Here is a 144,179-nt window from a genome sequence, read left to right as displayed (position 1 = left end):
AATATGAGTCAACAGTGTGATGCTGTTGCCGAAAAAGCAAACTTGATTCTGGGATGTATTAACAGGTGTGTTGAGAGCAAGACACGAGAAGTCATTCTTCCGCTCCAATAGGCACTCATTAGGCCTCAGTTGGAGTACTGTGTCCAGTTCTGGGCACCACATTTCAAGAAAGATGGGGAGAAATTGGAGAAGGTCCAGAGAAGAGCAACAAGAAAGATGAAAGGTCTAGAGAACATGAGCTCTGAGGGAAGACTGAAAGACCTGGGCTTGTTTAGTTTAGAAAAGAGAAGACAGAGGGAACATGAGAGCAGTTTTAAGTTCCTCAAAGGCCGCGTCTACACGTGCACGCTACTTCAAAGTAGCAGCGCCAACTTCGAAATAGCGCCCGTCACGGCTACACGTGGCGGGCGCTATTTCGAAGTTAACATCGATGTAAGGCGGCGAGACGTCGAAGTCGCTATCCCCATCAGGAGATGGGAATAGCGCCCTACTTCGACGTTCAACGTTCAACGTCGAAGTAGGGAACGTGTAGTCATTGCGCATCCCGCAACATCGAAATAGCGGGGTCCGCCTTGGCGGCCATCAGCTGAGGGGTTGAGAGACGCTCTCTCCAGCCCCTGAGCTCGATGGTCGCCGCGTGCAACAGCCCCTTAAAGCTCCTCACCCCCTGCCTTCCTGTGCAGGAAGCTGAGAGAGCGTGCAGGCAGCAGCATTGCCTCGCGGCCAGCCTGCACGCCCCTCTGCAGCCAGAAAAACCCCCCAGCACTGCGATGACTGCCCCCCAGCCCCCTAAGCGCCCACAGGGCACCACCCCCAAGGGGAGCCAGGGCTCACAGGCTGGCAGCCAGGCCTGGAAGTGGCAGTGGGGCCCCTCCTGGACGGAGGCCGAGCTTCGGGACCTGCTGGGGCTCTGGAGCGAGGAGGAGGTGCTCCAGGTAATGGGGAGCAAGAGGCGGAACGCGGATGCGTTCGCTCGGCTGGCTGAGGGCCTGGCTGCCCGGGGTCACCCTGCCCGCACTCCGGATCATGTCCGCAGTAAAGTGAAGGAGCTGCGGCAGGGTTACACCCAGGCCTGGGATGCGGCCAGCCGATCTGGGGCCGCCCCTGTCACTTGCCCCTTTTACAGGGAGCTCAGGGCCATCCTGGGCCCCCGGCACACCTCCTCCCCTCCGGCCATGCTTGATACCTCGGCTGAGGAGCCCCAGCAGGCCCCGGAGCCAGAGTCTGCCCCGGCGGTAAGCCCCGCACCCCGGGGGCCCCCCCTGGAGCCCACCCCCGGGGCACCGGAGGAGGAGGAGGAGGAGGGGGAGTCCTCCTCCAGCGACACAGGGCTCCAGATCCACATCCCGTCCCGGAGCTCCAGCAGGGCGTCCGCCCACCTCGTGTCCCCCAACCGTGGGAGTGGACCATCAGGTATGTACCCCCCCCGGTGCACACCCCTGGGGTTGAGGGGCAGGGGTAACAGGTATGACCAGGGCCCTCCACATGCCCAGATGACCATGGCCCCAAGGACAGCAGTGGCATGTCCCTCAGAAGAGTGCATCAGCCCCTGCCCCCCAGCACGACAGTGCCATGCCCCATCCCTGGGGATGGGGGGAGCGGAACCTAGGGTCCCCCGGGGGGAGGGGGTGGGACACCCATCAGCAGCAGCAGCATCTGCCGGGGACGGGGATGGGGAACCAGCAGCAGAGGGGTGGGGGGACAAGGGCCACGGCTCGGGACCCACACTAACGGCTGTCTCCACTCTTCTTCCCCCCTGCGTTCTGCAGCTGCACCATCAGAAGGACCGGAGAGTGCCAGCGAGGTGTCAGTGGTCCCGGACAGCCCACCGGGGCCATCACTCTAGGCCAGCCCCTCGGCGGATGACCGACTAGCCCCACGGCGGGGACGACGGCGGACCCAGCACCACCAGCCGACGGCGACGGACCCCCAGCTACTGGCCGGTCGCCGAGCAGCGGCTGCAGGTGGAGGAACGCCGCCTCCAGCTGCAGGAGCGGACGCTGGCCTGGCGCCAGGAGGCATGGGGGGCCTTTATGCGGACATTCGACCGTATCGCGGACTACCTGGCCCCCCGATGCTGCGCCGGCCGCTGCTGCGCCTGCCCTGCCTGCTCCACCCGCTGCTCCATCCGCCATCGCACTGCCACCCACCACCGAGGACCCTTCCGCCAAGGGGGACCTGAGGCCAGCTGACACCCGCCGGCCTTATCTCCCGGTCCGCCCGGCCCCCAGCCAGGGCTGAGGCCGAGGTGCAGATTGCAGCCGTCCACCCCCAGCGCTGGACATTAGCGGGTGTGGGGCCCAGGATGTGCCCCCCGCCCTTTGTATATATTCCCCTCAGTTTAATATTGCTTTGTAAATAGTTTCTATATTAGACCCCTGTTGTTATGCTGATCCCTGCCCCCCCATGTACATAGTTCTCCCCTTCCTTGTCTTCCCCTTTCATCTTATCTTATTTATAATACATATATATAATTTTGATTTTGCCTGTAAATAGTTAGTCATGATAATAATAATAAGAGTTCTACAGATATTTGATTTGACGAACAAATGTCTGTTTTTATTTACAAGAAAAGTGGGGGGGTGCTCTTGGGTGCTCTGTGGTATGGGCGTAGGGGCAGGGAGTGTTGTGGAGGATGTGGGGGTGCTGTGGGGGGTCTGCCAGCGTTCACCCCACCGCCTTGTTGAACTGGGCCCGCAGGGCCTCCCGGACCCGGGTTCCTTTGGGGTCCACCTGGCGACTGGGGGCAGCGGGTGGCTGCACATCGGCCCTGCCGGCCTCCACAGCCCAGCCCTGAAAGAAGGCCTCCCCCTTGCTCTCCACCAGGTTGTGGAGGGTGCAGCACGTGCCCACAATCTGGGGGATGTTGGTGGGGCCTACATCCAGGTGGGTGAGGAGGCACCTCCAGCGCCCTTTGAGGTGCCCAAATGTGCGCTCCACCACCTGGCGCGCGTGGTTCAGGTGCAGGTTGAAGCGCTCCTGGCTGGCAGAGAGATGGCCCGTGTACGGGTGCATGAGCCAGGGCTGGAGGGGGTATGCCGCGTCTGCAATGACGCAGAGGGGCATGGTGGTGTCCCCCACAGGGATCTCCCGCTGGGGGATGTAGGTCCCCGCCTCCAGCTGGCGGCACAGGCCCGAGTTCCGGAATACCCGGGCGTCGTGGGTGCTGCCAGGCCAGCCCATATAAATGTCCAAGAAACGGCCCTGGCTGTCCACCAAGGCCTGGAGGACCACTGACTGGTAGCCCTTCCTGTTTAAGTAGCGTCCTCCACTGTGTTCCGGGGCACGGATGGGGATGTGGGTCCCATCCAGAGCCCCGAAGCAATTGGGGAAGCCCAGGGTGGCAAAGCCCGCGATGGCGGCATCCGGGTCCCCAAGCCGCACGAGACTGTGGAGGAGCAGGGCGTTGATGGCACACACGACCTGCAGGGGAAGCACATGGGAGAGCACCAGTGAGGGGTGTGCAGGGTGTGTCTGGCCCTCTCCTGCCAGGGCCCCACTCCCCTGCCCTCCCCTCCCCTACCAGGGCTCCCCTCCCCTCCCCTCCCCTGCCAGGGCCCCCCTCCCCTGCCAGGGCTGCCTCCCCCTCCCCCCGTGGGTCCTCTTACCTCCATGAGGGCAGCCACGACGGTGGCCTTGCTGACGCCAAACTGCTGGCCCCACGGATCGGTAGCTGTCTGGAGTGGCCAGCTTCCAGACAGCGATGCTGACCCGTTTCTCCACACTGAGGGCACGCCGCATGGCGGTGTCCTGTGCCTCAGTGCGGGGGTGAGCCACTGGCAGAGCTCCAGAAATGTCTGCCGGCTCATGCGAAAGTTCTGGAGCCAGTGGTCGTCGTCCCACTCTCCGAGCACCAGCCACTCCCACCAGTCGCTGCTCGTGGGGTAGCTCCACAGCCGGCAGCATATGAGGCGGGGCGGGGGCGGGGTGCTGCAGGGTTGGGGGTTGCGTCTTCCTCCCCTGCGGGCAGCTCCTCCTCTGTGGCAAGGAGGTGCTCAGCTGCCTCCTGCATGGCATGGAGCAGGGTGAGCACTGCTCCTGCAGGGGTGGCTGGGTGGACCTCTGGCTGCTGCTGCTGCTGGGGGTCCATGACTGCGTCACTCGAGGTGTGCGTGCCTATGGCTCTGCAGACCGCGTGCTGTGCAGGCTGCGTGTGTCTGGGAGGGGCCCTTTAAGGGAGCGGCTAGCTGTTGCCCCGGAAGCGCTAGTCCGCCCTGTGACCCTGTCTGCAGCTGTTCCTGGCACCCTTATTTCGATGTGTGCTACTTTGGTGTGTAGACGTTCCCTCACAGCGCCTATTTCAATGTGGTGCTGCCCAACGTCAACGTTGAACGTCGACGTTGCCAGCCCTGGAGGACGTATAGACGTTATTCATCGAAATAGCTATTTCGATGTTGCTACATCGAAATAAGCTATTTCGATGTAGCATGCATGTGTAGACGTAGCCAAAGAGGGTTACAAGGAGGAGGAAGAAAAATTGCTCCCCTTGGCCTCTGAGGATAGGGCAAGGAGCAATGGGCTGAAACTGCATCAAGGGAGGCTTAGATTAGACATTAGGAAAAACTTCCTAACTGTCAGGGTGGTTAAATACTGCAATAAGTTACCTGAGGAGGTTGTGGAATCTCCATCGCTGGAGATACTTAAGAGCAGGTTAGACAGACACCTAGCGGGGATGGTCTAGATAATGTTTGGACCTGCCAAGAGGGCAGGGGACTGGACTCGACCTGTGGAGGTCCCTTCCATTCTAGTGTTCTATGATTCTGACCCTGTGAAGGTCCAAGATTGCAAGATACTGGGGATCTGCACACTCATCTGCTCTCAGGAGGGTGACCCAGCCCAGGGGATTTCCCTGGGGTCCATCCCCATTGAACTGCAGCAGGCTTTACTACTTATCTTCTCCAGCAGGGCCTGGGGCAGGCTCCCGTACCAGGGTGGGTAGGAAATAGGCCACCACCAAGGCTCACCTACAGCCTGGGGGCTCCCAGCAGGTTGGTGGTTATGTACAGAGGAACCCCCTGCCAGCTGGGCTGGGTCTGGCTCCGGCTGCAGGACAATGTCTGGACTCACTCTCTAGTGGGCCTTGCAGTGTGGTTAGCTCAGTTCTCAGCACTCAGTCGCACCTAATTTGGGATGTAGACACCTCAGGGACCCTTGAAAACGTGAGTGTGGCCTCAGAATGTCTGCAGGGAGCCCAGGACGTTCTCTCCAAGAGATGGGAACTGGTCCCATTTATCTCAGCGAGGTGTTAACTCTGCTGGTCACTTGGGGGATGTCCACATGGCACGGCCAGGTCTGTGGCACCCAGGCTTGTGGTCTCAATGTGCCCCAGCCCTGGCTCAAGCATCCATCTAGACCAGTGGTTCCCAAGCACTTGGGCATCATGCCTCCCTTTTGATTTTTGAGAAACCCTCACGCCCCCACATCTCTTCTTTACCTTGGGCCAGCCACCCCAGCCGCCTGTGACCTACCTGCCTGAGCCCCTCCCCAACCCTCCCCCAAAGCCAGGCACCGCCAGCCCCTCATCTAACCCCGTGGCACACTCACTCACCTTTGCAGGAGGCAGCCAGCTCCACGTGGGCCATCACCAGCTGCCTGGTTCTTACAGCGCCTGCTCCAGGTTGCCCACATGAAATGGCCGGAAGCAAGAGCCGGCTTTTTCTTCGGGTCAGGGGAATACCTGGGGGCGGTCTGGGTTGCCTCGCGCCCTCCCTGGAATGTCTTCATGCCCCCCAGTTAGGGAGACCATGACTCAGACTTTCTGACTCAGCTGTGTGCACGCTGCTGCAGGAGAGGGACCGCTGGGGCTCCGGCACCACCCCACGACCCGGCTCCGGAGTGTCGGACTGTGGCCTCTGCGTAGAAGTCAGAGCTTGGCCTCACCTTGCAGCGCGGATGCCCGCTGAGAACATGGAAATGTCACAGTGCTCCCCAGCTGCTCCCCGGGGCGGCAGGAGCGTCACAGCCATGCGCTGTAACGGAGCGACCCCCCGGCTGGCTGGGTGTCGTGGCACTGGGGAGATGCTGTTATGTTTTCCCCTCTCGCAATCTAGACAGAGCCTGGGGAGAAATAGAAAACGTTAAAGGAACCAGACCTGCTCCCTGTGGGCCTGGAGACACCACGACCGGCCCCACCAGGGCACAAGGCAAGTTCACTGTGTGCCCCTCACACTTCCACCCCAGCGCCAGGTCAGACCCTGTGCTGGCAGTGCCCACACGTGCTCCGGCGCTACGGGACAGGGTCATTCCCCTGGGGGTGGGAGAGGACACCGTCACTCCTGGCCTGAGTAACCACAGCAAGACCGGGGGTGCTCCCCAAGGATCCTAGGCCAAGCTGCTTCGGGATCACCAGGACTTTGCCATCTGTCCACCCTCCAGGGCAGGCTGGCCTCTGGGGGATGGGAGCTGGAGCCAGGATCACGTATCCTGCCAGACTCCAGGTCCACTGGGACCGCGCAGAAGCCAGGAGTTTCCCCACCGCAGCGGGCCCATCCTGGCTCAGAGACATGGCCTCAGAGCGCTTCGGGGCGGGGGAGCCAGGGACCCACGGTGCGTGGAATCACACCAGGACCTCAGTGGGAGCTGGGGGGAGCGTGCGTGAGGACTCCCTGCGTCATGCTGTCCTGTCTCAGCTGGGGGCACAACGCCAGCTCAGCCTCACATCCAGGGCACAGAGCAGGTCCCCTTCTCCCCCGCCAACCTGGCATTCAGCAGAGGGTTCAGTGGCAAACTCGGGGCGGGGAAGAGGTGCTCCCGGGGACAGCAACAGAAAAGCCCAGCTCCGGCCAGGCAACACAAACCCCGGCAAGGAGCCTTGCAGGCCCTCCACATACAGCCTTGCAGGCCCTCCACATTAGCTCTCATTTTTGGAAAGTCATGGGAGACAGGAGAGATTCCAGAAGACTGGAAGAGGGCAAATATAGTGCCCATCTACAAAAAGGGGAACAAGAACAACCCAGGAAATTACAGGCCAGTCAGCTTAACTTCTGTGCCAGGAAAGGTAATGGAGCAGGTAGTTAAGGAAGTAATCTGCAAGCACTTGGAAGGTAGTGAAGTGATAGGGAACAGCCAGCATGGTTTTGTAAAAAACAAATCTTGTCAAACCAACCTGACAGCTTTTTTTGACACGATAACGAGACTCGTAGATAAGGAAGAAGCAGTGGATGTGGAATACCTAGACTTTAGTAAAGCATTTGATACAGTCTCGCATAATATTCTTATCGACAAACTAGGCAAGTCCAACTTAAATCGCGCTGCAATAAGGTGAGTGCATAACTGGCTGGCTAATCGCACCCAGAGAGTAGTTGTTAATGGTGCTCAATCCAGCTGGAAAAGCATAACAAGTGGGGTTCTGCAGGGGTCTGTTTTGGGACCAGTTCTGTTCAATATCTTCATTAATGATTTGGATATTGGCATAGAAAGTATGCTTATTATGTTTGCAGATGATACCAAGCTGGGGAGGGGTTCCAACTACCTTGGAGGATAGGGTCATAATTCAGAATGATCTAGATAAATTAGAGAAATGGTCTGAAGTAAACAGGATGAAGTTTAATAAAGATAAATGTAAGGTGCTGCATTTAGGAAGTAATAATCAGTTTCACACATACAGAATGGGAAAAGACTGTCTAGGAAGTAGTACAGCAGAAAGGGATCTAGGGGTTCTAGTAGATCACAAGTTAAATATGAGTCAACAGTGTGATGTTGTTGCAAAAAAAGCAAACATGATTCTGGGATGCATTAGCAGGTGTGTTGTGAACAAGACACGAGAAATCATTCTACCGCTCTACTCTGCGCTGGTTAGGCCTCAGCTGGAATATTGTGTCCAGTTCTGGGCACCCCAATTCAAGAAAGATGTGGAGAAATTAGAGAAGGTCCAGAGAAGAGCAACTAGAATGATAAAAGGTCTGGAGAACATGACTTATGAAGAAAGGCTGAAAGAATTGGGCTTGTTTAGCTTGGAAAAAAGAAGATTGAGGGGGGACATGATAGTGGTTGTCAGATATCTTAAAGGGTGTCATAAAGAGGAGGGAGAAAACTTGTTCTTCTTGGCCTCTGAGGAGAGAACAAGAGGCAATGGACTTAAGCTGCAGCAAGGGAAGTTTAGGTTGGACATTAGGAAAAAGTTCCTAACTGTCAGGGTGGTCAAGTACTGGAATAAGTTGCCAAGGGAGGTTGTGGAATCTCCCTCACTGGGGATATTTAAGAACAGATTAGATAGATGTCTATCAGGGATGGTGTAGATAGTGGTCGGTCCTGCTGTCGGGGCAGGGAACTGGACTCTTCCGGTCCTAGTGTTCTATAATTCTATGATACCCTCAACCCTCCTTAAACGAGCGCTTTACTCACGCCTACTCGCTTACAGGAGGGAGGCATCTACCTCTCTTTGCTCACTGCACAAGTGAATTCCCCCTGCTAAGACGAGCCGTACCGCCCCCGTGGCTCCAGCCCCCAGTCTGACCCCTCCACAGCCCCAGGCCACGGCAGCCTGACGTCCCTGCCAGCCCCATGGCTGGACCCCCCCCAGCTCCACTTGACCCCCCCAGCCCTAAACCGCGGCAGCCGGACCCCCTTACTGGCCCCACAGCCTGAAATCCCTGCCACCTGTACCCCCGCTCAGCCTCGCAGCCACAGCCCCCAGCCCCCCGCCCGGCTGGCTGACCCGCGTGGTCCCACAGTTTAACCGCCCCCCGCCAGCCCCAAACCATGGCAACCTAAACCTCCCCCCCACGAGATTTTAACCCTCCCTCCTGCTGACGGCCCCAAACTGCCGCCAGCCTTTCACCCTCCCCAGCCCCGGGGTCACTCACCTTTCAAAGGCAGCACCGTCCGCTGCCCCTCCCAGCACTCGGAACCAGCCAGAGGCTTACATGTATTTTCACAGGAGCATAGTGTCCCTCGCACGAGTTTTCACCTACGAGCAGAAAGTTGAGATCGGATAGTGAGGGATGAGTGTGTACGAAAAGCTGCACGTCAGCCCCTGCTGGCGGCCCTCAGAGGCTAACAGCCCTACTACTGCTGCAGGTCCCCATGCCACCTCAAACCCAGCTTCTCCCCATCGCACTCACCCAATACCCCCAACACCCCAAACCCAACTTCTCCCCATCCCCACTCACCCGATACCCCCGACACCCCAAACCCAACTTCTCCCCATCCCCCCTCACCCAGTACCCCCGACACCCCAAACCCAACTTCTCCCCATCCCCACTCACCCAATACCCCCGACACCCCAAACCCAACTTCTCCCCATCCCCCCTCACCCAGTACCCCCGACACCCCAAACCCAACTTCTCCCCATCCCCACTCACCCAATACCCCCAACACCCCAAACCCAACTTCTCCCCATCCCCACTCACCCAATACCCCCAACACCCCAAACCCAACTTCTCCCCATCCCCCCTCACCCAGTACCCCCGACACCCCAAACCCAACTTCTCCCCATCCCACTCACCCGATACCCCAAACCCAACTTCTCCCCATTCCCACTCACCCAATACCCCCGGCACCCAAACCCAGCTTCTCCCCATCCCACTCACCCGATACCCCAAACCCAACTTCTCCCCATCCCCGCTCACCCGATACCCCCGACACCCAAACCCAACTTCTCCCCATTCCCACTCACCCAATACCCCCGGCACCCAAACCCAACTTCTCCCCATCCCCACTCACCCGATACCCCCAACACCCCAAACCCAACTTCTCCCCATCCTCCCTCACCCGACACCCCCGACACCCAAACCCAACTTCTCCCCATCCCCCCTCACCCAATACCCCCGACACCCAAACCCAACTTCTCCCCATCCCACTCACCCAATACCCCCGACACCCCAAACCCAACTTCTCCCCATCCCCCCTCACCCGATACCCCCGACACCCCAAACCCAGCTTCTCCCCATCCCACTCACCCGATACCCCAAACCCAACTTCTCCCCATCCCCGCTCACCCGATACCCCCGACACCCAAACCCAACTTCTCCCCATTCCCACTCACCCAATACCCCCGGCACCCAAACCCAACTTCTCCCCATCCCCACTCACCCGATACCCCCGACACCCAAACCCAACTTCTCCCCATCCCCCCTCACCCAATACCCCCGACACCCAAACCCAACTTCTCCCCATCCCACTCACCCGATACCCCCGACACCCCAAACCCAACTTCTCCCCATCCCCGCTCACCCGATACCCCCGACACCCCAAACCCAACTTCTCCCCATCCCCCCTCACCCGATACCCCCGACACCCCAAACCCAACTTCTCCCCATCCCCCCCCACCCGATACCCCCGACACCCCAAACCCAACTTCTCCCCATCCCCCCTCACCCGATACCCCCAACACCCCAAACCCAACTTCTCCCCATCACCCCTCACCCGATACCCCCAACACCCCAAACCCAGCTTCTCCCCATCCCACTCACCCGATACCCCAAAACCAACTTCTCCCCATCCCCGCTCACCCGATACCCCCGACACCCAAACCCAACTTCTCCCCATCCCCACTCACCCGATACCCCCGACACCCCAAACCCAACTTCTCCCCATCCCCCCTCACCCGATACCCCCGACACCCAAACCCAGCTTCTCCCCATCCCACTCACCCGATACCCCAAACCCAACTTCTCCCCATCCCCCCTCACCCGATACCCCCGACACCCAAACCCAACTTCTCCCCATCCCCACTCACCCGATACCCCCGACACCCCAAACCCAACTTCTCCCCATCCCCGCTCACCCGATACCCCCGACACCCCAAACCCAACTTCTCCCCATCCCCCCTCATCCGATACCCCCGACACCCCAAACCCAGCCTCTCCCCATCCCCCCTCATCCGATACCCCCAACACCCCAAACCCAGCTTCTCCCCATCCCACTCACCCAATACCCCTGACACCCCAAACCCAACTTCTCCCCATCCCCACTCACCCGATACCCCCGACACCCCAAACCCAACTTCTCCCCATCCTCCCTCACCCGACACCCCCGACACCCAAACCCAACTTCTCCCCATCCCCCCTCACCCAGTACCCCCGACACCCCAAACCCAACTTCTCCCCATCCCCCCAAACCCGATACCCCCGACACCCCAAACCCAACTTCTCCCCATCCCTGCTCACCCGATACCCCGACACCCCAAACCCAACTTCTCCCCATCCCCGCTCACCCGATACCCCCGACACCCCAAACCCAACTTCTCCCCATCCCACTCACCCGATACCCCAAACCCAGCTTCTCCAGGATCCCTGCTCTCCCAACAGCCCACGACACACCAAACCCAGGTTCTCCCCATCCACAGTGACCTGATAGCCCGACACCTCAAACCCAACTTCTCCTCTATCTCCACTGACCTGATAGCCCCAGCACCCCAAACCCACCTTCATCCTGATCCCCAATCACCTGATAGTCCCCCACACCCCCACACACCTGTGATGGGGTTGAGGGGTCCCCAAGCTCTTCACCTGTCCGCAGGCAGGAGTGACTCTCACTCAGCAGGAGAACAGCAGGTTTATTAGCTGACAGCACAGAGTGTCGTACAGAGGAGTCAGTACAGCCGGCAGAGACAGCCAGTCCCATCCATGCTGGGGAGAGGAGGCCCTGAGGGGCCCCCGGAGCTGGGGCCTTGCCCCCTCCTCTGTCTCTCTCTCCCAGCTCAGCAATTTGCAGGAGAGGCCCCTGGGGATCGCTATGGGGCACTCTAACCCTTGGGCCCAGCGACCAGGGCTATATAGCATGATGGGTGAGAGAGGCCCTGTGGGGAGCTTGGGGCACGGCTACCTGTGCTGCAGGTTGCAATGGGTGGGAGAGGGTCCTGGGGGGGCACTCCCACCTATTGGCCAAGTGCCTGGTGGTGCAGATTCCCATGGGTGGGAGAGGCCCTGGGGGGTGTTGTGGAGCGCTCACACCCTGGGGTCCTGTGTCCAGTGCTGCAGATTGCAATGGGTGGCAGAAGCCCAGGGGGGCACTGTGGGGCACACCCACCCATAGGCCCTGCATCCCGTGCTGCAGAGTGCAATGGGTCGGAGAGACGCCGTGGGGCTGCTATGAGGCTCTTCCACCTGTGTGCCCGGCGCCCTGTGACACTGAGTGCAATGGATGGGAGGGACGCTGTGGGGCACTACCTCTTGTGCTGCAGAGTGTAATAGGTGGGAGAGGCCCCTGGGGGCGCTATGGGGCATTCCAACCCGAGGGCTGGGCGACCAGTGGTGCACAATGGAATGCTGGTGAGACGCCCCTGGGGGACACTGTGGGGCACTCCCAGCCCTGGGCACAGCACCCGGTGCTGCAGAGTGCAACTGGCTGGAGAAGCCTCTTGGGGGCGCTGTGGGGCACTCTAACCCATAGGCCGGGGCACTGGTGATGCACAATGCCATGGGTGGGAGAGGCCGCCGTGGGCCCTGCTCCTGATGCTGCAGAATGTGATGGTCGGGAGAGGCCCCTGGGGGGCGCTGGGGACACTCCCACCTGTCTGTCCAGTGCCCGGAGCTGCACAGTGCAATGGGTAGGAGAGGTGCTGTGGGGCTCTCCCCCACTCCTCCTGCCAGGGGCCCTGAGCCGAAGGCTGCTGGGTGGGGAAGGGCAGCCAGCATCCTGCCTCTGGAGCAGGGCTCCTACGAAGTTCTTGCATCCATGGGTGTGTGTGGCTGTGCACCACCAATAGAAACCCCTGCTGTTGGCTTGGGTGCAACACAGCTCTGGAGGCGGCCCTGGGAAGCCATCCCAGCCGTGTTACACCCCAATAAGAGCACCCAGCCCAGCGCTGGGGATTGTCCCAGAGCCGCTGTGCTGGGTGTGGCACCGCCCCAGTGTTGAGGACAGCCAGGTGCAGCAGAGGTGCACCGGGGCGAGTGGGTTCCAGCCGCGGGTGAGAGGCCAGCCAGCCGGGGTGGAGCGGCCCTGGCTAAAGAGGCTGGAGCTCTGCTGTTGGTTAGTGTGAACCTGCCCAGCACCTGCAGGCTGGGGCTCTGACAAGCTGGCAGGTGAAGATGGGGAGGTCTGGGGTGAGGCTGAGCTGCCCCGCGTTCTCCCAACAAGCCTCGGGAACCAGCCCGCAGAGATGCTTGCAGTCCCCAAGCGCTTCAGGGAAGGAACAGCCCTGGGGGGCCATGGCTGGGCTGGGAAGGACGCTGAGGGACAGCAGGTGGCCCTGCAGGTGGGGGTCCCTGTCTGCAGGGGCTGCTGGAATTGACCCTGCCCAAGAGAGAAAGGTTGGAGCTGCTGGGGGCTCCAGAGCCCTTTCCCCAGCCCCCATCGCTTGCCCGAGAGGGGCCCCTGCAGCCTGGGCCAGGTGATCCCTGGGGCTGAGCCCCGCTGCGAGGCCCAAGGACACCAGGCTGGACCTGGGTGGAGGAGGGCTGAGACCCGCTCAGAGCAGCTTTTGGGCATCGCAGCAGTGATACGGGCCAGGGCTTTGGCCAGTGGTGCCACCACCCCCTCCAGCACAGGGCTGGCCCCCGACTTCCCATCACACAGCTACACCTGATGGGGTTGGCAGGAAGACTGGGGGGCTGGGCTGGGGCTCAGCGCCGTCGCTCAGGACAGGGGAACCAGTGAGTGGGCAGGTTGGGGGTGTCTCTGTCTTGCCGACCATCATGGCCAGAAGAAATGGACCATGAGGCTCCCAACCCCCAGGGAACTGGGCTGCAGCCCCTCTGCCTGCACCTGGCAGCATGTGCGGCCCTGAACCAGGGTGCTGGGGCACAGGAAGTCAGCCCCAGCGTGGGCTGCAGGAGCTGGGTGGTCAGAAGCCATGGCGATGGGCTGGGCTAAGGCAGGTGGGGCTGGAGGAGGTTGATAGGCTGGATGGTAGCTGGGCAGGTGGGGGGATGTATTGGGGTTCAGGGGTCCCCGAGCTCTGGACCCCCTCCGCTGCCAGGAGTGACTCTCACTCAGCAGGTGGACCAGAAGGGTTATTGGGCGACAGGGATGCAGTGTGGTACAGAGTTCTCACTCCAGCAACCAGAAGTGGACAGTCTGATCCGTACCAGAGGAAGGCGGCCCTGAGAAGGAACCCCAAGCCGAGGCACCCGGCCTCCTTTGCTCCTCTCCCACCTCTAGACTAACTCCCCCTAACTGCCTGGGCTTCTAATTCAAAGCCAGCCAGGCTCCTCCCGTCCCCTTTGTCACCTGGTGTCACCTGGCTGCCCAGGTTACAAATAGCCAGGCCTAGCTTGGCCTTCCATGCCCTAAGTGAGCTACTCAGCATCCTGAGAACAGTTTGTCTCTCACACACCCCATTTTGTCACATCTCTCCCTGCTTCCAGACCAAACTGAGCGGGGTCACTTAGCCAGTGACCTGGGGAAGTTCGAAGCTCTCCCTCCATGACAGGCTATCAGCTATGATGTTGTTCCCCTTGACATGGACCACCTCCATGTCATAGTCCTGCAGGAGCAACCCCACCACAGAAGCTCGGCCTTGGCCCCTTTCATGTGATGCAGCCAGGTCAGGGGTGAGTGATTGGTGTACATGGTGAAACGGCATCCAAACAGGTACAGCAGCAACTTCCCCAGAGCCCACACCAGGGCCAGACATTCCTACTCTGTGGCCACGGAGTTCTGCTCCTGAGCAGCAGCTTCTTGCTCAGGTACAAAACATTGTTCACCTGCATTAGCACAGCACCCAGCCCGGTGTCTGAGGTGTCACTGAACACCATGAAGGACTTATCAAAGTCTGGGTTTGCCAGCACTGGAGCCCTGCCCAGGGCCTCCTTCAGTGCACAGAGAGTATCCTGGCACTGCTTGGTCCAGACCACCTTGTTGGATTTTCCCTTCTTACATAGCTTCATTGAGGGGGGCTGCGATGGAGCTAAGGAGGTGCCCAAACCTCTGGTAGTACCCCTCCATCCCTAGGAAGGCCTGGACCTGCTTCTTAGTCTGGGGCATCAGCCAGTCTCTGACAGCCTCCACTTTAGCTGGCTCTGGCTTTAAGCAGCCGCTGTGCACCTTATGGCCCAGGTAGGTCACCTCAGCCATCCCCACCTTGCACTTCCCTGCCTTGATAGTCAGCCCAGCCTGCTGAGGTCGGTCCAACACCTGTCTGACCTGGGACACATGGTCCTCCCACGTCTGGCTGAAGAAACAAATGTCGTCCATGTGAGCCAGGGCAAAGCTCTCCATCCCTCTCAGCAGCTGGTCCACCAGGCTCTGGAAGGTGGCAGGTGCCCCCTTGAGGCCGAAAGGCAGGACCAGGAACTTGTACAGCCCCACAGGGATGATGAAAGCTGAGCTGAGCATCTTGGTCCAACGGAATCTGCCAGTACCCCTTGGTGAGGTCTATGGTGGGGAAGTAGCAGGCTCCCTCGAGCTGGTCCAGGAAGTCATCAGGCCTGGGCATGGGGTAGGCATCAGACATGCTGACGGCCGTGAGTTTGCGATAGTCCACACAAAACTGGATAGACCCGTCCTTTTTGGGGCCCAGGACCACAGGAGGGGCCCAGGGGCTGGAGGATGGCTGGATCACCACCAGGGCCAGCATGTCCTGAATCTCCCATTCTAGGTCCTGGGCTGTTTTCCCTGTGGCTCTGAACGGTGCACACTTTATAGGGGTGTGGGTGCCTGTCTCTATTCGGTGGACAGCCAAGTCAGTGAGTCCGGGCTGGTTGGAGAACAGCCATTGGTGTGAACACAGCACGTCCCTGAGCTCCATCTGCTGGGCAGGGGTCAGCTGGTCAGAGAGGGGAATAGATTCCAGCTGTTTCCCGATTTGCCCGTTACTCTGGGGTCCGCCCATTTATTTGGGGTTACACGGGGGGGAGTGACAAGTGTCAGAGGTAGTCGAGTTAGTCTGTGAGTAATTCTGTTAGTCTGCTGATTGTGACGCCAGCGTTCCTATGGAGCATTTCTTCTCCCTTCTGCCAATTTCCCCTATGGAGCTATTCTCCCTGACCACACACACACACACACACACCCCTGAGTGGGCTGGGTTGCACAGCAGTGCCACTCCCATGCTCTTGAACTCAGTGGCTGGGTTAAACAGCACTCTCAGGTGCCACCCTCATATGCCACCACTCCGGTTCAGCACCCCCTCCCCAAACCTCACTTTCACAGCACAATCATTCTACTGGTGACCCACTCAATGGGCGAACCCCACAGGAATTCTGGGCACCACAGGGATCTTTTAGCTTGGGTGTAAGAAGTGCTGTTGCAGAGAGACTGGGGAAGCCCAAACACCACCGCTGAGGAGAAGTACCAGAGCGGTAGCTGTGTTAGTCTGTAGCTTCGAGAACAACAAGAAAGTCTTGTGGCACTTTATAGACTAACAGACATGTGACATACATACCGCATGCCACCATCCAACACCAAAACCCACGGACCTCTGTGCTTATCTACACGACTCCAGCTTCCATCCAGAGCACACTACACGATCCATTGTTTACAGCCAAGCACAACTGTATTTGCTCTGATCCATCACACAGAGACAAACATCTACAAGACCTCTACCAAGCTTTCCTCAAACTACAATACCCTCCTAAGGAAGTGAGGAAACAGACTGATAGAGCCAGATGGGTACCCAGAAGCCACCTGCTACAAGACAGGCCTCGCAAGGAAAACAAGAGAACACCACTGGCCATCACATACAGCCCCCACCTTAGGCCTCTCTAGTGCATCATCAGTGATCTGCAACTCATCCCGAGCAATGATCTTCCACTCTCACAGACCTTGGGAAGCCGGCCTGTCCTCGCCCACAGACAGCCTGCCAACCTCGAACAAATCCTCACCAGCCACTACAGACCACAAACCAGTGACTCTAGGCCTGGAACCAGCCCCTGCAACAGTCCTCGCTGCCAGCTCTGCTCACATATCTACACCAGTGACATCATCACAGGACCGAACATCAACCACACCATCCGGGGCTCCTTCACGTGCACATCTACTAATATAATATATGCCATCATGTGCCAGCAATGCCCCACTGCAATTTACATTGGCCAAACTGGACAGTCTTTCCCTAGAAGAATAAATGGACGTAAATCAGACATCAGGAACGGTAATGTACACAAGTCTGTGGGGGAACACTTCAGTCTCTCTGGACACTCAGTGGCAGATTTAAGGGTGACAGTCCTGAAACAAAAACAATTTAAAAAATCAAATGGAGAGAGAAATCTCTGAGCTGCAATTTATTTACAAATTTGACTCCATTAACCATGGATTAAACAGAGACTGGGAGTGGCTCACAGTTTACAAAGGCAGTTTCTCTGCTCTGGGTGCTAATATCTCCCCATTACACTCTGACAAAGGCTCACATCCCCCATCTGATCTGACTTGGTTTTTCCTCTTTTGATAAGTGCTGTTGATACTGGGCCATTTCCACCCTGACTGAATAGACCTTGTCAGCTCTGGCCCTCCCTCTTACTGGGATCCCACTCTTTAAATACCCCTCTGAAACCACCCCCCGACTCATGTATCTGATGAAGTGGGTCTTTGCCCATGAAAGCTTATGCTCCAAAATACCTGTTAGTTTATAAGGTGCCACAGGACTTCTTGTTGTTACCCCTGAGGAGAGTGAGCCAGAGAAGAAGAAAAAGAGAGAGAAGCAACCAGTGTAACAATGAAAGTTATTTATTTTTGGGTAGTGAACAACTATTTAACAATTACTATAGTAAATAAACTGATTACAAATCATACAATCATAGAACACTAGGACTGGAAGGGATCTCAAGAGGCCATCGAGTCCAGCCCCCTGCCCCAATGGCAGGACCAAGTACTATCTAAACCACCCTGATAGACATCTATCTAACCTGTTCTTAAATATCTCCAGAGATGGAGATTCCACAACCTCCCTTGGCAATTTATTCCACTGTTTGACCACCCTGACAGTTAGGAACTTTTTCCTAATGTCCAACCTAAACCTCCCTTGCTGCAGTTTAAACCCATTGCCTGTTGTTCTATCCTCAAAGGCCAAGAAGAACAAGTTTTCTCCTTCCTCCTTACGACTCCCTTTTAGATACCTGAAAACCGCTATCATGTCCCCCCTCAATCTTCTCTTTTCCAAACTGAACAAGCCCAATTCTTTCAGCCTTTCTTCATAGGTCACATTCTCTAGACCTTTAATCATTCTTGTTGCTCTTTTCTGGACCCTCTCTAGTTTCTCCACATCTTTTTTGAATTGCAGTGCCCAGAACTGGACACAATACTCCAGCTGAGGCCTAACCAGTGCAGAGTAGAGCGGTAGAATGACTTCTCGTGTCTTGTTCACAACACACCTGCTAATGCATCCCAGAATCATGTTTGCTTTTTTTGCAACAGCATCACACTGTTGACTCATATTTAGCTTGTGGTCCACTATAATCCCTAGATCCCTTTCTGCTGTAGTCGTTCCTAGGCAGTCCTTTCCCCATTCTGTATATGTGAAACTGATTGTTCCTTCCCAAGTGGAGCACTTTGCATTTGTCCTTATTAAACTTCATCCTGTTTACCTCAGACCATTTCTCCAATTTATCCAGATCATTTTGAATTATGACCCTAACCTCCTCCAAAGCAGTCGCAACCCCTCCCAACTTGGTATCATCTGCAAAATTAATAAGCGTACTTTCTATGCCAATATCTAAATCATTGGTGAAGACATTGAACAGAACCGGTCCTATCACTGACCCCTGAGGAGCCCCACTTGTTATACTTTTCCAGCAGGATTGAGAACCACTAAGAACTACTCTCTGGGTATGGTTATCCAGCCAGTTATGCACCCACCTTATAGCAGCCTCATTTAAATTGTATTTGCCTAGTTTTTTAATAAGAATATCATGAGAGACCGTATCAAATGCTTCACTAAAGTCTAGGTATACCACATCTATTGCTTCCCCCCATCCACAAGGCTCGTCATCCTATCAAAGGAAGCTATCAGATTAGTTTGACAAGATTTATTCTTTACAAATCCATGCTGGCTGTTTCCTATTACCTTACCTTCTTCCAAGTGCTTGCAGATGATTTCTTTAATTACCTGCTCCATTATCTTTCCTGGCACTGAAGTTAAGCTGACTGGCCTGTAGTTTCCTGGGTTATTCTTATTCCCCTTTTTATAGATGGGCACTATATTTGCCCTTTTCCAGTCTTCTGGAATCTCTCCTGCCTTCCATGATTTTGCAAAGATGATAGATAAAGGCTCAGATACTTCCTCTATCAGCTCCTTGAGTATTCTAGGGTGCAAATGTTAGGGCTAGCAAACTAAACTAATTACACAAGGCAGGGTTAGGAGGCTATGCCTAGAGAGAGAGAAAGAGAGAGATCTCACCATTCTGTGGAGTTTGCACTGATTGGGGGTCCCAAATAGTGATGGTAACTGGGGGTCCAGAGGGCAGGAGACAAGCAGAGGTCCCAGCACTGTCACACTGGAGATGATGAATTCTCAATGGAACTGAGTTTACATCCAGGCATCAGAACAGTTTCTTGAGCACCAGTAGGTGTTTTTGTAGGACTAGGACAATAGATCAAGAAGAACACTGGATGTGATTATGGGTAAACAGAGGCAAGACAATAGAGGAAGATCATGCCTGGCTATGGGTGGTGTTCCTTACACAAGTTCACAATGCAACTAGGCAGTTTCAGTGTCTTGGGTATCAGTAGAATTGATCTGATAATGACTAATTTGGGTGTGAGCAGGCCTGGGTTCATTAGCATCTGGAGCAGAAATTTCCCATCAGGCAGTGCTTCTCTGTTTTCAGTATGCCATAGTTGGGAGCAGTTCCTGCTTTGGAAGAGCTGTTCTCTGTTCATAATACTAATGGAACAAAAAGAAGTCCTGTGGCGCCTTATAGACTAACAGATATTTTGGAGCATAAGCTTTCATGGGCAAAGACCCACTTCATCAGATGCACGAGTGGGGAGGGGGTGTGTTTCAGAGGAGTATTTAAGTGGGGGCGGGGTCCCAGTAAAAGGGAGGGCCAGAGTTGACAAGGTCTATTCAGTCAGGGTGGAAATGGCCCATTATTGGTATTATACATCAAGAGAGGAGAAAACAAGTCAGATCAGTCGGGGGGATGTGGCCCATTGTCAGATTGTAATGTGGAGGTGTGAACATCCAGGGCAGAGGAACTGCTTTTGTAAGGGACCAGACACTCCCAGTCTCTGTTCAGTCCTTGCTTGATGGAGTCAAATTTGCAAATGAATTGCAGCTCAGAGATTTCTCTCTCCATTTGATTGTTGAATTTTTGTTGTTGTTGGACTGCTACTTTTAAATCTGTTACTGAGTGTCCAGGGGATTGAAGTGCTCTCCTACAGGTTTGTGTATGTTCCCGTTCCTGACGTCTGATTTATGTCCAGTTATTCTTTTACGTAGAGACTTTGCAGTTTGGCCAATGTAAACTGCAGTGGGGCATTGCTGGCACATGATGGCATATATTATATTAGTAGATGTGCAGATAAAGGAGCCCCTGATGGTGTGGTTGATGTTCGGTCCTGTGATGATATCACTGGTGCAGATATGTGAGCAAAGTTGGCAGCGAGGTTTGTTGCAGGGATTAGTTCCAGGTTTAAAGTTACTGTGTTGTGGTCTATAGCTGCTGGTGAGGATTTGTTTAAGGTTGGCAGGCTGTCTGTAGGCAAGGACAGGCCGGCCTCCCAAGGTCTGGGAGAATGAAGGATTGTTGTCCAGGATAGGCTGCAGATCATTGATGATGCGTTGGAGAGGCTTTAGCTGGGGATGTATGTGATTGCCAGCAGTGTTCTCTTGTTTTCCTTGTGAGGCCTGTCTTGTAGCAGGTGGCTTCTGGGTACCCGTCTGGTTCTGTCAATCTAATGCTAATGGAGATGTCTTTTATCTTCAATGCAGATGAGGCTAAGGGTGTTTCCTTAATCCAATCACCTTTGTTGGTGGGATTTAGGTGTGTCCACCCCTGTTAGTTTCAGTGCTGTGCGATTCAAGCAGAGGCCTGGGGTAGGGGGGTTTGTTTCCCATGCTCCCCAAGAACACAGGGCTGACAGGTAACACAGAGAAATACAGAGCTGGTAAGTAACATAGCAAGGAGCCAGCTCGTCCCAGTGAGCAGATCACCAAGGGATCATCCCCTTGTCCCTTCCACTGCCTGCATATGGCCAGCACCAAATTCTCCCTGTCCTAGTACAGCTTTATCATATTGACATGGTGCGCCTGGTGGCTCTAAGCCCAGTTCGACAGTTCTACCACATAGCTCACCTAATTCAGCTGTTTGATGACCTTGAAAGGACCATCCCAGGCAGCTTGCAGCTTGCTCTGTCCTACGGGTATGAGAACCATCGCTTGGTCCCCAGTGGTGTAGGCTTGGACCAGGGTGTTGCAGTCATACCAGACATTTTGCTTCCCTTGGGCCCTGGATAGATTCTCCCTGGCCAGGCTCATGAGCTTGATGAGCTTTTCCCAGAAGGCCAATACATACTCTACCACTGACTCCCCTTCAGGAGAGCCCTTCCCCTCCCACTCCTCTCTTAAGTACAGGGGTCACCACACCCTCCTCCCATACAGCAGCTCAAACAGGAAGAGCCCTGTGGATTCCTGGGCAACCTCCCTCTATGTGAACAGCAGGTGGGGTAAGTCCTTGTCCCAGTCTCATGGGTGCTGGCTCATAAAGGTTCTCAGAATCTGCTTTAGGGTCCCATTAACCCTCTCCACCAGCCTGTTGGTCTCAGGGTGGTGGGCTGTGGCCCAGTGTGCCAGACCCCACACTTCCACAAAAGCTTTGCAGGCGGACTGACATGAAGCTGGAGGTGGGTCAGTAAATACCTTTGGAGAACCCCACCCTGCTGAAAATGGTCAGCACTGAAGACTCTTTGCCAAGAAAAAATTCTGTAACAGCCTTTTCCTGGTACTCTGTACTCCCTGGTGTTCTGTGACCAGGACATTGTGGGCCAGGTACAGCAGCCTGCGGTGGTACTTTTGGGGAAGGATTAGCTGCCTCTGGACCCCCACACAGCTCTTCTTTGCTGGCGGGAACCCATTCCTGGCATAGGAATCCCTTCTCCTACAGGGATCTCTCCCTGCAGCCCTCTCCCCAGTGGTGGGTTCAGGCTGAGGCTAGCCAGTTCCCTCAGCTTCTGCAAGAACGGATCTCTCTGCAACTTGGCCTGGAACTCAGTGGCTAGGGAAGGGGTGGGAACTACTTCCCCCACCCGGCCTGGCTCCAAGGCCACCGGCCTGGGACATCCCACTCTGGGGGCCCCCTGTCTCCCAAGGTAGGCCCCTGTGGCTCCAGCTGGGCATCCTCCCCTCCAGGACAGGTAAGAGCACCCCTCATTTCCTTTGGCTGTTGGGCAAGACCAGGGTCTTGGGACAGTCACCCGGCCAGTGTTCCAGGTCAACCCCATTAGTACATCCATCACGTGACTGGATTTTATGTGCCCACTGTATTTTTTGGCCCCAAATATTGTGCCGGGTGGGGAACGTGAGGTGTCTAATGAAAGCTCATGATGCCCTGAATCTATGCATGCTACTTATATGTCTGTGCCATGTTTGTACGTAAGGTTATAGATTTTTAGCTCTGTAGCTGCATTAGAAATGTTTCAGTGCTGAGATTCACAATAGGAGCTGAAGAACAAGAAGTCCTGTGGCACCATACAGACTAACAGATATTTTGGACCATAAGCTTTTGTGGGCAAAGACCCACTTCATCAGATGCATGAGTCGAGGCGTGGTTTCAGAGGGGTATTTAAAGAGTGGAGTCCTAGAAAAAGGGAGGGCCAGAGCTGACAAGGTCTATACAGTGAGGGTGGAAAAGGCCCATTGTCAGTAGCATGTATGAAGACGGGGTGCGGGGGGGCGGGGGTGTGGCCCATCGGCAGTCTAATGTGGAGACGTTAACGCCTAGGGCAGAGAAGCGCCTTTTGTAAGGTGCGAGCCACTCCCAGTCTCTGTTTAATCCATGGTTAATGGAGTCAAATATGCAAATAAATTGCAGCTCAGAGATTTCTCTCTCCATTTGATTTTGAAATTTCTTTGTTTCAGGACTGCCACCCTTAAATCTGCTATGGAGTGTCCAGGGAGATCGAAGTGTTCCCCCACAGACTTGTGTACATTACCGTTCCTGATGTCTGATTTATATCCATTTATTCTTCTATGGAGAGACTGTCCAGTTTGGCCAATGTAAATTGCAGTGGGGCATTGCTGGCACATAATGGCATATATTATATTAGTAGATGTGCACGTGAAGGAGCCCCGGATGGTGTGGTTGATGTTCGGTCCTGTGATGATGTCACTGGTGTAGATAAGTGAGCAGAGCTGGCAGCGAGGACTGTTGCAGGGGCTGGTTCCAGGCCTAGAGTCACTGGTTTGTGGTCTGTAGTGGCTGGTGAGGATTTGTTCGAGGTTGGCAGGCTGTCTGTGGGCGAGGACAGGCCTGCCTCCCAAGGTCTGTGAGAGTGGAAGATCATTGCTCGGGATGAGTTGCAGATCACTGATGATGCACTAGAGAGGCCTAAGGTGGGGGCTGTATGTGATGGCCAGTGGTGTTCTCTTGTTTTCCTTGCGAGGCCTGTCTTGTAGCAGGTGGCTTCTGGGTACCCATCTGGCTCTATCAGTCTGTTTCCTCACTTCCTTAGGAGGGTATTGTAGTTTGAGGAGAGCTGGGTAGAGGTCTTGTAGATGTTTGTCTCTGTCTGATGGATCAGAGCAAATACGGTTGTACCTTAGTGCCTGGCTGTAAACAATGGATCATGTAGTGTGCCCTGGATGGAAGCTGGAGGCGTGTAGATAAGCATAGTGGTCTGTGCTATAGCGAGGTATTTATGTGAGCATCGCTTATCTGGGAGCTGATCACCTCCCCAGCCAAGATGATGGACTGTAAACAAAGGCTCAGACATTGAATCCACATCTCAGAAGTGCGGGACCTGGCAGTGCAATTCAGCCCGCTGGGCTTAGTGAAGGAACTGAAATCACATACCCAGACGTTCATTCCACCTGCCATGCGGGGCGTGCTGGCAAAACCAATAACCAATGGCATTTTGCCCCAGCGCCTCACCTGGGTCAGATGACACTGACTCTCAAGGGCCTATGGGAAGGAGGAAGGGATTTTCTCTCCACAAGGGAAAACTATAAAAGGGGCCTAGCAGTGTTATCCAGGGGGAAAAGTATTGTGTCTCTGTTCCTAGGATCCATGTTCCAGCATGCTGACCCCAGCTGCCCAGATCTACAATTCCCCAGTAATTAAAACTATGTAACCTGGAATCTTATCCCTTATGGGGTGGACTTTAAGAGACTTTCAAGAATCAGCATAGAATACTGCTGGTCTGCATCCATAGCTGTAATAGTTATACATAAAGCGTTGCTTTAACTATTTCTCTCTGTAAGCCGCTTCTTGCTTGCTTTGTAAATAAAACTTCAGAGGCTTAGGTCTGAGGGATTTGGGCATTTTCATGTGATTTGGGTAAGATCCCAGTGTATATGGACTGGGGACTGTGGATGGATCCTTTGGGGCCCAGAAGAATCTATGCCTTTGGGGAAATAGGTTTTAAAAACCACTCACCTGACTTTGGGGGTTGCTGGTCTGGGCTGGTAGAACAGCTTGGAAGTTTTTGGTTTGCTTGTGTGGCTTCTGGCTAGCCAGGGGGCTGCCAGAGATACTTTTGTGGCTGATTGGATTTGCCTTAGTAAGAAGGAAATCCCAGCCTGGGGCTCTAAATGGCCTGGATTTAACCAAAGATATCCTGGTTTGCCTGACTCAGCTGTGCCCAGAAACTCCATCATTTTACAACATCAGCAGACAATAATGGTGCATTACCTCCCCTTTGGGGCCTCTCTTAGTCCCTTATTTCAGGCACACCCTTGGCATGGGCACCTTGAAAGTGTCCTGTCTATATCTGTCACAGTTAGTTGGGAGTTGTGAATCATCTGGTTTGGTGCCACCACCCTGGGCTGGGCCAACACCACATCCGCACCCATGTCTGAGAACCCCATGGCTTTCCTCCCATTCACCTCGAGGGGTATGAGGCACTTGATTTGCAGTGGTGGCCCTGAGAAGGAACCCGAGGCCTGGGGATCCTGCCTCCTTTGTTCCTCTCCTGCCTCTAGACTAACTCCCCCTAACTGCCTGGGCTTTTAATTCAAAACCAGCCAGGCTCCTCCCCTCCATTCTGGGTCCCTGGGAAGCAAAGGTGTCACTTGGCTGTCTTAGTATCGGAGGGGTAGCTGTGTTAGTCTGGATCTGTAACAGCAACGAAGGGTCCTGTGGCACCTTGTAGACTAACAGAAAAGTTTTGAGCATGAGCTTTCATGAGCACAGACTCACTTCATCAGATGCTGGTCTTGGAAATCCGCAGGGCCAGGTATAAGTAAGCCAGAGCAAGGGTGGGGATAACAAGGTTAGCTCAGTCAGCAAGGGTGAGGCTTACTACCAGCAGCTGATCTGGAGGTGTGAACACCAAGGGAGGGGAAGCTGCTTTTGTATTTAGCCAGCCATTCACAGTGAGTGAGTCTGTGCTCATGAAAGCTCATGCTCAAAACTTTTCTGTTAGTCTATAAGGAGCCACAGGACCCTTTGTTGCTGTTGGCTGTCTAAGTTACCAATAGCCAGGCCTAGGTGGGGATTCCGTACCCTACATGAGCTATTCAGCATCCTGAAAACTGTCTGGCTCTTTCTCCCTCTCTCTCACATGCACGCACACCCCACTTGGTCACAGCTAGCCAGCGCTTTGGAGTGGCGACTTGTTTTATTCTGTTAGAACAGAATGGCGCAGTGGAGTCCTTGTCTGCGACTGGAGTGCTAAGCCAGTGATTCTCAACTTGTGGACTACACATATGGCCTGTATGTTACAACAGTTGTGGTTGGCAAAGCAGCAACAACCTGGACCCCACTGTGTGAAGCCTCCTGGCTTCTCACCCTGGACCAATGCTGCACTGTTGCCCTATGCCCAACAGGGCTAGCCAGCAGCCCCAGCCACCTGCTTGCCGTGCATCAGGTTTGGATAACTGCCCCACAGCTTGCAGGTCTGGATGGCTGCACCAGAGGCTATGGGCCTAGGCAAGCGACTCAACACCAGACTCTCTCCAGGTGGCTGCCCCATGCCCTCACCATGCAGAGCTCGGCTGCTACCCTGAGCTCAGACCCTTGCTGCATTGGACACCCCCAACCCCACAGGGCTGGCTGGGAGCCTGGATCCTGACCCCAGACTCCTGTGGGACAGCAGGTCTGAGCATGACCCTGTGGAACAGCAGGGCAGACAAGATCCCGTTGTGCCGGGCAGCTCCCGGCCTTCAGCAGGGCTGTAGCAGTGGGCCACCGGGGTTGCATGCGGCTGGAGGGCTGAGACCAGCTGTACTAAGCGCTAGGCCAGGCAGAGACCACAAGTAGTAACACCAGCGCCACTGACGCCTGCAATGGGAGGGGGCTGTGAAAAGGCAGAAAGTGTCCAGACCCCTCCTGCCCTCTCCTCATCAGTCTCCTCCAGCCCTGCCCCCCCGCCCCGGCTTGGGGCTTCCCCCCTGCTCATCTGCCCCCGCCACCTGGGGCTTCCCTGCCCCCACCTCTTCCCCCCACCGCCTGGGGCTTCCCCACCCCTGCCCCTCTCCCCTGCCTCGGGCTTCCCTGCCCCCACCTCTTCCCCCCCTCCCCCGCCCGGCTGGGACTTCCCACCGCTGCGCCTCTGCCCTTCCCCCTACCCCCACCTCCGCCTGGGGCTTCCCCACCCCTGCCCCTCTCCCCTGCCTCGGGCTTCCCTGCCCCCACCTCTTCCCCCCCTCCCCCGCCCGGCTGGGACTTCCCACCGCTGCGCCTCTGCCCTTCCCCCTACCCCCACCTCCGCCTGGGGCTTCCCACCCCTGCCCCTCTTCCCTGCTCCCACCTCTTTCCCTCCCCCGCCCCTTCCCTGCCTCCCAGCCTGGGACTTCCCCGCCCCCACCGGCCATGCCTCTGCCCCTTCTCTCCCTCAGCCCCGCCCATCTCCCTCAGCCCGCAGGCGGAGCAGACCCCCCCCGGGGCAGGCGCAGGGCGCATGCGCGCTGAGGCCGAGCCGGCGGGGGCGGTGGCTGCGGCGGAGACGGCAGCAGAAAATGGCGGACCGGTTCTCCCGCTTCAACGAGGAGCGGGACTTCCAGGTAATATCTCGCCGCCCGCCCGGCCCGCGGAACCCCCGCCCCGCCGGGTCCCGGCTGCTGCGACCCCCTTCCGCGCGGCCTGGCGCTTCCTCCCTGCTCCCCGCAGAGCAGCGGGCTGCCGGCCTCGCCCCCCCCGCGGAATGGCCGCTCCGCGCGCTCGCGGCGGCCCGGTTGGAGCTGCTCGCCGCGGTGCGCCCCGAGGGCCGCGGCCATTCCCGCGGGAGCTCCGGCCCCTCCCCGCCGCCGGCCGCGCAGGGTCGCGCTCGCACCGCGGCAGTTGGCCCGGAGCACCCGCGCGAGTCCGGCTCGCTGCGACGGGGGCCGCTGCCGCTGCTCGTCCCGCGCGGGGCGGGGCGGGGCGGGGCCGGGCCCTGTGGGAGTGCGCGGCCCGGGACCCCTCGGTGCCGGGGCCGTACCCGGCCTGCGGCGGTTACTGCCAAAGGAGTCGCCGCGGGAGGGTGATGGGCTGGTACCGGGGACTCTTCCGCCTCGTGCTGCGCATGCGCGCGGGCCTCGGACTCCTGCGCCAGCGTTCGGCGCCCCGTGCGCTGTCCTGCGGCTGGGCCTGGAGCGCCTCTGCCCGGGCGGCGGGTGGCCTGGGCCGGGCCGGTGAAGTCTCGCCGAGGGCCGCGCCCGGAGTGTCCCGTTGCCGGGGGCGGCGGAGTATTGCGGAGTTAGTGCAGCGAACGCGCCCGCCCAGGCGCAGTTCAGAGGGCGGCACCGCAGCCGGGACCAGGCGCTGGCGGCGGAGTTACCCGAGAGCCGGTCATCCGGGTTTCCCTGTAAACGAACCCATCGGGTGTCCACAGTCGCTTTGTTCCCTGGTCACTGGGCTGGGCGTTCATGGGGAACGCTGAGGAGAGGGACCGCCCGGTCTCCTGCCTGGGTTATCTGAGGTTCTCATCTGCTGCTGCGTGTGTCCTGCTGTCCTGCCCGTCTGTGTGGGGAAAGCGAGAAGGGTTTCCGTGTTTCTTCAGCTGCCTTGGCGTTTGCTGAGGCTCCTAACTTAACAACAAAGAGCATTTTTTCCTCATATAAACGTTCATTGAGTCATTCCATAAAATTAACATTTGGCACCATGTGTTAAACTGAAATTTTAATACGGTTTGCAAGTAAATGAAAATCAATTTCAGAAGAGAATTGGTAATTTCATTTTGCAGGAAATGACAATTGGTATTCTCTAGCTGAAGCGTAATGACACATTTTATTTTCTAATAAATATACAGCTATTGAGGGTGAATGTCAATTAGAGAGTATATAGTAGCTTTTATGTTTGAGATCATCCTTATGTTGATTTAAGGTTACTGAAATGTGTTGCACTTGTTTAATACTGCTTTTCATCCACGAAGCCTGAAGAGTGTTTATAAACACCAAATCAAAACCCATACAAATCTAGTTAATGCTTTAAGATTACACATTTAAAAACAAACAAGAAATATGGTAGTAATTCAGTCATGCTGTGTATTCTATATGTAATTGTAATATGTTACTATATAGAACACCTCAAGCTGTGTGTTCAGCTAGAAACAAGAAGGGAAAATATAATGTGCAAACTCCCGTGAATTAGGCTGTTGGATTGTCAGCTCTTGCATTTTCTGATTTTTTTTTTTTTGAATTTTTTAACACTGTGCTTTAAATGCTGCCTTAACACAAGTTTTTCTTTTTTCCCCATCACTTTAAAAATTAGAAACACTTTATTTAAATGAGACTTTCAGTCCCGTTTCTGAGGGGAATGCATGGGATGGATAAAAATCTTTCACCTATTTGATACCTTTTGAAAAGTGTAGATCATGAAAAATATTGCAGCATTCAGCCAAAAAAATGCTCAAACTCATGGGTTCCACCGTTTTATTTTGTGTTTGTAGTTTTCTTGTTTTCCTGGTAAGCAAGGACTTTTTGGTAGGTTGGTGAGATGGTTTCCTTACTGCTTCATTTCCCTGTTCTGGTCATTCTGGCAAAAATATAATAATGTCAAAAAGGGAGCAGATCTCCATTAACCATCTACTAAAATCAGCTGATCATGCTCAGAAATTATTATTCAATAAGTTTTATTTTCCTATAAAACTAAGAGAAGACACTTGTCCTTAATGAGGACTATATCAGCCACTTTTGCTTCAGCTTAAAAAATAAAGGGAGGTTAGTGTTACTGTTACACTGAGGTAGACCTACCTTCCCTTGCCTCTCCCCAAAATTACAAATTGACGGAGGAATTTTCTCTTCTGCCTTTAAGATTTCCCTCTCGGAGGTGGTGCGTGGGAGGGGGTTGGAGAGACCTAGCATGATCTCTGGAGTTTACAGAAAATGGAGATTGGGGTGTGGGGGAGGGAATGAGACTGTGTTGGCCAAGTCATACTGGGTTTGTGGCAAGAGTGAGGAGTGGAGAACAGGATTCCTAGTACTTGGTTCTAATCAAATTGCACCTTAAGAATTATCTGTTTTCATAGTAAGACATTGAATTGTTTACAGCTTCTCAGTTGCACTCATCTTTAGCATTCAAGGTAATTGCATCTTATGAAAGCATGTTTCTGTGGTTTTTTTTTTTTTTTTTTTTTTTTTTTCCCCTGATGTCTTAATAGGATCACTCCAGGTATAAGACTGGGATGGAGTAAAGCCAGTGGTAGAGGAAGCAGCTGAGTACATCGAACCTTTTAATTGCAAAATATATTGTGAAGTTACCTTGTACTTGAATATCTACTAAAACATGCGGTAGTCTACACTTTTCTAATTTTTGATAAGCAGTATTCAGTAATGATCTTGAAATCATAAAATAACCTTTCCTGAATGATTCAGTGTGGTAACTAAATTAGCTTGTTCTAAATATTCTCCTTAGAAGCCCATCTACACTACTGTTTCCAATGGCTACTTAAAATGTCTCTCACGGAGGTGTGCCGCAACCTGCACAAATTGGTTTCAGGATCTGTGAATCTCTGAGGTGTAGAGTGGGGTCTCAGTTAAAAACCTGTGGTTGAACTTGTTGAGCATTCGATTGCATGGCAGTTTATAAAGTAGCTGTCTGCATTTTTTTGCTTAGTGTCTGTGTGTGGCATGCTCTTCAACGAATTAATGTTAGCGACATGGGGCAAAATTCTCTACAATTTAAGCAGGTGCAACAGTGTAGCTATCAATCGTTTATCTGCTAATACTAGTTGTTGGTGGGGCCACTTGTCTCTACTACTAGCATGTAGTGACATAGATGAGCTTGATAAAGACAAGATCTTGCTCCAAACAAGCCAAAATAACCATCATACAGCCTTGGATGATACAAAGGAGAGGGGTCATGGAAGAGGCTCTGTGACATCACAGAAGGTGTTTAAGCGGGGGGGCAGTAGGAAGGTGAAGGAAACACTTAATGGGTTGGAAGAAAAGAGAGACACCCTGTAGTTAGCGAGGAGGCCAGAGGAAGATGGGTGTGGGATTAGGAGCAGTGTAGGAAAATTCTCTGTAAATGGTTTCAGGTCTGTTCTCTTGGAGGGAAATTGGAGGGACTCTCCAGTTGGCCATCAGTTGGAAAGAGGAGACTGGATCCAGGGAAGGAAGGTATGAGGAAGAATGAGCCAAGTGTGGGTTGGAAGAAGAATTGTGGGAGGGTGAGAAGGGAGGGAAGCATTGGCAGCTGCAGGAAAACAGGGCCTGAAATAGCAACGAAGGGTCCTGTGGCACCTTATAGACTAACAGAAAAGTTTTGAGCATGAGCTTTCGTGAGCAAAGACTCACTTCATCAGATGCTGGTCTTGGAAATCTGCAGGGCCAGGTATAAATAAGCCAGAGCAAGGGTGGGGATAACAAGGTTAGCTCAGTCAGCAAGGGTGAGGCTTACTATCAGCAGTTGATCTGGAGGTGTGAACTGTTATGCTGTACTTGATACAGGAGACAGTGAACCAGGGCTGTACCTACAGATGAGCAGGTAAGTGAAGGGTCTGCTGGCCTGGCAGGGGCAATCACTGGTGAACTATGTCCAGTCCATAGGTTACTGATTGTCCACCCTGTATATATGGTTATCTGAAACTCAAAGGCTTGCTGCAGCTTTCACAAAAACTTGTAATTTTTACATTATTTTTGTTCATAGATGTACGTGTCAATACTTTGCGTACTGCTTATTTACAATGGAAACAAAGCAATGTATTATTTTAAGAATAAATTCCCTGGAGGGCATAAGAAAACTCACTGTTGCTTTCTGCACTTTTTTTCCTGTCAGAAAAGTACAAGTTAAGCCATCTGGTACCTTCATATCATTTCAGGAGAGTAATGGAAAGAGATGTCTAGTACTGTTCTGTGAGGCTTTAACAAAATATTTCCATGTCTGAGTGGAATCTTTGTTTTTTCTACATAACGGAAGTAACTTGGGTTTTAAAAATAGAGTAGTTCTAATGTATCCCATCCATTGCCTACATTTGTTTTCATAGATTTAATTTTTGGTTTTATAGAGTACTATCTGTTAGTCTGTCTAGATGGTGAGTATTCCAGAAACTCTAGTTCTAAACCTTGGTGTTTTTTTTTTTTTTGACTGACTGATTTCAGTCATCTGCCTGACTGACCTTTGTTCCCCTGATTGGCCTTCCCCTGTGTGACTCACAGGGGGAGGATCTGACCCAGGCCAGGAGGCTTTAAAAGCCAGAGGCAAGGGTGAACAGGGAGCTGCAGACAGGGGAGTTTAAGAGGGAGTTTGGGAGAGGGAGGCCTGTGATGGTTAGGAAGACCCGCAACACCTGTGCCAGCACTACTGCTGTCTCCTCCACCTGTGCCTGTAGCCAGACAGACTGCCTGACCATGGATGCCTCTACCCAGATCCTGGTGTGGCTTTGGAGGGACGGTAGCTTGCAATTCCTACTCACTGATATCCAGCCTGGGGGGGACCATCCAGTGTGGAAGGTGCCTGCTGGTGGAATCTCTCAGGCTATGGGTGGAGGAGCTACAGGAGGAGGTGGCCAGGTTGAGGAGTATCCGACTCCATGAGCAGTTCCTGGATAGTAGTCATGTGGAGACAGCTGAGGTAACTGTCCCAGTACACAGGACAGCTAAGAAACCACTGGTGGAGGAGGAGGTAGATCAGGGTGGACACTGGCAGCTTGTTACTTCTGGCAGCAGGCAGTGTTCCACCCCTGCTCAGAACCCTCCCACTATGGTACTGGGAAACCGTTATGCTGTACTTGATACAGGAGACAAAGATTCGCCCCGTACAGCAGAGGAGAAGCCTCATACCCCCAAGGCTGGGAAGTCTGCTGCCACCACTGCAAGGAGGAAACGGAGAGTAGTGGTGGTCGGGGACTCTCTCTTCTGAGGGGGACGGAGGCACCCATCTGTCGCCCTGACATTTCATCTCGGGAGGTATGCTGCCTGCCTGGGGCCCGCATCCGAGACGTTACGGAGGCGTTGTCGAGGATCATCAGGCCCTCTGACTACTATCCTATGCTTCTCATCCATGTGGGCACTCATGATACTGTGAGGTATGATGATGAGCAGGTCAAGAGTGACTTCAGGGCCCTGGGGGCACGGGTGAAGGAGTTTGGGACTCAGGTGGTATTCTCCTCAGTCCTGCCTGTCAGTGGTAGGGGCCCAGGCAGAGACAGGTGCATCCTAGAGGTGAATGCCTGGCTTTGAAGATGGTGTCGCCAGGAAGGCTTTGGCTTCTTTGGCCACAGGATGCTATTCCAGGAAGGACTGATGGGCAGGGATGGTGTTCACCTTTCGAGGAGGGGAAAGACTATATTTGGACACAGACTGCCTAACCTAGTGAGGAGGGCTTTAAACTAGGTTCGACGGGGGCAGGGGAACCAAGCCCAAAGGTGAGTGGAGAACATGGAAACCTGGGTGATGGGTCAGAATTGGGAGGCAGCATGGGCAACAATGTCAGAGTAAAAAGAGGGTCAGGGCAAAACAGGGAGGCAAGATCAAATCAATACCTTAGATGCCTGTATACAAATGCAAGAAGTATGGGTAATAAGCAGGAAGAACTGGAAGTACTAGTAAATAAATATAACTATGACATCGTTGGCATCACAGAAACTTGGTGGGATAATACACATCATTGGAGTGTTGGCATTGAAGGGTACAGTCTGCGTAGGAAGGATAGACAGGGAAGAAAGGGGGGAGGTGTTGCCTTATATATTAAAAATGCATACACTTGGGCTGAGGTGGAGATGGACGTAGGAGATGGATGTGTTGAGAGTCTCTGGGTTAGACTAAGAGGGGTAAAAAAACAAGGGAGATGTCCTGATAGGCATCTACTACAGGCCACCTAGCCAGGTGGAAGAGGTGGATGAGACTTTTTTTTAAACAACTAACAAAGTCAAGCAGGGCAAAGTCAAGCAGATTTGGTGGTGATGGGGGACTTCAACTATGCAGATATATGTTGGGGAAACTAATACAGCAGGGAACAGACTATCCAGTAAGTTCTTGGATTGTATTGGAGACAATTTTTTATTCCAAAAGGTTGAAAAAGCTACTGGGGGGAAGCTGTTTTAGATTTGATTTTTAACAAATAGGGAGGAATTGGTAGAGAACTTGAAGGTGGAAGGCAGCTTGGGTGAAAGTGATCATGAAATCATAGAGTTCACAATCCTAAGGAAGGGTAGAACAGAAAACTGCAAAATAGTGAGAGTGGATTTCAGGAGGGCAGATTTTGGTAAACTCAGAGAGCTGGTAGGTAAGGTCCCATGGGAAGCAAAGCTGAGGAGAAAAACAGCTGAGGAGAGTTGGCAGTTTTTCAAAGGGACATTATTAAGGGCCCAAAAGCAAGCTATCCCGCTGTGTAGGAAAGATAGAAAATATGGAAAAAGACCACCTTGGCTTAACCAGGAGATCTTGCAGGATCTCAAAATAAAAAAGGAATTGTACAAAAAATGGAAACAAAGAAAAATTACAAAGGATGAATAGAGGCAAATGACACAAGAATGCAGGAGAAAGATTAGAAAGGCTAAGGCACAAAATGAGCTCAAACTAGCTACAGGCATAAAGGGAAACAAGAAGGCTTTTTATAAATATATTGGAAATAAGAGGAAGACCAGGGACAGGGTAGGGCCGTTGCTCAGTGAGGAGGGAGAAAGTAACAGGGAACTTGGAAATGGCAGAGATGCTCAATGACTTCTTTGTTTCGGTCTTCACTGAGAAGTCTGATGAAAGAATGCCCAACATAGTGAATGCTAGTGGGAAAGGGGTAGGGTTAGAAGTTGAAATAAAAAAAGAACAAGTTAAAAATCACTTAGGAAAATTAGATGTCTGCAAGTCACCAGGGCCTGATGAAATGCACCCTAGAATACTCGAGCTGATAGAGGAGGTATCTGAGCCTTTAGCTGTCATCTTTGGAAAATCATGGGAGACAGGAGAGATTCCAGAAGACTGGAAAAGGGCAAATGTAGTGCCCATCTATAAAAAAGGGAATAAGAATAACCCAGGAAACTACAGGCCAGTCAGCTTAACTTCAGTGCCAGGAAAGATAATGGAGCAGGTAATTAAAGAAATCATCTGCAAGCACTTGGAAGGTGGTAAGGTAATAGGAAACAGCCAGCATGGATTTGTAAAGAATAAATCTTGTCAAACTAATCTGATAGCTTCCTTTGATAGGATAACGAGCCTTGTGGGTAGGGGAGAAGCAATAGATGTGGTCTACCTAGACTTTAGTGAAGCATTTGATACGGTCTCTCACGATATTCTTATAAAAAAAACTAGGCAAATACAATTTAGATGAGGCTACTATAAGGTGGGTGCATAACTGGCTGGATAACCGTACCTAGAGAGTAGTTCTTAGTGGTTCTCAATCCTGCTGGAAGAGTATAAAAAGTGGGGTTCCGCAGGGGTCTGTGTTAGGACCGGTTCTGTTCAATGTCTTCACCAATGATTTAGATATTGGCATAGAAAGTACGCTTATTAATTTTGCAGATGATACCAAGTTGGGAGGGGTTGCGACTACTTTGGAGCATAGGGTCATAATTCAAAATGATCTGGATAAATTGGAGAAATGGTCTGAGGTAAACAGGATGAAGTTTAATAAGGACAAATGCAAAGTGCTCCACTTAGGAAGGAGCAGTCAGTTTCACATATACAGAATGGGGAGAGACGGTCTAGGAACGACTACAGCAGAAAGGGATCTAGGGATTATAGTGGACCACAAGCTAAATATGAGTCAACAGTGTGATGCTGTTGCAAAAAAAAGCAAACATGATTCTGGGATGCATTAACAGGTGTGTTGTGAACGAGACACGAGAAGTCATTTTTCCGCTCTACTCTGCGCTGGTTAGGCCTCATTTGGAGTATCGTGTCCAGTTCTGGGCACCGCAGTTCAAAAAAAATGTGGAGAAATTAGAGAGGGTCCAGAAAAGAGCAACAAGAATGATTAAAGGTCTTGAGAATGTGACCTGTGAAAAAAGGTTGAAAGAAATGGGTTTGTTTAGTTTGGAAAAGAGAAGATTGAGGGGGGACATGATAGCGGTTTTCAGGTATCTAAAAGGGAGTCATGAGGAGGAAGGAGAAAACTTGTTCTTCTTGGCCTCTGAGGATAGAACAAGAGGCAACAGACTTAAACTGCAGCAAGGGGGGTTTAGGTTGGACATTAGGAAAAAGTTCCTAACTGTCAGGGTGGTCAAACAGTGGAATACATTGCCAAGGGGGGTTGTGGAATCTCCATCTCTGGATATATTTTAAGAAAAGGTTAGATAGATGTCTGTCAGGGATGGTTTAGATAGTACTTGATGGCCTCTCAAGGTCCCTTCCAGTCCTAGTGTTCTATGATTCTATGATCTAGGTCTCACATTTCTATAACATCAACTCCATTTTCTACATCAGTTAAATGATGTTGGAGGTCTCCCATCTGCCTATTGACTATGATTGTATTTAGCTTGTAGGAGCAGCATAAAGCTTTGTTAGTCTGGAACGTGCAGGCGGTTATTTTAAACAGGTGGCTTTGCACGTAGCAAGTAATCTGGCTGTTGTGATGAAGTAGTAAAGCCCGTAGCTTTTGATTCCGTGATGTCTGTCATATAGAGCTGACTAATTATGGTTGACTAGTTATAGTCATCTTTCTTACACATAAATGACTCCAAAAACTATTTTTAAGAGTGCCTCACGTATAATAGAGCTTGTAGAGGCACCTACGGTGAATATAACTGCTTTCCATTCGAAAATGCAAACAAGGCATTGATTTACATGTCTTGTGCTTCATTTGCATAATCTCTTTTCAGAAGAGGTTCTTTCGAAAGAAAGAGAAAGCAGTATAGACGGGGCTTGTTCGAAAATAAACCCCATCTTTGAAAGAGCGCTTCTTCCTGAAACAAAATAGGAAAAAGGGTTCTTGCTAAGATGGGGTTTATTTTCGAAAGAGCTCTGTCTACGCTACTTGCTTTCTTTTGAAAGAATCTCTTCCGAAAAGAGATTATGCAAATGAAGTGCACAATATGGAAATCAGTGCCTCATTTGCCTTTTTGATTTCCCTCATTTGCATTGCTCTTTGGAAAGAGGAATGCAAGTGTAGATGTAGCCACTATGTACACTTCATTAAATGAAAAATGATACTGCAGCATTGATGGACATCAATTAATAACGTAATTGGAAGATATTTAATTTAAAAATAAGGCTGTGGCCACACTTGGCCAAACCTTCGAAATGGCCATGCAAATGGCCATTTCAAAGATTACTAATGAATATTCAATTCAGTGCCTCATTAGCACACTTCCAGCCATGGCGCTTCGAAAGCACCGCTTTCAAATGATCGCGGCTTGGAGCGGCTGCGTGGGGGTCCTTTTTGAAAGAACCCTGCACATTTTGAGATCCCCTTATTCCTCTCAGATGAGGGGAATAAGGGGATGTCAAAATGTGTGGAGTCCTTTCGAAAAGGACCCCCGTGTAGCTACTGCAAGCCATGAGTGTTCGAAAGTGATGCTTTTGAAGCACCGCGGCCTGAAGCGTGCTAATGCTAAAGAGGTGCTGAATATTCAGTTCAGTGCTTCATTAGTAATCTTCAAAATGGCCATTAGCATGGCTCTTTTAAAGAACTGTGCCGGTGTAGACACAGCCTAATTGATTGTAACATTGCAATTTATTTAAAGTTTATTTTCTATGAGCATTTTTATTTAGATGTCCATTTTTTTTTTTAATGGACCCCGTGCAGTACCCTTGTGGACACCAGGTTGGGAGCCACTGTACATCAGGCAAAAGACAAAATTTCCATTAAGTTCTTGAAATGTACTGGGTATAACTTGGTTTCAGAAAGTGGAGGAAGTGACCAGGGGAGCACCATTTTTGAGTTGATTCTGACAAAGAGGGAGGAATTGGTTTGTGAATTTGGAAGGTGGACAGTATCGTGAGTGAAATTTATCATGCAATTATAAGAATTCATGATTTCTATGAAAAGGAAGGAATGAGAGCAGCAGAATTAGAACAATGGACTTAAAAAGCAGACTTGAGCAAAATCTGAAAACTGGTAGGTAAGATCCCGTGAAAAGAGAATCAGAGGGGAAAAGGAGTTTAGGAGAGCTGGCAATTTCTCAAATGATATTAAAGGTATATCTGCAGACTAGTCCACTGTAAAGAAAAGACAGGAAAAATAATGTCAATATGGTTCTCTCAGGAATTTTATAACTTGAAAATAAACAGGGAATCCTACAGAAAGTGAAAACATGGATAGATGCCAAGAAAGAAGTCAAGTACAAAGAGGTAGGAACAAAACCAAAAAGGCTAATTTATTAGTTGCACCAGAAAGAGAAGTAAAAGGGGGTGGGAACATGGTTTGTTGGGAAAGCAAAAGGAGAGGAGAATGTAGGCCCTGTACTTTGCTGAGGGAGAGGAGGTGAGAAGAGCTGATTGAGCTCATCAAGAAGGCTGAGATGCTTAATACCAGTTTTGTTTCAGTCATCTCTAAAAAGGTTCAGGTTGACCACATACTCAACAATTAGTGCACTTGAACTTCGTGATGTGGGTGTCCTTAATCTGGGAGCACCCACTGTGGTTTGGATCCTGATGAGAAGGGGAAAGTGGCTTTGTGCTGCCATTCCTCTCTGCCCCACCTGGGGGACAGCAGTGCAGAAAAGTGCTTCTTTTCCCTTCTACTCCCATAGTGGCAGGGGGATGTGGGGGAGCCACATCTAAGCACTGTGTCCCCGTCCTCTCTCATTCCTTCCCTCTCTCTGACTCTGCACGCCCACCCCCAGCACAGAAACCCGTGGTCCAGACAATTCCATATTCTGTCACAGCCTCTTTTCTGAGTTGGTTGGATGAAGGAAGTTCAGCTGTATTAACGGGGCAGGGAGGGAGGAGTGGGTTAACGATTAGTTTGGTAAATTTAAATATTTTCAAGGCAGTGGGGCCTGATGAAGCTCAGCCTAGTTCACTTAAGGAGCTAGCTGAAACAATCCCAGAACTAGAAGCAGTTATTTTTTGAGAGCTTGTGAAGGGTGGGTGAAGTCCTGGAGGACTGGAGAAGGGCCGGCACAGTACCTGCCTTTAAAAAAGAAGAGCAAAAGACTTGGGTAGTTACAGACCAGTCAGACAATATTAAACAGTGGAAAGATAATGGGGAAAAAATAATTTATCAAGAGCTGAAGGATGGGAAGGCTGTAACACATAGGCAACGCTGATTTGTCAGGAACAAATCATCTCTCACCTAATTTCCTCCTTTGACAGGCTTTCAGACCTAGTGGGGACCAGCATAGGGAAGCAGTAGACTTGATATTATTTTAAAAAAATCAAGACACCTTCTTCAGTAAGTCTTTTGGCACATTCCCATACAAAAGTCTCATAAACAGACTAAATAAGTGTGGTCTAAATAAAATTGGTTTAAGATGGATTTCTAACTTGTTGCAAGGCTCTACTTAGAGTAATTATTAGTGGTTGACTGCTAATAATGGGAAGGCATACCTAGTGGTGTCCTGCAAGGGTCAGTATCAGGCAGGGCTGTCCCTAGCAAGGTGCAGGGCCCAGGGGTGCTCCCTTCTGCACCTTGCCCCTTTCCTGTCTTGTCCCCACTCCACCCTTTCCGTCAAGCCTCACTGCTTATCTGCCCTCTCCTGACCCCACCCTGAAAGGCTGAGCCACACAAACTGGGGAGTTACCTGGGGTGCCTGGTGTGGGGTGGTCGCATGGGTCAGGCCCCCCCTGCACTCACTGTGGTGGCAGGAGCAGCAGGAAGCAGCCTGCTCTGTTGTGCCACCCATCTCCCAGCTGGGTTGCTCTGCTTCCTGTCACTGCAGTGAGGTAGGATGCAGTTGGCTGGGAGGTGGAGAAGTACAGAGCAGTCTGCTGGGTCACTCTGCTTCCTGTGGCAAGAGTGGGAGGACTGGACCCCTGCTGCCATCCTGTGCCAGGCCTCCCAGGTAATCCCAGATACTGTTCGTGGTCATGTGGCTAACCTGCGGGCTTCTGTCCCGTTCAGAGGATGGATGGGGACAATGGTTCTTATGGATAATAGTTCTGGTCTCGGTACGAGTCCATATTTTCATTATTGACTTAAATAATGGAGTGGAGCTAATGCTTATAAACTTTGCATGTGGCACCAAACTGGCAGAAGTTGCAAGCGCTCCAGAGGGTGAGATTAGAATTCAAAATGACCCTGTGAAATTGGAGAATTGGTCTGAATTCAGCGAAGTCAATTGCAGTGTAGTTCATGTAGGAAGGAAAAATAAAATACACGGCTACCATATGTGTGAATGATATAGTAGGCAGTGGTACCTCTGAAAGGGTCTGGGTGATCACAAATTGTGAGTCAACAATGTAATGCAGTTGCAAAAAAGGCTAATCTCAGATAAATTAATAGGCGCATCTTATTTAAGACTCAGGAAGGAATTGTCCTCCAGGAGTACCCCAGATGTTGTCTTTTAGTCTCAGTAGATCTTATTCATGTTGTCCAGTGTCTTCCTCTTTTGCATTTTCCTTGTGGGTTCCATGTGAGAGCTTGATGGAGTATGCTGGATGGTGGTAAGCCTTCTTTAAAATAGTGCCAGTTTTCTTCAACTCTTTTTTTCCCCTTCATCTTCATTTCCCAAGGGATCCTGCTCATCTGGTCTCTCAGGGAGTCAGTCTGCTCTTCTGAAATCAAGGGTCTGTATATTACTGCTCACCTTTCTTATTTTTGTCCGTATCCTGAAATCTATGATCTCATGGTCGCTGCAGCCCAGGTTCCCTCCCACTTCTATTTCTTCCCTGTTAGTGAGCAGCAGGTCAAGTTGCCCATGGCCCTTGGTCGGTCCCTTCAGCACTTGTACCAAGAAGTTATCCTCAACATTCTCCAAAAACTTCCTGGATTGTCTGTGCGCTGATGTGTTGGTCTCCCAACAAATGTTACAAAACTGCTCAAGCCTTCAGAATACTACTTCTTCCTATTTCTGCATGTGGGAACTAACAGTACGGCCAAGAATGACCTTGAGCGGGTTATTGCGGATTATGTGGCACTGGGAAGAAGGGTCAAAGTATTTGGAGCACAAGTGGTGTTCTCGTCCATCCTTCCTGTCAAGGGAAAGGGCTAGGTAGGGGCCGTCGAATTGAGGGTACAAATGCATGATTACGCAGGTGGTGTCGGAGGGAGGGCTTTGGATTCTTGGATCATGGGACGCTGTTCTGGACACAAGGATTATTGGGCAGAGATGGGTTCCACCTAACCAAGAGAGGAAGGAGCATTTTCGCAAGTAGGCTTGCAAACTTAGTGAGGAGAGCTTTAAACTAGGTTCGCTGGGGGATGGTGACCCAAACCCTGAGGGGAGAAAGGAACTTGGAGACTGGGAAGAAATGCAAAGAGGAATGTACAACAAAAGCCGACCCCTGGTTTGAGTAGAGAGGGCAGGGAGATTGATTGGTTATCTAAGGTGTTTGTACGTGAATGCCAGAAGCCTGGATAACAAGCAGGAGGAATTAGAAGCCCTGGCCCAGTCCAAGAACTATGACTTGATTGGGATAACGGAGACTTGGTGGGATGACTTGCATGACTGGAGCGCTGTCATGAAAGGGTATAAACTGAACAGGAAGAACAGGCAAGGGAGAAGAGGAGGAGGAGGAGTTGCGTTGTTTGTAAGAGAGCACTGTGATTGCTTGGAACTCCAGTACATAGAGGGAGAAAATCCTGTTAAGAATCTATGGGTCAAGCTTAGTGGTGTAGGCAGCACTGGAGATGCGGTGGTTGGTGTCTGCTACAGGCCGCCAAATACGGAAGATGAGGTAGATGAAGCTTGTTTTGGACAACTGAGAGAAATTTCCAGATCTCAGGCTCTCATTATCATGGGGGGACTTCAATTACCATGACATCTGTTGGGAGACCAATACGACAGTATACAAGCAGTCCAAGAAGTTTCTGGAGAATGTTGGGGATCACTTTTTGGTACAAGTGCTGGAGGACCCGACCAGAGGTTGTGCGCAGGGAGGAACTAACAGGGGAGATAGAGGTGGGTGACAGCTTGGGAAGCAATGATCATGAGATGGTAGACTTCAGGATCCTGACCAAAGGAAGGAAAGAGAGCAGTAAACTACACACCTTGGATTTCAGAAAAACAGACTTTGACTCCTTCAGGAATCTGATGGGCAGAATCCCCTGGGATGCCACCAGGAAGGGAAAAGGAGCCCAGGAAAACTGGCAGTATTTTAAGGAGGCCCTAATGAAGGTGCAGAAAGAAACCATCCTGATGCACAGCAAGAGACGTAAATATGGTAAGAGACCAGACTGGCTTACTGGGAAAATCCTTGGAAAACTTAGGCATAAAAAGGAAGCTTACAAAAAGTGGAAACTGGGACAGATGTCGAGGGAGGGATATAAATGTATAGCTCGAGATTGCAGGGCAGTTATCAGGAAGGCGAAAACACTACTGGAATTGCAACTCGCAAGGAATGTGAAGGATAACAAGTAAAGTTTCTGCAGGCATGTTAAGAAGAAGAAGGTGATCAGAGAGGGTGTGAGGCCCCTACTGGATGAGGGAGGTAACCCAGTGACAGATGAGGTAGGGAAAGCTGAAGTACTTAATGCTTGCTTTGCCTCTGTCTTCACTGACAAGGGCGGCTCCCAGACTAAAGCAGTAAGTGATGCACTGTGGGATGAAGGTGGGGAAAGGACAGGTTAGGAGCTATCTAAAAAATCTAAATGTACATAAATCCATGGGCACACACCTAATTCATCCAAGGGTTCTGAGGGAGTTGGCACATTTTGTTGACGAGCCCTTGGCCATTATCTTTGAAAAGTTGTGCAGATCAGGAGAGACCCCCGATGATTGGAAAAAGGGAAATGTAGTGCCCATCTTTAAAAAGGGAAGAAGGATGATCTAGGGAACTATAGGCTGGTCAGTCTTACATCAGTCCCTGGAAAAATCATGAAGGGGGTCCTCAAGGAAGTAATTTTGAGGCACTTGGAGAAGGAGAAAGTGATCAGGAATAGTCAGCATGGATTCACGAAGGGCAAGTCATGCCTGACCAATCTGATTAGTTTCTATGATGAGATAACTGGCTCTGTGGATGGGGGGAAAAATCAATGGATGTGATTTATTTTGACTTTAGCAAAGCTTTAGATATGGTCTCTCACAATATTCTTATTGGCAAGTTAAAGGACTGTGGTTTGGATAAACGGATGGTAAGATGGATAGAAGGCTGGCTGGATGGTCAGGCCCAGCGGGTAGTGATCAACAGCTTGATGGCGGGATGGCGGTCGGTTTCTAGTGGCGTGCCCCAAGGTTCGGTTCTGGGTCCTGTTCTGTTCAACATATTAATGACCTGGTTGAGGGGTTGAATTGCACCATCCGTAAGTTAGCAGATGACAGTAAGGTAGGGGGAGAGGTAGATACACTGGAGGGTAGGGTCCAGAGTGACTTAGACAAATTGGAAGACTGAGCTGCAAGAAATCTGATGAGGTTCAATAAGGACAAGTGCAGAGTCCTGCACTTGGGCCGGAAGAATCCCAAGCATTGTTACAGGCTGGGGTCCGACTGGCTCAGTAGTAGTTCTGCAGAAAAGGACCTGGGAGTCATACTGGATGAGAAGCTGGACATGAGTCAACAGTGTGCCATTGTAGCCAAGAAGGCTAATGGCATATTAGGTTGCATCAAGAGGAGCGTTGCCAGTAGATCCAGAGAAGTGATTATTCCTCTTTATTTGGCTTTGGTTAGGCCACATCTGGAGTACTGTGTCCAGTTCTGAGCCCCGAATTACTGGAAGGATGTGGATACACTTGAGAAGGTCCAGTAGAGCATGACCAAACTAATTAGGGGCCTGGAGTATATGACTTATGAAGAAAGGTTGAGGGAATTGGGCCTGTTTAGTCTGCAGAAGAGAAGACTGAGGGCGGGACTTGATAACAGCCTTCAACTTACTGAAGGGAGGTTTCAAAGAGTCTGGAGAGAAGCTGTTCACAGTGGTCACGGATGGCAGAACATGGAACAATGGTCTCAAGTTGTGACTGGGATGGTCCAGGTTGAACATCAGGAAAAACTTTTTCACAAGGAGGGTGGTGAAGCATTGGAATGGTCTGCCCAGGGAAGTAGTGGAGTCTCCATCCCTGGAGGTGTTTAAGTCTTGCTTGGACAAAGCCCTGGCTGGGCTGATCTGATGGGTTTGGTCCTGCCTAGGGCAGGGGGCTGGACTCGATGGGTTTTTTTTTTTAGGTCTCTTCCAGCTCTATTGTTCTATGATTCTATAAAAAGAGGAATAAAAACAACCTAGGAAACTACAGACCAGTTTGTTTAACTTGTGTGCCAGGAAAGATAATGGAACAAGTAATTAAGGAAATCCATCTGCATACACTTGGCAGGTGGTAAGGTGATAGGGAGCAGTCAGTGTGGATTTGTAAAGTGACCAGCCAATCTGATAGCTTTCTTTGATAGGATAACGAGCCTTATGGATAAGGGAGAAGCAGTAGATGTGGTTTACCTAGACTTTAGTTAGGCATTTGATACAGTCTCGCATGATATTCTGATCAATAAACTAGGCAAATATAACTTAGATGGGGCTACTATCAGGTGCAAAACTGTCTGGTTAACCGTACTCAGAGAGCAGTTATTAATGGTTCTCAATGTTATACCTGCTGGAAAGGTATAACAAGTGGGATTCTGCAGAGGTCTGTTTTGGCCCTGGTTCTGTTCAATATCTTCATCAACTATTTAGATATTGGCATAGAAAGTATGTTTATTAAGTTTGCAGATGGAGGGTAGGGTCAAAATTCAAAATGATTTGGATGAATTGGAGAAATGGTCTTAAGTAACCAGGATGAAGTTTAATAAAAACAAATGCAAAGTGCTCCACTTAGGAAGGAACAATCAGTTTCATGCATACAGAATGGGAAGCAACTGTCTAGGAAGGAGTATGGCAGAAAGCGATCTAAGGGTTATAGTGGACCACAAGTTAAGTGTCAGTCAGCATTGTGATGCTGTTGCAAAAAAGACAAGCATTATTCTGGGACGCATTAACAGGTGTGTTGTGAACAAGACATGAGAAGCATTCTTCTTCTCTACTCTGCACTGGTTAGGCCTCAGCTGGAGTATTGTGTCCAGTTCTGGGCACCACATTTCAAGAAAAATGTGGAGAAATTAGAAAGGGTCCAGAAAAGAGCAGCAAGAATGATCAAAGGTCTGGAGGACATGACCAGTGAAGAAAGGCTGAAAGAATTGGGCTTGTTTAGTTTGGAAAAAAGAAGATTGAGGGGGGACATGGTAGCAGTTTTCAGGTATTTGAAAGGGCGTCATGAGGAGGGAGAACTTGTTCTTCTTGGCCTCTGAGGATAGAAAAAGAAGCAATGGGCTTAAGCTGCAGCAAGGGAGGTTTACGCTGGACATTAGGAAAAGGTTCCTAACTGTCAGGGTGGTCAGACGCTGGAATAAATGCCTAGGGAGGTTGTGGAATCTCCATCTCTGGAGATATTTAAGAACAGGTTAGATAAATGTCAATCAGGGATGGTGTAAGCGGTACTTGGCCCTGCCATGAGGGCAGAGGGCTGGACTTGATGACCTCTCAAGGTCCCTACCAGTCCTAGAATTCTATTTTTCTGTGATATCCAGACATCAGCTGCAATTATTTATTTTTTGTAACCTTAAATTAGGTGAGACATGATAGTAGTTGATCAGTGAAAATATTTGTTTAAATGAAAATTAAGAATAACACAACACACAACATTTGGGTGTAGCCCACAATGCTTCCTTCCTGGCCTCATATGCCTTGGCTTTCAGTTGGGCCTCTGTACTAGAACAGAATCTTTTTGGACCCTTTGTGTTAGTTTCATTCAAAATGGCTGCTCTTTCTCAGGCGCTCTGATCCCTCCAGTGATCCTGACCTAAGCACCATTCCCAAAGCTTGAAGAAAAAACAACTGAGGGAAAGTTTTGAAAGACTGGGCCCTTCAACAAAACCATTTAATTTCCTGTATTGAAGAGAGAGCCTCATCTAGGCTAAAAAGTTTTCAACCATTTTTTTTTTTTTAGAAGGACTCTCATATCTGCAGCAGGAGGTTAAAATTTGGCAAATGTATAGTCTGGAGTCAAAATGCATTTTGCTGTAGCCAAGAAAATGCACCCTGATTTGCCTGAGATATAAAGCCTCTGGGTATGTCTGTACTACAAAATTAGGTCAAATTTATTTAGGTTGACTTTTAGCATCCAGTATTATAATGTTGAGGCACATGTCCCCACTAAACACATTTATTTGATGGAGTGCATACTCACTGGCATGACTACTGTAGATTCTTAGAGCAGTGCATTGTGGGTAGCCATCCGACAGTTCCTCTTGCCCATTTGAATTATTGGTTAGGCTCCCAATGCCTGATGGGACAAAAACATTGTCGCAGATGGTTCTAGGTATGTGTCATCGGCTTCCCACTGCACTTCTCTCCTCCCTCTCTCGTTGAAAGCAGTGGCAAACTATCATTTTGCACCATTTTTTCCCCGGTTAACCTTGCAGTCATAGTAGTGCATGCGTGGACCCTATTTAGCTGTAAACTGCTGTGACCAGCACTGCCTCATGCCTTATCCTGCAGTTTGACCAGAGCCTAGCCAGGAGCCTCCTGAGTAAGGAAGAATGTGAGGTGGCCATGCACACAGACCTGCAGGAATCCTTTGAATGGAGTAATTGGCATATGCTGGTGGCAGTCAGGCATGTTTACACGGTGGAAGGCCTATTGTGGTCCTAGGAAACAAGCATGGACTGGTGGGACTGCATAGTTAGGCAGCAGTTGAGCCAGTGACTGCAAAACCTTTGCATGCATAAGGCCACTTTTGTGATGCTTTCTGAATTGCTTTTTCCCCCTCCCTGAATCACAGCATACCAGAATGAGATCCACTCTAACAGTTGAGAAGACAGTGACCTTAGTTCTGCAGAAGCTTGCAGAGTCAGACTGCCACTGGTCAGATGGGAATTAGTTTAGACTGAGTAAATCTACAGTGGAAATTTCTGTGGTTCGAGTAGCCAAGGCAAGCAGTATCATTTTGGAGAACGTGCAGGACATAATGGGTGGCTTTGTCACAGTGGTTTCCCTAAGTGGTAGGGTGAGAGACAGAATGCATGTCCCTATCTTGGCATCAGGCCACCTTGCCAAAGGGTACATAAACCACAACGGGTGCTTCTCAGTGGTGGTGCTGGTGCATCACGAGGGCTGGTTGCCATCAGTGTTGAGTAGTTGAGAAAGGTGCATGACGTGCTCATCTTTAGGAGCTGCGGTCTCTTCAGAAAGCTGCAACACACAGCTTTCTTCCCAGACCAGGAAATAGCCATTGATGATGTGGATAGGCCAATAGCTACCCTTGCTCCCATGGCTTATGAAGCTATGCATGGGCAGCTTGAACCCCAGTAAGGAGCAGTTCAACTATAGGCTGAGCAAGCACAGAATGGAGGTAGAATGTGTCTTTGGCTATTTAAAAAGGGCATGGGTTAGACCCCAGCAGAAGTAATATTTCCATTGTTGCTGTTTCCTATGTGCTGCATAACACCTGTGAAAGAAAAGGGGAGAAGTTTCTGGTGTGGCGGGGAGCAGAGAGAAGAGCGGAGGCAGGTTGCCTGCCAGCCAGTTAAGAGCTGCCAGACACCTGGGCAATTAAGAGCTCATCAGAGAGGCTTTAAAAACCAGTTTGGTGAATGACCAACCAGTGATGCAATGGTTGTGTGGTGTTCATTACCATGCTGGCTCCTGTTTATATGTGTGTTTCCTTGTATATGCCCTCCCCCTCCCCATAGTAGCTGCACTGAATAAAGAAGCTATTGTTCTGACATCGTGCATTTTTGTTTAGGCAGCACAATGAGCACAGGCAACACTGAAAAGAAAAGGAGTTGTGGGCATAACAAGGTCTGATAACGTGGGAGGAGTGCCCAAGGATGTGCAGCTTATTACAGTTGCTGTGTGTAGCAATCAGAGCTGTGGGAATGACTCCCTTCTGCTCCAGGACTTCATGGAGTAATTCATGTGAGTTGAGTGAAGAGCTTCCTGAGACTTCCACCCGCCCCCCCACTCCATTCTAGCATGTCTGGGAGAGGAGGGTGTGGAGTTTGGTGAGGAGGGCAGGTGCTTTATCAATTGGTGCAGGTGGGCGTTGTGCTGTCTGTGAGGTCTCGCATCAGATCTGTTTGCTCCCTCATGAGCCACAACATTTCATCCTACCTTATGCTTGTTTCCTGCACGTTCTCCTGTCCCCTTGTTTGGTGCAGATGACCTCTAGCAGCGTGTGCCTGCGCGCATGGAGTTGTGCCCGTTGTGAGGACTGATTGCATGAGCTTGTTAAATGTTTCATCCTGTGTACTTTTTTTTTTTTTTTCCACCTTCTGGTCTGCATCAGTCTAACTGCTGGAGTGGGGGCAGAGACCACAGACAGGCTTCCAGCTGCCTTTGCCATTAAAAAGGGGAAGACGTTACAGAATATACAGTAAACAACAGAATAAACTCTTCTTTACAATAAACAAAGCACTTTATAGCACAAGGCACATGAGCTGGGTACAGGCTGAATTTCTCACTTTAAATGGAGACCTACCATTGAGGTATAATATGCGGCAGAGTGTTGCTGCCTAGTGCCTGTTAGAGACTTGCTACAAGAATCTCCAAACGTCCCATCTTCACTGAGCATGTCCAAGCCCCTCAGATGCTCTAGCACAGAGTTACAGTGCTAGCTAGATGGAGGGATAGGCAGCAGCAGTAAATATACCACAGTATCCTCAGAACTAGAATAGTAAACTTGGGCCTTACCTACACTAGGAGAAATAGTACCTGCTCTTGCAACAAGTACTAACTTGCATAAACGTATGTACGTTGTCTGGGATGCTGTCTTGCACCTGCATCGGCACTTATCCCTTCAGAATAGCAGGCAAGATCTGTTGTCACTTTCTGAAGTAGCTCCTCAGGAGTACAGCGTGTTAGAAAGGAGCACTGCATCATGTATTTGCCTAGGTGCTCTGCATTCATGCTGTGCTGTCATTCTTCACCTTCTTCTTGGTCATGTTGTAACCAGTATTTGCCATCCAGTCTGTCACAGGATTAAGAGTGCAGTGCATTTGTCCAAGGTCTGTGTCCCAGGGAAGTTGTTGGGAAGGAGCCAGGTTCTGATGGGTCATCTGCATTTGTTGCCATTGTGTTACCACTTGGAAGGCTAAGGAGTATTTTGGGATAAGGGATTTGTTCATCCAAAGCTCTTTCTGGACTTCAGCCTCTTCAGGCTGCAGAATGCCCCTGGGGACATGCACCTTTTTGTCTCTCCATTTTACTCAAGCTGATGTGCTCTCACTGGTGATGTAATCCCTGCGAGGAAGTATAGCTACAGTGCAGGAGTCAGTGTCGTCATCTCTATGATGATTCTGCAGATTGAGGTCAGTATCCATTTTGTATGTATGATTTGAGCATGACTGCCTTCCTTCCCACCCTTGGGGGTGTGTATTCACCAAGAGTTACACAGGATGACAGTGATTGCTCATTATGTTTTGGGTCAGCTCCCCATTTTGCATTAACCGTTTCCTAGGGAACACAATCATTGGTATTCACTTCTTTCAGATTCTTGATGTGCTTTTTGGGATGTCTACATTTGGTCTAATGGGAACCACTAGGTACACTGGATGTTAATAATGCTCAGGGATTGGAGCATCCATGATATCCCAATTTTTGCTTTGTCTGATGCTTTTTGTCCTTCGAAGGTTGACGTTCAGGGATCAAGTGCAATAGTATTTTCCAAACATACTCAGGGTGCCAGGTGGAATGAGTTCAGCATCCTCTCTGGTGGGCAGTGATTGAGAGATCTGCATATGCATAAATCTTCACGTCAGGGAATTCTGGTTGGTCATTTGTGTACACATTTAATAGCAAGAGTTAATTGCCTTTGGGCAATCCATTTTGTAGGTATTCCATTGACTTTTCCAGTCTCAAAAAATGTTGATTCCCAAGTGGGGAGGAAATGAGCAGGATTGTCCTGTTTTTTCTCAACATTTTTGTCAGTTTCAGTAGAAGTGCACAGTGGTTTAGAGTCAGGGTCCCTGACATACCACCAAACAGTCACTGTGACTTTACAAGTTTTGAACATGTGTTCAATCTGTTGAATTAGCTTTACTATTTGGCAACAGTTTTAATGTCCTGTGTGGAGAGTGGGTGTATTGTTGCTCAGCTGTGCTTCCATTATTGGTACCATTTCATTCATTACAATCTGATCTTAGAGGTTGGTAGGTTGAGCAGAGTACAGATGTTGGATGATAACTCTTCATGGAGTTAGTATCAAGGGGGTAGCTGAGTTAATCTGTATCTTCAAAAACAATAAGTTTATGCTCCAGAATATCTAGTCTATATGGTGACAACAGGACTTTTTGTTGTTTATAGAGTTAGGACTTTCCGGAGTGCACTTACTTTGGTCAGTCTCCACATCCTGGGTATCTGCATTGTCTCCTGTAGGAATTGAAGTCAAGCAGCCATCTCTGTGCTCTCATGCCAAAGTAGTTTGTTAGATATACCAGCTGCCTTTCCATGTTTCAAATGTTCTTCCTCGAGTGTCCCCGTGGGTGCTCCACGATAGGTGTCGGGCTCGCCCTGGCGCCGCAGGTCGGATCTTTTCAGCAGTTTCTGCCGGACCATGCATGCATCGGTGCGCGCCGCTCCCTTGCGCACTCCCGGCCGCGTGCGCAATCCGGTCCCCGCCAGTTCCTCTTTAACCGCCATCGGCTGCAGACGGAATCCGCTCAGGCTACAGCCAGAGTTAGAGTATTCAATGTTTTTAAAGTGTTTAGAGCTTCTTTTTCAGTCTTTAGCTTAAGTTAGCTTGTTGTTGTTTTCCAAAAAAAAAAAAAAAAAAAGAAAAAGAAAAGAGAGTAAAAAGTAAAGTTTTACAGCCTTAGTAGCAAGCGGAGCAGTGGAGGCCTGGGGACGTAAGGCCATTAGGCCTCCTGCTGCTGCAGGCTGAGTCTGAGAGGGGAACAGGCACAGAGAAGGTGCTAAGTACCCTATTAACAACTCAAAGACTCACGACAATGTCCTCTTCAGGATTCAAAAAGTGTGAGTCATGCCGCAAAGCGATGCCGGCCTCTGATGGGCACAGAAATGCTCCTTCTGCGCAAAGCTCACAGCCAGAGCAAGGAAGGACAGGGAGATGCAGCTGAAAATGCTGCTCTTTGACAAGGCCCTCCAGCCAAATGCGCCGGAGCGGCCTCAGCAGGAGGGACCCGCAGGGGCCCATAAAAGGAAAGCTGCTTCCCTAACCCCATCAGCGCAAAAACGGAGGAAGCTTCCACCAACCCGATCCCTGCCGGCAGCCACAGTGAGCGGGACGGGTGGAGCGCATAGCCCCCAGCCGCAGTCACAGCTGAGCGGCGGCGGCACGGAGATGCACGTGGCAGAGGCTGAACCTCCGATAATCAAACGGCCACCCCGCACTGAGGGTAGGGCGGCGGCCAGGCAAGCGCCAGAACCGGCAGCACCGCAGCTAGCGGCACCGACCCCCGGGGAACCGGTGGTGCAGAGCTTGCAGGCAAACGGCCTGCAGGCACCGGGGGAGACCACCTGCGCGGCACCACAGCGGAGCGTGCCGAGCGCAGCGCAGACAGCGGGGTCGAGATCCCCGACGCGGAAAGGGGCGGAGCCAGCCCCACAGGGGAGGGGAAAGGCAGCACGGAAAACCGGGCACCGCAGCCCTTCTCCAGACAGGGCTGCAGGGCTACTCACTCTAAGCCCTCCACTTATGCTGCGGACTCCAACGAGGCGGCAGGGGTCACCTGCAGTATACCCTGAGCCCCCATCCCCGTTCCTACAGCCAGCATCACCATGGCTCGGACCACCATAGCCCTTCTTGGGCTTTGAACCCCTGGAGTACTGCCACAAATCAGTCTCTCCATTATCTCAATCACCCAGACGATCTCGCTCCCCCAGACGCAGGGGGTATGCGCCTCTAGAGTGGTCCAGGTCTCCATCTCTGGAACAGTGCCCGTGTTGCCATGGTCACCCCTATCACGCGGGGCATAGACACCATAGGCATGCACCAGGGACAGATCCCCCCAGACGGTTCAATATCCCCAAGGGCAATCGCGGACAGGGACAGAAACGCAGATATCTCAGGGGGAGTTGATTCTGGAACCCCGAGATTTTCCCTCGCAAGTATCTAGCGAGAGGATGTATCACTGTCAACAGGACCCAGAGGGGTCCAGAGAGGTTTACCCTAGTGGTTCCTCGCTATCTTCCCCTGACGAGGCCACGGCCCCAGGGGACGTCCATCCTCCGGACGATCTCAAACAGTTCCAAGAGCTGTTTAAAAGAGTGGCCTTCACGCAAGGCATCCAAACAGCAGAGGTGCAGGAGAAACACCATAAGCTGCTTAAAAACCTGAGACCTCCGGCCTCTTCCAAAATAGCTATTCCGCTGATGAAGCAATCATGGAGTCCGCCACCACAATATGGCAGACCTCTGCGTCCCCTCCGCCTATAAACAAGAGAGCGGATAAGAAGTACTTCGTCCCGACGAAGGGCATGGAGTTCCTGTTCAGCCACCTGCAGCCAAATTCTCTGGTGGTGGAATCGTCTCAGAGGTCGAAAACTTCTCAGTACAAGACAGGGGGAACGGACAAGATGCCAAGAAACTAGAGTTGTTCGGCAGAAAGGTCTACTCCTCCTCTACCTTACTGTTGAGAATGGCGAATTACGCAGCGCATCTAGCGAACCATAATTTCGACAACTACTCCAGGCTGACTTCCCTCATGGACTCGCTTCCAGAGGACACAAAGCCGGTGCTCAAGGCCATCGTGCAGGAAGGCTACGCAGCCTCGAGGACAGGAGTTCAGATCACCCTAGACGTAGCGGATACGGCAGCACGCTCAACAGCTACGGCAGTGGTCATGCGCAGGGAGTCCTGGCTCCAGACATTGGGTATCCTGAGGGATCTGCAGGCGAAGATCGTTGATCTCCCCTTTGACACGCAGAAGCTGTTTGCAGTATCAACCACAGCGTCCCCAGTACCACAGGGGCTACAAGCAAGGGCGACACCAACAGTACAGAACTCCCAGGCGACGTTCTCAACAGAGCCGTGCGTCCTCAGGGCAGGGCCAAAGGCCACAAGTTTGACACACAGATCGAGGGCTGCACTATCGCTACCATCGCGCAATGTCATCCAAAGCTACTGTTCCACCATCGCCTCCGACCATTCTACGACCAGTGGCAAAGGATCACCACAGACAAATGGGTACTGGAGATCACAGCCACGGGTTACGCGATTCCCTTCCAGTCACTCCCACCGCCACGACCTCCACCCAGACCCCACCTAAAGGACGCCTCCCACGAAGCGAGACTCAAGCGGGAGGTAGACCATCTTATGCTTATAGGGGCAGTGGAAAGAGTGCCGGAGCAACTCCGAGGGAGAGGGTTCTACTCAAGATATTTCCTCACAGAGAAAAAGACAGGAGGCTGGAGGTCCATCCTAGATCTTCGAGGCCTCAACCGGTACTTGCGCAAGCAACGCTTTTGGATGATCACAGTCGTCTCTATACTTGCGGCACTGGACGATGGAGATTGGTTCGCAGCCCTTGACTTACAAGACGCGTATTTCCACATAACTATTCACCCGGCTCACAGGCATTTTCTCCGGTTTATGGTAGGCAAAGAACATTTTCAGTACAAGGTTCTGCCGTTCGGCCTCTCCTCGGCCCCCAGAGTCTTCACCAAGACCTTGGCAGTGGTGTCAGCCTACCTGCTCAGACGGGGTGTTCATATTCCCATATCTGGGGGAAAAAAAAAATGCCTGTTGAAAGGGGCCTCGAAGGAGGAGGTACTTCTCATGATACACGTCACAGCAGACACGTTCTCTTCGCTGGGCCTGGTCATCAATCTGGCAAATCAGATAGACCCCACACAGGACATAGAGTTCATAGGGGCATGTATAAATTCCATCACAGCAAGGGTTTATCAACCAGATGCCCGCTTTCGCACCATTGGTTCCCTCGTGCAAGTCATCACCTTCAGCCCTACGGTGCCGGTTCTGACGTGCTTACAGCTGCTGGGCCACATGGCAGCAGCAACGTTTGTGGTACAGAACACCAGATTGCATAGGCGCAGCATGCAGCACTGGCTGGCGAGCGTATAAAAACCGGCAGCACACACCGTCCACAGGGTGGTGTCGCCCGCGACAGAGGTGCGCAGATCCCTGCAATGGTGGGTGAACCCCAAGAACATGCTAACAGGGGTGCCCTTTCACCAACCACAAATATCTGTTTTTCTCACTACCGACGCCTCCCACATAGGGTGGGGAGCACACATGGGCGAAAAGGTGACGCAAGGACTGTGGTCCTCCACGGAACAGTCACTGCACATAAATATACTGGAGCTCAGAGCAGTGTTCAACGCCTGCAAACACTTTCGAGACCATATACAAGGCAAGTAGTCGGGATCAGTACATACAATACCTCCACCGTGTTTTATATAAATCGGCAAGGAGGAGCTCGGTCCCGTGCCTTATGTGCGGAAGCAGTCCAATTGTGGAACTGGTGCATCGCCAACAATATAACCTTGAAAGCCTCGTATTTACCAGGCGCTCACAATGCGAAGGCAGACCAGCTGAGCAGGCGCTTCACACTCACACACGAGTGGCAGATCCGTTCCGATCTGCTACGACTGATTTTTTCATGCAGGGGGATTTCCTCAGATGGACCTGTTTGCCACTCAGCACAACAAGAAGTGCCCACAATGCTGCTCCAGGGCAGGACTGGGACGAGGGATCCCTGGGGGACGCATTCGCGATCTCGTGGAGGGGCCCCCTGCTCTACGCCTTTACTCCCACAGTGCTTATCCACAAAGGCTACGTCTACACGTGAACCCTACATCGAAGTAGCCTGTTTCGATGAATAGCGTCTACACGTTCTCCAGGGCTGGCAACGTCAATGTTCAACATCAACATTGCGCAGCACCACATCGAAATAGGCCCTGCGAGGGAACGTCTACATGCCAAAGTAGCACACATTGAAATAAGGGTGCCAGGCACAGCTGCAGACAGGGTCACAGGGCGGACTCAACAGCAAGTCGCTCCCTTAAAGGGCCCCTCCCAGACACACTTTCACTAAACAGCGCAAGCTACACAGAGCCGAAAACTGGTTGCAGACCTTGTGCATGCAGCATGGATCCCCAGCTGCAGCAGCAGCAGCAGCCAGAAGCCCTGGCCTACGGGCTGCTGCACACGGTGACCGTAGAGCCCTGCAAGGGCTGGAGAGAGAGCGTCTCTCAACCCCCCAGCTGATGGCCGCCATGGAGGACCCCACTATTTCGATGTTGCGGGACGCGGATCGTCTACATGTTCCCTACTTCGACGTTGAACGTCGAAGTAGGGCGCTATTCCCATCCCCTCATGGGGTTAGCGACTTCGACGTCTTGCTGCCTAACGTCGATTTCAACTTCGAAATAGCGCCCAACACGTGTAGCTGTGACGGGCGCTATTTCGAAGTTGGCGCCACTGCTTCGAAGTAGCGTGCACGTATAGACACGGCCAATGTCTTGCAGAAAGCCAGGAGAGAGAGAGCCCTAATGATCCTAGTAGTCCCAAGGTGGGATCGACAGCAATGGTTCCACTTACTCCTGCGCATGTCGGACCGTCCACCGATGCCCCTCCCGGTGGTGCCGGATCTGCTCATGGAAGCCCAGGGGTCCGTAGTGCATTCACACCCCCGAGGCCTGCAACTGCAAGCATGGTGTGATGGGGTTCAGGGGTCCCCCTGTACTGCACCCCGTCCGCTGGCAGGAGTGACTCTCACTCAGCAGGTACAGCAGGAGGTTTATTAGGCAACAGATGCCCAATTTTTCACAGAAACGACAGTACAGCAGCCAGAGACAGTCTTTCCAACCGATTCTGGGGCGAAGACCCCGAGCGGTGCCCCTTTGGGGTGTAGCTTTCCCCCTCCTCCGGCTGGCTCCTTCCAGCTTTCTCTTTCCCTAGCCTCAAACTGCCGCCCCCTGATTCAAAACCCAGCTCGGCTCCTCCCTCCTTTTTGTTTAGGGCAGAGGTGTTACCTGCCAGTTATAGCCCCAGGGTCATCCTTAGCCACTGGGAGCTGCTGCTTGCCTCAGACACCCAGCCTGACTCACACATGCACTCCCCCCACTCCATCACACATGGTTAATCCATGGCTCAGCTCCCTAGAGAGCACGTGTACGGAGGGAGTGCAACAAGTCCTAGAAAGTAGCAGGAGGACTTCCATCAGGAAGCCCTATAAGCAAAAATGGACTCGATTCACTGCATGGTGTTCTACCAAGCAATTAGCTCCCCTTGCTGTGCCTATACCTGTAATACTAGAGTATTTACTGGACCCCAAGAGAGGCGGACTCTCCCTATCCTCGTTGGAAGGTCCACCTTGCCGCTATATCGGCTTCCAGACATGAAGAGGAAGGGCACACGGTGTTTGTCCATCCTGTGGTTACCAGGTTCCTCAAAGGGCTGGTAAACCTATACCCCCCTCGGAAACCGCTTCCACCTTTTTGGAGCTTGGACCTGGTGCTTAATGTGCTAACGGGACCACCGTTTGAACCCTTAGCCACGGTTTCCCTCCGTCTCCTTACGATAAAGACGACCTTCCTTCTTGCAATCACGTCAGCTCGCAGGGTGCGCGAGCTGGCGGCAGTTATGGCAACGCCACCCTGCACAGTAATTTCCAAGGAGGCGGTAACCTTATGGCTGCATCCAGCCTTTGTTCCCAAAGTTTCTTTAGAGTTTCATATTAACGAACCTATAGTTTTACCCTCGTTTATCCAAAGCCTCATAACTCCAACAAAGAGGCGCGCCTACACCTCCTGGACGTGAGGAGGGCGCTGGCTTTTTATATAGACAGGACTAAGTCCTTCCGGAAAACGGATAGACTCCTAGTCTCTCTCGCTCCCAAATCAAAAGGAGAAGGTCTCTCTTCGCAGAGAATCTCGAAGCACATTGTATCCTGCATAAAAATGTGCTACCAACTTAAAAAGACTCCTTTAGTGGCCCCGCCTAGGGCTCACTCCACTAGGGCAGTGGTGGCATCAACAGCCTTTTTCAAGGGCATTGCACTAAAAGACATTTGCAGAGCGGTGACCTTGTCATCCTATGACACCTTCGCCAAGCATTACGCCCTTCACAGGGTATTCCACGAGGATACCCGTCTCTCAACAGCGGTCCTCTCGGGGACAAGCTGCACATAAACTGATTACCCATCTCCTATCTTGGGTTACTGCTGGGTAGTCACCTATTGTGGAGCACCCACGGGGACACTCGAGGAAGAAAGAGAAGTTACTCACCGTAGTAACGATGGTTCTTCGAGATGTGTCCCCGTGGGTGCTCCACCACCCGCCCATCCTCCCCACTTCGGATCTCTGTTTAGTATTTTTCGGGAGCATCCGAGGCGGTTGGTCAAGGAACTGGTGGGGACCGGATCGTGCACGCGGCCGGGAGCACGCAAGGGAGCGGCGCGCGCCGGTGCATGCGCAGTCCGGCAGAAACTGCTGAAAAGATCTGACCTGCGGTGCCGGGGTGAGCCCGACACCTACCGTGGAGCACCCACGGGGACACATCCCGAAGAACCATCGTTACTACGGTGAGTAACTTCTCTTTTCATGGCTATTGGCAGCTCCTGCATGTTCAGCTGCTCGTTGCTCAATCAGCAGCAACTACAAAGTCCACAAAGTTTTTTGCTTAACACGTTCCATTCTTTGCTTTGGTTTTTGGGCTGATATAACATGTAGGATGAGTTGGTCTATGATTTAGTTGGGAGAGATTTTTGACAATGCAGTTTGGTGGCCGCGCATCCAGATTCAGCTTCTAAATATTGGTCCATGGCTTTTTTCCCCCCCTCTTCTGTGATGGCACGGGTTAGCTATTTTTGATCAACTCCTTTCTCTGATTTGTACTACACTCTTGCAGTCTCTCTCTCCAGTGTTTTCCTGAGCCCATTGGTGGCTTCTCTGAAGGTATCCAGGTCACAGTTCTGAGTCTCTCTTCTATTGTTATCTTCTTGGGTTTGAAGGTTTAGGTACATGTTGTGCCTGCAGTTGACTAGGGATGTGCCTATTTAAAATTAAATGCAAAATGATGACAGCCTATGCTAAGGCCTAAGATTATGATCAGATAAAATAAGGATAGTATTTACTAGTACTTATTTGCTGAGTTTTAAACAGTCAACCCACTGAACTGCTGGAAGTCATTGGCTAAGCACCTGGAACCAGAGTTTGAAGTACACAATCAGTTTTTGACAGCCTTTTGGTAGGTGCAGAGAACACATGGTTTTTTGTCAGGTTTCTTCATTTGATTTCTTAGCTCTGAACGAAATAGCCATTGAAATAACTAACTGGAGAACAAAAAGCAATAAAGTTGGTTCTTCTTCGAGTGTCCCCGTGGGTGCTCCACAATAGGTGTCGGGCTTGCCCGGCGCCGCAGATCGGATCTTCCAAGCAGTTTCTGCCGGGCCGCGCATGCGCCGGCGCACGCCGCTCCCTTGCGTGCTCCTGGCCACGTGCACGATCCGGTCCCCGCCAGTTCCTCTTAACTGCCGTCGGCTGCAGACGGAATCCGAACTAGGCTAAGGCCAAGTTAGCGTATTCAATGGTTTTAACTGTTTTTTCTTTAAAGTTTTCAAGTTCTTAGGCTACTGCAAGTTAGCCAGTTGTTATTTAAAAAAACAAAAAACAAAAAAACAACAAGCGGGACGGCATTCAGTCCAGTCCCAGTAACAAGCGGAATACCGGAGGCCAGGAGCCTAGGGCCATCAGCCCTCCTGCCGCGGCAGGCTATCGGAGAAGGGGAAAAACAGCACAGAGAAGGTGCTAAGTACCCATTAACAACTGAAAGACTCACCAACAATGTCCTCTTCAGGATTTAAGAAATGTGAGTCCTGCCGAGAGGCAATGCCAGCGTCTGATGGGCACAGTCTCTGCATAAGGTGCCTGGGGGAGTCCCATGTCACGCAGAAATGCTCCTTCTGTGCAAAACTAACAGCCAGAGCAAGGAAGGACAGGGAGATGTGGCTTAAAATGCTGCTCTTCGACAAGGCCCTCCAGCCAGACGTGCCGGAGCGGCTGCAGCAGGAGGGACCCTCCGGGGCCCATAAAAGGAAAGCCGCCTCCCTCACCCCATCAGCGCAAAAATGGAGGAAAGCCTCCCCAGCCCGATCCCTGCCGGCAGCAACAGCGAGCGAGACGGGAGGAGCGCGCAGCCCCCAGCCGCAGCAACAGCTGATCGGCGGCGGCAGGGAGAGCCACGTGGAAGCAGCTCAGCCTCCGATAATCAAACAGCCGCCCCGCACCGCAGGCAGGGCGGCGGCTAAACAAGTGCTGGTACCAGCGGCACCGCAAGCAGCGGCACCGACCCCCGGGGAACCGGCGGTGCAGAGTGCGCAGGCACGCAGCCTGCAGGCACCGGAGGACACCGCCTGTGCGGCACCGCCCATGAGCGTGCCGAGCACGGCGTGGACGGGGCTGAGATCCCCGACATGCCAGGGGGCGGAGTTACCTCCGCAAGGGAGGGGGAAGGCTGCACACAAAACGAGGCACCGCAGCCCCTCTCCGGACAGGGCTGCGGAGTTGCTTTCTTTCAGCCCTCCACTTACGCTGCAGACTCCAACCAGAAGGCAGGGGTCCCCCCTAGCCTACCCGGAGCCCCCGTCTCCATTTTTTACAACCAGCCTCGCCCTGGCTGGGACCACCTTCACCCTTCCTGGGGTTTGAGCTGCTGGAATACTATCCAAAATCGCTCTCTCCAGTGTCCCAGATTTCTCGACGATCTCGCTCCCCCACACGCAGAGGGTATGCACGAAGGGAGTGGTCTAGGTCACCTGCCGAAGAACAGTGCCTATACTGCCATGGTCGCCCCTATCACGCGGGGCATAGACACCACCGGCAATCTACCAGGGAAAGATCCCCACAGACAATCTCGTATCCCCGAGGGCAATCGCGAACGGGGACAGAGACTCAAGTATCTCAGGGGAGACTGGTTATGGAACCCCGAGATTTTCCCTCGCAAGCCTCTAGCGAGAGGGTGTACCATCACCAACAGGAACCAGAAGGGTCCAGAGAGGCGCACCCCAGTGGTTCCTCGCTCTCCTCCCCGGACGAGGCTACAGCCCCGGGGGATGTCCATCCTCCGGACGATCTCAAACAGTTTCAAGAGCTGTTTAAGAGGGTGGCCTTCACACAAGGCATCCAGACAGCAGAGGTGCAAGAGAAACACCATAAGCTCCTCAAAAATCTGAGACCTCCGGCCTCCTCCAAAATAGCAATACCGCTTGATGAAGCAATCTTGGAGTCCGCCACTACGATATGGCAGACCCCTGCGACTATTCCGCCTGTCCACAAGAGAGCGGACAAGAAATATTTCGTGCCGGCGAAGGGCATGGAGTTCTTGTTCAGCCACCCACAACCAAATTCCTTGGTGGTGGAGTCGTCGCAACAAAGATCAAAGACATCTCAATTCAGGACAGGGGGAACAGACAAAGATGCCAAGAAGCTAGAGCTGTTCGGCAGAAAGGTCTACTCCTCCTCCACTCTACTGTTGCGAATGGCAAATTACGCAGCGCATTTAGCGAACCATAATTTCGACAACTACACTAGGTTAACCTCCCTCATGGACTCGCTTCCAGAGGACAAGAAACTGGTGCTCAAGGCCATTGTGCAAGAAGGCTACGCGGCCTCGAGGACGGGAGTTCAGATCGCCCTGGATGTTGCGGACGCAGCAGCATGTTCCACAGCTACGGCAGTGGTGATGCGAAGGGAGTCCTGGCTCCAGACTTCGGGTATACCGAGGGATCTGCAGGCAAAGATAGTCGATCTTCCCTTCGACTCGCAGAAGCTGTTTGCTGAATCAACTGACTTGGTCCTTCATTCCAGTAAAGATTCAAGAGCCACACTTAGGACCCTGGGGATTTATACCCCTCCATACAGAAGGAAAAAGTACTACCCTCAACAAAGACGGTACCAGTACCAGCAACAGCGTCCCCAGTACCACAGGGGTTATGAGCAAGGGCGACATCAACAGCACCAGCAGTACAGAACTCCCAGGCGACGTTCACAACAGAGCCGTGCGTCCTCGGGGCAGGGCCAAAGGCCACAAGTTTGACACTCAGATCCAGGGCTGCGCCATCACTACTATCGCACAAGGTCATCCGAAGCGGCTATTCCACCATCGCCTCCGACCATTCTACGACCAGTGGCAAAGGATCACCACAGACAAATGGGTGCTGGAGATCATAGCCACGGGGTACGCCATCCCCTTCCAGTCGCTCCCACCGCCACGACCTCCACCCAGGCCCCACCTCCAGGAGGCCTCCCGCGTAGCGAGGCTCAAGCAGGAGGTAGACCATCTCATGCTCATAGGGGCAGTGGAAAGAGTGCCGGAGCAACTGCAAGGAAAAGGGTTCTACTCGAGGTACTTCCTCACGGAGAAAAAGACAGGAGGCTGGAGGCCCATCTTAGATCTTCGAGGCCTCAACCGGTACCTGCGCAAGCAACGCTTTCGGATGATCACAATCGCCTCCATCCTTACGGCACTGGACGATGGAGATTGGTTCGCAGCCCTCGATTTACAAGACGCGTATTTTCACATAACTATCCATCCGGCTCACCGGCAATTCCTCCGGTTCATGGTAGGCAAAGAACATTTTCAATACAAGGTCCTACCGTTTGGCCTCTCCTCGGCCCCTAGAGTCTTCACCAAGACCTTGGCAGTGGTGTCAGCCTACCTGCACAGACGGGGTATTTATATTCCCGTATCTGGACAACTGCCTACTCAAAGGGGCCTCGAAGGAGGAGGTACTACGCATGATACGTGTCACAGCAGGCACGTTCTCTTCGCTCGGCCTGGTTATCAATCTGGCAAAATCAAAGATAGACCCCACACAGGACATAGAGTTCATAGGGGCACGCATAAATTCTATTACAGCGAGAGTATATCTACCAGAGACTCGCTTTCGGGCCATCGGCTCCCTCATGCAGGTCATCACCTTCAGCCCTATGGTGCCGGTCCTGACGTGCTTACAGCTGCTGGGCCCCATGGCAGCAGCGACGTTCGTAGTACAGAACGCCAGGTTACACATGCGCAGCATGCAGTACTGGCTGGCGAGCGTATACAAACCGGCAGCACACACCATTCACAGGGTGGTGTCGCCCACAGCAGAGGTGCGCAAATCCCTGCACTGGTGGGTAAACCCCAAGAACTTGCTAACAGGGGTACCCTTCCACCAACCACAAATATCGGTTTTTCTTACTACAGATGCCTCCCTCATAGGGTGGGGAGCACATATGGGCGAAGAGGTGACGCAAGGACTGTGGTCCTCCACGGAGCAGTCACTGCACATAAATATACTGGAGCTCAGAGCAGTGTTCAATGCCTGCAGACACTTTCGAGACCATATACAAGGCAAAGTCGTCGGGATCAGTACAGACAATACCTCCACTATGTTTTATATAAACCGGCAAGGAGGAGCTCGGTCCCGTGCCTTATGTGCGGAAGCAGTCCGATTGTGGAACTGGTGCATCGCCAACAATATAATCTTGAAAGCCTCGTACTTACCAGGCGCTCACAATGTGAAGGCAGACCAGCTGAGCAGGCGTTTTGCACTCACGCACGAGTGGCAGATCCGTCCCGATCTGCTTACGACTGATTTTCCACGCATGGGGTTTTCCCCAGATAGACCTGTTTGCCACTCAACACAACAAGAAGTGCCCACGATTCTGCTCCAGGGCAGGACTGGGACGGGGGTCCCTGGGGGACGCATTCGTGATCTCGTGGAGGGGCCCCCTGCTTTACGCTTTTCCTCCCACAGTGCTGATCCACAAAGTCTTGCAGAAAGCCAGGAGGGAAGGAGCCCGAATGATCCTGATAGTCCCAACGCGAGATTGACAGCAATGGTTCCCCCTACTCCTGCGCATGTTGGACTGTCCACCGATGCCTCTTCCGGTGGCGCCGGATCTGCTCACGCAAGCCCAGGGGTCCATAGTGCATCCGCACCCCCAAGGCCTGCGACTACAAGCGTGGTTAATCCATGGCTCAGCTCCCTAGAGAGCACATGCACGGAGGAAGTGCAGCAAGTCCTAGAAAGTAGCAGGAGGACTTCCACTAGGAAGACCTTCAAGCAGAAATGGACTCGCTTCACGGCTTGGTGTTCTACCAAACAGCTGGCCCCCCTTTCGGTGCCTATACCTGTAATATTAGAGTATTTATTGGACCTCGAGAGGAGGACTCTCACTATCCTCCTTAAAGGTCTACCTTGCCGCCATTTCGGCATTCAGACACGAGGAGAAAGGGCACACAGTGTTCGCCCATCCCATGGTTACCAGGTTCCTCAAAGGGCTGGTAAACCTATACCCCCTCGGAAACCGCTTCCACCTTCGTGGAACTTGGACCTGGTGCTTAACGTGCTAACGGGACCACCGTTCGAGCCCTTGGCCACAGTTTCCCTCCGCCTCCTTACGATAAAAACGACCTTTCTTCTCGCAATTACGTCAGCTCGCAGGGCGAGCGAGCTTGCGGCAGTGATGGCAACGCCACCCTGCACTGTTTTTTCCAAGGAGATGGTAACCATACGGCTGCATCCAGCCTTTGTTCCCAAGGTTTCTTCTGAGTGTCACATTAACGAACCTATTGTTTTACCCTCGTTTTAGCCAAAGCCTCATAACTCTAACAAAGAGGCGCGCCTACATCTCCTGGACGTGAGGAGGGCGCTAGCCTTCTATGTAGACAGGACCAAGTCCTTCCAGAAAACGGATAGACTCCTAGTCTCTCTCGCTCCCAAATCGAAAGGAGAAGGTCTCTCTTCGCAGAGAATCTCGAAGCACATCGTATCCTGCATAAAAATGTGCTACGAACTCAAAAAGACTCCTTTACTGGCCACTCCCAGAGCTCATTCCACTAGGGCGGTGGCGGCATCAACAGCCTTTTTCAAGGGCGTTGCGCTAAAAGACATTTGCAGAGCGGCGACCTGGTCATCCTATGACACCTTCGCCAAACATTACGCCCTTCACAGGGTATTCCACGAGGATACCCGTCTCTCGACAGCGGTCCTCTCGGGGACAAGCTGCGCATAATCCGATTACCCACCTCCTATCTTGGGTTACTGCTGGGTAGTCACCTAATGTGGAGCACCCACGGGGACACTCGAAGAAAAAAGAGAAGTTACTCACCGTAGTAACGGTGGTTCTTCGAGATGTGTCCCCGTGGGTGCTCCACTACCCGCCCATCCTCCCCGCTTCGGATCTCTGTCTAGTGTTTTGCAGGAGCATCCGAGGCGGTTGGTCAAGGAACTGGCGGGGACCCGATCGCGCACGTGGCCAGGAGCGCGCAAGGGAGCGGCGCGCGCCGGTGCATGCGCGGTCCGGCAGAAACTGCTTGGAAGATCCGATCTGCGGCGCCGGGCGAGCCCGACACCTATTGTGGAGCACCCACGGGGACACATCTCGAAGAACCACCATTACTACGGTGAGTAACCTGTCTTTCTTCGAGATGTGTTGCCCATGTCCATTCCAAAATCCTCCTGCCTTCCCCTCTGTTGGAGTAGCTGGCAAGAAGGAACTGAGCCGGGGGCGGGGCGGGGCGGGGCGGGTGGTGCATATATGGGCAGCCATGCGGGTGCCACTCCAGGGGGCTCCACACTGACCCTTGGGCTACTGGCTAGAGCAAAAACCTTCCGGCAACTGGGCATGCGCTGGCGCACACCCAAATTGGAAGGGAGAGGAGCAACACATCTTGAAGAGCACCAGTTACGGAACAGGTAACTGTCTTCCTTCCTGCTTAATATTCTGTTCTTCTTTTCCTCCCCTTTTCCTTCTTGGACCCCAGTTTAAGTAGTGAAACTTGAGTCCTGCTTAGCTATACCATGACCAATTATTTTAGTATAATTTTACTAACCAATCATAACTTATGGTAACAGAATTATCTAACCAATCGTAACCCACCACCTTAACTGATATACACCCAACAAAATTAATTATATAGGAGGCGGGAGCAATTACAAACCAGGCAGAGATTATTCTTGGCCTCTGAGGATGGGCTTAAACTGCAGCAAGGGAGGTTTAGGTTGGACATTAGGAAAAAATTCCTAACTGTCAGGGTGGTCAAACAGTGGAATACATTGCCAACGGAGGTTGTGGAATCTCCATCTCTGGAGATATTTAAGAACAGGCTAGATAGATGTTTATCAGGGATGGTTTAGACAGTACTTGGCCCTGCCATTGGGGCAGGGGGCTGGACTTGATGACCTCTCCAGGTCCCTTCCAGTCCTAGTATTCTATGATTCTATACAGAAAACAGTAGAAAAGTGAAGACAATCATCATAGAATGGTGAGTCCACAACCTCAGCTATTGATAAGTCATTGCCTGAGAGACGAAATGCTGTTAACTAAGTTTTCTTTACCCATCCTGAGATCTGTTAAACAGTGGGTGACATTAATTAGGATGTGGTCATCGTCTTAACAGTCAGTTATGATACTAATGTGCTGAAATGTAGTTGGAGTGTGAGTATGTGGCTTGTAGCTTCACAGTTATCGGCTGCTGCTCTTTAGTCTCGCTGCAGACAAGCTGTAGGCCTTTCAATATGGCTAGAGAAACCATATTGGTTATACTGTTACAATCCTGGCCAGTAACCCTAATATCAATACTGTGCAAGCTGATTGATTGAAACTACTGTAAGGAACAGATATAACAGATGCTTGAACAATGTGATGATCACACAACATGCTGAGGAGGAGGCTGTTAAGGGAAATCATGCCTCACCAATCTATTGGATGAATCAGATGCTGAATAAGAACCAGAGGGGTAGCCATATTAGTCTGTATCCACAGAAACAATGAGAAGTTCTGTGGCACTTTAAGACTAACAGATTTGCTGGAGCATGAGCTTTGTGGGCAAAGACCCAACTGTGGTTATATGCATGATGAAGAGGGTCTTTGCCCATGAAAGCTTACGCTCCAGCAAATCTAAGACCCTCTTCATCATGCATCTAACCAGTTGGGTCTTTGCCCACAAAGCTCATGCTCCAGCAAATCTGTTAGTCTTAAAGTGCCACAAAATGTCATTGTTTTTATGTTGAATAAGAGCGATCCAGTGGATGTTGGACCCATGTACTTGTACTTTAGTGGAGCTTTGATAAGATCCCACACCAAAGGCTCTTAAGCAAAACCTGCATCATGAGAGATTCTGTCATGGATCAGTAACTGGCTAAACGGTAGGAATAAATGATCAGTTTTCACAATGGAGGGAGATCTTTAGCAAGTTCCCTTGAGGATCTGTACTGGATCAGTGTTTTTCAACATAGCTGGAAAAGGGATTAAACAGTGTGGTGGCAAAGTTTGTAGACCATGCAAAATTATTTAAGTCCGAAGCCAATTGCAAAGTGTTATGAAGAGATCTTACTAAACTGCGAGAGAAGAGAATGGCAAGTTAAATTCTCTGTTGATTAAATGCAGAATGATGTACATTGAGATTACATTTTCCAATCACACACGAAAAATGTGATTGTCATATTTGGGGTCAGGAAGGACTTTCCCTTAGGACAGATTGGCAGAGATCTGGGGCAGGACCTACAACCTGCCCCTATTTCTGGGAGCAGCACCAGTCCTGGGGCCAGGTATCACTTCCCCACTGACCACTCCCATTGATACGGTGCAGGAGGTGCCCCCTAAAGGCCCCCCCCACACAGCTAGAGCCTGAGGAGGAGGAGAAGTACCCCAGGCTAGTCACTGCTGGAGGTGGACGTGGGGCCAGCAACACCATGCTGCTCATCACCCTGGAGTCAGTCCCTGCCAGCCACGGCATATCCAGGGCATCTTCCAAGCCGGACAAGGGTCCCTCTCGTAAGTACCCTGTGTGTTGCGCATCCCAGGGCATGGCAGGCGATTGCAGATGGGGTGTGCTGTGAGTGTTGCTGAGGCAGGACCTCACACTGCAGCACCGGGTGGCATGTCCCACCGGGCACGAGCACCAGTCTGCTGCCAGCCTTACAGGAGGCTGGCCTGACCCCAGACACACTGAGCAGGTCAGCTTCCGGCATGTGGGCATGCCTGCAGGCAAGGGTCAGCACCCACTCCCACAGACAGTTGTGTGAGCCACGTGTGGGGGGGAGGTTTTGGAGAGGGCCAGGCTGTGCCTGGCTCACCTGACACCCGTGTGAGGAGCCCTCTGGCAAAACACCACCCCCTTCGCTGCTTGGGGGGAAGGGGGGAGATGTGCAGGAGTCAGTTGGGTCCCTGAGGCACCGTGCAGTCCTGGGTCTTTGCTCCAGGGACTACCTGATCGGGTGGGTGGGGGGGGGTGTTGGCTGCCGTACATGGTGCGGGGCAGGGCCTTAGGAACTGTGTTGCATGGATTACTCACCATCTCTCCTCCTTGTCTTTCTTGCAGCTGGACCCACACCACGAGTGCAGAGCCAGCCCCACCCCAGCACTGAAGTGAGGCAGCCCCCAACCAGTGCCAGGGAGAGCCAGCAAACACACACCCCCCCCTCCCCAAGAGGGAGGGCCTGTGGCCGGGGTGGCTGCCACCATGCGGATGACATCCAGAGGTCCTACTCTGCTGCTCTCTGGTGGCTGCTGAATCTCCTGGAGCAGTGGCTGCGGGACAACCAGGAGTGGCTGTTGTGGGCTGGGGACAAACTGATGTCCCACTCTGATGCTACCATCGGTGTCTGGTGGGACCTATTGGCCCAGCTGCCTGTGGCTGCCACTCCATGCCCACCCCTCCCCTCGCTGGCCATCCTGCAGTGTTTCACGGAGTTCTGGCAGTGGCTGAGGGCCATTCCCTGCTCCCCCTGCTGACCCAGATCCCAGCTTCACTACCTCCATACCTCCACATGCTCCCTCACACAACCTAGCCCCAACAGGGACCTCAAACGCACAGTTGGAGGGGATCCTGAGGAGGACTCCACTTGGGGTACTGCTGCCCCGTAGGGTCATGGCCCCCCCGTACCCCTTCTGTGGACTGAGGTTCCCTGTCCCAAGTTCCCCCTTTAAATTTTGATGCCCCCACCCCCATCCTAAACTCACCTGACTGTGAATAGTTCATTGTGCGTTGCTTTGTTGTAAATAGCTTTATATTACAGATTCTTTTGCACTAGGGTCTGTCTTCTGTTTTTGTTTTTTGTGCAGTAGAACAGTCATTGGTTCACCAGACCCGCATGCCCCTTTGTTCTGCAGGGGTCGGGGAGGGGTGAGTGGGTGAAGGGAGGGGTCATGGTGGGCATGGGGTGGGGTTGTGGGCCCAAGGCTCCCACTGTGAATGGCTCCCAACGATGCTCCCCAGGACAAAGGAGAAGCTCTCCCTCAGGGCCTCATGGATCCACAGCCCATCTTGATGTGCCTGGCGGATTGGAGCTATGCCCAGCTGCTGAGAGCTGTGTCTGGTGTCTGCCCCCATTCCAGGAGGAAGGCCTCTCCCTTCCCCTGTACTGTGTTATGGAGGGCACAATATGTGGCCACAACTTGAGGATGTTGTGCTCCCCCACGTCCACATGTTTGAGCAGGCACTTAAAACATGCTTTAAGGCAGCTGAAGGCACGCTCGGCCTGCATCTGGGCCCAGTTGAGTCGGGCCTTAGAGTACCTGGCTTGGGTCCAGCTGGCTGCCGTATGGCTTCATAAGACAGGACAGGAGGTGATAGGCTGCGTCCCCCATGATGCACAGTGGCATGTGCATGTTCCCAACCACCAGCTCCGGACGAGGGACAAAGGTGCCTGCCTCCATCCTCTGGCACTGCTCTGACTGTGGGCACAGGATGGGACTGTGGCACAGGCTGGAGTTGCAGAGCACATGGGTATCATGTGCCTGGCTTGACCACCCTGCATAAACGTCAATGAAGTGTCCATGGTGGTTGACCAGGGCCTGTAGCACTATGGAGAAATACATCTCTTGAAGTTGATATGCTTTGCCACATTGTGGTCCATGGCACAGACCAGGATGTGGGTCCCATCAATAGCCCTGAAGTGGTTCAGGAACCGCAGGGTGCTGAATCTGTCCAAGCCTGCGTCTGAGTCTGCCAAGCGGATGACCCTCCACAGCAGGAGCATGTTCATGGTCGTCACGACCTGCAAAGGGTGGGGACTGGACACTCCTCAGGACCTGAGGGAGGGAGCCCCTTGGCCCCCGGGGACTCCCTATCCCTCTTCCCATCTTCCATCCTCTCCCTCCACCCCCTGAGCTCTCTGGGAGCACCCCTTATGAGGGCACTGCCACCCCCCCTCCCCCAACAGGGCTGTGTGAGGTTGGGATGGCATAGTCCCCCAGGGATGGGACTCCCCCCCCTCACACCAGACTTCACTTCCTGAGGGTCCCCCTTTGATAGGTTTCACATGACTGGATTTTTATATTGGGTTTGGAAGCCATTTTAGTGGCTATTGGCCCCAATATTGTGCTAGTGGGGCTGTGTGAGGTGTCTGAGGAAAGCAGATGGTGCCCATAATCTATATGTGCTACTGAAGTCTGTATCACGTATATAGGTAGAATGATAGATTTTAGCTATGAGCTGTATTAGGAAATGGTTCAGTGTTAAGCTTCACAATAGGAGTTGTGAACTCAGCCTCAGCCAGGACATTGGGATGAACAATAGGGTAGAGACCAGGTGCTCAGACACCGAATTCACATCCCAGAGGCTTGGAACTTGTCAACGGAATGCTGCCCAATGGTCAAATGACCTGAACTGAAACAAAGGAGCAAGCCCATTTCAGAAATGTGAGGCTGTCTCTTGGGATTCGTCCAATGGCAGTCTGCCATAATAAGCCCACCTGAGTCAGGTGGGGACGGATGCTCAAGGGCCTATGGAAGAAGGGGCTTGGTCCCTTAACACAAGACAAAAGAGAACAATAGAATGGACTTAGCAGGGTCCGTCTTGGATCTTTTGGTCTCCAAGGGTCCGTGTCCCAGCATGTGGACCCCAGTGGGCCAGATCTATACTGCCCTAATAACTGAATCTCTGTGACCTGAAATGAACTTTCAGAGACTTTCAAGAATCTGCGAATAAGGTTGCTGGCTGCATCAGTAGTTATGACTGATGGATGTAAAGTACTGCTTGAACAATTCTCTCTAACTTTATTCGTTCTTTTTTATTAATAAATATTTAGATATTTAGATCTAAAGGATTGGAGAGTGTGTTGTTTTGGATAAGATCCAAGTATACGTTGACCAGGAACTGGGGCTGGGCCCTTTGGGGTCTGGAAGAATCTGTGTGCTGTTTGGTAACACTGGCTTAAGAGCCCTTCACCTGAGATCGGGGTTGTTGGTCTGGGCTGATAGAGCAGCTGGGAAGTCTGTGGGTTTGCTTGTGCAGCTTCTGGCTGGCCAGTGCGGCTGGTTGGTTGTGGCTGGTTGGATTTGCCTTAGTGAGAAGGAAATCTCCTCCAGCCTGGGGTTGTAAGTAGCCTGGTTTTTAAGCAACATATCCTGCACTGATTTTTTTCCCCTTCCCTGGGGAGGTACCCCTGGATTGATTGACAACCTTCCCCCCCGCCCATGCAGGGATTACAGCCTGAGAGTGCCTTACCTCCATGAGGAGGGCTGCGGTGGTGGACTTCCTCGTGCCAAGCAGGTTTCCACGGAGTGCTTCCAGAGCATGATGGCGACCTGCTTCTCTGCAGGATAGTGGGCTGCAGCCAGGTGTCCTGTCTCTGGAGGGTGAGGGTGAGCCAGTTGCAGAGCTCTCGAAAGGTGTCCTTCCACATTTTGGAGCCACTGCTGTTCATCCCACTGCCCTATAACCAGTTGGTCCCACCAGTCAGAAGTGGTGTGGTGCCTTTAGATCTGCCTGTGAACCCGGGGAGGGGGTGGCGGGGGTGGCGAATGCAGGTGGGACCATGCGGCACCAACAGCATGGTCCTCCAAACTGGTGCCAGGCTCACCCTCCCAGAGGAAGAGGAGTATGGCTGTAAGGATGTGCAGCAGGTGATGAAGCACCCCGGGTGGAGTCAGTGCAAGCCTGGGGTCCGTTCTGTCACCATGGTTAGCTAGGAAGCATTGTGCCTCTCAGCAAGCAACAAAGCCCTGCTGCAGCAGCTGGGCCATCTCTCGGTGAGGGGGTAGGCATGCCTCAGCATGGGCAGAGAACAGGCACTGGGGGGGGGAGAGCCTTTAAGGGCGTGCTTGCCAGGGGCTCCGGAAGGGATTGCCAGCCATGCGACTCTGTCTGATGGTGTTCCGGGGGCTGTTCTATTGAGGGAGTGGCTGGGCAGTCTGACCTTTCTCTGTCAACAGGGGGGATCACTTTTTTGATGTGATTTGCTGTCTGGCCGCAATCTGTCGACAGATATTTTGTTGAAATCGCTTCTGTTGACAGATCGCTCTAGTCTAGATGTAGCCTAAGTGTGGAATCCTGGAGAACCATTGTAGTTAATGAGAATTTTCCCATTGCTTTAATGGGGCTATGATGTGTGTCTACATCTTCAGGTTAATGATCTTAGTAATAGGGGACAATTTGGGATTAAGTCCACCTGATTGCTATGAGTGGAATAACATTGCTTTTTATACACAGCCTTTATTTTGTGACTTACAGATATGAAGAGAATTCAGATAAAATGTGGTCAGGTTAATGTTTGTTTTTAACCAGGTTGCCATAAATGTCAATTATTCTGCACATGTGTATAAATTATTTATGGTATATTAAATCTGTGTTTTCAGATACTATGATATTTGACTGTCTGTCAACACAGTAAAAACAGAAATATAAAATATATGATTTTAATATGCTGTATTGAAGGGTTTTTGAAATAAAAATCAGATTAAGATATTGATGATAGAAAGGGTATTCAACCTCGAGCTGTTTGTACTCTTCCAAGCTCTGAAAGCACCGTGTATGCTTTCAAGAAGACATAGGGGACCCTGTCACATAAAAGCTTCTCCTGTTAATGGGTAGCGATCATCTTCATTAAACTGTGGTTTGATTTAATTTTTTGTAGTAAGTAGGTAACAGCTGAGGCCATTGCAGCTGAGATTAGGCTAGTATTTTTATTTCTTTTTCATTTTATTTGATTATTGTATTTGGCAATAGTGCATTTTACAATGCACAGTCAGCGTTTTCCGTGTTCTTATGGGCCTTTCACACAGCTGCAGAGGGAGGAACATTTAGTTAGAGGAAAATATAGTTGGAGGGCCTCAAAGTGGCTAGGAAGTTCTTTTGGAGACAGCTAGATGTCAAGTTGACCATACCCTTTATAACCGAAATGTTACACTTGATCCGTCTCTTGGTAAGCGGTGCAGAGAGGGCAATGGTAGATAGGTAGGAAGCCCTTCTGCCAATTGCCTTTCTGGTTGAGCTGTCATTCTGATCTATCTGCAGGCAATAAATGAACTTTTCGGGTGTAACCCTCAAGGTAAACAGTAGCAATTTGCTCCTGATATCTTAAAGGGCAGGTAGGATGGCATTTGGGTCCAGAAGAGAAGAGATGGATTTAATCTGGTGATTTGCTTTAGAGAGCGAAGTCTTGCCTTGACCATTAGTGATTCCTGCATTTCTAACAGCAGCCTTTTGGCTATGACCAATGTCAGGTTTCTCACCATCAAATGTTGGAGATGGTTTTCTGTTTGAAATTATGTAATTTTGTTTTTGCTGAGATGCAATTTCACACCATTTAGATTCATCCAGTTGCAGGTTTTGGTGTTGCACTCCACTGTTCCCTCTAACTTTTTCCATCCATGGGCAGAGTATAAATTTTTGTTGTGTGCACCAAGGCATGTCTGGTTGAGCATCACCCATAGAAATACATGTTGCCCACTGTGGGTGGCTGTGGCGTTCTGCTAATCAGATGGCTGGCACCTGACTCTGTCCTGTCTAGTTCTTACAGGGAATGCTGATGCACTCCATCTGTGCATCTGTTGTGTTTAAGGGCCTGTTTAATTTTGTTTTTTTTTAATTTTACATTATTTCCTGAAACCCAGCATTTCTTACGATCAGCATGTTTATTTACTTTACTACAGGTAGCACGTGGTGTCATCTTAAATAGTTGTCTGCAGTTCTGAAGCTATGCTAGTTTATGAAGGTCATTTGTCTAGCATAGCTATGATTACATCAGTCATTTTTGTGACCTAATAATTTGAATCTTATTAAATTACATAATTTATTTTGCTATGGAATCTATATAGAGTTTGTTTGGAGTTCAATTTGTATTAGAGTAGGAATTGCATTGTTTTGGGAAATGCCTTGATTACTATAGAGAGATAACACTACTTCTTCTTTTTCAGGGTAATCATTTTGATCAGTATGAAGAAGGACACTTGGAGATTGAACAGGCATCTTTAGACAAGCCAATAGAATCGGTAAGAAACACATACCATCATCATTGGCCCATCAGCAAATTAGACATTGATTGGCTGGGAGTTGTTGTGAATGCAGTTAAATTTGAGAGAGCCAGGCAGTGGTGTGAAAATAGCAGTTCAGGGATATCCTTTTCTTATATGCTTGCATATTCTGCATTAATGTTAGTGGGCGTAGGCTTTAATCTTTTAGTAGTACTTTTTATAATCTAGGGTACTGTAAAAATAGCTGTTTGATATTTGAAAAATCTGTTTGAAATTACACATTATTTATGGACTGCCAGCTTGCTAAATATTGATAAATTTTGTTGAGAAGCTAATTTTTTTTAATAATGAAGCAGAGGAGTAAAATGTATTTTGATCCTTTTGGCTTACATTTTCTGAATAGTCAGGTGATCTACTAGTGGGCATAACAACTTAATAAATGGTAAAACTACTAGTAGCAGTGAGGAATATTGAATTTTAATTGATATATTAATTAATTCCCATAAAATTATTTCACAGAAAAAAGAACTACATAGGAATGTGTTTGTCATTTTACTTTGTTGAATTAGGTAAAGGGAATTATATCAAACTGCAGAATGGGAAAAGAGTTTTTTTGGGTAGCTTTTCTTTCAACTTCTTTGCACAGCATCACTTTCTCGTCTGACGTACAGTAACATTTCTTACTACGCTGCCTAAATTTGTCCAGCATTTAATATTAGTACTTAGATGCATTCTTAGTGGCATGAAACCTGTGATAGAAGAATAAAGGGAAGCTTGCTGGTGTTCTGATTTATGCTAGATTAGCTCTTTTCAGATACCATTTTGCTGGGCAAAACTGAAATTGACTCTGAAATTTCATCACTTTAGTGTGCACTTTTTAAAATGTAGCGTTAGCAAAGGATCAATATATATTTATATTCCCATTTAGGTTGGTGTTGTGTGTGTCTGTGTGTGTTTAGATGTTTACAGAAATTTACACAACTTGGGGTGTTCGACATTTTTCTTCCGCAGCAGTTGGCCCATATTAGCTAAGCAGCCCTGATCTGGTTTGTATTGCACGGTCTGCCTTCTTTAATTTTTGTAGGGTTTCCTCTCCCCTTCTTTTTTCTGTTCTTCTGGTCCAGTGAACACTGCATATGGTACCTATTGTCTTAATGTGCTGGCATGGTGCTAGATTTAGGCATGGCAGTAATTGATGACGCATGAGATAATGCTGCAGGGGGAAATTTGCATTCGATGTTCTTCTGAATAGTTCAATTTTGTGTTGTGACATGAGAATCTTAGCTGCAATGCCAAGCCTACTTCCCTGTGTAAATGTCTTGAGAGACAGCTAGAGTTGGCATCTACTTCCTACCATTTGGGGATTGTCATTAGAGAGAGTATTCAAATGTTCTCTATAGGCTAGACCAAGATTTTATTTTTACAGGTGTTTTTCCCCAGAATAGAGGAACAAAGCATGTGGGTGACAATGGAAACAGTGTACGTACGTTCAAAATTTAAATCTCTTTTGACCATCATTATGGAATGGTCACAGCTACAAAATTAAGCAGAAAATGTAGTACATCATATGCCTAACAATACACGGTGTCTAGGAAGATTACTCACTGAGTCAGTATCCCAAAATATCTACTCTGTCTGTTTGAAATGCCCTCATTATTTCAAAATATTTTCCCAAAATAATAGGTTTGCTGTTTTGGGATCCCTCTAGTTCCTGTTGCTGGAGGAGATAGTGCTTTGTTTTGACGTTTGGTGTGGTGGAGACAGCACCAAATGCTGAAATAGTCTATTTTGAACTACGCTGCTTGTTACACTGCACAGCTTATTTCAAGTTTAGGCTGTCATGTAGACTCTACCTGGGTGACCAGTGTGTAAAATATTTGGCTGTAGTTTGAGGAGTTTCAACAATAGTAGAAACCTTGTATTAAATTTTAACCACAAGTATTTCTTAATGACATATACATTGTAAGACAAATATAGGAACGTTATCAAATCTAAATTCTTTAATTTGGTCAATTTTTTATTTTCATATATAACATAACCACTATTTAAAAACATTTGGTGGGGAAGACAAGATGATTAGCCTTTTGGGCTGGAGGAGGGTGAGTAAGGGCGGGGGATATTTAAAAAAACATGATGGCTCATACCCTAGGACCCAATTGGTTACATATTTTTCCTTCTGTCTCCTACAGAGAGAGACTTATTTTTAAAAAATAGCGTAAACATTTGTGAATGCAAGAACTGGATTATGTTGTATTAAAGAGAAAAATATATACTTTAGAGGACAGACTAAACAAATTTTTTTTGTGATTTGTTCGATTAGGAGTGTGTTTATATTTGCTTCTGTAAAAATATTTAGTGACCAGTTGTTTGATGCTGTGTCGTCATAGTCTAGTTATTTAAAAAAAAAAAACTGTGTTAATCCTGGGGGAATTCTGCAATTGTTGCATTTGGAGCCAAATTGTGGAATTTCTCCCAGACTGTGTGTATTGCCAGTTGTTGTTTTGGGAGACAGGTGGCTTAATTTTTTTATGTGGAGACAGGAATTAAAGGAACTAATCTTGTTTTAGGTTAGGAACCAATTTTTATTTTTCAAAAAGGTGAATCCTCTTTGTCTTCTCCACTAAATGGCTACGTCTACACTTAGAAAAAAACTTCGAAATAGCCATGCAAATGGCCATTTCGAAGAATACTGATGAGGTGCTGAAATCCATATTCAGTGCCTCATTAGCATGCCACCGGCTGTGGCACTTCGAAATTGCCACTTTTCACTCCCGTGCTGCTTGTCCAAATGGGGTCCTTTTTGAAAGGACCCCACTGACTTTGAAATACCTGCTGTTAGGAATAAGGGGATTTCGAAGTTGGCGGGGTCCTTTCGAAAGGACCCCCGTCTGGATGAGCCACATGGGAGTGAAGAGCAGCAATTTCGTAGTGCCATGGCTGGTGGCATGCTAATTCGAAGCTGAATGTGCATTTCGGTGCCTCATTAGTATTCTTTGAAATGGCCATTTGCATGGCTATTTTGAAGTTTTCTCTAAGCGTGGACATGGCCAATATGTTAATTGTGTTTACGACTATTAAACTTAATATAATTTGTTACGTAAACGGCTTAAGTACCCAAATTGTTTAATGGCGTATATTTGTAATCTTTACAATTGCAAAATTACCAATGCATTTTAAATAAGTGGGAGTAGGCTTTTTACTTGCTAAAACCAGAGTTTAGGGTTCTGTTTTCCAACTGAGAGTTGTATCTCATACCTAAAGCAGTGAGTGGCATCAGGTTTTTTCCTCTGCTTTGGGTGTGTTATATCATTGGCTCTTCCAGAAGAGAGAGTAACAACCAGGAACTTAGATCATGAGAGGTAAGTAAAGGGAAGTAATTTTAAATATTTAGTTTTAAAAGTGCACAGCAATTTTGAAGTTTACCAATTTGTTCTGTTAATGATTTATGATCTTAAACAATTGGATTAGTGCTTCAACTCACCTTTTGGAAAGACGGTTAGGTGGTAGCAGCACGAAGAACCCAGTCCTGCACCATTGAAATCACCGCACAGTTTGCCATTTATTGCGATAGACGCTAAACCCGAACCCCTAAATGTCTATTAAAAAGGTTTTGTTTTAAGCACTGATCGTGAGAGAGTGTTTTTCAGGTACATTTTAGTGTTAGTACAGAGAATCAGCAGCATTAAGGTACATCCTATTTAAAGAACGCTTCTTTAAAACATTAGGCTATTATAGGAATCTAAAAACTGCTTGAAGCCTAGTAACTGTAGACCACTTTTGGAAAGCCCTAGGAAGAATGGCTTAGCTTGGAGCATACATTTTGAGTATCATTGCTGAATTTAGATCCATCTCTGCAGCATTATCTGTTGAGAGATGCTGACAGTACTGCTACAGCATGCAACTCAAAGGTGTCTGGAATCTCATAGGTTTTGGGAGTCTACAGATCATTATAATGTTTAACTGCGTTTCGAATGACAGTATTCCATATTTAAAAAAAAAAAAAGCAGTCTGCAGCAGCTGGTGTCCATGGAAGTCCTATGTTGTACTGATAGTATAGGCCAAAGATGTCTCTGGACTTAGACATGATGAGACTAGAACCCAGATATTTCTTCTTTCACAAAAGTAGGATTTAGGGCAAGCTAGTAGAAAGCAATATTAGAGGATGCTAGTGACTTGGAAGTCAGAGGTAGAACAATAAAGTTAAAGCCATAATAGGACATCCAGGTTCCAAAATTCTACAAGTTAGTGAAATTATACCAAGATACACTTTTTCTTCAAACCAAAATAGGAAAAATATTTTAATACTTAATTATTTGAAAGGTGTTTTATTAGAAAAAATTCTTAAGAAAAATAACTTTAGGGGTTAAATGAGAATCAACTGTTCTACATTTCATAAAAGAGAGAAAATATTCAGTATAGATTTATGCATTAGTGCAGCTCATTGGACATTTTACAAATCAGATGACTATGGAATTGGAATCAGATTGTTTGTTTGCTTTTTCAAACCAGCAATGAGTTTGTCTTTAAGGCAGTAGACCCTAGTTTCTACAAGTAAAGACTGTTGTCCTGTTTTGAAAAGTTCTAGGCATTGTCAGTTCCTTATGCTGAAGTAAATGGGAATTGTTAGTGGCCAGCGCCTTTTAAGTTTTGAAACAAGAAGTCTGAGTCTTTAGCTATTTAATGAGATGCACACATTTGGTTTGAAACATTCTAGGAAAGTATATTATGTCCAGGTTACGGAGTGGGCAGTTACCAAGTACTGTGGATTTATAAGAATCCTGATTATCCTCTCCTTTACTAAATAAACTTGTTGAAGATAGTTTAGTATTTTGTCAAGATAACATGAGTTCAGTTGTAGTCTTGGGCCTGGTCTATACTAAAGTTACTTCAACATAAGCAGCTTATGTGGACCTGCTTATGTCAGTGTATATATACTGTAGTTTTGTCCTGATGGTGTAAGTGCCCTACTACACCAACATAAGCCTTACCTCTCATGGAGGTGGTTGTCTGTTTTAGTTAGGGCAACGTGGGGTCTGTGTAGACACCATTTTACTTACATCTGCTCTTGATTATCTTGTCAGTTTCAGGGATCCATACTGTAGGTGTGAAATTGACAGGAGAGCCCAGATTAGAGAGGGGTAGAGGAAGCTGGTCTCCCAGCAGGAACCTGCGCAGAACTGTGTGTCTGTAAGTTGGCCTAACATAGGTCAACTTCAGTGTGTAGTAACTACTCAAAAACCTACTAGTCTTGTCCTCTAGACACAGAATGTGGAATGGCAGAGTAAAATTAAGTTGTCATTGTCACAGGTTGGAAGTGAGACTACACATCATTTGCTTACTCCAAGCTTTATATCTTTGCCATAACTAATAAATATCCTTTTCCTGTATAGTTCTATTCAGCTGCCTAAACAGGTTCTTTGAAACCTTGTAGACATTCGCTTTCCTAATTGTTAGTTGCTGAACATGACAATTCAATCCTCTCAGCTAGAAGTCTACAGTAGTTTGTGAAGTTGGCTTTTGTCACATGGTATATCTGTGCAGATCTGTGGACTCCACTAGTTCTAAAGTGTAACCTGATAAGGCTGCTGGTTTGACATTTAGCAGTAGCCATAAGTGGATAGCACTATAAATAATGTGCGTCTTGAAGCTGAATGGTGTAGCATTACTGTTTGGCTTTTCTCTCTAGTTTTCATTGTGTCATCTGTAGTAAGCTGTAGGTTTTGTGTTGGAAATCTTTAAAACCTCTTGTTTGCATGGGTTCACCCAGTGACATCCAGTCCTTGCTTATAGATAACTTGATACACAGTCAGCACAGCTTACAATCCACTCAAGAGATGTATGGTTCTTATCCATGTTGAAATCAGGTTAATGCTGTAGTTTAAAAAAAAGTCATGTGGATTGGCACCTTGGGAGGAGAGGGGCTGTTTGGCAAAATTAACCTTTGGCATGTTTATAGCTGACTGAGCCAAGTGACAAAGCCCATTGACTCTTGAGTCTTAAGCTTCTAAATTGCATAAGACCATTTGAAAATGTTACCCTTAATCTGTGTCCCAGAGCTCCCCAGCAGGCAATTGTGATTGAGTCTTTCGTTAGAGCTTTGATCTTGGGATGAAGCATTCTGTGTAAATGTCAAAGTTTTGTTAAGAGACCTTGACAGTAAAACACATTAAAAGGTAGTCAACTGTTCTCTAAAATGTTACAAATAAGATGGCACCACATAATTCATTGTTAAGAGAACAAATAGCATGGCTCTTGCATACATAGCTCGCTAGTCCTCCTAAACTGTTTTGACTGCCTGGGTGGCTTACCATTTTAGTCAAACATATTAAGTTATTTTGTTCTCTTGAATGCTAACGTGACTCTCTGCTGCAAGGTGCTCTGAAGTGACATAGCTACTTAGTTAGAAGCATAATGTCTGCCTGTACTCTGAGGAAGATGTTGTTTCCTTAGACTGGCCAATGGCATGTTTGGGGACCAGCACTCCTGCTTAGAAAGGAGAACTACTACAAAATGGGGTTGATTTATTGAAAAGGGGCTATCAGTTTTTGGTACCAAGAGGAAGACCTCTAAATAAAAGGGATGATAACCCTAGACATGAACAATCTTATTATTCCAGAGAGAGGTTACAAGCCAGCAGTCTACCTGCAACCATTTTGTGTTTCTGAATGGGAGACTCTGATTTGGTTAATATTTTACCTCTCACTATTAGCTTCAATAGGCTCGTTAGCTCAGTTCTCACAGCATTTAATCTAAAGAGCGGCTGTGCCAATCTTACGCAGCCAGGCGTCTGTTGCAATGATGTGGAATGAAGAGAGAGATGGAAAATGGAAGGGGATCATTGTTAATCTCTTCAGTGTATAGTCCCACTGGAATTTAATACCTGACCCACAGGAACATTATATTCACAATAGCAACAGAAAATATGCCATTTCATTTGACTGCTTCTAACTATCTAGCAGTTTCACTGCCTAGTCAGTGCCAAAAAGTGTGTGTAATTTATTTTGCATCAGAAAATAACTATATTTTCCATGATTTTGGGGAAGATGACACCTTTTTCATGGGAACTGAGATGCAGTGAGGTGTAGGTTTGTTTCAAGTTGAAAAACATGACCATCCTCTTGAGTGCTTTTGTAAAAGTGGTGCTAATGTGTATAACTTCTGTTGTTTTTTTTTTCTTTTTTTCCCCTTTAACATTTTGTTTACCCTTCACTGTGTCAGTCACAACACACCACTCTTGAATCTCCCAGCTGGTCTTGACTCGTTATATTTATTTATGCTTTCACTCTTCTTTAATAAATACATTACTTGCAAGCAGTGAATTAAACAAAGCAAAAGAAAAACTACCATTAGTGATTGGACAGTTTCTTACTTTGTGTTACATTTAACTGTTCTTTTGACAGCCCAGTTTTTAAAGCCAGGTTCGTATGGAAATGCTTTCACTCCACTTGCACTGCTTTTGGAAATAGCATACTGCTTCATCTGTCTGTTTATTTTAGTGCATTCATAACACAACACAGTCAGCACAATGTCTCATCTCCACTGAACAAAAGATTATACAGTAGTTCTTGTCCTTTTTTTAAAAAAAAATGCAGCCATTTTTGTCAGCATTATCTTCAAATTAGATTCCCACAATCCTTTTTGGCTACAGTCAGCGTGTTAATATAGAAGAAACAACTACAGTATAAAAGTCACAAAACAACTGGTAATCTGTGGCTCCATTTTACAAGAGGAACACGCAGTTGTGATTGTGACATAAATGGTCTGCAGCAGTTACACTCACAGGTAAGTTCTTGTAAACCTTAAAATCTAAAACACTCTTCCATGGATAGCAGGAGAACATATTGTTAATTTTTAACTCTTTCACTCCTGTTCGTTTAAATCTTGGCATATCCTTACTCCTCTTCCTTGGTTTTTCAGTGTACTACTAACTACTGTTTTAAAGAGACACCCCCACCCCATAATGTGGGAAGGACATTTTTGTACACTCTTGTCCTAAAAAACTGAGACTAAAAATGTCTTGTTTTACCTGCAGAGTAGAGGAAAAAGGGTTCTAGTCACCTAGAATTGTCTGGGAGGGCAGAGGAGATATTGTAGCCATACACAGTTTAAGGAGCTGGCAACAGAGGGCTTTTAGCTGACAAAGGCAGGTCTACACAGCCTGTTTAATGTTGGTAGCAGCCTCTGCCTGCAAGGAGATCTCCCGTGGCTATGCTAATTAACCTCAGGATTATGCTAACAAGCAGACTTTGCAATTGTGAGACTGCTCGCTAGCACGAAGCTGCTGGGAGAACAGGTCAAAGTAGACCTAGCCTTTGTCTGATACTCCATTGGTATGCACATTATTCAGTCATGTAAACCTATGAGGACTAAGGATAAAACACTGCTGTTCTGACTTGGGGGTTGTGTTCAAGACTTTATTGCTGAGTTAAAGTAAGATCGTGACATTGTGATGTATCCAAGAGTCAGCTAATAAAAATGCTCAGAACAACTCAGGATATCAGATAAACGTTGAGGAAGAGTCAGCACAGCTTTTGTGAAGCGAAATCATTCCTTGCCAGTCTGAGCTCTGTGTGTGTTGACAATCGTGATCAAAGGTGACCCCATGGATAGAGTGAAGTTGGACTTTCACCCATAGACAACACCCTTCACAAAAGTCTCCAGTAGCAAAATAAGCAGTTGTGTGCTAAAAGGAAAGATTCTTTCATGGGTCATTAAGTGGTTATTAGACAGGAAACTAAGGGTAAGAATGAGGTTATTAGGTCTCTCAAGGATGTGTACTAGGACCATGCAGTTCAGTTTATCCACAGATAATCTCAAAAAGAGGTAAACAATGAGGTGGCAAAGTTTTCAGACAACACAAAATTATTCAAGATAGTTAAATCCAAAGCCGTGTGCAGAGTTACAAAGAGATCTTATTAATCCAGTGACTTAGGAACAAAATGGCCGATAAAATTCAGTGTTGATCAATCTGCGTAACTTTGCATTTGAAAACAATCTGAACTTTACATCCAAAACAATGGGGTCTAAATTAGCTGTTATCCCTCTAGAAAGCGATCTTGGCCTCATCAGGGATAGTTTTCTAAAAACAGTTGCTTGATATGCTGTGACAATCAAAAATACTAGCGTTAGAAAAGGGATAGATGAAAAAATATTGTAATACAGCCATATAAACCCGTGGTGCGCTCACACCTTGAGTAATGAATGCAGTTGTGTTTTCCCATCTAAAAAATCCTGGGTTAAATTGGAAAAAGTTCATAGGGAGGCATTGGAATGATAGGGATATGGCATACCTTTGGTATAGGAGAGATTAATAAGCCTGGGACTGTTCAGTTAGAAAAGAGGCTTCCATCATATCCGCACACCCACTTAAAGTTGTGAATAGTGTGGAGAAAGTAATATTTGCCCCCTTCGCATCACACATGAACTAGGAAATTACCCAATGAAATTAAGAGATTTAAAAGAAACGTAAAGAAGTAATTGTCACACAACACAGACAACCTGTAGAACTCTCTGCCAGGGGATGTTGTGAAAGCTAAAGATATAAGTGGGTTCAAACAAGAAATAAGTTCTTGTAGGTTGTTGGCCAAGATACTCACTGAATCAACACCAGGCTCGTGGGTTTCTTTAAACCTCTGATCTCCAGAAGCTGTCCTGGATGATGAGGGATGGATCATTCAGTAGATTGCATATTCTGTTTGTTCCGCCTGAAGTGTCTGGCACTGACCACTGGCAGAAACAGATTACTCGACTAGAGGTACCATTAGTTGGACCCAACATGGCCATTATGTTCTTCATTGTGTTTTGTTTTCTGTGAAAGACTCTTTTGTAAAATGTAAGGAACCCTTTTTCTTTAGTCCAAGTCAAAAGCTGATATTTATTGCTGCATCAGTGTCTTCCAACTTTATCATGAAATAGCTCTTTCTGTAGGAAGATGAGACATTATGCTTATTGTTTCCCCTACATGCACTAATGGTTCCTTGCTATTAACTTATTTCTAGGCCTGTTTCATTCTAACATCTAAATGTTTTTTGTTAGAGTACATGTGAAATGCATCACCAGTCTGTGCTTGAGCTCATTTTATTTGACTTTTTTTTTTTGTTTCACTAACCTCACAGTTTTTCTCAGTTTAATATTTGCTGCATGCTAGTTTGTATATATACATATATCTAAAAAACCCAATCAAATCTAGCCTGGATTTTGCTATGATTGTGTTTTGGTTTCTAGTGGTGGGGCAGTCTTGCACTTACAACTTACTCGGTATTATGAAAGCCTGACACAAAAACAAAATGACTAAACACAATGTAGATTTTCTTGACAAAAACAATCTTAAAGTGGTGCTGTCTAGGTGATGGATAGAATTGTACAAATAACTTGAGTTTATGCTTTTTAAAATGCTTTTTAATATTAATTTTTATTGGTACACTTTATTTTCTCCCACATTGCTTTTTTATTTTAAATGTTCTGCACAAAAGTTGCCCAGCACACCATCAGAAAATGACCCTTCCTATACCTGGTCCCCCCCCAAATTCTAGCCAGCAAGTTTTTGACATTTGTCTTCCCTTTTATTGGGCATATATTGCCTTTCAGTAGCACTTTTTTTTTTGCATGCACTTATGTAGAAAATCTCTTGCTTGTCTCATGTTTAAACATCAGTGGGAAGGGAAGAATATATTATTGGAATATTTTTGGTTTGTTTTCTCTGTTCTGTCTGTCAGGATAATATTGGACACCGCTTACTCCAGAAACATGGGTGGAAGCTGGGCCAGGGATTGGGAAAATCACTCCAGGGTAAGTTCAGAAGCTTGTATTTGAGAAACAGATTCAACACCAGATTCATTTTTTAGTTCAATTATTTCTGATGTTTTTTCTAGTTTTGCTACCCCGTCTTCCCCAAATGCTAATGTGTCCAAACCAATGTACTGTTAATTTTCATGTTTAGCAAATTGCAAGTGGAAGCTGCTGCCTCCCTTCAGTATACAGATATGTATGATTTGTGTGAACCTTGTTTGTTTTTTGGAGGAATTACAGATAGTCTGTGCTACTTTGAAAATTACATGGGTGTTTGTCTGACTGGAACATGCAGATATTTGGTGTTTTGAGGGAACTTGTAGTTAAAAATAGACGTAATGATTTTGGTGAATGGTGTCAAAGCTATAGAGTGTGAGTAAAAGGGCCCACTGAAGACTGATGTGGTGGTGGAGGTTTTCTGGGGACAGGAGAGGCTTATTTCCTTCAAGAATTCTACTAATTTCTATAACTCTAGAAACATAGCTAGTATGGGTATAACATGTCTGGTTTAGACATTTTATGTACTAGCTGGTACCATTAAGCTTCTTGAATTCTTTTCCTTTGGCTAGTCCAGATTCTTCTTCTAATTGTACTAGAGGACTGACTCAAATCAGTGTGGTAGGTTGCACCAGTTTAACTGAAAGGAAAAATTGGCTCTGACTACTTTTATTTGCTTTATATGGTCCTTATTAATTTGGTAAAAGCCTGGGAATTTGCAAGTTTGGACCCATATCTCTGAAATAACTCCACTAGAGATGATTGGTGGTTGCTGTGGAAGGCTATTGGAGAGGAGATAAGGCTTTCTGAAGCGTGGAAATGTCTGCTGAAAGCCTGTAGAAATGAAAGGCACGTTGACCTCTCCAGTGTGTGATCATAAACAAGTCTGCATCTAGTGATCAGAACAAGTTTTGTTTCCTCTAACCTGTCAGTTTAAACTGGTTTCTGATGTTAATGCAGGGTATTCATACAGTTCTCTGTGCTAGTCTTGTAGCCTCGGTTTAGGAGCTGGTTGTAATAGTTAGACCGTGGTCTTGTGTACCAGAATGATGTTTACTGCACACACAGGAAATGTTTGAGCAAATCTGTTCCTGTTATGTCCAAAACTTCATTGTGCATCACAAATAGAGGCAGCAGGGATACAGAGGGGAGGTTAGGTATGTTCCCCTCCCCCGCAATTTGGTTTAATAGCAGATGTCCAGAGTCTGATTTCATTCATTTCTGAGCATATTGACGTTTGTGGCTGAAAGATGCTCTAGCATTGCAAAGAATTGTTAACTGCAGAGAACATGAACAGGAACTTGAGGTGTGGAGCAGTGTTTCCTCTAACTTTTTTGGTCCACGTACAGAATAAGTTGTGTGTGTACCACCACTCTGGGTGGCTGTGGGCGCTCTGCTGATCAGCTGGATGGCACTTGAATCTCTTGTGGGCATCCAGCTTACAGAGAATGCTGGAGTGGAGAACTATTTTGCTTCAGTATTTCTTGACCTATGTGTGATGATGTATCAAGGTCCATTCTTCATGGTGGTGGGTAACAAGAGAACTTGTATATAGTATCTGTAGCACTGTCTATACTTACTTTAAGTATTTTTATCCCACTGTCAAATCGCCTTTTACTTAATTTTGGGCTAATCTAAAATTCAAGGAAGAACATCCAGGAAAAGTAGTAGCAGGGCTAACCTTCAAGCTTCCTCTGTAAACTTGAGAAGTAAAGTCAGTTTAATATATGCTGAAGATGGAAGAGAACCGCTAGAAAAACATGTAGACAGAAATGAGCAAACATACTTCCAAGAATGTTAGGAATAAGGAAGCAGAGCAGGGGTGAGCAAACGTTTTACCTTAGGCTCTACTTTTTGTCCGTGCAATTAGCAGGGGTCTCCCAACCTGTCTAATGTAATCCAGACCGATAGAAATTTTGGTTATGTTCATACTGGGGAAAAAAAGAACCCTGTTGGCATGCGTAAGAAAATACGTATATAGAATGTAAGAACTTCATTAATCGGTATATAAATGTGCAATCCTTTAAAAGATTTTTTTAATATTTCCTTTGCCTATATGGTCAAATCCTGATCTCTGAAATGGTCTCCTAGTGTTCTCTAAAATGGTATGGTCCTCTGCTCTGAATGCATACCAGTGCCCTTCAAGAATCCTCTTCGACTTTAACCCAATGAAAGCAGGATGAAAAATACCCAACCAGAGACCTAAAACATGTAAAAATTGATCAACCTAACCACATTGCCAAGGTAGCCTTGTGTGTGTTGTCAGCTGAGATGACTTCTTTGCTCTAGCCCCACGATTTGACTTCTACAAGTTACAAAGTTGCTACTTATCAACAAGCTTTTTTTTTTTTTAAAGCCTGATTCTAGGTTTATGAGCAAGGGCTTCTCCTCCTTTCTAGTTAATAGTGTAGGGAACAGGTGTATGTCACATTCTTCGTGCCAATCATTAACTAGTATACCTCTTGAAGAGGCATCAGAACATTATTTTCACCTACCCAGTTCCTCCTGAATTCTTTTAATGAACAGTTTGCTATGCTTCTAGATAGCTGTGCCCCTGACACATGCTGACTTTGGGTACAAACTGCAAGTTGAGTGTGTAATTCTGTCTCTTCCCTGCCTAGATAGTAGCCAGGAGTTCTGAAATTTCCACTTTGCAACAGTCGGGGAAGAATTAACCATAGCTGGTATAGTACTGATTCTTCCACATTCTGCTTCATACTTCTTCACATTCTCCCCAAAGTTTTTAAACCAGCACAACACTGTGCAGAGTGGAGTCATTATATGATGATCACAAGATGCCTTGGTAACTACCTAGTAGTAGTAGGCATCCTTCAGTCTACATAGACTATGGATCAAACGCTGTTAAGTGATGCTGGAGTCCTCTCCAGGCGAGAGCCTGGACAAATTTTTGGGACCCTGGGCTGCCCAGACGCCAGTGTCCCCCCCTCAGCTTTATTTATATAGTCCAAAGGAGAGGATAACCTCTACGTCTGGTACCAGCTTAGCTGCAGGAGTTGCCGGGTCAATGCCAGAAGTTGGCACAGAACCTCCTTAGGACTCCCCTCCGGATTTTCTGTCAAGGTTTACTCCCTTAGCCTTGCTCCTTCCCAGGATAACCCACAAGGCAGTGGGTCCAGTCACTACCTCAGCAGCTGTTTATGTAATGTTACTAGGCAATCCAGAATTACTTGCATAAACAAACACATCTGTCTGATATCCCAATTGAAGTGAGAATTCACATGCTTAGTGTTCGAAGATCCCCTTCCTAAAAGGGCTTTCTTAGTGTTAGAATATAGCTTCTCCTAACTCTAAGCGTTTGTCCCCTCAGCCTAGATCTCTCTCATGTTGATACATTTTTGGCAAACAGGTTTCGTTATCATATAGAGTAAAGGCATGTTAGTTAACAAATATTTAACAAAAAACAGAATGGGAGCTCATTGATTGCTTATCAGAATCAGCACTTCAAAGTAAAGAGCGGCTTAGGTGGGTATTTTCTTGCAGATTGCATAAGCTTGTTTTTGTCAGGAGCAAAATCGTGGCAACTGTAAACATTTTTGTGGGAGAAGAAGGTGGGGGAATGTCTGTGAAAGATGACTGGATTCGGGCTAGCTGAAAAGACATTAGTCACTAATAGCATAGGCACCAATCAATGCTCCCTGTAATCTTTTCCATCCATGGGCAAAATACATTTTTCCGTGCACTGAGGCATGTGTGGCTATGCACCACGAGTAGAAAAACAAACCCGAGCTCTGGGCACTCTGCTGATCAGCTGGGCAGCATTGAAATGTCTCTAGTGGCTGCATAGGTGCACAGCTTACAAGAAACACTGGCGCCAACTCAGGGATGCTTCAGGACCCAATCCCCCAGGAAGAAAGCGGGTGAAAGGAGTTGCACAGCACTCAGTGGCCACAGCTGTTTGACAGAGTAGATGCCTAATCAGTAAACTTAGTATAGGAACATAAAGCAGCAGAATACAAATGAGGGGCTCCAGCTAACGTTCATTTCAAGACGTTGGAAGTGTGCTAAGGGAGGTTGATTAGGATGACCAAGCACAGCCTGAGGAACACACGAGCTAGAAAAGGAATGCAGGAGAGCCAGAAGAGGACTGTGAGGCGGGTAAGTGGAATCTAGACATCAGAAGAACAGGGTTCTCGGTGGTGGTCAGTGCTCTGAAGCTGACTAACAAAGACAGGAGGTTAGGACAGTGCACTTGCCTCCTGTCACTGAGAATCGGTTCTGTTAGAAGCTGTAGGATTGCAAAAGCAGCTTGAGAGAGAAGACTTTCAGTTCAGGTGTTCTTGCAGAAAATGTTTTGTGCCTTGGGATCATGGAATGGAAGAGGTTGAGAACCAGTGGGTAAAATACTGGCTGGAATGTTGTGAGCAGTGTGGAAAATGTAGGTAATTATTCTGTATGGTTCAAGTGATCTGTTCTTGGACTGTAAGTAAGTCTACAGGGCCGTGTCTACACTTGCCCCCTCCAAAAGGAGGGGTCATGTTAATGAGACAGTTTGAAAGATGCTAGTGAGGCGCTGACATGTAGATGGGGGCCTTTCGGAAGGACCCCATGACTTTGAAAGCCTGTTCTTCCTTTTGAAAGGCTCTTGGCTACACAGGCAGCGTGCGTTCCGAAAGTGGCACTTTCAAATCGTGTGTGACCACTTATGCTAATGAGGTGCTGCATATTCATGTTCAGTGCCTCATTAGCATCTTCTGAACTGTCTCATTAACATGCCCCTTCCAAAAGAAGGGGGAAGGTGTAGACACAGCCCAGGATTATGTTTGCTGACTTTGCACTGAGTACCTGCCTCAGTTTCACGCTGAATAACTTTTTTTGCTACAGTCCGGTTGCTTTTTTGAACAGTGTCATAATTATAACGCTCCTTAAACAGTTCTTTAATGGGGTCATTTTAAGTAGTGTTAGTAGCACACACATGTTCTTTACTCCTTTGCATGCAAAACATAGAAATTAATATCTTTAAAGACAAATTTTCAAGGTTGCAATCATGTTAAGCTTCTCTTCACCAGTAACCGTTTACATTTACATGCAGTTTTGCATTATGACTAGTTAATGTGACTGAAACATGTCATAGTGTTGATTTTAAACTGTTCCCACTTGACTGTAGACACCAGGTCTGGCAGTTGATTTCCATACATTTTGCCAAAGAGAATGTTAATCTGATGCCTCTTAAAGATATGTGAATCAGAATTTAGTATTTTGCTACTAACCAATAGCAAACTGATAACCCTAACTTTTTGCAGCTGTGGATACCAATTTTGTATTTTCACAGGGCTGTATGTGTGAGGCTGAGGTAGCTCTTTACTGTTGTCATGGAAATACGTAGGTACATTCTGTTTTGTTATAGTTTCTTAACTGTTCTCATGACCGTAGTATTTGAGTGCATTAAGTGACATGACGTCCGTCATATTTTGTCTGTTCTGTCATCTCCTCCCCTGGAGAAGTATGTGCAGTAGAGCATTTTGTTTGGGTTTCAGAGAGATACACTGCTATGTATTTTTTAGGAAAAGCAGTGTTGAGGAGGTGGGAGGTGAAGAAATTTTTGGTGGTCCCTAGTTTCAGGGAGGGGAGAAGGGTGAGTTCACCTCACAGTCTCTAGAATCAGCCCCCCCCCCCCCCCAAAAAAAAAAAATCCATCTTCTGCAGATTTGAGCTTTACTTCTTACACAGTTCCGTTGTGCCAGAGGGGCAAAATTGTTAACCAAAATCTTCACGTAGACTTGGGAGAGCCTTGAAAATAAGAACCCAGACCTTAACCTTGATTTGATATTCTTTGGAAAGTCAATGTAGAAAGCAGAAAATGTGTTTAATATGCAGGTGGCATAGCAACACCTAGTGATGTATGTTTTCTTATCAGTTACTTTGGACAGTGGTTCCCAACCTTTTAGGTAACATGTCACGCTTTAGTGAGACACACATGCCCACTTTTTTCAGCTGACTTTATTGTTCATAAAGGTTACATTTACTGTCTTACTAGGGTGATTTACAGCATAGTAGTGCATACAACAAGCTAAAGAGAGATCAAATTTGTTAAACGTTTCAAGGCCACTGCAGAATACACCTTCTTAGGCAGCGAGCACAGACACATTTTCAGAATCTGCTCAACGCCATGTTAGAGATGTTGGGTAATGGAGTAGCCACTGAAAGTAGCTCCCAGCTCCAACAGGTCTCTGCCCTCCCCCGCCTCCCGCTTGCCACAGGAGTTCATCGGGTCCAGCCCCCTGCCTAAAGCAAGATCAACCCCAATTAAATCATTCCAGTGGGGACTTAAAAACCTCTAGGAATGAAGATTCCACCACCTCGCCTGGTAACGCATTCTAGTGCTTCACTATCCTCATGGGGAAATAGTTTCTCCTACTATCCAACCTTCACCACCTCCTCTGTAATTTCAAGCCATTGCTCCTTGTTCTGCCATCCCTCACCACTGGGAACGGCTCATCTGCATCCTCTTTAGAGCCCCCATTCAGGAGGTTGAAGTCTGATTTGATAGTGAGGCCTTATTCCATTCCCAGGATGGGAATAGTGCCCTCTTTTGAAGTGTAAATTTGGAAAAGGTTGTGTGCAGATGCTCTGCATCCTGTAACTTTAAAGTAGTGGGTCCACTGTGGCAGCAGCCCGCAGGAGCCTAGAGACACTCTGGCCAGCCCGGATGAGGCTCTGTGGTCACTGCCAGACTTGTGTAAAGATGTAGCTGTCCAGCAACCCCAGACAGGAAGCCGAGAGCATGCTACAAGCAGGGGGAGCACGAGTACCCTGATGCATGACCGCTCCACGAGCACACTGCAGCAACAGCCACCCCCAGCCAGCCATGATGGCCACCCTCACTCTTCTCTTTGGCAAACTAAATAAGCCCAAATCCCTCAACCTCTCCTCATAGGTCATGTGCTCCAGCCCCTTAATCATTTTCCTTGCCCTCTGTTGAACCTGCTCCAGTGCATCCACAACCTTTCTATAGTGGAGGCCCAGAACTAGATGCAGTACTCCAGCTGTGGCCTCACTAATGCTGAATAGAGGGGGAATAATAACTTCTCTAGATCTGATGGAAATGCTCCTCATAGTGAACCCCAGTATGCCATTAGCTTTTTTGGGTACAAGGGCACACTGTTGACTCGTAGCCAGCCTCTCCTTCACTGTAATCCCCAGGTCATTTTCTGTTGCACTGCTACTAAGTCAGTCCCGAGCTTGTAACAATGCTTGGGATTCTTCCGTCCCAAGTGCAGGACTCCACGCTTGTCCTTGTCGAACCTCATCAGATTTCTTTTGGCCCAATCCTCCAATTTATCTAGATCACTGTGGACCCTATCTGTACCTCCAACGTATCTACCTCTCCCCCTAGCTTAGTGTCATCTGCAAATTTGCTGAGGGTACAACCCATGCCCTCATCCAGGTCATTGATAAGGATATTGAACAATACTGACCCTAGCACCAACCATTGGGGCGCCCCACTTGAAACCGACGGCCAACCACACATCGAGCCATTGATCTCTACCTGTTGGGCCCAACCGTCTAGCCAGCTTTCTATCCACCTTACAGTCCTTGTATCCAATCCCTACTTCCTTAACTTATGGGCAAGAATGTTGTGGGAGACTGTATCAAAAGCTTTGCTAAAGGTATACATCTGCTGACTTCTCCATGTCCACAGAGCCAGTTACCTCATCATAGAAGCTAGTCGGATTGGTCAGGCATGACTTACCCTTTGTGAATCCATGCTGATGTCTCTTGATCACTTTCCCCTCTTCCAAGTGCTTCAAAATGGATTCCTTGAGGATTTCCTCAATGTTTTTTCTGGGGACTGAGGTAAGGCAGATTGATCTGTAGTTCCCTCGATTGCCCTTCTTTTCTGATGGGCACTATATTTGCCTTTTTCCAATCATCTGGGACCTCTCCTGATCTTAGAGTTTTCAAATATAATAGTCTGAGAGGCCGGTTTCATCTGCCTGCAGCCTCAGTATATGCTGCACTGGGATTCCCAGGAGCAAATAGCACCTCTGGGATTGAGGAAGAAGAGCACCATGCTGGGCTTTCAGATATTCCCGCCTCTGGACCCTGAATCTACACTTTGTAACCCATCCTCCTTGAATGTACCATTTAGGGCCCTGAGCTCTTTGCCCAGGACAAATTGCCTTTGCCTGCTGCTCAGCTAACATTTCTGTAGTAGTGGTTTTGTGTGGGGTTGGGAGGTCTCACAGGGACGGTGGGTTTTTTTAGCTTTTTCCTTGTATAAAAACTTCAGGAATTATACAAACGGCTGTTAAAAGCATTATTTGGGTTGCAAAATCAAATGCTTGAAAGTTAGAAAATGTCAGGATTTAAGCTGTGGATGCAGCTTTACTTCTGCTGCTTGTGCACATATGTTATGGTGCATTTTACTTACGTGATTACTACTGAGTCAGTACAAAAATTTTGTGTAGATAAGTCCTGGTTTTTTGTGCAAGACCCTTTCCTCATTTAGAGCACAGGGTATAACTATAGTGTTATATATGTAATAATCACACCAAAAAAAAGTTCAAAGGTGTATACAGAAGAAGGCAGGGCACTGAAAGAAGAAGCGGCGGTCTTCTGGCTAGGGTAGAAGAATTTGGCTGTCTCCTGGCCTTTAATGGTATTCTAACACGCTACGGAGTAATCACAGGTTGTGTTAGTCTGCATCTTCACAACACAAAAAAGCAAAAAGCAGTCCTGTAGCATTTTAAAGACTAACAGTATAATTTATTAGGTGATGAGCTTTTGTGGGACAAACCCACTTCTTGAGATCTGGAAAATTCTGATAAATAACTGAGAGAGAGAGAATTTAACTGAAAGATAGAAAAAAATGAAATAAAAACTGACGAATCAGCTAAATAGAATGTGGGGGGAAGGTAGAAAAATAGTTTCTGCAAGTGTCTATTAAGTTGAGTGGGCTGCCTTTGATCACTGCAAATATCAGTGAGGCAAGTGTCCTTGTAACATGTAAGGTAATTGACATCTGTGTGTCCAAGATGAAAAGTACTAAACTTGAGAATGAACTCCAATTCCGGTAACAAAAAAACAGTCCTGTAGCACTTTAAAGACTAACGATATTATTTATTCGGTGTTGAGTTTTTGTGGGACAGACCCACTTCTTCAGATCTCAGGATTTTCCAGATCTGAAGAAGTGGGTCTGTCCCATGAAAGCTCATTGCCTTATACATTGTGGTGTTAGTCTTTAAAATGCTACAGGACTGGTTTTTTGGTTTTTGAAGACAGACTAACACACCTACCTCGCTGTGACTATTCTCCAATTCAGATATCTCCCTTTGTAATCTGGTGTTAGTATCTGTGTTTTAGAATGCAGACTTTTAAGTTTTGAATGGTGTGACCGGCTAGATTGAAATGCTCACTGACAGGTTTATGTGGATTCAGTTTCCTAATGTCTGATTTGTGTTTATGCATTGTTTGGCGAAGTGGTTGTCCAGTTTGTCCAGTATACGTAGCAGAGAGGCATTGCTGGCTCATGACTGCATAAATTATATTGATGTAAGTGCAGGAATATGAGGTCCAATCGTGTAACAGTTATGGTTAGGTCCGGTGATCTTGTCTCCAGTGTAAATGTGCTACTGAATAAGTCACTAATACCACATTTTGACAGGTTGTCATAATTATGTAGACCTCATTTTCTGGGTACCCACCTTAGAGATGTCTGGGGGCTGATGTGCAGAAGTTTTGAGCAATCAAGGTACTGAAGTCAATGAATGCTGTGGATGCTCAGCATCTCAGGTGGTAAAGTAACATGGTCTGGAGAAATGAGTCTGCAGGCCCTGAATTCTAGTCCTGGCTCGAACTGGTTCACTGAATGGACTCAGAAAAGCATTTGTCTCTGCTTGCCCAGCTGCAAAATGGAGGTGGTAAATGCTGTCCTCATACAGAGAGACACAGAGAGAGAGGGGAGGGTGGGGAGGGCTTCAAATACTACAGTGATAAGTGCCCTACATAAAAACCCTGAGGCAATGAGTTTAGCATGTGTTGCTGCACCTGTGGGGAATAAATAAAGCATGTGTTATGAATAAGGATAAAAATATTGAACTGCCGCCTTATTCTCAGAGCATTGTCTATCCCAGGCGCTAAATGTTCACTGAAGGTGACAGGCCGGTCCTCTCCTATAGACAACCAAAGAAAGATTCTCACTAGCAATCACAGGTTTCACCACAAAACAAAAAGCAGTCAAGTAGCACTTTAAAGACTAGCAAAATAGTTTATTAGGTGAGCTTTCGTGGGACAGACCCACTTCTTCAGACCATATTGAGACCAGAACAGACTCAATATTTAAGACACAGCGAACCAAGAACAGTAAGCAAGGAGGACAAATCAGAAAAAGATAATCAAGGTGAGTAAATCCAGAGAGTGGAGGGGTGGGGGGGAAGATCAAGAATTAGATTGAGTCAAATATGCAGACGAGCCCCTATAGTGACTCAGAAAGTTCCCATCACGATTTAAACCATGTGTTAATGTTCCGAATTTGAATATAAATGTCAGTTCGTCCACTTCTCTTTCTAAAACGGAGCGATAATGTCTCTTCAGTAACACACATACCTTGAGGTCATTGACAGAATGCCCCATTCCATTAAAATGTTGACTAACTGGCTTGTGGATCTGGAGTGTTTTGATGTCTGTTTTGTGCCCGTTGACCCTTTGTCTGAGGGAGTTAGAAGTCTGTCCAATATACAAAGCATCTGGGCATTGTTGGCACATGATGGCATATATGATGTTAGTGGAGGAGCATGAGAAAGTGCCCGTGATTCTGTGAGTAACCTGGTTAGGTCCAGTGATGGTATTTCCAGAGAAGATATGTGGACAAAGCTGGCAGCGGGCTTTCTTGCAGGGAAAGGTTCCAGGACTGGTGTTCCTGGGGTATAGACTATGGCGGCTGTTAAGGATCCTCATGAGGCTGGGAGGTTGTCTGTAGGAGAGAACAGGTTTCACCACAGAATTACTAATCCTGGAACTTCTACTTGCGACAAACCCCGTTGCCACCTTTGTCCACATATTTGTTCTGGGGATACCATCACTGGACCTAACCATGTTAATTAGAAGATCAAAGGCTCGTTTTCATGTACCTCGACCAATATTATATATGCCAGTATGTACATTGGACAAATTGGGCAAACGCTTCTCCAAAAAAATGAATGGACACAGAGCAGACACCAGAAATCTCAGTACATATAAGCCTGTCAGCATACATTTCAATGGAGTGGGCCATTCTGTTAAGACCTGAGAATGTGTCCTACAACACAGAGACTTCAAAAACAGATTACTGGGACACACTGGAGAAAATAGCCAAAGACAGACAGTGGATGACCTTGGTTGCTGCCCTACATGTCGGAGGCCTTAAAAGACTTTAACTAACATAGGTAGATTTGTGAACTGGGGTTCATATGCAAATTTGACACATTAACAGGTGGTATGAACAAAGACAACAATTACCTCACTTATTCCCTTCCTTTGATGTTCGTAAGGATCTCGGGCAAAACACTTAACAACCCTCACCCCTCTCCTTCAGTCCTATGTACTTGATTTGTCAGTTTTTATTACAATTCTTTTGGACCTCTGTACTATATAGCTGCCAGTTGGTACTGGAAATGTTATTGATCTTAAGAAGTGGATCTGTCCCAGGAAAGCTCATCACCTAATAAATCATTTTGTTAGTCTTCAAAGTGCTACATGACTGCCACGTTTCTTTTTTCTGGGCACTAAATGAGGCAGAGGTCCTGTAGGGAAAAAAAGAAAGTCTTGAATGTATCAAAATGCATATCCCCAGCAGCAGAAAGACGGTAGTATGGGCGGCCTAAATTCTGGCATACTTTGATTTTCAGGTGCGTGACATAGAAACCTAAATGCTTTTAATAGATTCCTGTTCAAAATTAGGAAGTAAAGAAACTAGAGGGCACACTTCTAAATATTTCACATTACAAGAGCTGTCTCCATCAGTGTGTCAAAATGTATGAGTTATGACAGGGACCAAAGAGAAATTTGGCTTCATGCACCCGGCCTGAGCCTTATGAGCCCAAAACTGTTGCAATTTCTGTTTGTTTTATAATGTACAAGACCCTTCTCTTAATGATGGAATATTGTTTTGTGGATTCTTTGGAATAAATTGAATCATTATTGGATTGTACAAATGGCCAGGTCTGGTTTGACTGCAGATAAACTGTACCCCCTTTTTGAAGTAATCCCACATCCACATAGCTTCTACTTGGATCTGTCTACTTACGAAATACCAACACTGCTCACTGTTGTACAAGACAAAGGAAGGCCCTGCTGCTTTCCCAGAGAGCTTACATTTTACATAGGTAAAAATGTTCAGTAGGATCCAGATAGACATGCATACTTACTGTGGCATGGCTCCTTAGTTCTGCCCTTTGTTGTAGGGCTTCGTGATTTGGACAGGATATCCAGAACTCATGCTTGGGGTTAATCACATCTACACACCTTATTAAAAAGGCTTGTGTTTTTTTCAACCTGCTGCTTTGTGTTGCAATGACCACACTCACGGGTTAGAGACTTAAAGAGCTCTATTATGCGATCAATCGTACTGCTTCTGGTTGGGCAGTAGGAGTTGAACATCTGACAGGTGCACTCTGGTAAGAATGGCCTGTGTCTTCCTTGGAAATCCCTTAAGGGCATGCAAAATGAGAGAACTGGAATTCGCAACTTAACAGCACATTTGTGCCATGTAGATATTGTTGACACCCGAGTCCTGAGTGCTGTCAAAAATCTTCATTTCAGAGTAAAACCCAAAAACTCTGTGAAAATAAAGGCCACCTTTACTCTTTCAAATCCTTTTGCAGAGGCAGTGTGGTCTAGTAGTGCCACAGACTTACTACTAGTGTTCCAGTGGGACTGAGCCAGCCAATTCGGCTTTGAGTCCAAGCTGAGTGTGTGGAATAATAACAGAGAGAAAGCTGTGCTAGTCTATATACTATCAAAACAGCAAAGCAGTCAAGTAGCACTTTAACAAAATAATTTATTTGTGGGACAGGCCCACTTCTTCAGACCGTAGCCATACCAGAACAGACTCAATATTTAAGGCACAGAGAACCAAAAACAGTAATCAAGGAGGACAAATCAGAAAAAAATGATCAAGGTGAGCAAATCAGAGAGTAGAGGAGTATGGGGGGTGGTGGTCAAGAATTAGCTTAAGCCAAGTATGCAAATGAGCCCCTGTAGTGACTCGGGGGCTATTTGCATACTTGGCTTAATCTAATTCTTGACACCCCCCCAACCCTTCTACCTCTCTGCTCTCTGATTTGCTCACCTTGATGATTTTTTTCTGATTTGTCTTCCTTGATTACTGTTTTTGGTTCTCTGTGCCTTAAATATTGAGTCTGTTCTGGTATGGCTGTGGTCTGAAGAAGTGGGTCTGTCTCACGAAAGCTCACCTAATAAATTATTTGGTTAGTCTTTAAAGTGCTACTTGACTGCTTTTTTGTTTTGTGGAATAAGTAATTCAAAACAGCTGTTTACCTGTGGATTGTACAAATTAAATTAATTGACACAGTGAACATGAAACCATAATCATGCCATTTCAAGCAGACTTAATTCTTCTAAGCTGCCGTGGGACAGCTTTTGCTTCTTAGCTTTCACCATCTTTCCAAGTTTTAATACTTTTTAAGAACATCCAATTTAGAACCCCCCATGAAAAATACATCTTATCCCCAATTTTCTTTTCATTAACAAAGCAAAAAGCCCTTTGTCCTCAATGCAGTCACCTTCTTTACAGTATAGCTACAAGTTGGTTATCTTTTTTTAAAAAAATTATTCTATGTGTAGGAGACCTAACCACTAGAGAAATCCCAGACTCTTGATATCAAGAGGATTACAACCTCAGGTTTACTTAAGAGTGGCACACAATGATCCAGGTCACAGCCAATATCCTTTTGCTGGATATATCATGTTCAGACCAAGCATTAAAGAATTTATGGTAAGGAGAATGTGTGAAGTGGCATGAAAATTTGATCACGAGCAAGTCTCGATAGTTGCATGCTTGTTACCTGGAACAGTCTGATTTTTATATTAAATCTGTTTTTAAAATTCAAGGCACTGGACATTTACACGTTATAAGAATTATTTACAAGACCTAGTGGGATCCAAGTTAGTTTCTGTGGGCTGTTGCTCTTTTTTTGAGCCTCTGGTAGGTTAATAACAGTCAGAAAAACATTTGGGAGTGTGGGGTGGAGGTATTGTTATCCATTAGCTGCAGTGCCTTTATTCATATAACAAAAAAGCCATGTAGCACTTTACAGACTAACAAAATTATTTATTAGGTGATGGGCTGTCATGGGGATGACCCACTTCTTCAGATCTGGGAGTTCACTTTCAGCACTATTTCCAGATCTGAAGAACTGGGTCTGCCCCATGAAGGCTCATCAGCGAATCAATTATTTTGTCAGTCTTTAAAGTGCTGCAGGACTGCTTTTGTGTTCTGTGAAGATACAGACTAACATTCTGTGACCATTCGCATTCATATGTTAGAAATATGCACTGATGTTAGAAGCGCAGGAATTGCCAGACTAAATCATTCTCAAGGTCATCTAGTCAAGTGTCCAGACTCCAAGAGTAGCCAGCACCAGAGGCTTCAGACAAAGTCGTGGGGGGGCGGAACCCGTGACTGGAGCGGAGCTGGCCACAGAGTCCTGGGGGCAGGCTCGCAGCCCCATGGCTGAAGCGGAGCCTGCTGCAGTCTCTATAGCCAGAGGGCAAGGAGACCTGCAGCGCTGCCCAGTGCGCTCCTAGCACTCCCCTGTGGCAACTTCCTGCGCGCGCACCCCGCCCCCAGTCCCAACACCCACCCCATCCCGTTCCGAACCCCCCACCCCACCCCCCAAAGTACTTCTGCTGTGCTCCAGAGGAACAAACCACCACCTCTCCACTGGAGCTGCCTGCAGGTTTTAACCCTCCCTCCTGCTCGTGGCCCTCAACTGCCCCCAGCCTTTAACCCCAAACCCCAGGTTCACTTTACCTTTCAAAGGCAGCCTCACCTGCTGCCACTCCAAGCACTTGGAACCAATCAGAGACTTTTACATGCATTTTAATGGTAATTTAATGTCCCTCTTATGAGTTTTTGCCTATGAGCAGAAAGTTGGGAACCAGTTGCGCTCTGATAGCGAGTGATGAATGTAGTTTGAGCGTTTCATTTATGTTCCTTTAAGAAATTTGTGTGACTTTAAAAATAGCTAAATTGAGAGGAACTGACACCTGCTTTGATTGCACAAGGTGTCTTCCATCAGTCCATCCCTCCTCCCACACACTTGTTGGATTGTCTTTCAGATGTTTGCCTATCTCTGGACAGATGCAGTGTCTCAGTGAGGAATATAATTTGCAGTACAGTTTTGAAGGCTGAACAGTTTTCAAGGCCCTTTTCTTTTGAGTGTGTGTGGGGAAAGGCAAATAAATCTGTGGTATATCTAACCAGTTCTGAAATGCCACCTGCATTCTTGAAACAGGGAATTAAATATCTTGCATATACTTTCATTTCAGAGGTTGACCTTCCTAGGGTATAACTTAAGCACGCTGCTTCCTCTTCCCTCCCCCATGAGGAGATCTGCTAATTTAGGCCAGGACATTCTTACTAGGTCAATGCATTTCTTCACCCTCTTCCCCCCTTCCCCCTTGCATGACTTTGGTGATATTGTCTTTGCTGTAAACTCTGTCTGAAAAGAAAAGGGTTTGTGACCCTGGAGGTAGTACAACTTCCCTGATTTGCTTGGGGAAAAAAATTAATATTTTGTCACCTCTGATTCACCTGACGTGAACTAGTTGGTGGTGCCAGTTCTATATAGCTGTATAATAGAGTTTCTGCCCTTTCTTGAAAGGTCAAATAACTGTCCTTGTGGAGAGGTGTTGGCCTATCAAGAAAGGATTCAGTAGGAAGGGCTAAACACAGCTCGCTGGAGAAAAACTTAGCACAAGTAGCTGTAGATTTGGGTTAAGATCACAGTGGTGCTTATTTTTCTTGCATTGGTTGTCAGAGATTCCTCTCTTCCCATTAGATAGTTCTCTACCTGACTGACCTTCACATTGCAGCCAGTGAGCTCAGAGCTGGGAACCCAGATTCGGGACTTTGGCCTGGCAGCACATTGTGTCCCCTCAGACCATAGGGCATTATTTCGGTGATGGAAGCAGTATGCAGTTGCAGTTTGTACTCGAACCTGTGGCTTGTTGGACACACACCAAGCTGTGCAGCCTGGTTGACCAGGTTCCATGGTCAGCTTGCTCATTTCAAATGAAATAAAATAAAACAAAACAGCAAGACATTTAACATCACCCACCCCTCACCACCTTCCTTTAGTTCATGTATTTGGTTTGCCAGTTTTTATTGTAATTTTTGGACCTCTGTACTATATATCTGGGTCTGGACTAGAAATTCTATAGATGGGAGGAAGTGGGTCTGTCCCATGAGAGCTCATCACCTAGTAAATCATTTTGTTAGTCTTTAAAGTGCTACATGACTGCTGTTTTGTTTTGTTAGAGTACAGGCTAACATGGCCACTCCTCCGTTACTATCCAAATTAAATAGTAGTAGCTACATTTAAAGCAAAGGTGGCACTTTGAGTAGTTAAAAAGTAATGTTTCCTTTCTCTGCTATGAACATGCTGTACATTTGTGGAATGTCTTATTAACTTGATACCCTCTAAAATACTTGTAATTACTTCCGATATTGATATTTTTTTTTTTAGTACACATTTTTGAATTTGAAAAAATCAGTATCTTTTCAAACTAATTCATCACCGGGAACTAAAAATCCTCCAGAACCTCATAAATCATAGGCAAGAGCAGTTGTGAAAACCAATGCTCAAAGTTGACCACCTCCCATCTCCCCCACTCCACAGGATGAAGTGTGGCAGTTGGATTGGAGGGGTAAGGAACCCATCATGTCTGCCTACTGCAAATGGCCTATTTTCTGCCCCTAATGGTTTCTGCCTAACAAATGGTGTTTCTTTTTTACAGCATTTTGATCCTGGACTTGTTGTGGTGATGGTAAACTTAGCAGTGGTAATTTTTTATTTTCAGACTGAATTACTCCTTTTGTCATCAGTGCACCAATACGTTAGGCTTACTTTCTCTGTTGTAGCCTTCATCCTTCTGCTTGGTCTTTCATTTCCTTTCCTTTCTTTATGCACACTTGTCTGATCCTTGTTCATTAAAGGGTATTGCTAAGAAGGGATGTTTCTGTTTGTGTTAGAAATGCCAAAAATCAGTTTAAACTTAAAATTCTAATACTGTCCAAACTTGATTTTCCCCAACATGACGGGCACTAGCACTTGCTACTGCAATTTATGAATTTTCAAAACTTTGACTGCCTTAGAAGGCAAAAGTACTGATTCATTATTTGTATACAGGGGTTTACCAAGGTAATGAGCTTGCGTATAAGGATTATGATTCTTGCAGAAACAAAACAAAAACTGGAAAATGAAACAAATTCTTTTTGCTGCTGTTCTGAATCATTCTATTGGATCTACCTTTTACCAGTAAATCCCTGGCTGAGACGTTATGAAAGTGATATTGCACTTAGGAAGTCATTTTTATAACCTGTCTTTTAATTTGGTCCTTTTGCTAAAAATTGCAGTCACTGCTTACTTATTATACCATTGGGCATAAGAGATGTGTTTGAGTGAAAATGTTACTGTTAAATACTTAACACGAAAGCCGAAAGCTAAATAGCTGAAAGCTATTTAGGGCTGGCTGAGATGGGTTAATGAATATTTTTATCTTTGGTTTTATAGCATGCCCTTCTAAGTGGTCTTGGGCGTGTGTACAGAAACACAATTGCCATAAAACTGAATACTTATCTGAAGTGGAAATTACTCATTCTTATTTCCTAGTTTAATTATTAAAAATGTGTCTCTTTGATGTTCCTGTAAAGTTGGAGGTCCATGGATTAAATAGTTTTCAAAGGAGCTAGAAAGAGAACAGAGAAACTTTTTGTAAATCAGAGGCTTTTCTGACATCACTTAAGAAGTAAGCCTCTCTTTTGCACGTGGATTAAAGTAGTGGTCCTAATATTGTCTGAATTTTGGCATGATTTAAAACTTGATCATTTAGCCCAAAGGTATAATATATGTGTATATGTGTGTATAACAAAACAATTGTTTACACCGACCCAAGAATAATCTTAAGGGAAGTAAACATTCTGTTCTTTTACTCAAGGTATTCACTGGATAAGGTAAGTACTTTTCAGTGGGCTTACATCACAACAAACAGTGCAAGTTGTGATGTAAAAAAGCTGTGGTAGTAAAGTGCTTGTCTGCCCCATTTTGCTTTGTTTGGCTGGTTATGAGTGGATAAAAGATACGTAAAAATCCTCCAGCATAGTTTGATTAGTTCAAAGTCAGTTTTCTTCGCAACTAGTCCTTTTCACAGCTTACAGCTTGCACAGTAAGTAATGGAGCAGTTCTTAGTGGGAACATTAGGAAAACCAGCTGTGATTAAGCAACTGTTTTGGATCTAGTGCTTTTTTTTTTTTTTGAGAATTCTGGACATGGCATCAGTTAATATTTTTTAGTAACATACAAAATTTGGTGGGAAGCTGATGTGGTTGTACATGTTTTTCCACTGATGGATCAGAGTAATGATCTAATGGTGTGAGGGAAGTAAGAAATGATTCTTTTCATTTCTGGGTGCCAGGACTTGGCAATGTTGAACATTGGCCAGTTATGACAAATGTATTTGTGGCTAATGTTCTGTAAATCCCAGGAATAAGCACCAAAGGGCTCATGAGTACTTTTAACCTTAACTGATTTGGAGCTGAGAGAAGCGGGTTTGGATGTAAGCTGTGAGAATGGCTTGTGTTTGGTTCACTGTAGCTTTCTGGTCTCTGCACTCAAAGGCAAGATCTCTAACCACCCAAGCCTAATGTGTAAAGTGAGCTGTTGGAGATGACTTGGCCTCTCACCTCGTTTATATGTTTCTGTTACAGGTAGAACAGATCCCATCCCTATTGTTGTCAAGTATGATGTCATGGGCATGGGCCGGATGGAAATGGAGGTAAGTTGATCTTGATACATCTTATTATTCTAAAATGCATTGCTTAGTTTACATGAGGTCCAAGACTGATGTAAAAGTATAAACTTTGGGCAACAAAGCTGAAGAGAAGCGTGGTCTTAAATCTGCACTTATAGGACAAGCTTTTCTCCTCAGAACACATACGCTACTTACCCATGACTAACGGAGGCCTGGAATCTCTTCTTTAATTCTTTGGCTGTGAGAGTTAGATTTCCGTAAAGCTAAATCCGTTATTGGCAACGGAAACCAGCAACATCGAAAGATTGATGAAGTGTTTTGTAGGCAACAGGATGGCAAAGCATGAAAAGTTTACCACAATATGTACACAGATTCTCTTTTCAGACAATTGAATAAACAATATTTTCTAAGCTATTTGGGTACCATCAGGAAGTTACAGGAGTAATTGCATCTGTTCTTATTGCTAAGCTTGATTATGCTGAAGATGCCACCGAACGGAGGCGAGTACTGGAGGTGGAGAAAGAAGACACGGAAGAGCTGAGGCAGAAGTACAAGGTATGTAAATGACCACGTTGATGCCTGTTTTTCTGTGGGCTGAGTAGGAGAGACTTTAACCTGATGGGACTGAGCAGTCTGATCATTCACCTCCAGTACTGATGGTATAAAACTCATGTGCTTTTTTGCCACCCTTTTTCTTTTATGTGAGTGCTGTGCTGCTGAAAAGAGCTATATTAGCAGCACTGCCCATTGAACATCACCTGGTTAGGCACAGGACGGCTACAGTGTACCCAACAGCTACGCAAGCTTCCACAACACTGCATTCCTTCCTCTGTGCTTCCTCCCTGACTTGGGTGGCACAGAGGAAGTGTTTCGTCTCTGTGGCCCATTTAATAGCCCCTGGCTTTCTGGTGAACCTGCCAAATGGTGCTAAATCAACAGGTGGAGTTCATCACTCAACTGAGGCATACGGAGTGGGTATCAGACTGATATGGTTGTTGAAGGATATCAAGGACAATGTGGAGGCACTGGTGAGAAGGTGCGGAGAATTGGGAGGCTGGTTTAGAATGAGTAGAGGTGCAAAATAAGGAGATCCGATATCTCCAAGTATCTTCATCAGCATCTAGAGAGAGCGATGGACAAGATCAAGGAAGAGGTAGAAGGGATATCGATGAAAGGATGAAAATTAACAAGTTGAGGTTCACAGATGATATAGTTATTATCAAGGAAGATGAAGAGAAGCTAGCGAGAATGGTGCAGGTGCTAAACAAGGAAGGGAAGCAGTATGGACAAATGAACATCGATAAAACAAAAAGGATGGTATTTGTAGATCAGGAAGTAGGAAGGAAGATCAGTGTAGATGGGATCGAGCTAGAGAATGTAGAGAAGTTCACATATCTGGGAAGCAACAATGTATGATCTAGACTATAAGAAAGAGAGACTAGAATAGCGAAAGCAAAAAGTTTGAAGGTAATGGATAAGATCTGGAAAAGCAAAGCGATTCACAGAATCATAGGGCTGGAAGGGACCTCAGGAGGTCATCTAGTCCAGCCCCCTGCTTCAAGCAGAATCAACCCCCACTAAGTCATCCCAGCCAGGACCTTGTCCAGCTGGGACTTAAAAACCTCAAGGGGTGGAGAATCCACCACCTCTCTAGGCAACACATTCCAATGCTTCACCACCCACCTGGTGGAGTAGTTTTTCCTAATATCTAACCTACACCTCTCCCTCTTCAACTTCAGACCATTACTCCTTGTTCCGCCATCTGACACCACTGAACAGTTTCTCACCCTCCTTTTTAGAGCTCCCCTTCAGGAAGTTGAAGGCTGCTATTAAATCACCTCTAAGTCTTCTCTTCTGTAAACTAAACAAGCTCAAATCCCTCAGCCTATCCTCACAGGTCTTGTGCTCCAGACCCTTAATCATTTTTGTTGCCCTTCACTGAACCTGCTCCAGCAAATACATATCCTTTTTATACTGGGGGGCCCAAAACTGGACACACTATTCCAGATGTGGCCTCACCAGTGCCAAATAAAGAGGAATAATTACTTCTCTAGATCTGCTCAAAATGCTCCTCCTAATGCACCCTAGTATGCCATTAGCCTTCTTGGCTACAAGGGCACACTGTTTACTCATATCCAGCCATTCATCCACCATAACCCCTAGGTCCCTTTCCATCGTACTGCTGCTGAGCCAGTCAGTCCCCAGCCTGTAACAATGCTTGGGATTCTTCTGCCCTAGGTTCAGGACTCTACACTTCTCCTTATTGAACCGCATCAGATTTCTTTTGGCCCAGTCCTCCAATTATCCAGGTCCCTCTGGATTCTCTCTCTACCCTCCAATGAATCTACCTCTCCCCCTAGTTTTGTGTCATCTGCAAACTTGCTGAGGGTGCAATCCAGTCCCTCATCCAGGTCAATAATAAAGATGTTGAATAACACCGGCCCCAGAACTGAGGCTTGCGGCACTCCGCTTGAAACAGGCCGCCATCCAGGTATTGAGCCATTGACCGCTACCCGTTGGGCCCGACCATCAAGCCAGCTTTTTAGCCATCTTATAGTCCAAGGATCCAATCCATATTTCCTTAACTTATGGACAAGAATGTTGTGGGAGACCGTATCAGAAGCCTTGCTGAAGTCAAGGTATAGCACATCCACTGACTTCCTCATGTCCACAGAGCTTGTTACCTCGTCATAGAAGCTAATCAGATTAGTCAGGCAGGACTTGCCCCTGGTGAATCCATGTTGGCTACTTTTGATCACTTTCCCCTCTTCCAAGTGCTCCAAAATGGATTCCTTGAGGATTCCCTCCATTATTTTCCCAGGGATTGAGGTAAGGCTGATGGGTCTATAGTTCCCTGGATTGTCCTCCTTTCCTTTTTTAAAGATGGGCACTACATTTTCCTTCTTCCAGTCATCCGGGATCTCCCCCGATCTCTGAGAGTCTTCAAAGATAATGGCCAAAGGTTCAGCAATGACCTCTGCCAGTTCCCTCAGTACCCTTGGGTGCATTAAATCCAGACCCATGGACTTGTGCACATCTAGTTTTTCTAGATAGCTCAGAACTTGTTCCTTCCCCACAGATGGCTGCCCTCCACCTTCCCATACTGCATGGTCTAGGACCGTCATGGGGAAGTTGACTTTGTCCGTGAAGACTGATTCACTTAGGAATAAACCGGAGCATCTTGAAAACAGATGTGAGAAATGGGTGATGATAAAAGATTTGAACAGAAGGATAATGGTGTTGTAGCAGAAAGATCCTGAGAATAGGATGGATGCAGAAGGTCACTAAAGGGGAGTTATATAAGAAGATACAGCTGAAAGAGACCCTAATGCAAAAGGTCATACAACGCAAGTTACATCTATTTGGGCATATCTGCAGAATGAGCAATGAATGAAAAATTAAGACCGTGGTATTCGGCATAATGGATGGCTCAAATAGGAGAGGCAGACTCCACAGAGAATGGGTAGATGATACAGTAGACTGGTGCAGAGTTAGTCTACAGAAACTAAGCCACTCCACACTGGACCGGGAAAGATGGAAGGAACTAGTGAGGGAGGCGTCAGACGTCGACAGGCACCAAGCCCATGTTTGTTGTTGATGATGAACTGGAAAGAAGAGTTGGTTTCTTTGTATTGGTTTGCGTTCCCGCAGCAAGGTGAATATTGCTGTAACGTTGCATAAATGGTGGTTTTTTAGTAGGCAGTACACTGTTCTGGTGTACCAGAAATGACTGACTGCATCTAATTAGGAGTATTTTTTATATCCTGTCAATATACAGCATTATAGCGTGAGTTTTCTGAAGATAGAATTTTTCCTGTTTCATAGTCTAGAAAATGTGTGTTGAGCAAAGCCAAGGACTGTGTTTTCTTAATAAGCAAATTGGACCACTCTGCTGGCTCTGAACATTCTGCATTGCAATGTGGACCAGCATTGGACTTTCTGTTTTGGGACCAGTGTTGTCCCCAGGGTATAGTGCTGTTCCATGTCCCTCCTTTTGCTTACCAGCCATTTCCTGGGAAGCACATTACATCTTGGAAAATCTTGTCCATTCAGATGTCTTTGGACATCAGTGGCTGATAAGGATGAAGAAAAGCAGCAGACGCTATATTTAAGGCATCAGTTTTACTTGTGTTGTCTTGGGGAGTGGTGGATGGAGTTACCATTTTTGGTGGGAAAACAAACCAGCAGTCCTGTAGCCCTTTAAAGACTAACAAAATAATTTATACAACTATGCAGTGCTACCAAAATAATAAATAAGCCCTATAGTGATCACCTAATATATTATTTTGTTAGTCTTTAAGGTGCTACGGGACTGCCAGTTTCTTTTGTTAAGATAGACTAACACAGCCACCCCTCTGTTACTTTGGTGAGGAAGATGGCACTGAAATCAGCTTATTCAACTGTAATAGCTGTATGCTCCCTTTAACTTTGTTTTTCCCTACTAAATTAAGATGTTGTTCTGCCTGTTGATGTGAACTTCTGTGATATTTGATCATTGTAAAAATAAATGACATGTGAATTAATTTTTAAATTACCCATTGCTTCTGGATGTAAGAAGAGTTAAACGTGTCTTTTGTCATTTTTAAAGGGATATGTTTTAGATGGTCGTGTAGCCTATGGAAACATGTTTCCCTATGGCACATTTCTACCTCAATATAGTAAAAATATCCCAGTCTTTCATTTTTGGTGTGGCATACTGTCCAGTAAACCTTTTGCACACTACCGAAGGAATAGGGTTTGAGTTAAGAACACGAAAATTGCTGTGCTGGGTCAGACCAAAGGTCCATCCAGCCCATTATCATGTCTACCAACAATGGCCAATGCAAGGTGCCCCAGAGAGAATGGCCTGAACAGATAACGACCACACAATCTCTGTCTGTCTGTCTCTCCCCTTCCATCCATCTCCATCTTCTGACAAACAGAGGCTAGGGATACCATTCCTACCCACCCTGGGTAATAGCCATTAATGGACCTAACCTCCATGAATTGATCTAGCTCTTTTTTTAACCCCTGTTGTAGTCCTAGCCTTCACAGCCTCCCCTGGCGAAGAGTTCCACTGGTTGATTGTGCGCTGTCTGAAGAAGAACTTCCTTTTATTAGTTTTAAACCTGCTGCCCATTTATGTAATTAGCCTTATATTAGGGGAACAAGTAAATAATTTTTCCTTTTTCACTTTGTCCACATCACTCAATTTTGTATACCTCATATTCCCCCATGTCTCCTCTTTTCTAAACTGAAAAGTCCTAGTTTCTTTAATCTCTTCTTATGGGACCCATTCCAAACCCCTCATCATTTCAGTTGCCCTTTTTTGAACCTTTCTGATGCCAGTATATCTTTTTTGAAATGAGGACACCACACCTGTACACAGTATTCAAGATGTGGGTGTACTGTGGCTTTATATGAGGGCAATAAGATGTTCTCCGTTCTATTCTCAGAAGGTTCCATAGAACTTCTATGGATAGAAATTCCATGACTTAGTAAGAATATAGCAGTAGGGACATACCACCGACCACCTGAGCAGGAGAGTGATAGTGACTATGAAATGTTAGGGAGATTAGGGAAGCAGTCAAAATAAAAAACTTAGTAGTAGTAGGGGATTTCAATTATCCCCATATTGAACGGATGCATGTCACCTCAGGATGAGATGCGGAGATAAAATGTCTTGGTACCTTAAATGATTGCTTCTTGGAGCAGCTGGTACAGGAACCCACAAGGGGAGAGGCAGTTCTTGGTTTAGTTCTGAGAGGAGTACAAGATCTGGTCCAATAGATAACTAACAGGACCGCTCGGAAATAGTGACCATAATATAACAGCATTTAACATTCCTGTGGTGGAAAGAACATCTCAGCAGTCCAACACTCTGGCATTTAATTTCGGAAAGGGACACGCTCTAAAAATGAGACGGTTAGTTAAATGGAAATTAAATTTTACAGTGGCTGAAGTAAAATCCTTGCAAGTTGCATGGAAACTTTTCAAAAACACCATAATAGAGGCCCAATTTAAATGTGTACCCCAAATTAAAAGATATAGTAAAAGACCCAACAAAGAGCTGATGTGGCTTAACCACCATGTAAAAGAAGCAGTGAGAGAGAAAAAGGCATCTTTAAAAAAAAGTAGAAGTCAGATCCTACTGAGGAAAATAGAAAGGAGCATAAACACTGCCAAATTAAGTGTAAAAATGTGATAAAAGCTAAAAAGGAGTCTGAAGAACAGCTAGCTAAAAACTTGAAAAGAAATGTCCTACTTGAAGCTGGGACTTAGAATAGATTTTAACCCAAATGCTCAAAATCCCCTTTAAAAATACCTTCTAATGGTCAGTTCTTAGTGAGGATTCTTACCATGTGCTCTAAGAAATATATGAACTTAATCTTGCATTATAGTATTATGTGTAATCCTGCTGTGTAACACTCACCCTTTAACACGTTTAAAAAAGTAATTCACTTGTGACAAATCAAGACATTAGAAAGCAACTTCTCTTAGGCAGTGTCTACACTAGCAATGAACGAAATTTGAAGTTAAGTGTAGAGCATTTACACACATCATACGTTACTTCAAAATAGCAGTTGAAATACGGGGACCCAACTTCAAAGTCCTTACTCCATTCTTGGAAAGGGAATAGCACCCTGTTTCGAAGTGTAACGTAGAACTAGGACGTGTTTAGATACTGCGCATCCCGTAACTTTGAAGTAGCAGGTCCGCCATGGCAGCAGCTAACAGGAACCCAGAGATGCTCCAGCCAGCCCAGACAGGGCTCTATGGTCACTGCCCATCATGCATAAAGATGTAGCTACCCAGCAACCCTAGACAAGAAGCTGAGAGCGTGCTACAAGCAGGGTGAGTATGAGTTCCCTGCTGCATGACCACTCCCTGACCACACCGCAGCAACAGCCACCCTCAGCCAGCCATGTTGTCCATCCAGGAGCCCCGTACCCTCCCCAGAGCCCATCTGTGAGCCCAGCCAGGAGTCCCAGAAGCCCAGCGAGTGCCAGCACAAAAGGTACCCCTCCTCGATGGAGCAGGAAGTCCAGGACCTCCTCGTGCTGTGGTGGGGAGGAGGAGGTACTGCTACAGACCGGTGCATGGCAATGGAACACTAACGTGTGTGACTGGCTGGCCAGGGGCCTCACCAGCTGGGGGCACCTCACCAGGAGCAGCGAACATGTCGGAACAAAGGTCAAGGAGTTCCGGCAGGCTACTGCGGAGCCTGGGACACTGCCAGCCGGTGGGGCATAGCCCACCCAGTGCCCCCATTATGATGAACTCCACCACTTCATGGGGCCAAAGGAGGTACAACCTCCAGAGCACCTCCTGGACACTGCCATCCCCCAACAGAGACCGAGGAGGAGCCAGGTCTTTCAGCTGCCACCAGCACCCGACCAGGGGACAGAGGCTGGAGCAAGGATAAGGGTTCAAGCAACGGGACCCTTGTCATTGCCCTCCCCTGTGGGACATCGAGCCAGGACACCTCCAGCCAGGCATCACCGGAGTTCATGGAAGTACTAGCTGGTAGGTATGGGGTATTCGGGATCCCTCGGGGCCTGAGGAGGGGGACTCCACACCCTGCTGCAGGGGGCCACATACCCGCTGACACTCAGCGCCCACCCCTGCACAACCCAACAGTCCACACATCGGGTGGGGGGGCGGGGATACCGATCCTGGCCTGACCCTTACCATGTGGGACCTCCTCTGCACCTCGATCCCAGGAGGCCCCCTGGGACATCCAGCAGCAGGGGGGGCAGGGTGAGGGCCGGTGGAGTGGGGCCCCAGCGTCAGGACACAGGACTCGTGGGCTGTTCCCCTGTCCCCTTGTGTCGCCACAGGCCCTCTGTCCAGGAGCTGTTCCAGCCCCGTCTGGGACAATCTAGTAGCTGCAGAGGGCTGGGAATCAGCCACCCCACCTGATTCTGTGTTCCTGTGTGGTCACCGACAGGCCAGGTGTCGCTGTTGAGGTGGGGACGAGGACGTGGCTGCCAACAGGGCCATCCTGCAGGAGATGACTGCAGTGCCCCAGGACTGGCTGGTGATAGAGGAGGAGGTGTGGGTGTGGGTGGCTGACAGCCTGGAAACCCTGACCTAGGCTGTGGCCACCTGCCTTGCCCAACCTCCTGTGTCGCCACCTGCCTCATCCAACCTCCTGCTCCCTCACCTACCTGCCCCGCAGCCCTTCTCCTGCCCTGCACTGCTTCTTGGTTAGCCACTGACCTGCTTTTGCCTGACCTGTCACTTGCCTGACAATTGGCCAGTGGCTGGTGGCTAGTGCCATCCAGGGCAAGCAGGCTCCCCCCGCCCCACCTGCTCCTCCATCCCCTCCTATGGTTCCCACTGACCCTGAGACCGCCATACCCCTCCCCCAAAGTCCCTACCTTCCTGTTGTGCTGGCCCCAACCCAGCCCCGATGATTTCCCTGTATCTGGGGCAGTAGGAAGTCCTATGGTGGCTGCTGGTCCTGGCCCTCCATCCTGGTGGACAAATAAGGCCTCGCCCACCCTGGCTCCCTCTTCCAAGTTGGTTCCCCTACCCCAGTGCCTCCCCCCCGTCCTCTTGTATGTGGTTCCCACCTTGAACATAGTCGTAGGCACTCGTGTTGTTTAGAGGTTTTTAAACATGCAAGTTTTATTTGCAATAGTAAAATTTAAATTCCATCCCATCTCCCGTGTCCTTATTGTGTGGTGGTGGGGAGGTGGGATTCTGCTGGGAGTGGGTATATGGTTGGGAGTTGGCTTGGGGGCGGTCACCCTGGGCCCCGGGCAAAGGCTTCCCACCAGACCTCCCTGACATGCACTCTGTTTCTGTGCATCTGGCAGCACGGGGCTGCAGGTGGTTGCTCTTACTTGTCAGGAGGCTCGGTGGCCCAGCCCTGGGCAGAAGGGCTCCCCTTTGCTCTCCACAATATTATGGAAAGTAGAGCAGGCCACAACCAGGCATGTTTGGGAGGCTGACCTCCAGCCTCATGAGGAGGCATCTAAATTGCTCCTTCAGCTGCCCAAATACCTGCTCAACTGTGTCCCTGGCCTGGTTCAGTCGTGCATTGAACATGTCCTGGCATGGGTGTGCATCCTGTGTAGGGCCTCATGAGCCATGGGTGCTGGGGGGTAAGCGGCATCAGCCACAATGCAGGGGGTGATGTCTCTTACTGGGAGCTCCCCCAGGGGAAGGTAGGTGCTGTCCTGCATTCGACAGCCGAGCCACAAATTCTGAAACACCTGGGCGTCATGGGTCCTGCCTGACCATCCCACATGCACATCCCCAAACTGGACCGAAGTGCTGATATGGGCTTGGAGGACCAGGGTGTCTTACCCCATTTGGCTCACAAAAGAGCCTGCACTGCAGTCCAGGGCTCAGATGGCAATGTGTGTGCTGTCCAGCGTGCTGAAAGCATTCAGGAAGCCCAGATCCGCGAAGTTGGTGAGGGCGATGTCTAGGTCCCAGATGGTGACCACCCAGCAGAAGAGAAGATTACCTGCATGGGGTGCAACCCAGATGCGTCCGTGTGGGTGTGGGTGGTACCTGTCCCCATGCAGTTCCCCCTCAGCTTCAATCAAGACTGCCCTGGCGGTGGCCTTGTCCACCCCAAACTGATGTCTGACGAAGTGGTGGCTGTCCGGGATGGCAAGCTTCCAGAGGGCAATGGCTACCATCTTGCTGGGAGGGGGTGTGGGCCACATCCTGGTGTCCACAGTGCTGGAGGGCTGAGGCGAGCCAGTGGCACAGAGCTCCTCGAATGTCTCCCTGGTCATCCTGAAGATGTGCAGCCACCAGTTATCGTCTGAGTCACCCAGCATGAGACCGTCCCACGGAGTGCTGTTGGGAAAACCCCCAAGTTGCTGGATCACTGGGGTGGACCACAGCAACTGCCCTTAGTAGAGGGCAGGACTGGGCCTGTGTGACTGGTCCTGTGATGCTGCTGGAGGATGGCCACCAGCAGCATTGCCTGCAGGCTGGCCATGGCCTGGAGCAAATCCCCCTTGAGGAGCAGCTGAGGATCCATAAAGGTCTCCGCAGTGTGCTGTGCTGTGTACAGCTTGGCAGCCCTGAGCATGTGCAGGGTGTGTGTGTTGGGAGGGGCCCTAAAGGAGTGGCTAGTTGCATGCCCCAGAAGCACTTGTCAGCCATGTGACCTCTGTCTGTGGTATTTCCTGGCCTCTTACTTTACAATAGGGGTCAGGTGTGTAGACACTTCCTTTCAAAGTGCTAGGGCACTACTTTGAAGTAGGAGATGGTGAATTAGATCAGCTTTGTGGGTGTGGATGTGCATTTTGAAAGTTTGTTACTTTGAAGTTGAGCTTCCAAGTAAGCTGCTTTGAAATGATGGTGTAGTGTAGATGCTGCCTTAGAGAAAATTGTAACTAGTGTACTTAAAAGCAATTTTGTGGATACACTTGTGCTTTTTTGTATTTTCTGTTTAAGGATATTAGCATGAGGATTCAGAGCTCATCTGACCCAGGTATTTATTCCCCTTAGAGAGTCAAAGGTTTGTTTTAGTGGTAGAAAGAATTGAGGTTACAAATTTGAACTATAACTTTACAACAGTACCAAGCAGCTGGTACAGATGAACTCTGAGGGAAGAAGGGTTCTCTTCTTACGTAAATAAATGCCCAGCTATAGTGCTGTGTTAACCTCACTAGTTCAGAGTGGAGGCTTTACTTAGAAGCCCTCTCTCAACACTGATGGTACAATTTTAACAAAACAAAAAAATCCTTCCAAGCTGAAAGCTCTGCTTTGAATGTATAACATCCTGTGACAATGCTAACTGCTCTGAAGAGCAAGGCCCTGTGCATCTCAAGCAGGATGCCCAAAATTACTGCTCAGTTATTTATAGCCTAAATCTGTTCAGTTCAGTATCTAAAATGTGGGCAATGCTGTTTATCTTCAAGGGATTGTAAAGGAAATTTAATCTTTAGTTTCCTTGTGGGCTTTTCTTATCTCTGTAGTATCAGAGTTCTTTAACTTCATATTCATGGTAAGGTTTGGATTTTGTGCAGTAAATAAGTGCTAGGGTTATAAATTGAATGATGACAATAAAAGCATAATATTGCACTGTCCACCATCCATCCTGTGCACTAAATGAAGTTTAGGTCATGAAGATTTAATCATAATGGGACCTAATAAAGGCTTCAAACTCAACTGTGCAATGAGATTAATGTCATTTTTATATGTAATATTTAAAGCCGGATAGGTAAGACTGAATGTATCTGTATAAGCACACTGTGGATGGTATTTGTAGTTCAGGACTGAAGGAATGCAATTATCTGTCCACTGTGCTGTAATAGATATTGAGAATATTTGACTTTCTGGTTCTTGCCACTAATGGCAAATGTGTGTCAGCTCAGTAAGTCCAGTTACGGCATCCCTGGTTCAAGTTTTTAAACAACAAATGAGGATAAGACTTTGAATTTTGCTGGGTTGCATTTCTCTATAATGGACCATGCTCTTGCCTGAATACATTTGTGTATAGACCTCTTAATATTTACAGATTTGAGAGGGTAAAACAATGGAATAACTGAAGAGTTGCTTTGCTGGGAAAACTGAATATGGACTGGACCCAGAATAAATTTTACATGTGAAGTGAATTCTGAGGGCGAGTTAAGGAGGTTCATTTGGCACTTTGGTCTTAGCTTTATGTGAAACAGCAGCCAGTTTTAAAATGTTTTATTAATTGGCTTGGAAATTTGAATAGCTTTTCTCGTGAGTTTGAACGCTCCGTTTGCAGCCATAAGGTAAGGTTGATTTATTGTGTAGTAGTACAGAATCACAGATGTTGGTTTTCTCTTCTGTACTGTAAGCTTCTCAGTGAAGGCACTGTATTTTAATCAGTGTCATGTTAAGGTTTCTATATAAAGGTTTTTTCCTTAATGGAATTGTTCAGCTTCACTGATTATTTTAAAGGAACTTAACACCGCTGACTTTCATTAATATTGCAGGATTATGTTGACAAAGAAAAGGCAATTGCCAAGGCCCTGGAAGACCTCCGAGCAAATTTTTACTGCGAACTCTGTGACAAGCAGTATCAAAAACATCAAGAGTTTGACAACCACATAAACTCGTATGACCACGCTCACAAACAGGTAAACAGTTGCTGGCACTGCAGATAAGTGCCATGATATTCTGGTTGCAGACCCTATGTGTGGTGTTGACCTGAATGTCCCTGTGTCTTCTGGAGAAACTTCTTGCTGCTCTTGGTTGAGATGAGTCCCTTTGCCAATAATGGACTCTTCTTTAAAAGAAATTTAATTGCTGGCATCAAAGGGTTAAGATTTGAATTAACTCTGTTCCAGGAGTGGCTGCAGTCAGACTGAAAAGGAGATTTGATGAGTCTGGATGGGTCCCACTTAATTCATCAATGCTTTGGAATGAGCAGTGTGATTTCTGAGGCTCTGTGGTGAGCACCAATAATAGGTTTTATCAAAAGAGTGGCTACTGCAGCAAGGAGAAGTCATTAGGAGCAATGTCTGAAGCCTATGGCTCCAGAGGGTTGCCCAATTCTAAAAAAAATTCTATTGAAGCAGTTTAAATTCCAAAGGTGGCCCACTTTGTGCTTGCTATAGGTGTCTTGCCATACATTTAATGCTAAAGTTCAGGCCAAAGTTTTTGTCTGTTCACACACTTCTGACTAATGACCAAGCTTTGGGCATTACCGAACTTTCTGTTTTAAATCTCTGTGGATAGACTGGGTGGGTAAGGGAATATCTTTATTGAACCTAATTTGGTTGGTGGAGAAGAGCTCTGTTGTAGCTCAAAAGCCCCACTCTCTCTCACTAACAGAATCTGGTTCAGTAAAGGATATTACATCACCCACCTTGTCTTTCTGATATCCTGGGACCACTGCAGCTACAACAGCAGCTCTGTCTATAGACCTCATTTCTCAGAGAGCAGGGATTCTGGTCTTCTGTAATGTTACATCTGATAGGACGTCCTTAATTCCTGCTGGTGACTGGGAGATATGTTGTGGATGTCTGTATTTTGTAAAACAGTAAGTGAGCAACAAGTGCAATTTTAAAGTCAAGACAACTGCATTGCAAAATATATTTTCATTTTGATAGTTTGATGATGATCAATATATACAATGTTTCCTAAAAGTAAAGTGAGGTCTTAATAATATAAAAGTGCACTACAGCACTCCTCAGGTACCTGGAAAACAATAGCAAAGAATTGCAATGAATTATGGAATTTACAAACTAGCAAAGTACAAATTAACAGGTTCCTCCTGTATTATGGGAAACAGCCATACACAAGGGCTGTTTTCACCAAGGTTACATCTACACTATGAGATAAATTTGAATTTATTAAAGTTGATTTTGCAATGCTGTGTTTTATACATTTGGAGTATCCTGACCTCCCCACAGGCTCTCCACAAAGTTAACTTATTGCTGCCACATTCAATTGCCAAACATCGACTGCTGCAGTAGTGCATTGTGGGAACCCAATCCATGGTTTCCTCAGCCCCATAGCGTTCCGGGTATTTTGCTGGTGCAGCATGGGGGGGAAAAATACCTCACAAGTGCTTGTAATTATGTGAAGTCATCTTCCCACATTGCAAACAGCCATTTTTCCAGGAGGAAGGAAGGAAAAGTAGGACATCAACAAAGATCGCCAAATTAACTGAAATCTTTTGCTTCTGCAAATGAATTATTTTTATAACTGTAGCTGTAACTGAATTATCAAAGATTTTACAAGAAGCAGCAGGTGTCTGAGTCTTCTCAACTGGCCCTCCAGTTCTCCCTTGATTACAAGTGATCCCTGGAAATAATACAGGATCAATGCAAAGCTTGAAGAAAGAGCAGGGTAGTAAAGCTTTTGAAAAAAAAAATTTGGGGAGGCAGGGTTTTGGCTTCCCAGTCCATTACACTATTCTGTGCCCTGGGGATCACCCAGCACTCTGTCTCTTCTCAACTGGTCCTCCGCCCACCCTTTCCTGCGTTAAGGGGGGCAAAGCGTGAAGAAAGACGATAGCAATGGTTAGGAAAAAGATTTTTGGCTTTCCACTAAACTACACAGAGTTGTCCAACACGGCTGACGGGGCTTGCCAAATTTCAATAAGCAGTAGTGCTCAGGTGGGGGGCTCAGTGCTGACTGACTGTCAGGGTGCCAGCCTCCATCATCCCATTGAGGGGGGAGGGTTGGGTGGATCGGAGGATGATGGACCAGTTGAAATTGTTTCCTGATAATCTTTTTGTTTGGGGGTGAGGGGACCATGTCCACCGAGTCAGTAGAAATGGTCCCCATGGCAGCTGCAAGCCCCGCCCCCCATATATTTTTGGTGGAAGGATGTGGCATCTGTGACTACAAGCTCCCGAAAATCTTAGCTGTCTGGGTAGACTCTCCTTTCCCAGCCCCCACTGGCAGCAAGCCCTACCAAAATATTTTTATGGGGGTGGGGGCCCAGTTGAAGCAGTCCCCCTGGTGGCACCGAGCCCCCAAAAATCTTTCCTACCCTTGGAGCCCTCACTGCATGCAGCATGGTCCACACTGAACCACACGTACATCCTTTTATTCAGTGGGAACTAGACACGTGTGGTGGTTGGGGGTGGGAAAGACCCCGACTGCATGGTACCTAGGGAGGAGGGGCCCCAGAACAAAGGTAAACTTCAGAAAAAACATTTGTCGCCCTCTCTTTCATGCATGACACACCTCTCTCCCCCAACAGACTAGCTACCACATGGTGCGGTAGGGCAGGGGCTGGCGCCAGTGCTGAAAAAGAATCAGTGTGTAGTTAGCAGGAGTAGAGACAGAGCCAGGACATCCATGTTGGGGCTGTTTGAATGGGGAGATGCACTCATGGCGCTGACAGCAAAGAAAGAAAGAGGTTTCTTAGCTTCTCATACAATCCCGACCCCACAGCCATGGGCTTCCTGGTGCCGAATTCAAATTCATGGGCTTCCTGTTACCTAATTCCTGCAGACCTGGAGAGCAGCAGAGATGGAAGCTGCCAGAGCGGAGCACTGAGGGGCATTGCGGGATACACGCAGGACACCTCTGGAGGCTAATGAATTTGATTTCAAGACATGGGACTTTCACACTGGCCTGCATTTAGACTTTGAAATTCAAATTTGATGCTATACCCAGTCAGCTTCGAGCATGTTATGAGATCAGTATTAGTGCTCTCCAAAGCAAGCTAATGATATTTACAGTGAAGACAGTGACGATGGAATATCAGGCTTTTTGCAGTAAATTCAAATTTATCTCGCAGTGTGGACATAGCCTAAGTTGTATACACTGGGCTGCCAATAGGTGGAGTTTTTGTAGTTTTCTGATGTAATTTAGTTTGGACTTTTCGTTAGGTTAGCTGGCGTTTGAGAGCATGGCATGCATTAGTACTATGTGGTGATTTCATATTCATGGCAGCTCTTGACAAGAGTGTATCTGAACAGCCAACAGAGAGAGCTACAGGAGAGTGACTGAACTGGCAATGTATGTTTCCGCCACTGCTTAGAGGGGCTTATGAAGTAAAAACTGACTGGCCAAGCACAGGCCAGTGTCATGCAGCTGGCAGAACAGTCCACTTCTAGTGTGTGAAAGAAAAGTGGCAGAAGTATGGTGAGGGGAAAAACTGCATGCAAAACGGATTTCTGCTTTCAATGAAGAGTTCGTTGGTGTTGGCCATCTGAATGGGTGATACCACCTCCATCATGTGCAGTTGTTACACTGGTATTGAATGGTAACTGAGAGGAAGCCGTGCTAGTCTATATACTATCAAAAGAAAAAAGCAGTCAAGTAGCACTGTAAAAACTAACAAAATCTCTGGCTTGCTCACCTTGATCATTTTTTTTTCTGATTTGTCCACCATGATTACTGTTTTTGGTTCTCTCTGCCTTACATATTGAGTCCCTGTTCTGGTATGGCTATGGTCTGAAGAAGTGAGTCTGTCCCACGGAAGCTGACCTAATAAATTATTTTGTTAGTCTTTAAAGTGCTACTTGACTGCTTTTTTGTTTTGATGGTACTGAATGTTTCCTGAAACTCAAGAACATTTCAGGAAGTCATCTATGAAAAGTTTAGGGCAGAAGAAATCAAGCTGCATTTAGGAGAGTGGCCACTTGCATCTTAAAACTGCACAGGCAGTGTTAGAAGTTTGGAATTTAGCAGCAGATTTGAAACTGCCTGGGAAGAATTGAAATAGTATCTTGCAGCAGATAACTGTATCTTGTCCAGCAACCTAATTACAGTCAAAAGTAGGATCAGTTCTGAGAAACAGATTTATTCTTAGTTGTTTTGAGTATAGCTTTTAAAATGCTAAAATGTAGCTTTGATGTTAGGCAATAAATATATTGACAGTGCAAATTTCCTAGAATCATCTTTGATCTGTGAAGTAAAGACAAAATCAGATATTCTTCTTGTACATTGATTTATGCAAGTAGTTATTAATATACATTAGTTAGCCCAAAAGGAGCACTCATGTTAAAGTAAACCAAATGCAGGTTGTTCTGTGTAACCTTAATTGAAGTTGAAAAGCTCTCCTGAGTTTCTAGAATTCTTTTCCTGGGTTATGCATATTCCTCAAGGAAAAGGCAGCAGTGTGTGTTACTTTCTAAAGAAATAATAAAGGTGCATTACAAAAGACATTTTAAGTGGGTCTTACTCAGGAAAGCTCATGACCTAATAAATTTGTTAGTCTCTAAGGTGCTACCAGGCTGCTTGTTATTTTAGAACTGAATTTGACTTTTTGTCTGATTATATAAAGCAAAGAGATTTCTTTGAGAGACAGTTAAAGGAAGAGACACTTAAAGTAAATCAACTTCTACCTATTGGCAGAGATTGAATAAAGCACTTGCAGACTTGATTCCCTAGTTCATACTTGCGTTGGATAATTTTTCTTCACAGCTAAAACTTCAGTATAAGATGTGGGCTGGGGACTTATATTTCCCATTTGGTTTTATTGCTGCAGAAAACAAGACCCCACAACATCCTTAGTGATAAATATTAGTCATTGGAGTTGGATGTACTTGACCATATCTTGCAGCAGTGATGATACAGATGTATAAGGGGGGGGAATTCTGAAGACATTAATTAAAATTACATTTTCCGTATTGTGCTTCTTGTCCAATGTAAATTCCCTTTGAGAGTAGTCTTTGCTTTTAAATATTTAAAATGGCAGTTTTGGTTAGTTCTTAGACTGCTCCATGGACATTAGTTTATCCCTATTAAATAGATCTTCCATCCCTACATTCCCTTCTATTCCCAAGATATAAAGACACTGTCTTGTATTCCAGGAAGGAACTCAGGATTATTGCGAATCAGGGACAATAGGTAAGTGTATTGATCCTACCCAGTAAATTCTGGATCTGCCACCAAGTTGTCAACATTAAAACTATAAAGGGGAAGTCCTGGTTGTGTTGATTTTGTTTATAGAGGGATATATTTGAGTTCTTCAGCAGCTCAGTCAAATTCAAAACATCAGGAATTCTCTATCTGGTTTTCAGATGTCAAATTGTGAAATACATATTCTTGTGACTACCAAGACCCTATGGCTGGTTAATTCCCTACATTTTTAACCAGAATGTCTGGGGAAAAAACACTTGTAGGCTGTGACATTTTGTCCTTAAAATAAGGCTAACATTTGAAAAGAAGACCTAATACATGTTTTTAAAGAGTATAATCCCACCCTCAGAGCAATAAATTCTTCAGGTGCAAAGCTTGAGAAGACTAATGTCAACTGATGTTCATGTTGAAGGGTGAAAATGACAAACCTTTTGAAGTATGTTCAAAGAGCAGTTAAAAAAGGCTGTTACCATATATGTCAGTTTTGCTTTCTTTCTCCCAGAAAGCCACTCTTAATGGGTAATGGAGATTTCTAGATAAGAATTTGGCAATGTCCGTGGTTGTGTGAACTGTAAAACCGTGAAGACAGCCTTTTAGTAAAAGTTCAGATTCAGAACAGAAGGGCAGATGAAGGGAAAACTGGTGGTTAGCTGCTGACTTAGGTTGATAAAGCGGAGAGCCCTTCAACTCAGATGTTCGCCATTAAGCATCCAGACCGCTCAAAGCCCACCAGCTTTACTGGACATGGCAGATTCTCCCTTTCCTTGTGGTGCTGTAGCCATCAGCTTTTGAATTAAACAGCTTTATGTGGCTTTAAATGGTACATGTATGTAATTTTCTAGCCACAGCGCTAAAAGAAAAAGTATATATTAAGCAGCAAAACCAGGCAGTGGTGTTCTCCTCCTCTCTTGGGTGCTATCCCCAGTTTAATAGATCATTCTGTATTAACATTGGATCACACAGGAAATCCTCCTTGTTCCAAACTGAGTGCAGTCATATGCCAGACCTTTTCAAAATTCCTGAACCTGGAACCTACCTCCTTTAAAATCATACTGCTTCTGGCCTTTATCCACTCATCTGACTCCAGGAACTTTGAAGTTCTGCAGCACAGCACTTCTCAAAATGTTTTCTGAATCTTCATGGTTATAGCCACTGGTCAGTTTCCCATCACTACTATGCCAAGTAAGAGGAGAAGCATCTTACTGTACTTGTTGCCCTGCTGGGTAAAATTGTTCAAGACATAGAAACAATTTATAATTGAAATTTCTTGAGGACTTGAGCTGCACCAACGACAGGAGCTCAGAATTTCATTAGGAGGTATTTCTGAATGCCTCCCTCTGACTTCTTCCTGTTAAATATTCTCATGCCATTTTGGAAATACAAAGTGCTGAACTGACTTACAGGAAGGCAAAATACACATAAAGCGTCTCCATGAGGAGTTCTTCCTGCAAAAGGGAAAAAGGTGAAATTCTGTAGTTGATTTTGTTCATGAATCAATCTCTTCTTTATTTCTAGTGCTAGGAGTTACTTTTTATACGTACTTTTCCTTTTTGCATTATCATTGACTTTCATGATGGCTCGAGTAATGTCAAACAAAATCATGCTTAGTTCTCAGTTGTGGAGAGGGGAGACTAGCTTACTCATTTTCTGTAGTATGTACTTGCCTTACTCATTTTCTGTAGTATGTACTTGCCTTCAGACAGAGCTCAGTTACAGAGGGCTTCACACAGTGATGTGAATATCATGAAGCTACTTAGTGTTGCATGTTACAAAGGAAGGCTGGGGTGACACAGGCAGCCAAAGCAGTGACAATCTGTTCTCAGTGAAAAGTGTCTTAGTTGAATTGTTAGAATGTGGGACAGTGTGAGGCAACCCCTGGGGCTCCACCTGCAGCCCACAGACCTCCTGGCTGCTCCCCTCCCCCATGTGCCTCTTGCACAGCCCAGCCATGTATTTCCTTGCTCCTTCTCCGCCTTTCCAGCACTTGTGGAGTGCACCAGTCACTTGATTTGCTCTCCATCCCCCATCTTTCCCCTATCCCCTGAACTGTAATACCATGATCGGCTGTTTTGTGGCTGTTCCAGCTCTGGGAGGGAGGGGAGAAGCAGGGAAGTGCAGGGCTCCAGTGCACAAGAGTTGCCGGGAAAGCCACAGTTGGAATTACAGTGGGCCGTGGGTTGCTGCAGCTCACTGAGGTGAAGGTTGGCCATTTGCAGTTGCATGTCATTGGTGTAGGAGTTTTTATGACAGAATACCCTTGTCTCTCTGCACTTACTCCAGGTACCGCACAGGACGTTAGTTGGCACTGTTGGATCCCCATGGCTCTGGGAACAAAATCACACAGCAGAACTATATCTTAGTCTGTGTCGGGACATGCTTTCTCTTTGAGCTCTAAGGATATCAGAGAATGGCAACAGTTTTCAGTGTCACAGTGTCCCTAAGCTCTGGGTCATTTTCGTAAATGGAAAATGCAACATGTTAGTTAGTTAGTTCGGCATCCTTCAGTCTGCATAGACTATGGATTGCGCCCTTTAAAGTTTCAATTGAGGACTTCATTTACAGCGTCTGTTGTGACTATAAAGACCCCCACGAGAGTGACAGTCCTTGCTGCATCTCTTGCAGATGTAGTGCAACATGAAGGGAGTCATAAAAATGAAACATGAATCCACGTCCATGACACCATGTTTCTAACACACAAGTTGATGCAGAAACGCTTATCTTGTTAGATGAGTATAAAAGAACCACGTACAATGTTACAATTGTTTTTAAGAAATGAAATACAAAATCTCTAAACATATGCGCGAGTGACAGACCATGGAACTCTCTCCAAGAAGATTATATAATACAGAAGAAACTCGTGTAAAAGGTTCAGAAGACCAGTATATGCAGTAGCATACTAAAAAGCATGCTAATTTTATTTAATAGTACGAGAGAGAAAGCCGTGCTAGTCTATATACTATCAAAACAAAAAAGCAGTCCAGTAGCACTTTAAAGACTAACAAAATAATTTATTAGGTGATGAGCTTTAGTGGGACGGACCCAGTTCTTCAGATCATAGCCATATTGTGTTGTTCTGGTATGGCTATGATCTGAAGACGTAGGGCTGTCCCACAAAAGCTCACCACCAAATAAATTATTTTGTTAGTCTTTAAAGTGCTACTGGACTGCTTTTTTTATTTAATAGTGGTTGGAACAGAGATGAGGCTGGGAGCCTAGCAGGTGTAGGTACTCCAGTTGGTTCATACTGTTGCATCAGTTGCCTTCTGTTTGACCTAAATCTGCAAATGTCTGTGCTATCTCACATGTGTGAATATTTTGGGGCCTTCCCATTGAAAGATTAAACTTTGCATGGAATACTCAGCTATAGTGCTTTCAGGGCACTATACGTGGGGCTCTTATTTCTGCTGTACTAGCATTTAGCATTTTTCCTTTGTGTTTAATGCCAATTAAATGGGGTTTTAATCAATGAAATTATGTAGGCTGGTACTTTTGGTTATTTAATGGGTCAGAATTCTGGTTTTACTGTTCCTTCTTACACGCTCTGCTGAGTAGCTGTTTGTCTGGACTCATTCGTACTTACGAGTGTGAGATGGGCAGATCTCCAGCATCTTGTATGTAGCATAAATTTAAAATCATCCAGGAATGTGGCCTGTTTAAGAAGTATGTGAGCATATTTTGTAGGAGGGTTGTAAGTTAGTGGCTTTAAATGCCAGCATCTCAGTGTATCATAAGACATCCTCCTTTATCATGCTCCAGATTACTGTGGTAACTATAGAGCTCTAGAAAATGTATCCTGAAAGGGCCTCATCTTGACCCATTGAAATCAACAGGAGTTTTGCCATTGACTTCCATGGGCTCAGGATCAAGACCTAAGTCACTGATGAGAACGTTCTCGCTCTTCAAGCAAGCTGTTTGGTGGCTGTGGCATTTCAGTTTGTGATGTTCTCAGAGCAGTTGGAGTGCCTTTTCCAGCTGCATCATCTAAGTTCTGGTAACATTCATTTCAAGGCCCGGAGACTTGTTTCCTTCTTCGTTGGCCGGGTTGTCAGTGATCTCTCGGTATAACTGTTGCTGTAGTTTGGTTAAGAAAAGCAGTGAATGGTACTGTGGGTTTCCTGCTATCTTGCACTCTGAAGCACTTCACTCAATATATTGCACTTCAGAAAGCAGTTCTGCTTCTGAGGAAAGCCAGTTCAAGCCAGGCCTTTGTTTCAGGAAAAAATGTCCATATCTTTAAATCCTCTTGCAGCATGAAATTATAATTTGCTTTAGTAGCACTCCTAACAGAAGTCTATGTTAATCAGCATTTAAGGAAGGAGTGATGCTCTTGTGTGTGAGTTTAGAGACCTTAGAATTAGATTTTAGAATGGCAAATTGATTGCTTTATTAAGAGGTAGATTGTTGAAAAGATTTCTAGTTGACAAGGTGAGGCCTTGTGTATTGAAAAGTTTAAATTGCTTTAGACGTTGATAGTTCTGGTTGTCCCTAGCGGCATTGTTTGGATGGGCAGTTTTATTAGTATTGCACTCCATTGAGTGGCCATCCATTGGTGGTGTGTTCGTCTGTTCTGCTTAGTTCAGTTCTGGTTTGGAAAGGAGGGGCTAATTTGTCATCCCTGGGTTGGACTTTATATCAGGTCATTTAATATTTAAAAAGTTCGCTGAGCTCAACAACTTCAATTGCAGACATTTCATTACTAAACGGAGTAACATCATCAGTGCCTAGTGAGAGATTTTTCCAAACCATTCTTTATATAGTCCTTTCACATAGATCTTGTCAGTAATTAGTTCTTAATTGGTTACTCGTGTCTTCCAGTTTAAAACCAATTGCACCTAATCACACTCTCATTAGCTGTTCTTCTCTTATCCTTTGATCTCATAGGTTCAAACACTGGATCCAAATCAATGTGCTGGTTAATTGCCTCATTTCCAGAGTACCATGCTGCTAAGAATTCTCTTCCCTGCCTAGATCCAGCCTGTCCTGTCACCTTCATACCATTAAAGTCAAACTTGTGGCTGGTGTTATCTTCCTGTAATGAGATTAATGATATGGGGTCATGCAGCCTTACAGCCAATTGATGTTCGTGTATACGAGTGATTAGCTTTCTTCCCGTTTGTCCAGCATAATGCTTGGAACAATTTAAACATTGAATCTTATAAATCACAGGAGTTTTACACATGTACCCAACCACACCCTTTGGTTTAGATAAAACATTCTTCTTCGAGTGGTCCCCGTGGGTGCTCCACATTAGGTGTCAGGCTCGCCCTGGCGCTGCAGGTGGGAAATTTCCAGCTGTGTCTCGTCGGGTCATGCATGCACTGATGTGCACCAGTCCTTTGCACACTTTTGGTCACATGCACGATCCAGTTCACGCCAGTTCCTCTCAACTGCCTATGGCTGCAGACGGAATCTACTCCAGCTCCAACGCCTGAGACAGATAAATCCGTTACAATATAGTTGTTAGTTGCTTTCTCTCATTTTTCTAAGACTGTTAAGGTTGTTTCTTGTATATAGTTTAAAAAAAAAAAAGCATAAGAAAAGGAGGCGGATGCCTCGGGCGGTTCGCTGTCTTAGAGACTGTAAACGTTATCTGCTTTGTAGCCGTTTAGCTGTTAACTGCCTTATTTAACATTGAAAGGAGTTAAGCACCCTGGAAGAGATGTCTTTGCCAGGGTTTAAGAAACGTGAGGTGTGCCGCGAGGCCATGCCCGCCTCTGATGGCCATAGTAAATGCATTTGCTGTCTGGGAGAGGCCCATGTTCCCCAGAAATGTCCTCACTGCTCTAAACTAACGGCCAGAGCAAGGAAGGACAGGGAAAGGAAATTAAAGATGATTCTGTTTGACAAGGCCCTCCAGCCTGAGCTGTCAGAGAAGTCCCAGAAGGAAGGGCCCTCAGGACCGCGTAAGAGGAAGGCTACGTCCTTAACCTCCTCTACGCATAAGAAAAAGAAGCTATCCCCAACTCGATCCTTGCCAGTGGTACCTGTGGGCAGGATGAGCGAGGCACAAGGCTGTGAACTGCTGGCCGCTCAAAGCAGTGGAAAGGCCGCACAACATGGAGCAGTTTCTAGGGCCCCAACCAGTAAACAGTCGGCGCCGAGAATCCTGCAGACACGGACATGGCAGGCACCGACAACACCGGAACCAGAGTCCCCGGCATGGGACCCGATGGTGCCAGAGGCACCTACTCGCATGGAACCGCGTGCAGCGGCACCAGGTGTGGCACCAACAACCGCACCGAGGTCCCCGGCACCAGAGATCATGGCACCCGCCTTTCAAATGCACGGGTAGGGCAAGGCAAGTTCCAAGACCCAGCACTGCAGTCCATCCCCTGATGTTCTTGGGGTACCACGGTCTCCTAGCTCTCCTCCCGAGATGGGTAGGCCAGAGCGGGCAGCAACACCATCAGCTTTCCTGAGACCTCCCTCTCCATTTCTTCAACCACCGTCTCCCTGGCTCGGACATCCTTTACTGGTCTCTCTAATGGAACCACATGAGCACTTCTATAGAGCATCCCCACCTGTTTCAACATCATCAAGGCGATCACACTCCTCTCGGCACTATACACATAGGCACTGGTCATGGTCTAGCTCTCCATCACCAGGACCCTGTCCCTGCTGTTATGGCCACTCATATCACGGCAAACATTATTGGCACTGGGGCTCAAGATCGAGGGGCAGATCCCCGCCTCAACCTTCAGTGCATGCCTACATCCTTCCTCTCCCTTCAAAAAGAACACAGGCCTCTCCAGCGGGGATGGGCCCGGAGTCATTGGACCTCCCCCTAGAATCTTCAAGGGAAAGGGCACACCAGGTGTCTGAGGAACCGGAGGAGGTTTATCACAGTGACGCCTCGTTGTCCTCCCCAGGTGAGGCAATTGTCCCTGGGGATATCTCTCCCCCAGATGACCTCAAACCGTTCCAAGAGCTTTTCAAGAGGGTGGCACACACTCAGGACATACAGATTGTGGAAGTGCAGGAGAAACATCACAAACTCCTCAAAAACCTAAGACCCGCCACATCATCTGAGATAGCCATCCCACTAGATGAAGCCATTATGGAAGCAGCCATGAATACATGGCAGACCCCTGCCTCCATTCCACCTACAAACAAAGGGGTAGATAAGAAGTACTTTGGACCATCCAAAGGTATGGAATTTCTGTTTAACCACCTCCAACCAAATTCACTAGTAGTCGAATCCTCGCAACACAGATCTAAGGCACCAGAGTACAAATCTGTGGGGTCCAACAAGGATGCAAGGAAACTGGACTTATTTGGGAGGAAGGTTTACTCCTCTTCCATGTTATTACTGCAAATGGCTAACTATGCTGCCCACCTGTCAAATCATAACTTCGACAGCTACACTAGACTTCCTCCCTGATGATAAGAAACCGGTCTTGAAAGCAATAGTCCAGGAGGGCTATGCAGCTTCACGAACAGGTGTCCAAATCACCATGGACGTAGCGGATACAGCGGCACGCTCCACAGCTACAGCGGTGGTGATGCACAGAGAACCTTGGCTCCAGATGTCTGGCATCCCCAAAGATCTGCAAACGAAAATTGTAGATCTCCCATTTGATAAGGAAAAACTATTTGCTGACTCAGCGGATTCGGTCCTATATTCCAGTAAGGATTCGAGGACCACACTCAGAACACGGATGTACACCCCCCCCCCACCCCCCCCCGCATACAGGAGAAAGAAATTCTACCCTCAACAAAGGCATTATGCCTACCAGTATCAGCGGGGTTACGATCAGGGGCACCACCAACAACACAGCAGCATAGGGCATCCAGGTGGCATCCCCAACAAGGGCGTACACCATCGGGGCAAGCCCCAAGACAGCAAGTTTGACGGTCACGGCAAGGACTATAATACCAAGACCATCCCTCACTGCCAATCACAGCATATGTTCCACCACCAACTCAAACTGTTTTATCCTCAATGGCAAAGCATCATGACAGACAAACGCGTGCTGGAAATTATAGCCAAGGGATACACCATCCCCTTCTGATCCCTACCGCCACCAAAACCCCCTACCCAGTCCCTTCCTAGGGACCCCTCTCACAAGGCAAGTTTGAAGCAAGAGGTGGACCACCTCACGTTTATAGGGGCGCTGGAGAGAGTCCCGGAAGAATTCCAAAGGAAAGGGTTCTACTCCTGATACTTTCTGACAGAGAAAAAAACGGGGGGCCAGAGGCCAATCCTGGACTTATGGGCTCTCAACCGGTACTTGGGCAAACAGTGCTTCGAGATGACTACCTTTGCCTCCATAGTCATGGCACTGGACGATGGAGATTGGTTTGCAGCCCTCGATTTACAACATGCGTATTTCCATATAACAATCCACCCAGCACACAGGCGCTTTCGTCGCTTCAAATTGGGCATGGAGCACTTCCAATACAGGGCCTTCCCATTCAGTCCTTCTTCAGTGCCCAGAGTCTTCACCAAAACGCTTGCGGTAGTATCAGCTTACCTACGCCGACAGGGCGTGTACATTTTTCCATATCTGGACGACTGCCTCCTGAAAGGGATACCAAGGGCAGATGTCCTGCGCATGATAGACATCACTACAAGGACTTTCCTCTCACTGGGCCTAGTCATCACTTTCCAGAAATCGATGATGGAGCCCACACAAAACATAGAATTCATAGGGGCGCGCCTAGACTCTACTACGTCAAGAGTATATCTGCCTGATGCCCACTTTCGCACCTTCAGATCCCTGGTGCAGGTGATGACGTGCAGCCCCACAGTGCCAATCCTAACCTGCCTACAGTTCCTGGGGCACATGGCGGCCACCACGTTTGTGGTGCAGAATGCCAGGCTACATGTGCGAGGCCTGCAGCACTGGCTGGCGAGTGTTTACAGGCTGATGATTGATTCACACCATCCACAAAACGGTATCGCCCACAACGGAGGTGCGAAAGTCGCTGGCATGATGGGCAGACCCCAAGAACTTACTGTTAGGAGTGCCATTCCACCAACTGCAAATCGCGATTTTTCTCACAACAGATGTGTCCCACATAGGATGGGGAGCACACATGGGCAACAGTGACATGAGCAGTGGTCCCCCGCGGAGACAGCGATGCACATAAACGTATTTGGAGCTCAGAGCAGTGTTCAATGCATACAGGTGCTCCGAAAATACCTGCAGGGCAAAGTAGTCGGAGTCAATACCAACAACACCTCCACAATGTTCTATATCAGTCATCAAGGTGGGGCCAGATCTCATGCACTATGCGCAGAGGCAGTCTGATTGTGGAACTGGTGCATTGCGAACACCATAATGCTCAAAGCCTCATATATGTGCCGGGTTTCCACAACATGAAAGTGGACCAACTAAGTAGACACTTTGCTCTCACGCATGAGTGGCAAGTCCACTCCAATCTACTCTGCGAAGTATTTCACAGATGGGGGTTTCCCCAGATCGACTTGTTGGTGTAGGTGGCAAACAAGAAATGCCTGCAGTATTGTTCCAGAGCAGGCATTGGGCGAGGTTCTTTGGGGGATGCCTTCATGCTTTCATGGAAGGGTCCCCTGTTGTATGCATTTCCTCCCACAAAGCTCATTCACAAGGTCCTAGAGAAAGCCAGAAGGGAGGAGGCATGCATAATACTTATAGCCCCAACATGGGATCGACAGCAATGGTTTCCCTTGCTCCTATGCATGTCATACTGCCCACCACTCCCCCTCCCAGTAGTCTCACGCAGAGTTGGGTCCATAGTGCACCCCCATCCTCGAATGCTCCGCCTACCAGCATGGCTAATCCACGGCTCAGCGCCTTAGCGAGAACATGCTCAGAAGGAGTAAAAGAAGTTCTGGAGTGCAGTCGGTGGGCCTCCACCAGGAGGACTTATGCACAGAAATGAAAACGTTTTATATCCTGGTGTTCGTCCAAGCAATTGGCTCCTCTGGATGTTTCTATTCCCACAATCCTAGAGTGCTTACTGAAGTTGAAACAAGGCGGACTCTCTCTATCATCATTGAAGGTCCACCTTGCAGCTATATCAGCGTTCCGACATATAGAGGAGAGGCCAACCATATTTGCCCATCCCATTACCACACAGTTTCTAAAGGGGCTCGCAAACCTATACCCCCCACGGAAACCGTTATCGCCTTCATGGAGCTTGGACTTGGTCCTCGACACACTGCCTAGACCACCCTTTGAACCATTGGCCACGGTGCCCTTCCAGCTACTTACCATAAAAGCAACCTTTCTTCTCGCAATTACATCAGCCCGCAGGGTGAGCGAACTCGCAGCAATAATGGCAACACCACCCTATACAATTTTTTCAAAGGAGGCGGTGACTTTACGATTACACCCGGCCTTCATTCCAAAGATTGCCTCAGAGTTCCACTTTAATGAACCAATAGTTTTACCTTCATTTTATCTGAAACCGCATACCTCTAGTAAGGAAGCACGGCTGCATGCACTCAATGTGAGGAGAGCATTGGCCTTTTACATAGACAGAAGTAAGCCCTTCCGGAAAACAGAAAAACTCCTGGTGTCTGTTGCACCCAGATCAAAAGGGGAAGGCTTATCCTCTCAAAGAATTTCAAACAACATAGTATCATGCATAAAACTGTGCTATGAGCTCCGTAAGACCCCTCTGCTAGCTCCGCCCAGGGCTCACTCTACTAGAGCAATGGTGATGTCAACAGTCTTCTTCAAAGGAGTCGCATTAAAGGACATCCGCAGAGCGACGACATGGTCATCCTACGACACCTTCACCAAACGTATCCTTCGACCATGCACCGGGTGCTGGACGAGGATACGCGTCTATCAACAGCAGTCCTTTCAAGGGCAAGCTGCATGTAAATCTGGTACCCATCTCCATTTTTGGGGTCACTGCTGGGTAGTCACCTAATGTGGAGCACCCATGGGGACCACTTGAAAAAGAAAGAGAAGTTACTCACTTGTGTGGTAACGATGGTTCTTTGAGATGTGTCCCCGTGGGTGCTCCACTACCTACCCGTTCCTCCCTGCTTCAGAGTTCTGCTTTGTCTCTTTCAGGAGCTTCCGGGGCGGTTGGTCAAGGAACTGGCGTGAACCAGATTGCGCACGTGACCGAAAGCGCACAAGGACCGGCGTGCATCGGCACATGCACGACCTGATGAGACACAGCTGGAAATTTCCGATCTGCAGCGCCGAGGCGAGCCCGACACCTAATGTGGAGCACCCACGGGGACGCATCTTGAAGAACCATCGTTACCACCCAAGTGAGTAACTTCTCTTTCTTTAACGTATTCTTCGGTCTGTGTGCACTTTAATCCCAAATAGCTCTAATAACCTTGATGTCATCTCAGAGATATTTCTAATGTACGGTAACACTATTCTTTTAACCGGAGATTCCATAATTACAGATTAATTTTTACGTAGACACCTTCTGATAAAACTCATTGGGTAACCATTCAACTTAAATACACCCTTAAGGTGCTTCTCTTCCACTTCGCGTGACAACTCAGTGCTACAACTTGGGTTAATTCTCCCAAAAAGAGTTCTTACACAGCTTCTTTTATGGCTAACTGGATAATTACTCAAAAATGTCACTCCACACGTTGATTTTATATAAGGTCACTCCACACATTGCTGCGCTTACTAAACTGCCTTAAGCACAAGGAGTCCATTGTAGTTTTTGTTTTTATAGGTTTGCAAATTGGCCTTTTGTTTTCTCAATGGTTACTTGTATGTGAAATTGGTTGGCAGTTTCGTCAGGTTTGCTTAGTTTGAACATAGCCAAGTACTTTGTCTTTTCTTCAGAAAGCATTATTCATGATTTATTAGTACCCATCAGGTCAGCCAGAGAGACTAATGTCCCTTATTTTACAGCTCATTTGGCAAAACCCTGAAGAAGGATGGCATGGTACAGTGCTGTGGGGGAGAGTTTAAAATGCTTGGGCTAGCAGTTAGATCATCCTTCCACTCCGCAAATAAAGTAAATAGCAGAGTGGCTGAATTAAATTGAATGTTCAACAGGCAATGCTGAGGTGGTTTGAAAAAAGCAGGCCACGTGTCCTGTTGTCCATTATTCGCAAGATATAGTTGTCATGAACTATGTAATATTTATCATGTATCTCTATGTAATAGCTATGTAAAACTAAATATTTCCCTTTGCTTTAATATTTACTTAGGCTTTCCTACTGATTGAGAATAGTTGGCAATACAGGGACGTTTTTATATTGATATCTACAGCATCTGGAACACAGTCTGGATTGGGATATGTTACTTAGCTTATAAAAACAATGAGAAGTCCTGTGGTACCTGATAGACTAGCAGATTTACGGGAGCATCAGCTTTCATGGGCAAAGACCCACGTCATCGACATGCATCTGGTGAAGCAGGTCTTTGCCCACAAAAGCTGATGCTCTGGTAAATCTGTTAGTCTGTCAGGTGTCACAGGACTCCTTGTTTTTACGGCTACCGCTTTGATACTCGGCTTATAGAGAAGCAGTAGATTGTTGTGTAGTTTTTTAGGATGCTGTAGGCTTGGCTCTTACGCAGTGTAATTACTGTTGTCTGCCCAAATCATGGGTGAAGATCCAATTCAGTTGTCAGTGCCTTCCTTTACCTAGTCTACAGTACATTAGTCCAATATAGTGACACTGCACTTCCTAGTGCTTTGTATTGTGTTTTTCACTTCACAATCAAAAGTGCCGGTGTGAGGGAGGGCTGAGGAGCACACTGAAGGAAGAATTAATTGTGTGCTTAAACCAAGCTTGCTTTTTATTCCAAAGGTGGGCTTTTATATTCACATCTGAAAGGTTGCAGAGGGTTTCTGGGAGAACTGTGTTTTGTATCTTTCATTCCCTCATACAAAGAGAAAATTTACCACTTATTTTTACTGTAAATAGCTGGGTCATATCCCCTCCCACCCCCTGATGAAACATCCAGAAACTTGGCATCAAACCGAGTTAAATTGTTTTTCCAGCTGTTGCTGACTTTTACCTTCCTAGAGCATTTAGGTAAGCAGATTAAATAGGCGTGAAAAAGCTGAAACTGTTGCATAGCCTGTTCTTTCTCTAGAGAGAGACTTACATTCATTATTTAACACGTTCCCCCACCCACTGCTAAACGCTGAACTCGTCATCCTGGTCAAAGTAGCCATTTCTCCAGATGGATGGTTGCTCTGTGTGTATGTGCATTCCCTTCCTCTTACCCTGAAGCTGAACCTCGTAGCTTTGATGGATCAGTACTTCATTCTGTACAATAGCTTGCAGATGCACCGAGAGCCCATGTGGCAATGCTTGCTTTTGCTTTTTCTCTTTTCCACTCGTTATAGTTTTACTTTCTTTTTTCTTTGTGATGTAACATTTTCAGCTGATGTGTTGAAAGCAAATCCTTCTAATTTTGGAGAACAGAACACAAGAGTGAGTTTCCTTCTACTAGTGTCTGTAGCTGTATTTCTTTTTAATTTTGTGTGCTTGTGTTCTCACTTTTGATTTGGTAAAGTTGTCACGTTTAGCTAATATTATTAGGTAGGAGACACCCCCCATTCCTCCTCCTTGTTAAATCTTTTTCACAAAGCAATGTTCACTTTACATTCGGTCAGATCAGTTCCTCAAGCGTGAGCTGTTGGGTGGATTTTCAGACCCTAGCATGTAAAGAATATCTCTGTGCAGTTCTGCTCTCATCAAGACTCAGCCTTTAGTAAAGGTTATCTTGAATTCAACAATTTTCAACTATAGGCCAAGGTTTTCCAAAAGTGACCACTGACTTTTTTGAGTGCCCCTATTTTCAGGAGCTCGGTGTGACACACCTTATGGGGATGTGATTTTCAAAGAGAGAGTGCTCAGTGCTTTCTGAAAATCGGGCCCTTTGCAAGTGTCTGTTTGGACACCCAAAACCGGCAGCTTGAATCACTAGTCTTTTTGGAAAACCATGGCCAGAGCTGCTTGTTGGCTGTCTCTGTGGCTCAGGTCAATTGGTGTATGTTCTACAAGCCGGTCAGCAAGAAAAGTTTCTTTCCGAAGGCTTGACTGGGGTTTTCAAAACTGCCCGATGGATTTGGACAGCGCATTTCATATTAAATTGAATAAGCTGCGGAACTCAGGCTGTCTGAGGGGCTTTGAAAATCACATCCTATGTCAAGAAAATGTTAAACAACTTGTTTTGTTGTAGTTCGTTCCCCATCCATCCCAGGCTGCAAGTCTGTGCCTCTCCAGTATCCAGTACCACTTCTGGTGTTTTTTGTTTTGTTTTTGCTGTGGGCTCGCTGAGAAACTGGCGAGACCACATACAGGAAAATGACTACAAGTTCCTTCCTTTTTGTTGGCGAAACTCACGTTCATGAGCTCAGTTCTAGTAGTTTGCTCTGCAAGTGTAATTTGTACATTGCTTTTTGAGGTATGTACCTGGGTAACTTTCTGTACCAGCTAATGCCTTTTTCTTCTTTGGTGATTTACTATCAAGACTTCCATCATACGCAATCAAGTATATTTTTATCTGGCGAGAAGAGCAAAGTCACTTCTTTCCTTCCAGAATTTGCTTGTTGCTTTGAAATCAACTTTATTGTACATGCTAAAGAAAATGTTTAAACCTGATTGGACTGCAAATATCAGAGGTGAAGTAGCAGCCAAAAGTGATCAACAGTTGTCTGTCCATTTAACTATGGGGAGATGGCAGTGTTTTCCATTTGGCTTGCTGAGCTAAAATAGTGGTACTCCATCTTAGCTCAGTTTTCTTTTACTGGGAGCTTGGGGATGCACTTTCTAGTGCTGCGGTACAGAAACACTGAGGCACTGACTCTCTTGCCATTTTCATCAACTCACCCTTATTTCAACCACAGAGGTTGAAAGATCTCAAGCAAAGGGAATTCGCTCGCAATGTCTCTTCAAGATCACGTAAAGATGAGAAGAAGCAAGAGAGAGCCCTCCGGCGTCTGCACGAGCTGGCTGAGCAGAGAAAGCAACCTGAATGGTGAGTGGCAGCGGTCTCTGGGTATGGCTACGGTTAGACAGCACAGAAATGAGTATCACCTGTACTCACTATTGCTGCTGTACAGCTGAGCACACTGCTAGGGATGTATTTGCAAACAGAAAGGCTTGTGCCTCCACCTGCCTATTTCCATTGACATTCAGAGGAGTGTCACTATGTAAAACAGTTACAATTGTCTCCCCGACCTGCTGTAACCAGCAGCTCTGTAGTACTGAAGAATGGTAGACAGTGGCAGTATTGGGTAAAAATTACTTTGAAAAGGGTGCAAATTCATTGTTTTACTGTATTTAATTGGGCTAACAGGCACACTGGGCATTAAAAATTAAGCACAGGCAAAGAGAATTGGAGGTATGACCCCCACCTGTGAATTCAATGTCAAGCTCTAATCAGCCTTTCCCTCTATTTTAAACAATTCTGTAGTGCTCCTGGAAGTGGGCCCATGTTCAAAACTACCACTGTGGCAGTGGATGAAGAATGTGGTGATGATGATAATGATTCAGCTGCTAACAGCAGTTCTTCTATCCACACAACTTCTAGCCAGGCCACAGAGATCACCATGGACAGAGGAGTCCTGACCGCTGGGCAAGTCAGTAGCACTATTCTGTCAGGTCAAACACCAATCCAGGCAACACAGTCAATCGGTTTTGGCATTAAGAATAATGTGGGAACTCCACTGCAGAAGCTAGGAGTCTCTTTCTCATTTGCCAAGAAGGCTCCAGTAAAGCTTGAGTCTATAGCGTCTGTTTTCAAGGACCATGTGGAAGAATCGAGTCCTGTAGATGGAACAAAAACTGATGAAAGAGCCTCCTCCGACCAAGGGACTCTGCAGAAGACTGGCGAGACTGAGAATACAAATAGTCCCGACAACAGAATTGAAGATGATGACCAGCATGAAAGAGACAATGGATCTCTTGCCAGTGCGTTATCTAAGTTAAAGAAGATGAAACGAGAAGATGGACCAATGTCTGTTGAGCCAGAATATTATCATTATATTCCCCCAGCCCATTGTAAAGTAAAACCTAACTTTCAGTTCCTGCTTTTCATGAAGTCCACAGAGCAAATGGAAGCAGGAAATGCTAGCAAAAAAACTGTGCATGAAAGTAAAAAGAGTAATTCTCCAAAACCCAGAGCTGGCAAACACACAGAAAAGGCAGCTGAGTGCACTGTGCAGCCAAAGGAGCCAAGTACAACTGAACTTACAGATCAAAGACCCAAGACGGAAGCAAAAGGAATCCCAGAAAGTGCAAGTGTACAAAAGAACAAGCAGTCTACAGAAAGCAATCCCTCAGAACAAGACACTAAGGAAGAAGCCAATCAGCCTGTCCCAGGTGGTAAAGAAGCTGTTGAGGGACCAAAGCATCCAGTGGGGCCCTTTTTCCCAGTTTTGAGTAAAGATGAAAGCACTACTTTGCAGTGGCCTTCAGAACTTCTGATCTTCACCAGGGCAGAACCATCTGTTTCCTACAGTTGTAATCCCTTGTATTTTGATTTTAAGCTGTCACGCAACAAAGATGCTAAAGCTAAAGGGTCAGAAAAACCTCAAGACACATTAGGTCCTTCTAAGGAAAATACACAGTCCACAGAATTTAGTGACGTGAGCAAAAGCAAGGAAAGAGGAAGCATGGCCAACAATTCTGTCAAACCAGAAAATAAACTTGTGTCTGTCTTTGGTACCCAGAGCAAGCAGGAGTCCAGCTCAGCAAGTGTTAGCAAACTGGAAGAAGCAGGTGACACTTGTAAAACTCTGACCAGTAAAAAAGACAAGGTTGGGAAATCCCACAAACATAAAAAGAAAAAGAAGCACAAAAAGTCCAGCAAGCACAAGCGTAAACGCAAGGAAGATGCTGAAGAGAAAAGCCGCAAAGTGGACATGAGGGAGGAGAAACCCAAGAAACGCAAAAAACGCAAACACAAAAAAAGCAAATTTCTCCTTGCTGAATCAGAGCGGGTGCTGAACCCTGAGGTGGGCGCAGAGGGAAGCCACTTGCAGAAGAGAAAACGTTGCTTTCAGGGCCCTCAGCGGAAGATGCTCACTGCAGAAGAGGGGACTAGTAGCAAAAAAGAGGACAGTGGTAACTCTTCCCAAGAGCACAGCAGCAAAAAACACAAGGCTGAGCTGTTGCAGTTGGGCTCGGCCTCAAGGAGGCGGTGTTCTGCTCCTTCTCTTGGCAGGTCGAGCCGCAGGAGCCGCCAGAGCAGCGGGGACTATGACAGTGATGAGGGCTCTCATGGAAAGGACTTCCGGCAGAAATCCACGTCCCGGTACAGTGATGACTATGACTCTGGTAGCGACCACTCCAGAAGCCGTTCCAGATCCGGCCGAAGACATTCTTCTCACCGCTCCTCTCGAAGGTCGTACTCCACGAGTTCTGATGCCTCTTCCGACCACAGTAGGTACAGTCGCAGGAGAAGTTACTCGGACGATAGCTATAGTGACTACAGTGACAGGTCAAGGTGTCGGTCACGGAGGTCTCGTGACTCAGAGGATTCTGACTACAACAGCTCAAAGCACAGATCAAAAAGGCGCAAGTACTCCTCCTCAGAGGATGGCTACAGTCTGAGTCGAAGCAGGTCTAGAAGTCGAAGCAGGAGCCGCACCCATACCAGGGGAAGGTCCAGGTCAAGAAGTCGGGGCAGAACACGGAGCAGCAGCTGCAGCCGCAGTCGAAGCAAGAGGCGAAGTCGAAGTGGAACTGGTCACAGCTGGAAACGGAGCCGGAGTTACAGCAGAGACCGCAGCCGTAGCACAAGAAGCCATTCACAGAGGTCCCTCTCCAGGAAGGGCTCCCGAGACCACGAGAGCCCTGAAGACCGGAGACCTGGGCGAAGAGACTTCATCAGGTCCAAAATCTACCGCTCGCAGTCTCCTCACTATTTCAGAGCAGGCCGACGCGAAGGGTCCTTGAAAAAAGAGGGCAGAGGAGATGAAGCACAGGCAGCTGGCGCTCTCCCCCCGCATACGTGTACCTCTGCTGTGGAGAAGGCACCTGACAGCGATGGTGGGTCGGAAGAGAAAAACTCGGTCACAGCCAGACTTCTGCTAGAGAAGGTTCAATCCAGGAAGACGGAGAAGAAAGCCAGTGGTAATGAAGAAATGCTGCCAGGGGCGAACAAGGTGGGGATAAAGCTCAAAGATCCTCCACAGGGATATTTTGGCCCTAAGCTCCCTCCCTCGTTAGGGAACAAACCAGTTCTCCCTCTAATTGGGAAGCTGCCTACAATCCGAAAGCCAAATGCAAAGCGGTTTGAAGAGTCGGGACTCGAGAGAGGGGAGGAACAGGAGCTGTCAGAGACCGAGGATGTTTCCCAGGGTAGTGGGGACAGTCAGTTGTCAGGCCAGCCTCCGCTGGAGGAGGAGGTGGTGATGATGCTGCAGGACAAACCCCCCGAGGAACAGAAACCTGCTGACCCTGCTGTGGAAACGCCACCGGCTTCTCTTGAGCCGCAGACGCTGCCTGAATGCTACAGCTCTGCAGAGCTCGTTGTGCCGCACAGCTATCTCCCTGAGCCCAGTGAGGGAGATGCGCTAGAGCCGGTGGAGAGTGGTAACCAGCCGGTCCCTGTAGAAGCCAGCATGCTGCCGTTGGTCCCAGATGTTGAACACTTCCCTAGCTATGTGCCCCAGAGTGGGGAGCCCAGCATTGACGGGGAGCCGGAAGGAGCAGATGAGTCCTCCCTGGCCCCCCTGGAGAGCCAGCCCATCACGTTCACGCCGGAAGAAATGGAGAAGTACAGTAAGCTTCAGCAAGCGGCTCAGCAGCACATCCAGCAGCAGCTTCTAGCAAAGCAGGTCAAAACCTTTCCGGCTTCAGCCGCACTGGCCCCAGCTGCGCCTGCCCTGCAACCGATCCACATTCAGCAGCCAGCTGCTGCGTCTGCAACCTCCATCACCACCGTGCAGCACGCCATTCTGCAGCACCACGCCGCCGCCGCCGCCGCAGCCGCCATCGGCATTCACCCCCACCCTCACCCCCAGCCTCTGGCACAGGTTCATCACATCCCCCAGCCACACCTGACCCCCATTTCCTTGTCCCATTTGACCCACTCCATTATTCCAGGGCACCCTGCGACGTTTCTAGCCAGCCACCCCATACATATCATCCCTGCCTCTGCCATTCATCCAGGGCCCTTCACCTTCCACCCCGTCCCCCATGCTGCTCTGTACCCCACACTCCTTGCCCCTCGCCCTGCAGCTGCTGCAGCTGCAACAGCTCTACATCTGCACCCTCTGCTGCACCCCATTTTCTCAGGGCAAGACTTACAGCACCCCCCCAGTCATGGCACATGAAGAGAGGGAGCGAGCAGCTGGACCTCAGAGAACAGAGGCTTGCATGTGTCAGAAAGGGGGTGAAGGGATCCAGCTGACAGGTGAGATCTGAGTTTTTCCTTTCACTCTTAACCACCAAGGAGGGGGGGATCGGGCCCGAAGGCCACACAGGCTGGGCGGCAGCGCCCTTCTCTGCGTGTCCTGTGCGTGCGTTTGCTCATAGGGACTGTCTCACGTCTGAGAGAACTTTTATGTAGCACCATCATGGCCCAGGCGAATCATCTCAAATCCGGACACACAAAATGGTTTGTGAAATGTTTTTTCCCTGTATTCTTAATGTCCTTATTCATCTGCCCTCTTGTACATTAGACATGGTTCCATACTCTGGCTAATGGCTGTCTCAAGTCCTTGTACTGAGGTCAGCTAACTAGAACTGGCTGCGTGACTGAACCCTGATAGTAATCAGTGTAAAACATTCAAGAGCTGACAGCTGTGTGGCTTGCCAAGCGGCCTTGGTTGGAAGGGCAGTGCTACTCTTGGTTTGGCTTGGTTTGCAGAAGACTTTGTGGTATCTGATGTCACATACGGCACTGTGTGCTGCAAGCACTGGAGGTGGAAATAGGATTCAGTGTTAGTTTCACTGAACAAAAGTGCACAGTATGTTCAAAGCTCGGGCACTTCTCTCTCCTGCCTTGTCAGCCTGCTCCCAGGTGAGGGCTGTGCGCTAACTAAAGCCTTTTGTGTGAACCCAGGAGGTGCTTTCAGATTGCTGGCTTGGGGCTTTGATCTGGGCTTTGCCCACTGTACTCTTGAGAGGTGTCTCACACTGCAGTCCCTCTGAAGTGTTGTAACAAGAGGCATCTGATTGAGCGTGAAAGGAGAAATCCCTTCCTGAGTTGAAGCAATATGAAGGACTGGAACACAATAAATGTCTGGAGAAATTAACCAGAAAATGTAAAATGTATTTTCCTTTGTAATATTGATGTTTCTTTATTAATTTATAGGATTTTTTTAAAGGTAAAGACTTGCACTGAACTCTGTAAACGTAAAATGCTGCTTTTTGTAGCTCATGAAAAGGTTACATATTTGTAGTACACTGCAATAATATTTTTTACAGCCAGTTCTTTTAGTGGTACTTGTTCTGGTGGCTTTTGTGTAAATATGTTTGCAGTAGTTGAAAGACACTTGAAGAGGTTAAACTTATGGTTTTGGCTAGTTACAAAATGACTAGGCATGTATATTTTATCAAACTCCTGTATTTTTGAAGTTTTTATTTACTATGAAATGTAAAAAAACTTTCTTTAGCATTTGCAGAAGAAAAATGTGAAATTTGGAATAAACGTGGTGCACTGAAGACCCTGATGGCTCTAACAGCTAATGAATTGAATCAGGTTGGAAGGGTGACAGTTGCTGGCTTTGTAAGATGCTGTTCAGCTGGAAGCAATGTAGCTGTATGTTTCATGCTTGGGTCTGTAGCTGAGCTGCCAGCGTCATAGGAACCTGACTTGGATGGCTAACACTGAAGTGTCAGGAAATTGGGCTAAGTCCCATACAGAACAAAATGCCCATGTTTCTTCTGGGTTTGAACCACTGACTTGCAGGTGTCTTCCGAGCTGTTCTTCAGGCACAAGCCCGCTATTCCAATTATAAAAACCTTTTGCTTTAAAATGTGCCTTTTTTATTTTTGGAGTGGTTTTGTGGTTGATAACTAATTCTGGCGTATTTTTCTGATGACATTTCTTCATTTGTTCACATATCAGCCCCTTTGCTTTAGAGACAACTGACTCTGGAAGTTTGTCCCTCAGCTGACCAGCTGGCCCCATTGCATTGGCCTAAAACAGGAGCTCCTCTCCTGCTGGGCTTGGAGGGGTTCAAGTCCAATCGCTCTGGTTGGTTCATTTTTCACAAGTGAGAGAGTATGGAATCCCACTTCCCAGTACAGGGCGTGGTGGTTTCCCTGTGCTCTAGAGTGGAAGCGGGGCCAGATTCCATGCTGTGTGCTGGCAGACAGGCACGCTCCGAGATGAAGCAACAAGCAGGCTGTGCCTACAAGCATAAATAGTATTTCTGTTCTTCCTTTTCCTCCTGTGCCCCTCCAAAACCTGCAGCACCGAGCACACTGGGCTGCAAATTCAGACTAGGACACCTGAGAGTCCTGGCTGTTTAGAAAGAGAAATTTGCATTGGGAACAAATAGCACTGGCAAAACCTACCCATCAAAAGAAAGGGACTCAGTCTTTTCACTGATGTAAATATTTAGCAGATACGGTATTAATGTTTCAGTGCTGAGCTTCATTAGCTTTTAGATTCAGTAGGTGTGTCCTGGCACCTACACACTGCAGTGGGGGTGAGGGGGATGGGGTGGGGGGCAGGAATTGACATCCAGAATACAGCTAAAATATTAACCTATTAACCTTAACAAGCATATACAGCCTGTATGTAACTTTGTCACATAAGAGAGACATAAATAAATAAATATATATATATATATATATGCGCTGTACAATGAGGGAGGAAAAAAAACTTTCTAATAAACCAATGATTTGTGGAAAAATGGTGTAGTTCTTCCCAAACACAAGATAAGCTTTGCAGGTGATGCTTAATCTAATGTTAGTCTGGAGCCTCCGGCCCACCTGCAAGATGGTCCTGGGCCAGTAGCAGTCCAGAGATGCTCACTTTGCCAATGACTGCCCTGGGGGGTTGCACCAAGCCCGGCCCCCTAGGGAGATGTGCGTGAGACGGGTGAAAGCATGTGCAGCAGCCCCCCACCCCACCTGTCCTCACCCCAGGAAGCAGGCTCCACCCTGGGGCTAGAATGGTCCCCCTCCTAGGGCCATCATCCTGCATCAGCAGAGAAGAGCAGGCCCTGCTGCCACTCCCAGGGATGGGGCCCCACCAATGCTCCTCAGGTACAGCAGACAGATGGGGATATGGAGCCCAATGCCACAATGACCTAGGACTCAGGACCATCTTAATCCAGCCCTGGTATTTGCTCAGCTCCTACAGCTCCCCAATGCACTGGGCCAGGAGGAGCACCCTGCAGAGCCGGGCTGGGGGTTCTTCCCCTCCAAGTCTGGGCACTGCCTCAGGGACAAGGGCTGCCTCCAGAAGGAAGCTGCCAGCTGCTCTCTGCTGGAGACCCCCTCCATGCTAACTGACAGGCCCAAGAACACAGCCAGGGTCAGACAGCAGAATGTGGGGGAGAGGCACCAGGCTATGGGCTGGGATTAGCTCTGGGGCAGATTAGGAGGTTAGAGCAGAGTTAGTGCCAGGGGGAGGGGACTGAAGGAAGGGGGCAGGATTAGAGATGGGTCCTTGGGGAGTACTTAGAAGAGGGGGAAAGGTAAAGGCAGAAGACAGGTTCATGGAGGGGAAGGGGAACTGGAGGAGAGGGTGGGATTAACTCCAGAAGCAGATTCAGGAAGAATGTGGATTATGGGGTGGGTGTGGGGGTAGTGCTGGCTGCAGGGTACATACATGGAAGAGCAGATTTAGACTTGCAACAAGGGGGTTGGGAGGGGGGAAATAATTTGAAGAGGCAGAAAAAAAATGGAGCATCCCGAAGCCTGGGCTGATCCCTGCTGGACCTGCCGGGGCCCCTCACATATGGACTGCCAGACGGGGAGAAGCAGTGAGGAGTCCTGTGGTGCCTCACAGATTAACCAACAGAAGCCTTAATAAATCTGTCAGGCTGCAGCTGCACTATGGGGGAATCTGAAGGGATTTATATCCGTTTTCTAGTCTGGGAGTTAGTTCGATTTGACCTTCCTCACTTCCACCCAGCTCCCCACAAAGTCAAGTTGTCACTGCCACACAAGTTGGCTAACATCGACTGTTGCTGTAGTGCGTTGTGGGAAGCTATCTCGACACCATCTTCCCCCATTGTGTTTTCCTTGTTCTCCTCCCAGTCCCTGGAAGCGAGGTGGAGACCGTCAAAGTGAGAAGGAAGAGGATAGAAAAGTCTAGGAAAAAAGAAATTTTTCGTTTCTGCCACATTACTTTGCCAACACAGGTGCAGCAGCTATATTCTCAACTCGCCAGCCACTTGTCCCGCGTCCCATCATTGCCTGCCATGTGATCCCTGAGATGAAGGCCAGGGCCCAGGCTGTTTTTTAAAGTGGGAGGGAAGAGGATAGGAAAGTGCAGGAAAAAGGAATTTTTTGTTTCACCCCACATTATACTGCTAAGACCAGGTGTATTCTCAGCTGGCCATCCACTGAGTGTCTCACCTGCTGTTATTGCATGCATGTGATCCCTGAAAGTAATACAGGGCCCTGACTGCATTGGAAAGTGAGAAGAAAGAGGATAGAAGAGTGTAGGAAGAAAGAATTTTTGGTTTCCCTGTTCATTACATTGGTACTGGAAAGGGCATTTGGCTTTCCGGTGCACTCTAAGGCTTCTGGGCAATGACTGTGTTCTCAAGTGGCCATCCACTGAGTATCCCACCTCCTGTCAGTGCACGTGATCCCTGATGATAAAGCATCGGTCCAACCTGTTTTGTGACGTGAGAAGAAAGAGGCTAGAAAAGGCCAGCAAAAAGGAACTTTTGGTTTCCCATCCCGTTACCTTGCCCACATGGGTGCAACAACTGTGTTTGCAGTTGGCTATCCATGGATGTCCCACCTCCCATCTTTGCATGCATGTGCTCCCTGAAAATAAGGCTGGGGCTCGGACTTTTTTAGAGAGAGAGAGGGTAGAAAAGTGCAGGGAAAAAGAATTTTTGGTTTCCCCTGGCAGAAGCATGGCCCCTGGTATGGGCCAAGAGGGTGGGTTCAGTGGGGGGCCAGTTGAGGTGGTCCCCACGGCAGCAGCAAAGCCACCAGTATCTTAACCGCCGGGGGGAGGCTTCCCACGGCGGCAGCAGCAAAGTGCGCAATATCTTTCCCGCCCTTGGAGCCCTAAACACAACTGGCAGCTTTGTCAGCACTGAAGGGCGGCACCTCCTTTTACTGGGTTGGGTTGGGGGCTACCCACGTGAAGTGGCTGAGTGTGGGAAAGACCCGGACTGCGCAGCTCCTCTGGGGAGGAAAGTGGGGGGTCGCACACACATGTAAACTGCTGAGAAGTAGTTTCTTGGCATGTTATACAAGCATGACCCCAGCACAGACCTGCTGAAACGTGGTGCAGTGGGGCATGGGCTGACACCAGGCAGCGCAGAGAAAACCAGCACACGTATAGACAGCTGTGAACTCCCCGCAGGGGCTGTTTGACTGGGTAGATGCACTCACAGCTCTAACAGCATAGAAAGACTCGGGCTCTCATACCAACGTGAGCCCACAGCTAAGGGCTCGCTGCTCCCGCTTGGAAATTGTCATCCTGTTACTGGAGAGCACCGGCCAGAGCGGAGCAGTGAGAGAGCATTGTAGGTCACCTACCAGACAC

General features: G+C 47.7%; 1 protein-coding gene across 4 annotated transcripts; it reads left to right on the top strand.

The window, feature by feature from the left end:
* The first annotated feature begins 26,905 nt into the window (after positions 1-26,905).
* GPATCH8 (G-patch domain containing 8) lies at positions 26,906-141,163 on the top strand. Of its 4 annotated transcripts, XM_074978850.1 has the most exons (10): positions 26,918-26,980; positions 72,508-72,582; positions 79,965-79,982; positions 83,280-83,352; positions 100,330-100,374; positions 102,299-102,366; positions 102,811-102,897; positions 114,264-114,407; positions 134,383-134,513; positions 134,952-141,163. In XM_074978850.1, the coding sequence occupies exons 6-10, from the start codon at positions 102,340-102,342 to the stop codon at positions 138,817-138,819; spliced, it is 4,257 nt and encodes a 1,418-aa protein (XP_074834951.1). In that variant the 5' UTR covers positions 26,918-26,980; positions 72,508-72,582; positions 79,965-79,982; positions 83,280-83,352; positions 100,330-100,374; positions 102,299-102,339; the 3' UTR covers positions 138,820-141,163. The 4 variants fall into 4 exon arrangements, with proteins under 4 accessions (XP_074834948.1, XP_074834949.1, XP_074834951.1 ...); XM_074978849.1 differs by lacking the exon at positions 100,330-100,374; XM_074978847.1 differs by lacking the exons at positions 79,965-79,982; positions 100,330-100,374 and having other exon boundaries at positions 26,906-26,980.
* The last annotated feature ends 3,016 nt before the right edge of the window (positions 141,164-144,179 follow it).

Source organism: Carettochelys insculpta, chromosome 28, assembly GCF_033958435.1.
Source record: "Carettochelys insculpta isolate YL-2023 chromosome 28, ASM3395843v1, whole genome shotgun sequence".
Lineage (NCBI taxonomy): Eukaryota > Metazoa > Chordata > Testudines > Carettochelyidae > Carettochelys > Carettochelys insculpta.
The sequence above is the reverse complement of the archived record's forward strand: the minus strand, read 5'-3'. Positions and strand labels throughout refer to the sequence as shown.

Coding starts and splice junctions, on each gene's coding strand:
- GPATCH8 (XM_074978847.1), top strand. CDS start 26,936: ATGGCGGACCGGTTCTCCCGCTTCAACGAGGAGCGGGACTTCCAG. Junction 72,583..83,279: donor TAGACAAGCCAATAGAATCG/GTAAGAAACACA, acceptor TCTGTCTGTCAG/GATAATATTGGACACCGCTT. Junction 114,408..134,382: donor ATGACCACGCTCACAAACAG/GTAAACAGTTGC, acceptor TTTCAACCACAG/AGGTTGAAAGATCTCAAGCA.